The 107,221-nt window shown below is 42.1% G+C and overlaps 1 protein-coding gene and 1 long non-coding RNA gene across 4 annotated transcripts; one reads left to right on the plus strand and one right to left on the minus strand.

Annotated features, from left to right (window-relative positions):
* The first annotated feature begins 3,685 nt into the window (after positions 1 to 3,685).
* Positions 3,686 to 70,563, plus strand: AFF1 (ALF transcription elongation factor 1). Of its 3 annotated transcripts, none has more exons than XM_068187724.1 (21): positions 3,686 to 3,825; positions 26,666 to 26,786; positions 27,307 to 28,305; positions 46,148 to 46,192; positions 47,225 to 47,311; positions 47,902 to 47,938; positions 48,294 to 48,345; positions 52,454 to 52,508; positions 52,637 to 52,680; positions 54,081 to 54,237; positions 55,505 to 56,383; positions 58,017 to 58,114; positions 59,934 to 60,171; positions 60,954 to 61,045; positions 61,628 to 61,691; positions 62,507 to 62,643; positions 62,878 to 62,949; positions 63,569 to 63,662; positions 63,765 to 63,808; positions 64,584 to 64,828; positions 67,449 to 70,563. In XM_068187724.1, the coding sequence occupies exons 1-21, from the start codon at positions 3,809 to 3,811 to the stop codon at positions 67,568 to 67,570; spliced, it is 3,699 nt and encodes a 1,232-aa protein (XP_068043825.1). In that variant the 5' UTR covers positions 3,686 to 3,808; the 3' UTR covers positions 67,571 to 70,563. The 3 variants fall into 3 exon arrangements, with proteins under 3 accessions (XP_068043825.1, XP_068043823.1, XP_068043824.1); XM_068187722.1 differs by lacking the exon at positions 3,686 to 3,825 and adding an exon at positions 4,328 to 4,398; XM_068187723.1 differs by lacking the exon at positions 3,686 to 3,825 and adding an exon at positions 4,328 to 4,398 and having other exon boundaries at positions 52,637 to 52,674.
* On the minus strand, positions 9,555 to 13,079 carry LOC137472532 (uncharacterized). The gene is made up of 2 exons (XR_010998247.1): positions 11,472 to 13,079; positions 9,555 to 9,791 (listed from the first exon to the last, which is right to left on the minus strand). It is a non-coding gene; the product is annotated as an uncharacterized lncRNA (long non-coding RNA).
* Positions 70,564 to 107,221: the final 36,658 nt, after the last annotated feature.

The raw sequence follows: 107,221 nt of genomic DNA on the forward strand, positions 1-107,221 counted from the left end.
GTGAGTAATGCCAAGTAAGATGATGGAAATTGCTCCTGTTGACTGCCAAAAGCTGGTTGGGTGTTGCCTCTAGTACAGTCTGGTGCCTGCAAAAAGGTGGTTTCTTTTTAAAATCTGTTTTCTTCCATTTAGATATTGAAAGATTAAGGGATGTTTTCCTCTCTTCTTGGAAAAGTTTGATTCCTAACATCTGTAGAGCAATTACTTATATAACAGACTGTACCCAAGTTAGTCTTCTTTCTTAAAGTCAACATATCCTTTTGGTTGTATTCTTCCCTAGCCCTTTTTTCAGTGTTGTACTCGGTTGTTTCTTTCCTTTGCCCTGCAGCTCCTCTAACCTCACTGTAGCTGGGCAATGTGGGTTAGACCCAGTGAAGTGCAAGTGCTTTCCAGGATTTGCCCAGCAAGGATATGCTCCTGGCCGTCAGCTTTGGTTCTGGAAAGTGCTACGGTTAAGGAGGTGCAATAAAACAAGTCTACAGGGAAGTGCTTTGCTGAATCAGGGTCAACAGAGAGTTTTGCTGCCTCAGCCTTCTTCAGACTTGTCATTTCTCACAGCTCCATTTACCTTGTTGAACTGGTTTGTGTGTGTGCTGGCCTGGGTGGGTTTCTGAGTTTTGCTCACTTTCCAACTCAACTTTGGAGGCAGGAATTTGAGGATGAGATTAACAAACTCCTCCAAATATGTGGAACTCTTGAACCCTGTACATTATGGTTGTAGCCCTTCCTTTACAGCACCAACACACACATCTGTAGTGTGGCTGGCTCCTTGCCTACCAGTAGGGAAAGACACAAGAAAATCAAGCCCTTGGCAGGTTTGTGTGGGGTTTGGGATTGCCAGAACACAAGCATCTCTGCAGGTGTGCAGCCTCTGGCTCTCTGTAGAGGCAGCAGGGAGATGCAAGGCAGAAGGGCACTGACAGCCAGAGGGGCTCAGGGGTCAGGGATTGTTCTACCAGGCTGGGGCAGAAGAGCCTTTATGGAGCACGGTCCTTGCCTCCTGACCTGGTGCAGAAGTGCCCTTTGCAAATGAAAGGCCACCCACGGCTCCCTCAGACCGGGAAACACCATATCCACTGGACCCTTTTCACCTCCAAATGTGAAGGCAGCGGTAAGATGGATTTCTTGTCAACAGAGCTGGGAGAACACACGGTAATTAAAGGACAGCAGTGACTCTTGAAGAGTGAAGGTAAAGGGGTGTGTCTGTTTAACAACCTGATGCAGTGCAGTGCAATGAGGTGTTTTGAACAGCGTGGTAAGGGCATGAATTTGACCTATTTCTGTGTATAAACAAATAACATGTTTTACTCTACAGCAAATGTATTTCAGGAAAGCTTACTGACCATGTCTTTATTCTAATGATTTTACTATTGCTTGGTATGTGTTCCTTCTTCTTTGGTATTCCATTCTTGATTAATTGTTTCACAATGCCACAAGCTTCTGGCATTTGTCCCACAAACTTAATGAATTATCATACCTTTATTAGGATAATGTCATGTTCTTTTTTTTACTGGAGTTAAGGGATGCTGCATTCCCCTTCCTGAAGCAACACCTGGGTATGGCCAGCACTGTTAGTGGTGATCAAAGAGATACCCATCTTCCTTCTACAGGCCCTGCCGTAGATACTCTAGGTAATTTTTGTAGCAATGTATCGGTATCTGCACCTTATCTGGAAATTATGTTGCTTCATGCTTGAAACTTCTGTGTATTTTTTTTTCTGTTGAAATATCTGTCTGGTCAACATGTCCAGATACAGGTAGGTCTATAGGAAGGTGAGAGGGGACTTAAAAGAAACATAATGTACCCACAGCCTGTGCTTTACCACTGATGCGTGAGGTTGGTAGTCTGGCTTTTTCAGGAGCTCAGAATTAAGTAACAATGGCATCCAGGCCACCTGCACACCTTTATTTGCTTTTTTTTTTGGTTGGATTTGCATTTCTGTGAAGTGTTTAAATCACAAGCTTCATCACTGGAGAACTCTATTCTCATCCAGCATATAGGTAGATATGAATGGATCTTAAAATATTATATACAGCTTAAATACCATTTGGAATGATGATCACCTGTAGGAAAGCTTTCCTGATAGGTTTTTAAGACAGAGAGCTCAGTGGTGCATTTCTGAGCTTATGATGAGCTGAAGAGTACAAAGAGCTTATTTTATTGACTTGTTTTGTTTGCATTTTATTTAAGGGAGACATTTTCCTTCATTTCTAATACATCTTACAAAAACAATGTGAAAAAAGAGGACACTTGCACCCCTGATCAGTGAATAGAACCAGGTGAGAAAAGCTGATTTTGGAAATAAACATGAGGAAGGAGTCAACAGGTGACAGGACATATTCTGACAGAAAGCTTTCTTTGGAGAAACACTGATTTGTCAGATGTACAAGTGCTTTTGAAGGGGGGCAGGTAGAAAACTGATAGAAACTTTGGGTGAAAGCAAACAATTTTTTCTTCCTGGAGAAAGCTCAGCTGTTGTGGAAAATCTAGAGAATTTTTTTTCTATTATATTTTGTTCTGCCTGAAAGAGCTGATATGAATTTTATTTACTCTTCGAGGAGATACCTCATACTCAAGATTCCCATAAAGGTTATCTGGAATAGGAAAACAATCAAGTGCAAATCCTCCTCCTGGTATCTGCCAAGTATTTCGACACAAGCTGTGCTTTAAACCAGAAAAGTAGGAGGAACATAATGTTGTTGCAGTGTTGCTAGAAACCTTAGCCATACACAGTTGTGGAGAAAAGTTAAAGGGATCTTGGAAGAATGTTTTTTGCCTGCAGAATGCTTGGTTAATTCTTAGTTAAGAGCAGTTGCAGGAGTAGTTTGTTTCTATAATTGTGCCAAGAAACACCCAGAGCAAAGGACAGGTATTGCTGCTTTCCGAGTACATCAGCAAACCGCGGCCAGGACCAGAGCCCAGCAGAAGTTGCATAACCAGCTTCATCTTTCCCAAAGGTTCATAGCCTGCAATTCCAGCTCCGGCTTTAGCAGCGCGCTCAGCACTTCCTTTGCCGCATCTGTGCGGACACCTGGGATGCGTGTTCGTTGCGAAGGTTTTGAAACGCCCGAAATTTTGAAAAATTCGTGCCGTTTTATTCTGTATTTCTAAAACAAAAAACCTCCCCCGTACAGATAACGAGAATAATTTAAAAAAAAAATACCAAAAACCAAAAAAAACCCCTAAAGGAACCCCAAACAAAAGAGCAGCTAACTGAAGCAGACGCTGCAGGAGCACCCGCGGGACCGTGGCGGAGGGCAGGGGCCGGCTGCCGGAGCAGCCCCCGTCCGTGCCGCTCTCTCGGTTCGTGCCCTTTCGCCCCGCTCGCCGCAGGCAGCGCCTCAGGAGAGGTCCGGGCCGGGCACGGCCCTCCCGCCGCCCGCCCGGGCAGAGGCCGGGCCGTACCACGAGCGCTCGGCCGGGCAGGGGGAGGCGGGCGCGGGGCGGGCGCGGGGCCCGCTCCGCCGCAGGCCCCGCCGCCCCGGGCACCGCGGGGACACCCAGCGGGGCCGCGGCCCGGGCGGACGGCGGCACTCGGCCCCGCCTGCTGCAGGCCGAGCGGGGCCGTCCCCCGGGGCCGGGCGGGCACCCCTCCCTGCCGGCGGCCGGGGGAGGGCCGGGCGCCCGGATGTCGATCAAAATGAGCGAGCCCCAGCCCTGCGCCGGCCGCCCGGGCGGGGGGAGCCGCGGCGCGGCGGCACCGGGAGGCGGCCGGCACATGGGACGGCGGGCTTTGGCAGCGGGGTAGAGCTTGGACAGCTGCGGACGGAGCTCATGGATAGAGGACGTTTGGCAGGATAACCCCGCGATGGCTGCCCAGTCGAGGTACGGCACTAAATAACTTTGGTCGCGCCCGGTGCATCTCGCTTGGAGCTGGGTTTGTGATGCCCTGTCTCCGGCTCAGGCTCAGTTGGCTGTGGGGTTTCACCCCGAGCCCCCGGTAGGTTTTCTCCTTGTGTTTTGTTCATCGCTGTGCCTGCTCCCTCTTCCCAGCGTAAACTTTCTTCCAGCAGGAAAAACAAAGTCTTAATTTCTCCCCGTCAAATCTCTCCCAGTCCAAGAAGATAAAAGCTCCTTGAAACTGATTTCCTTCTCCCCCGTGGACTTGTCTGTTTAAAGGCTCTTTGAAATTGATTCTCTTCTCCCCTCCAGACTTGTCTCGCCTTTGCTTGTTTCTGTTCTCCTGTGAGCAGGTCTCTGTCATTGCTTACAGCACGGGTTTAAAAGGTGGGGAATGGCTCTGCTCGCCCGGGTTGCAGAGCTGGCTGTGCGCACGGGAAGCAGGTTGTTCTGCTGGATAGCTGCGAGGATAGGAAATGGTTGCGACAGAGAAGAGTAGGAAATGAGTTACTTAGTTGCCGTCAGTGAGCAAAATTCAGGCGAAAACACCGATCTTGAGTAAATACTTTTCAGCTGTGGTTTTAAAGAAGCAGTATTTTGCATGCTCTCGGGGGAGTTGGGGAGTGTCCTGCCTAAAGTAAATTTCACACTCAGCACGGGGGAGGCAGCTTTTCTTAAGCAGTAGTGCTTGATGGAGCGGTGCTATTTAAAGTACCCGTTAAATGCCTTTTAGCGTTTACGATGCCTTCATGGCCATTTCAGAAATGCCAAAGAGAGAAATTCCATTTTGCTCTCTAGTCCCACACCAGACAGCCACCCTGCTCCTCTTTAGTGTAGGCAGGAAAAAAAAATTAAAATGGTGGTGTATCCTACACATAAGTTTGGCACTCACGGTGCATGTTCACAGTGGTGCTTTTCTGCAGGTTTGAAGCCAAGACCTGGCTTTAAATTACAAACTGGAGAAGGACAGAGCCCTGCGGTTTGGGGAAGAAGCAGGGGAAGATTGATTGCTTGGTTAACAGCTGAGCTCTTCTCCAGCTTCCATGGCCTACTCTCCCAATACTGGGAGTATTATACATATTATACATAAAGACTTCTTAACAAAAAGGTAAAGATTGAGTTTCTAGCATATTTTTTTTTTCGTTTGTATCATCCCTTTGCCTGATTTACTGGCCTGCATTATCAGCGTTGCTGTAATAGGACCGCATGCTGGATGCAGCATAAATCCTAGGGATGCTAGCTGGCCCTGGAGCTTGGCTTAGCTCCAAGGCCAGGGACATGCCTGATGTCTCAGAGGTCGCACAACCATTCTGCTGGGCGGCAGGAGGCTACGTGGGAGCTGGGTCCCAGAAGTAGCCCCCAGCTTCAGCCAGCTGAAAGAAAGGGCAGAGAGGCCCTGGGGCCAGTGAGCCACATCCCTGACCCCTAAGGTGAATGGCGCAGAGAATCAAGTGTTACACGCTGAGTAGCTCAGACTGAAGGGAGGAAAATGGTCCAAGGCCTGGGGCCATGAGGCTCAATTCTGCAGGGCAGGTGGAAGGACGGTGCCCAACACCTCCCATTTGACTCAGACATGGGGACAAGACATGCACCTGCCGTTCTGTGCCCTCCTTCCTTCTCCATCCTGTGTGTTGGCTTTTGCTTTTGGATGCTTTTTGCTTTGGATGCTGTGAGGTGGTCAAGCTGTAAAACTGTCAGAGCATTTCAGCACAGCGAGTACAGAGGTTACTCTGTATGCCTGAAGATAAGTGTTAGGATCTCTGATTATTGCTTGTTTTAAGACATTTAAAGAGAGTAGGAGTGCATATGAGCAGCAGAAATGAGTCTGTAGGAGAGAGGTTGCATTTGCCAGAAAGCCTGTGATGTTTCAGTGGCATAGATCTGCAGGGGTATATTTTTAAAAATATTTTTTTTAATTGTGTTTTGTGGGTGTGTAGAAGCTTTTATTCAATAGTAAAGGATTAATTAATGTTCATAATAAATAATTAGAACTCTACTGCATGGGACTGAGAAAGCCACATGTCTCCAGAATTCATTTTGCCAAAAGATGTTAGAGGGTTTACTCTGCAAGGTAGCTGACAAAAGAAATGGGTGAGCTTTCTGTGTTTATTTGTGTTTTGTAAAAAATACAGGCAATTTTTGCAAGCTCAGTAAATTACTGATGAGGTGGTGTGATACTGAGCTCAGTAGTGGTTTGTGTATCACTCTGTACAAGGCCTTCAGGCACTCCTCCATCTGCTCACGTTTTCTATTTCTCACATGCCGTTTGCTTTAGCTAGTGAAAGTGATGTGACATAGGGGAGGATGCTTGTTTGGAAACAAGAAAATCCAGCATCCTTTCTTCAACTTCAGTACTGTGATCCTCAGCAGCTCACCTGGCATTTGGGCTTCACAGTTTTGAAGGGTGGAAGGGTAGGGAAAACAAGGTGATGAAACCTACCTGTTGCTGCTCCTTAGCATTTTAAAAACTGTAGTGGTGATAACTGAGGAACTGATGTGCTAATGGATGCCACAGCATTCTTTAAAATCGTGATCTTAAGAAATGCTTGCAGGGCGAGTTGGGCATGGTTTGGTTTCAGCTGTTTGAGAATGAGCAGCTTCTCCCATTAGCTGCTGCAAGTAGCTTACATCTGGAGCTATTAGGTGGAGAAAGCATCCTCCAGTTAGTGTTTCTTTGTGTATAATGTGGGGTTTTTTTAAGTTGCTCGCTGAGCTGAGCCGTAGGTTTGCAGCTGTAGCTTTCTATGTGCTTGCTTCTGGAGTGCACAGATGATCTGATGCCTGTGGTGTCCCCAGGCAACAGGGCTTGTGTCAGGTTTTTATGATATATTCAGGAACTTGTGAGCAGAAGCAGAACTGATCTGAATAAGGACAAATGTAGTTTCTTGTCGTCTGTGGTGTGATGTTCATCATGTGCCATTCAGCTGCTCTGGGAATACGGCAGGACCTCAGGGAGGAGTGTGGAACAGACTGACAGAACCCATCTCATTTCTGCTTCTTTCTTCATTAAAATATCTGCTCTGCTGCAGCAATTGCAAGCTGAGGATCTTTAGATTAATATCTGCCTTTTTTTTTTTTTTTAAGATGCAGGCTGCTTTTCTCAGGCTGCTTGAGGTCATTTTAAATTGTCTGTAGATGCTGTCAGTTACACTTATTTACAGTAAGATGATAAACAAAATACTTTGTTGCCTTGGATGCTAAGAATTTTGGGTTGTCTTATATATAACTTGCTTTTCAGTGTGGTTGTGGTTAGCATCATTTCTGGTGTGCAGAACGAATGCATTTTCCAAATCTTTGTACATAGGTGAATAGAGTACATAGAGCAACATGAAACCTGAGTGTTGTACTGTTATCCCTGCTGGGCTCATACTGCTCTTTCTCCGGAGTCAACCCTGCAGGGAAGGGTAATGATGGACAGCAGCCTGGGAAACCCTCTTTTTCCACCCCCTAACGCCAAGTTGAACCAGCTAAACCCAGAAGAGTCTTGAGAGGAGACTGTACTACCCGTTCTGGTAGAAAAAGGGTGATGCTTTGCAGAAATAAAATGTAGCTTTATCTATATTTAAAACACAGTAAATTCTGAAGGGAGTATACTGAGGCTTTTCCCTGAGGAGAAGCTACGTTGAATGATGCAGCTTTAGTTCATTCTGTGTCATTTCACAGCTTTCCAGACCAGGTGTAAAAAGACTTCTCATAACTTGTTTGTTTCATGGGTCCTGTAGATACAGGCAAATGCCAGTATTGGTGATGCTGGATTCCAGTCAGCTGATGAAGGTCAAGAAAGGTTGAAACAATATCTAGTTGGACTTTACTTGTCTATTGAAAGCTAAAACATCCCATGAAACCCTGTTGATTTTGCTTGCTACTAGCACTGCCTAGAAATACAAGCCTGTTTTTTCCAGAACCAGATGTGTGGATGCTCTATGGCATGTTTTGTGGGCTGCTGGGGATTTTCAGTTTGCAGTTGCTTATTGCCTCGACCTTCTGAGCGTGGAGCTGCTCTGAGGCAGACCTGCAGCTGAAATGCTCACACACAGAAGACAGGGTTGCTCACACCGAAGTGGATTTTTCAGGTTGGTTTGGTTTTTTTAGCAGTGGATATTCCAATTTGCAATAGGCCATTGAAAACTTTGAAGTACATTTGTCATGGCATACTTGGGCTGGTATACAAGGGAATGTTTCCTTAGGTCATGTAATTTTCCTGTGTCTGAATCTGTGTTATAAAGAGAGGCCTTTTCTCACAGCTTTTTATGAGAAAATAATTTGCTAGTGCAACTGCAAGATGCAGCATGAAGAGCAGGAAACAAGATTTTAATGAGGTAGATAAATTCTGCTCAGCACTTTTCTTCTGAGAGGAGCCATAATGAACAATGCATGAAGCTTTTAAATGCCTTTAAAATGTAATAGAAAAGGTGTCTCCTTAAAGTTATGTGGGAGCGCTGCAATGACAATATTTTCCATGAGATAGAGGGCAGTGAATTGAGGAAGAGTTCTCCACAGAGTGCAGGTTGTCATCCTACGGCCTGGGTTTGGTGCTGGGTGGTTGGGAGTACAGAGGCTGGTTTGCTTACCTGACATGGCAAAAGAGTTACTGTAGAGATGCACGAGCCTCAAAAAAAAAGAGAAAGTACTTTTTCTGTTCAGTCTTGAACACAGCCTAGAGAATTTTTTTTTCTCTGTGGTATGTTATAGTGGAAAATGTACTGGCTATTTTATGTTTTGCAGTTTTGGCTGCTGCATTTCATCTGTGTCCGTGATAAAAAAGAGAAGAGTATGGGACTGGCTGGGGCTATTATCACTCCCAAATGAGGTGTTACCATAGTAGATTAAGATAGAGCTGCCTCTCCAGCAGAATGCTTTTGTGAGGAGCAGACAAGAGCTGCTTCGTGTGCTAGAAGATTTTCCACAGTTGCCTATTCGTAGACAATTCAGGAAAGAGAAGCTGGATTCTAGATCAGTACAGTCAAGCAGCTGTGGAAAGTGGTGGGAGGTAGAATTCTTGTAGCCCATCTTCCCTCTCAGCTGTGGTGGCTGCTGTGTGCAGAGCCAGCCCCCAGCTCAGCTCTTTTGCTGCTGAGGTGCAGAAGTTGTTGATCACCTTATTGAACTGCATGGCTTTTTAAAGAGTGCATTTCTTTTGCTGCCTTTTTCTTGTATAGGAAGGGGGAGGTGGCAAATGGGGAGAAAGAGCAGGTGTGTGGGCACAAAACTGCATTTTAGAAGTTGCTCTGTTCCTGTTAATGCTTCAGGATTGTCAAGCTGAGGTATCTAGGCACACTTGATTAGGCAACCTTTGTCACAAATGTTTCAGGAAGATGTTTGTCTTCTGGATTTGTTTAGGCTTAGATATTGTTTGTAGAATTCTCATTTTCAGTTGTTCTGAGTATTTATTGTACTAGCAACCTAAAGTTTTCCTTTACTGTTGTTTTTGCAATGTTACCATCAGGTTAAGAGAAAATAATGTCCCTGCTGTAATTTTTAGAGAAAGTTCAACAAGCAAATTGTTAATGGTTAACCTCAGAGACAGCAGTAAAACTCATTTTCAGAACTGTGAGAACTGTGGGTTTCATTTTTGTACTTGCAAATAAAAAAAGGAGTAACAAAAACCAAACACAAAAACTCATTAAAAAATAACAAACAACAAAAACACCTCTATCAGCAGTTCAACCAGAACATGAGTAAGAAGTATTTTAAAAAGTAACAAAAGAGGAAACTCTCAAGCATATGGTAGTATTTTTATTCCATACATCTTTGCTTCTTAGAATGCCATATAGCGTATAAGCTGTAAGCAGCAAGTGATGTATTCAGCAGGGTATGATCAGCTCCTTCATGGCACGGTGTTTAGCAGGTGGTGTTTGCATGTGAGGTGTGTGAGAAGCTCCAGTGCACGTGCCTCCTCCCTGAGCTGAGCTGTGGTCACTGCATTTTGAAATACAGGTGTCTGCTTGCATCTGAAATGGAAAGGAATTATTAGAATGTGGGGCAGTAAAGGGATATTTACATCTCTGGAGAATTGGAGACATGATAAGAAATTGCTTTTGGGTTTTTTGTTCTTCTGCAGTTTGCAAGGTTTTGCTTAAAAAGATATTACTGGCATAATTATCTTTTCAAGCACAGCTCAGAAAGTCTCCCTCGCAACTGGTATGCAGCTATTTCTCAATACTCCTCTCCCTCCCATAGGCTATTTTGGAAAAATCATCCTAATCTGAAGGCAGGGAATATACTGGCAATTTAGAAGTGCTTTGGTGACATGCTTCTCTTTTCCCTGTCCCCACAGCCCTCGGCAGAACAAGCTGTTCTAGGAAAAGTTGTTTTCCTGATGTCAGTAAACCTGTGGCTCTGCTGAGAACAGGCTGTCAGTCTAGAGACCTATTTCTTCATAGCTTTACTAAAATAACATGTGCTAACAGAAAGAGAGCCTGGTCTGTCCCTCTGTGCTGCAGAGCAGGGACCTTTGCTTGGATTTTTAGAAGACTCCCTTAGAATTGCCACTACCTGGAAGCTGCCATGTCTGTCTGTCTGTCACTGCAGGCCTTTTTTACTGTGAAAAGTGCTGGCACAGCTAAAAGGCAACAAATGCACTGCAGAGGTGAGATAACTGTGTTGGCCCAAGTGTGAGCTCTGTGATACTGGTGAAGAAGACTGCTTTTTCTGACACATGGCTTCTGGGAGGATGGCTATGGGATGGTGGGTGCAAGCTGTGTTAGCCAAAGAGCTCTTTTGGACCACTGTGCCTTCCTTCTTTGCTGAGACCCTGCAGCTCCCTTGCAGCAGAGTGGTCAGCTTTATCCAGCAGTTAACTTTTAATTGGTCATTGGTTTGATTTTTGGGTTTCCGATTTAACGCATGATATTCTGTAACTTTCATTCTGGAAGCAAGATGAACAAGTGCCTTAATATTTAAAGGGAATGTGATCACTTTGCTGAGGTTTTGGAACACTGTAGGTGATCTTTATCTGTTTGCAAACCCCTATCCATTTTACATGGACTCACAGCAAACTAATAATAGGCTGTCTTTGCTTAGCTGGGTTTGTGGTCCTCTGTAGAGGGAATGCCTGGTTCTGTGTAATACATTACAGGGGTAAAAAAACTATTAGTCCTAGAGCATAAGAAAATTCTCTGTAACCACCCATACTGGGGAGAGAGAAAAACAGGTAAAATCATGTGCTGTTCTTTGAGAAGGTCTAATCTGCTTTTAGTAATAATGAGTAATAATGAGATCTGTTATTCAGAGACCTGGGGTACTTCTACCATTGCAGAAGTTGACTTGTACAATGAGGAATTGAGAAAAATAGACCTAAATAACTTCCTAAATTGGCTGGGAAAATTCAGTAACTCAATGTTTTACATATGAAAAAAGGCTTGGTCATTTAATGAATTATGTGGCACAAAGCCTTGCCTTGCAGCTCCCTATTTATTTGTAATAAAAATGAAGAGTTTAGCCAAGGATGGAAGAAGTAAAAACATTAGCAGCTTCAGTCTAGAATTTCCCTCTGAAGATGCCTTTAACTATTTGCTGTTGTCCTTCTTCCTTCCAAACCAGTTCCAAACTCTTAGTGGGCAGGTGGGATGACTTCAGCCTTGGTTTTGGTTCCAAGTGAGTCAACCCCAAAGTGGAGTTTCTGTACTTACCTGAGCATGTCACTGATGAGTATTGCTGTTGTTAGGTGCCATGGTGCACTGACAGTGCAGCTCTTTACTGTGGAGTAAAACAGATGGATGAAATTGCCAGTCTGCAGAAATTGATAACATTAAAACTTGGCTCCCAAAATGATTCTTCCATTACTTAAACATGTGAATCAGTCTGGTTCTTAATGATTTGGAAAGGGTGTTTTCTTTCCAAGTCAGTTAAGTAAACTGGATGAGCTGACCGACAGTAAATAGGTTTCTCTCATTACACATCCCTTTTTCCTGCATGTTTGGAGGGACAAACAGAACTTATGTGCAGGGAACCTATTGCTGTTTCTTCCTCTTGCAATATAGACAACTGATGTAGTGTAGCACTGTGTTTCACAGCTAGAACCTCCTGTCTGTAATTCTTGAATAAATGAAAGCAGTTTGTAATTATTGCACAATCTGGTAATTGCAACCAAAACCTTCTTGGGATCTGGTTTGGCAACTGTATTGGTGTATGTTGATGTTGTTTTGCTATTTGAACCACTTGTGAGAGAATTTATTGTGAAAACTGAGAATCTGTGCATATTAAGCAAACGCCACCAAAACACCCTAAATCAAAGAAAACTGTAACCGTACACATACACACAACCTCCCATCCTGTAGTACTTTAAAGCCAGATGCAGTCTGGGTTAATTTTTAAATCTAATGAACATTTAGTTGACATTCTGTCCTTTAGGCTGAATATTGGCCGAATGCAGTGGTTTCAGTTCTTAGCTAAAACTGACTTTGGTATCTGTGCTGTACTTAGTTATAAAGAGACATGTATAGAGCTCACGGTGTCTCAGCCAAGGGTGCTGTGTTCAGTACTGTTTCCACTCAGCTCCCTTAACAGTGCTTATTCCTGTAACTTTCTGATTTGGCCATAATTTGTGCCAGCCAAAGCAGGAGAAAAGGTCCTATTTTCAACTACAGCAGGAGGAAACATCGGAATCATGTTTGAAAATATTCCCCCTGTCCCCATGAAAAAGTCAGATGGAAATGCCATATAAAAGAAGGTATTGTGAAGAAAACACTCTTCTGTGTCCCAACCCCATCTTCTGGGTAATTTTGTCTTCACTTCCCTGTTCCTTTGTTCATCGATTAAATATCAAGTTAATGGTTTCCTCATGTAAAAATTGCTTCCTTGAAAATGGGCCATCTCCTCCCTCACAGCCTAATGATGGAAAAGTACAGATGATATTGATATAAGCTGTGTTTACTTTAATGTAACAACTTGAAAGGCTGTTTGTGTACAGTAATCTGCCAAATGAATAATGGTTTGGTTTTACTTGTTCAATATTTCTTTCTTTCCCCTAGAGAGGGGAGGTTTGAACAACCAGTAGCAGTTGCTGGGGTTAATAAGATGCATTTAAAAGGTCTTTAATTAAGCCATGCAGTTTTCTTAGAAGGCCCTTGAACTATTCTTTCACCCCTTCCTCTTCTGTTTCACGTGGGTGAGTGCAAATACGATGGGAGTGCAAGGGAGGTGCAGGCACTGACTAGATACAGATCTAGGATCCTGCTTACACACAGCAGAGTCTCAATGGAAAGTAGGAAACCAGAGGAGGATTGAAATGGTTTGTGTGAGTTCAGCTGGCTAAGGGTGTGCTGAAAGCTGAGGCAGTGGTGAGAATTGACATGCCAGGGTGAACACACAAGGTGTTGTTACAGCTGCTGCTCCAAATTTTATTGGTTCCTCTGGGTTTTTCTATGCTGTCCTCATTTGGGGCCAAATAGTAGCCTTCAGCTTGTACACTGGGTTCCAGATGGTCTACCATTTCCATATCTTTTGAGAAACTTCAACTGTGTATTATAAAGCAATATTGTACTTTAGTGGAAAGAGGAATTTATGCCAATATCTAATTTTCTGGCTTCCTTTGGCTTTTAAGTTTTCAAGTCCACTTCAAAAGGGTGTTCCTGGTAAAGAGCTCTGCTTGAGCTTGTGCTCAAAAGGAATTCTTGACCTGGAGCTTTTACACAGAGAATGGATTTGGATGTGTATAAGCAAGTGCTCAAAATGGATTCCTGATTCACAGCTTGAAACTGAGGAGTGACAGAAAAAGAATTGTAGAAACTGGAGGAATACTAACCTTACAATTTCCTGTGTTCTTTCTCTGTTGTATGCATTACTACAAACACCACATTTCTAAGCAGGGCTGTTAAGTGAAAAAATGGGGAGTTAAGACACAATTTGCTAGTTGGGAAGGATTCTAAGAGCTGTTCTGAGGATTAATGGAAGTTTCAAGAAGAATAGAAAAATGCATAAATAGTGAGACTCTTTCCTTACTCCCTTTTTTCAAGTGGCTTCCAGAAATACTTACCGCAAGTTTTGCTTTGCAGAATTTTACTCTTTTGCAACCCGTGTTTAGTCACTGTGGTAACCAAGAAATTGGGCAAGATGGCAAAGTTACTGAATGTGTTAAAAGGTATGTGTGGAGAATGTCATCCTGTGGTTCCAAATTACTATGATCAAATTGCATTTTCTTGAAAATACCTAGCTTTCTACAGATGGCTTGGCTGGATGTTACTTGGGTTATGTGAGGTGTTAGCTGCTGTTGCGGGTGCTATTCATTCTGTTTGTTGATGTTTTATTAATAAATTTTGAGGCCAGTGAGAGAGTGCACAGAGATGAAACAATCCTGAGTCAGTGCATCCCTGTGATGATGCAGGAAGCTGTCTGCTTGGACACAGGTTGTTCAAGGGGCTTTCTGTGCTTGGCACTGAGTGTAGCTCTGGGCAGACAGTCAGGGGGTGAGGAAAAGTCCAGCAGCCTGCATGTAAGAATGTAAAACCTTCTCCAAGAGCTCGGTGCAGTGGTTCCTGTAGGGCATCTGCTCTGTCCCTCGGTGAGCAGAGCACAGACCTCCTGCCTCATCCTGAGGGCAGGGAGTGACTGTTGTTGGGAACACATGCGTGAGGAGGGCAGGGATGAGGAACCCCGGGGAGAGGCAGGGCTGATTCATTCTCCTTCCAAGTCTGTTGCCACCATGGTGTTGAGGACAGGAACTCATTGGCTGTTGCCATGAAAATACTCGTAAGGGCAGACGCTTGGAAGGGAGTTATCAGAGAAGGTAATGTATTCCCTGGAAGGTGCCCTGAGTCACCACTGAGTGGACAGAATGCTGGATGCATCTGGTGAAACTCCTAGTGTGTATTTCTGTGGCACTTTGGTGTGATTTTCCAGCCTTGGTCACAAGCCTGGTGTGAAATCACCACAGTGGTTGCCTGGGCAGATGTGATTTCCTTTGGCTGTCAGGTTTCGCTCCTTGAAGAGGTGGTCAGTTTTTATGGAAGTAGAACTTCCTAGACATTTTTTGCTCTGCTCTTACAGCAGAGAAGATGATCACAAGAAATGATGCTGTTTTTACAGAGGAATGCATCCACTCACAGGTGTCCAGCCCGGGACTCTTCCCCAGTTCCACCCAATCTCTTGGCAGCAGTCACTCCCTGGATTGCTTATGCCACATTGGCCCATCTGCATTTGTGCTGCCTGTCCTGTCCCTGGTTTTGGGATTTTGTCGAAGAGGAGGGTCTCTGTGGACCCATGAGCACTTTCTGCCCATCCTGGGCTGCTTCACTGGGCTCTGCCTGACTGGCATCAGCTGATGAGGCTCCTGCTGTTGCATGAAGTTGTTTGCTCAATTGTTTAACAAAGTGCTTTTAATGGAAACATAAAACCGGATAGAAATACAAAGCCTAATGGAATAATCTCTTAATTGCAGTGCTGTAAATGACTATTCAGCACATGATTACTGTACTTCCAGGGGGAACAGCAAGGAGGAAAGAATATTGAATGAAAGACACTAAACACTTCAGCTGCTAAGAATGATGATTTATTGCCAATCTGAGCATCGGGCTAAGCAAGGCAAATAAACTGACAATAGTAAGTGCTTTTGGAGTTAGAAGTTGCCTCATTCAGGGTATTCACTGTGTGCAACATGTAAATTCTACCAGGATAAAAGCACAAAGAATGATTAATTAATTGTGGTGAGATACTCATGCGTGCAATGTCCTTAGGCAACCCAGAAAAAGTATTAATCAGCACATTGCCCAATTATTGATAGATAACTCCTGGTATGTAGTAGTTTGCTATTTCAGCTAGAAAACACATTGTCCCTCTGCCTCCCTGCAAAAATCATGGGGTTTGCTGTGTTACGTGGCTCACAAAAAATACCTCATGTTTTTAAGCAGCCAAGGAGATGTGCTCAGAGGCACATTGACATCATTTTTTGGGAATTGCTTCAAGCCTTTCGAGATACATCAGTCCTTAGAGAAACTATGTCCATCCTTCAGATATCTCACCTAGGTTAGGAGGCAGCAGGTGAAACAGCTATTAGCTGGGTATTGAGCTGGCTGTTGATTTGGTGCACAGCTGTGTGCTCTCCAGAATAGGCCATGGTTAGCAGGGAGCATGTTATCCAGGAGCACTCAGGTGCTGTTCAGGGAGGCGAGGTAAGTGCTTTGGAATCGGCCTTGCTGGTTTCCACTCCCCTTTCCCAAGATGTATTTCCTGGATTCCCGGTGCTGCCTTAGGCAAGGATGCCTGACTTCAGCTGCCTGCAGAAGCCCCTGTGCTGCTCAAGCCTTTCTTGGCACGTCTGGGACGTGCCCGGTGCCTGCTGGGCTCTGCCAGGCGCACACAGATGCAGACCCAGCACCAGGCTTGCAGCAGGCAGCTCAGAGGTTTCCAGTGTTTGCAGTGGCCTCGGCACTGCCAAAGCCGTGCTGCTGTCCCGTGGGAACGGGAGCTGGCTGTTGCTTTTGGTGTGAGCCAGAGGGTGATGTTCCCACTGCCTGCACGCAAGTGTGGCTAATGACGGTGGAGCTGAGCACTTGCTGGTTTCTCAGCCTGCTTCCAGTTCCAGGGGAAAATAGGTGCTTTCTAAACAGAGGTGCAGATGAAGTGGTGAAAATGTGGCTTGTGTTTGTTTTGGTTTGGGTTTCTTTTTTTAATTGTTGTTGTTTTGGTTTTTTGGTTTTTAGTTGGAAAATCAGAAAGATGTTGAATAATTGTGTACAGAATTGAAGTGGGAAAGTATTTGTATCCAGTTTATTATTATTCTTTAAAGGGATAGCTTTTTGTAGTTGCTAAAAGTAACAGTTTATGTAAACATTCTTAAAAAGCAGGAAAAAAGAAATATAAGATACTTCAGAGTGTATTTTGGAGGGGTATATGCTTTGCAGTGTACATTAGGCATGCATCAGTACCTGCCTAATGCACCCTGTCATGGATTATTGCTCTTGCTTAGATTGAACACTTGCCAAGTTCTTTCAGAATGACAATGAGATGCTTTGTTCAGGCTGATGATTCGATTGCAGTTTGAAACTCCAGCACAGAAAGGTAGTCGGCTACAGAGCATGTGCACCTTTTAATAAAATGGAAAAACAGATACAAACCATAGGAAAGTTAGCAGGCCCTTCTGTGTGTAGATGAAAAAAAATAGAAAATACTTCTGGAATAATTAGAATCTGGCAGAGAATGCAGGAAAGGTTTTTAAATAGGCTTTTCAGCATATAAACAGATCTTTTCAACAAACATTGCTAATCTCGTTATGCTTCTACGTAGTCCTTGCTATGCAGATAAGACTTGTCCAACCTGTTACTTGGTACATGCTGTTATGTAAGTGAAAAACTCAAAAGGATAGGATACCTTCCTTTCATGCATGATGTGTTGCTGCTAATTCCTATGAAAGTATGGAAGAATTAATCTTTCATATTTTTAACTTTTTAACTTTTCTTATTCTCAATTTAGTTACACTACTATCCTGTTCTTAGCATGTTAGATTTGATTTACTCAATTGTTTGGGAAGGATTTACAGTAAGAATGTTTCACAAGAAATGTTATGAAGATGCTCTTATGTTTAATAGGTTGCAGGGAATTAAAGATTCAGGAGGCAGAGTTTCACATATCCGTATTTCTGAGACAGTTTCAAATGCTCATATTTGCAGGTTTTGCTTTTGATATGCCTCACAGCAAATTAAACCACTGATAGCATTTGATGTGGAGTTAACAACTCTTTGAACAACTTCAGGTTTGCAATTGGGAAAGGAGCAGATTCTCAGACTGATGTTACATTTTACATGCTGGGCTTTGAGCTGCATTGAGCTGTCAGCTCCAGGAGCCTGTGTTAGCCCTCAGCTGGGATGGTTGCAGGGGGAAGAAAGGAAGATCCTTCGGACTGTGCAGGAAATCTGAGGTGAAAAGCTCTTGGGCTCGGCAGAGGTCTCACTGCCAGCCCTTTCAAGCTGTCTGACAGCATTTACAACAAGCTGGACAAAGTCAGGTCTTTAAGAAATGGGAGTTTCGGGATGGCTGAAGGGAACCAAGCTAAGCTGAGCTGTGTGTGAAGTGAGAATGTGGCAGTACGTGTATGTTGTGGCACCTGTGGACCACATGGCAGAGTGACTGATGGAATAGGAGCTTCTTGTCAGAGCATGGACAAGGTCAGCTGATAGCAGGCTCCTGGGGAAAAATCAGTGACATATTCACTTGGCCAGATGTGCAGGGATGGTAGCTGTGTGAGAAGTGTTCTATGAGAAAGGATTTAAAATGCACACCCATGAAGCATCTGCTCACTAAACATTTCAGGTTTTCTTCTACAAACTGTGTATCTTGTTGAAATTATTTTTTTACTGGGGCGGAGAATAGTAATGTTGGGGTTTTTTTAGTGGCATTTAGGAAATTCTATAAAATCAATGAACAAAAGGCATGTCAACTTTAATAATTTTAATGTAGTCCTAAAACAGAAAATTTACTGCATTTGACTTCCTGCACATGTAGTAAGCATTTCAGTATCCTCTCAAAGAAATAAGGTAGTAAAATAGATTGTAAGGTTTGGATCTTTGATTTAACTTGCAAAATTATTTCACATGGAAAATTAAACATTAGTTTTCTGAAACCTAACAGCTGATATCACCTGGATTGTTATTTTTCTTTTTTAACATTGCTGTAACTTGCTTTTTATCTTAAGGCCTTTTAACTGAGAGTTTTTCCAAAGGCTTATCATTTTTATGATGATGCTGGAGAAACTGTAACTGGGTTGGAGAGGACCATTGGGCTTTGCTTGACTGAGTACTTCTGTGCTACATGAGGAATAAAATACTTGGATATCGGGTGGGAAGAAACAGTAGGTCTAAACAAGCATGGCTTAATTTCCTATAACCACCAAGGTAGAAATATGTGTGAACTGAAATGCTGCAATTGTGTGAAAAAAATGAATTAAAGTAGGTTTGGGAAATTAATATTGAAGGTAAAAATGCTTTTTCTTGATCCCTTAATAATTTGATTCCTTTTCAAAGAGTACTAGTTTACAACAGCCTTTTTACCTAATCTCTCATGGTTTGCCAGTAAAGGACATTGTTTCAGAGCATACTTTAAAGAAATATAGGCCTGATTTCATTTTTACATTCTGCTTTTTGTGCATTACTACTGCAAACACACAGTTCTCTCGCTGCCTTTAAACCTATTGATTTTACTGAACAACAAGAACAGCAAAAAAGGTATTTCAAGGCAAAAGTAAATGAGCAGGTAGGATAGGTTCTATATAAGGTAGAATGTAGGTTGTACCCTATGCATTTTCCCAGGCAAGCCTACAACAGTTCATCCCAGGTGCTGGATTTCTGCCATTGAGATGATGAATTCAGAGGCAGATGGGTACAGTGGGAGATTTCATGCACCACTTCACTGAAGAAAGCCTTCAGACTGCTCGGGCAGCAGCTGATAACCACTGCTGACTATTCAAGTATGCCTTGTTGGCATTAGGGACACTGATATTTTGCTAGTGGTGGGTGAGTTAATAAAATATCACCATCCTGCCTCTGTGTTTCCGCTGGGGAACACCTTGTCTCCATGCTGGGCAGTTGTGCACGTATGTAAGTGCTCTGAAAGGATTGCTGCTCACCACGTGGTAGTTAGTCTGCTCCTGTCCTCATGCAGCTGATTTGAAGAGCCCTGCCAGAAAGATTTGGCTTAGAGATAACAGCTGAAGCCAGGCACTGGAGTGCATAGTGCTGGAGGATCTGGCCTGGCTTAACAAAACTTAAGATTTGGCACTCTTCCACTGATTTTACTCCAGTCACATAATTTTCCTGAGCTGAGGTTTACAAGACAATGAGCTAAATTTGTTTACATGTCTCAGGCTGACTTAAACAATCAGGAGAAATACATGATGTTTTTTATTGTAAGTGACATGTAGATAATCAATAGGAAGAAACACTGTGGGAGGGAGTAATGCTGCAGGGCAGTCCATTCCCAAGTCGTGAGAGGTGTTCCAGGTGCTGTTAATCCTGGTGCAGAGCAGAACGTGTCAAGCTGAGTCTCTAATAGGTCTACTCACCTTAATTTTTCTTTCTGCCTCCCTACTACCTGAACACTGACTTAATCCAAATTGCCACTGTGCTGCTCTGACATGGCCGCGTGTGAGCTCAAGTCTACATGCTCACTTCACGGCAGTTGCTAAGTGCTTTACCTCCCTTTTCATAAAGGGGGAAAAATCCAGCTCGCAGCAAGATCCAGCGGCTGCAGAGGCAGGGAAGGTGCCACTGGAACAGTTGCTGCAACAGCGGCTGGGGCACAGGGCTGGTGACCCTGCTGTGCCAGCATCCCTGTGCTTGCCCTGTGGCAAGTCGGGAATAATGCCAGGTTGCATTTTGTGGATGAGAGACTCTGTGACTGCAGCTGACTTTTAAAACCATAAAAATGAGAAAAGGTCACTTCTGAGAAAATCGTGGGTGAGTCAAATCCCCTCTCGGTTGGAGCAGGATCTGCTCAGCAGGGAATGTCGATTCTCCATGGAAGCGGATTCTCAGACAAAGCCAGGATGTAGCACGCTGTCACAGGGATCTGGGTGTACCAGCTGAGCCTGACCAGAGTGGCCCTGGGTCTGAGAGCTCTCTGTGCGAGGAGGCACTTGGGGCTGTGTGAAAATGTTTGCTCAGCTGTGCAACAGGTAGTGTAGATGAGTTAGAGGCAAATTGAAGCTTCCCATTTTGATACAGAGAGTGATGTTTAGAATAACTTATTTTTCACTGTCACCTCTGCAAAATAAACCGATCTGGGCAACTGTCTTATCTGTATTCCGACAAAGGTAACTTTTTGATCCTTGGTGATGAAGTGAGAAGAGACATGGATGGGCTCCTCCTGGTGCTCACATGGAAGTTCAGTCTTGTCACGGTTGGGTCACCACAATCAAGGCTGCCTGGTGTGCAGCTATGACAAGGCTCTTAAAATCTGGGGAACTCGTCCTGAACTCAGGTCCCATCCGAGGCTGCGGTTTTAGAGCTGCTCCATCAGCTGCAGCCAAGGCTCCAGCAGCTTGGATTCTTTCTTGTATACCCGATCACTGAAATTGCACTTGAGTTGCAGATCTTTACTCACCTACCCACAAAGACACGCATGCCTTCAGGGCTGAGTGGCAGTCAGACCACTCACGTGGCTTGAGGAAATCCTGGGATGTGTGCCTGAGACTGCCGCGTACAGAACGCCTTGCAGAGGCGAAGTGGTCAGGATTTTTCATTGCACATACCCGGTGATTTAAATTTTTCACATTTCCTGCTTTGCCTGCCACATCCAGAACAAACAAAGCCTTAAATTCATCAACTCCTTGTCTGCTTTCCTTGTAATTACGCTTCACACAATCACACCTTCTTAAAAGCCCTTCTAGTATATTTGCATTTAAATGGAGAATGACAGCTTTCGTGTTCCCCGTCTAACTTATAATTAGCACCTTTTCTGAGTGTTCTATTAACGTCACCTACATGGGGAGAGGCTGAAAGCCTGGGTTACTTTAGAGACTTCATTTCTACAGTATCACAAGTGCAGATGCTGCCTCTTGGTTTGTTCAGGTCTTCGGCTATGGCACCATAGTTACGTGCTCTATAATTGTCACATTTTTTCAGATTTCCTAAGTTGCTGTTGTACGTGGCAGTTTGACTAAATAATAGATTTTAAACATTTCAGGGTGTGAGGGAAAGTCCAAGTAATAAACTTTTCACTTGTTTGCCTTTCTTGAGTAGGCACAAGAAAGGTTGTTACTGTCAGTTATTTGCATCTTTTGACCAATCTTCTTTTTCCTCTTTTGAGGCCTCAGTGGTTCGTGGACCACAGGCTGAGAAATCTTGGGGTGTGTTTTTAAGTGCATAGCCATTTGCACTGGGGTTTAGGCTCAGTCGATGAAGGATCTGTCATGTTTGAAGAACATCTGAGAGTTCCCAGTTCCTGCAAAAGTCGCTGGGCGCTGCAGGGGCTCAGTTCTGAGGAAAAGATCAGGCTTACTCCTGGGAACTGCGTGATGATCAAAGGCCTATTGATGCTGAAAGGAAGCAAAAGCCTTTTAATGGCTGAGTAATGAATATAATTTTAAACTTGGCAACAGTGGGAGGAAACAAATAAGTAAGAATTTGAACCCAAAGCTTACCATAGGAGAGGCTGAGTGAGAAGATGATTAATGTTACAAAAGTAGAACTTTTTTTTTTTTTTTTTTTTTTTTTTCTGGCAAAGGCCAACTTAGTTTCTACATAAGCAAAGTGGCAGTTCCCTTCTGCCTGTTGCAACATCCTAGCCTTCTCTGCTTCATTTTTGTTTTTTTTTTTGGTGTAACCTAGAGGGCTCTGTGTTTAAAACATAAAAAGAGGTGTATTCAGGATCATTTTTCCATATGCTTTGGAAAGATTGCAGCAGTGCTGCATTTTCTTGGAATCGTTTTTTTTTGTTGTTGTTGGTTTTTTTTTGGTCCAAAAATATTTAACAGGAGGTTTCTTACAGTCATTGTATATAAACAGGTGGGCCGTGAGGCCTTGATCTCTTGCTCAGTGGGTCTGATGCCCCATCACATAGTCAGTAAACAGGGCTGAATAGATGTGATGAGCTGAAGGAGCTAAAGGAAGCAAAATCTTGAAAAGCTAATTCGAATTCATATCACTTCAGTGTGAAGATATGTATTTTTGGGGAAGCATGTACCAAAGCTGATTGATGATGATGATGATGCAGAAAATTATTGACTAACTGTACCATCTGTTATACTTCTACCCTATGTTTTTCTCTTACCACTTATGTATGTTCAAACTGTGTATTTTCTGAGAAATAGTGCTTGATGTGAAACAGAACTTAAAAGATTCAGCAAGTCACAACTTGTTGATGTCTCCATAAAGGAAAGGAAGCAAAGGTTGAGAGAGGGGGTTTTTGATGCTGTTTGGAATTAGCTGTAGTGTTGTCCTTGCATCTGCTTGTGTTGCAGTCACTGTCAGGCTGCATAGGTGATACCAGTGTGAGAGCTGAGCACAGCTGTGATGCTCAGGAGCTTTCTGTGCCATGCCTTTATCCACTTTTCTTTTCAAGCTGATGAATGAAACTGCATATTTAATCTTGGCAGATGTTAGCTTGGCTCTATAAATTGTGGCAATTCTTCTGTGGAGATTTTAATAGGAACCGAGCTGGGGTGCTGCAGCAAGGCTGCATCCTTGTGATCTCTGTTTAATTTTTTGGGGGGATGATGAGTCTTACCTTAAGCAAAAATACATTTCTCAATCATGATCAGCAGTTTCTCACATTGAAAAAATAATCAATTTTAATGGCAAAACAGCTTCAATAAATTTGTGTTTTCCTGCAGTTGTACTGAAATGAAATGTTGTGTCAGAGTGTTTCAGAGGAAGAGGTTCTGTGTGTTGAGAGGGAAGTGAATGTTTTCTGTGTGTTTGCTTTTTAGCATTTTTCCACCTCCCTTCCTTGCTCCTGGATAATTCCTTTTGGGAGCCAGCACTAGATCTTATAGCAATTAAAGCAGATTTTTATTTTTATTTCACTTTCACTTGGGGAGCACATGGGACAGAAGAGGCAGAATTTCTTCCTGCACCAGTCTATTTTTTGAAAATGTTATCATGGTCTGGATGATCACATATCAGCATTTGAACCTATGTAGTAAGGGATGGCATGTCACTGAGAGCAGCTTCAGAGCACGTCGGCATTTTATGGCTTCTGTTACAGACCCAAGTCTGGATGATGTTGTGGGTCAGGTTGTGTGCTTTGCTGAACTTCCTGAACCAAATCCCTTATTATGGGAGCCAGTGCAGTGCCTTCACCTTGGGCTGCTTTGAGCTTAGCAGAATTCTACTGTTTCAGTCTGTATCAAAGCACTATTTGGGGTTTTTTTGGGGGGGTGAGGGTGATTTGTGCATGTATCCCTCAACTCCCAGGTTTGGTGTGCTGGTGCCAAGCCTCGAGGTCCAGTTTCCCAAAGCATTTCTGCAAACCAGTAAGGAAGAGCTTGAGGGTTGTTTTGAGGTTTTTCTTGAGTTCTCATTCTAGGAAAATCTAAGTATCAAAGCTGTGAGTCTGAAGAGGTTCCTGAAGAGCAGGAGTTGGGGTTCTCCCTGCAGCTTTGGCAGTAGCAGGGTTGGAGCTGTCTGCGCACGAGGAACATCTTGCTGGAGCCTGGCAGACGGTGTCTCCGCATGGGTTTCCTTACTGGCGCCTGGCAGGACACGGAGACCTCCTCTCCTCTTGGCACGGGGCCACGCAGGGCCTGAGCTGACCGTGGTTCTCAGAGGCTTTCTGCCTGGCTTCCTGACACTTGACCTTAGGGAGCTGCTGCCTGAGTTACAGTATAGCCCAGGTTTTCAAAAGGTTTTCATGACACCTATATGATAAAATAGAATTGGAAGGGTTTTTAGCTCTTGTCTTCAGGCAGTTTAAGGTCTTCCCTGTATCTTAGAGAAGGGAAGACTGCTGCTCGCAACTGCATAATTAAGTAAGTAGCTACTTAGTGTTTTTTCCCCTTATCCTTCTGCTTTTGAAACTGTGGCTCCTTCTGTTCAATGAAGTTTGAGGAAAACTCGGAATGAAAATGACATGGACCTGATTCAGACAGGGAGGCAGAGGGTGGGTGGTGATCCTGAACAGCAAAGGGGAGGGGAATGACCCCTGGCCTGGCTGCAGGGGCAGCCGGCTGTGCATGGCCAGCAGCCCGGGCCACTGTGCCCCGTGAAGGCATTGAAGATTGAGCAGTGCCCGGTACCCCGTACGTGTGTGAGCAGCCGTGTCCGCTGGGGGGTTCCCGAGCAGGCACCTTTGTCTTCTCTTAAACCTTCAGGAATTGGCACTATGGCAAATAGGCAGTGTCCCTGCCCTTCCCCTCTGTCCGCCCTCCACACTCTTTAGAAAGAATTTATTGCTGGGAAGAGAGCTTGGGGTCAAGGAAGGTTCAGGGAAAGAAAAGGCCTTTAGAGGTATTACAGCTGCTGTCTTTGCAGCAAGCAGCATGTAAGTTATTTTACATTCGGTGTCAGGGTACATATAGGAGACATAGCTACTTCTCATCATAAATATTATTGTTGTGAGAGACACAAGTGGTTTAGGGTTTTCCTTTTGTTTGAGTGTGATCAGAACCTCTGAGCAAAACAACTTGATTACTCTTGAGTTTGGGTGCTTGCCAGCCTAGAAATAGAAGGGCATCCATAATCCACGTGGATGTAAGCACAGTGTTTTAGTAAAAAGCAATTTTCAGGGTCATAATGTGCGGCCTGCCTCTTTGTGAAACACATTCACTTAAAACAAATAATTTGCAAGCCTACAATTTTAGATAGTAGATCAAAGCAATATTGCTTCTAGTTTACCTTATAATTTTTCCTAAGTTTTTATGTTTTGTAATTGATGTTTCCCACACCTGACTGCACAAAGCTTTTCTGGCACACATGGTGCAACTGCCCAACTAACTGCTTATAGATAGGAAATTGCTGACATGCAAAATTACATCAAATGCACAGGGGAAATGGTTCTATTATACATTTTATTATAGAAGGATTTTATGTATTTACTGAAGCAGTGGTCTGTGATTCCTGCTTTCTTCTTTTATGAATGTTTAAAATTGTTTGCAAGAGTAGGTACATAGCTATTACTGGACACTTCTGTTTTGCTATATTTGGAAACAGTTTGGCAGTAGCAAAGTTGGAAACTATGCTAAACGTGCACAGTCTAACCCCTGGATATGTTTTTCTGCCTTAGTGGTACAAGTACATCCTTACTGCAGTTCCGTATATAGAAATTTGCCATCTGTCAGCATCATTTTCCAGAGCTCCCATTGAGTCGGGAAACCCCCTCTGCAGCAGTCAGACCTCTTGGTTAACTGCTACAGCAAAGCCAGTCCTCTGCCTCTCCTTTAGGGATGATAAAACTTTCAGTAGGCAGCTGTTGGTGTAGCATTTGGAAAGATGTCACTGGTGGGGAGGAAAAGGCTCTTCCCTTGCAAAGTGGACACTTGAGAATTTGCAAGTATGAAGAGGAATATAGGAATTGTATGTATACAGTAGACTGTGCAGTAGAGTAGAAATAGGGCAGGAGAGAGATGCTTGCATGCTTTTTCTTCCCCAATGTCTATAAAGATTAGAGCAAGAGATTCCCTTGTTTTGCAGTAGGATTTCACAGGCAAGATGTAGTTTAAAGGATCTGTCTTTCTGTGAAGTCTTTCTGCCGTGCATGTGACGCAAGTTTATTGGTGCTTTGGTGTGGGGCTGGTGGAGTTGAGTGCATGCAGATTTGGTTGAGGAGGAACAGGGGGATTTGACCAGGTGTTTTCTGAGTTTCTGAGACCTTTCTAAATTTGTTTTTGTGATTGTTTTAAATGCAACTACATGGGTTTCCTGGTGAGCAGCTTTCAAGCCTGTTTATTACTGAGTAGCATTGCCTTGTTTTTTTGCTAAGCAGGCAAAGTTCATTCTTTGAAAGTGGCAACACCTTCAAAATAATGGATTCTCTTTTACTCCTGGGTGAAGAAATGGGGTGGAAGTCTGAAGAACAAGAATGTTAGTTTTTCACAGTTATTGTTGCAAATGGATTTGCCAGCTGGTGTGCTTGTCACCCCCACTGACTGCTCCTCAATTTGTTTCACAATTAAATGGATGGATAGCTTTTTCCTTCCCACTGTTCCTGAAGGATGGTATCAGGAGTAGAAATCACTGAGAAGGATGCATATACCTTGTGTGCCACAGTTCTGTGTTGTGCAGCAAATTCTTGATGTAACTGATTTGTCAGTTGTAACCATCCCATGGATTTCAAAGTTACTTTCATTCTGGATGCCATTATGCCATTGCCTGAAACCAGGGTTTCTGTACAAAGTAGGTACTTGTGGATAACACTGGTGTACCATGTTAATCATCCTTCCTTTCTCTCCTTCCTAAAGCTTATGCAATGAGGACAGAAACTTGCTGCGGATTCGAGAGAAAGAGAGACGGAGTCAGGAGGTTCTGGAAGACAAAAAACAGTTCTCTGAGAAAACTCCCCTCTTTGCAGAACCCTACAAGGTAATGGTATGGGGTGGGTGGTAGGGAAAGAGAGGAGAAAAGAGGATGGGGGTGGAAGAGGAGAGCTGTGGCTTTGCATAGGGTGTAGCAGACTTGAGCATGATAAATACAAACACAGCATCTTCCCATCTGTTTTAATTTCAGTTCCTCAGAGTATGTGGTGGAATCTCTGGTGGTTGTGCAAGAGCAGTATGGTCTTCAGGCTGGCCTCCTGTAGTTTGAGCGATAGTGCTCAGGAGTAGCTTGTCTACCTGTCTGCCTGCAGGTGTGGGTATAACAAATTAATCTGATGTTAGTACTCCTGGAGGCTTCAGGTGCACCAAGCTTGGCTTGGAATAGCTGATAGTGGCTCAAGCAGTCCCATCTGCTTTGGAGAGATTTGCAGGATCAAGATGAGCTTGCTTAATTTCACTCATGGTGATGTGTGGTGATTAAGTTAAGATCCTGAAGAATGTCTCTTCCTGAGATGGATCTCTTGGGGGGCTTTTGAAATGTCCACCTCTTTGTTCTTCTTTTGCAGACTAATAAAGGAGATGAGTTGTCAAGCCGAATTCAGAACATGCTGGGCAATTATGAGGAGGTCAAGGAGTTCATGAGCAACAAATCTTGTCAAAACCTTATAGGGATTCCAAAGAGTGTTGCCCCTCAGTTTCCCCCCAGACAGCCTGATCGCCTGTACTTCCCTGAGAAGGCCATCCATACATTGCCATCTTCATTCCAGCACCTGACCCGCCGTCCACCCGTGGGACCCATGGTTGTACCCCCTCGTCCTCCAAGCCACTCCAGTCACTACCAAAAGGCACAGTCAGGAACAGAACCAGCCTCAGGTTTGCACAGCAAGAGCCACAGCTTACCCAGCACTCGGAGCCATGGTCAGGAACACGGCCGTGGCGGCTGGGACACTCAGGCAGGTTTTCCCCACAGCCACAATGGCAAGCCTGGGAGCGGGGAAGGTCGTGCTCATGGCCTGCAGGCCTCCCCTCTGGCGCTTTCCCCATTCCTGCCATGCTTGTTGTCTTCTCCCGTGGCACCCCTGTCACCTCTACATTCCAGCCAGCATATCAATTCCAGGTCACAGAACAGCAGCAAAAGTCATGGGTCAACCTACAGTCAAACCAAATCATTACAGGACTTAGTGACAGGATCTCAGGAGAAGGAAAGTCGGGACAGCCCAGCCATTACCTTAACCAGCACCACTCAGCCTTCCTCTCAGACTTTTCCCCCTTCTCTGACATCAAAAGCCAGTGCAATGCAGCAGAAACCAACTGCCTATGTCAGACCCATGGATGGCCAAGATCAGGCATCATTTGAATCCCTGGAGCTTAAACCTCTCCTGGAGGAGTACCATGAAGGACCCAATGAAGATGTCTCAGATTTGAAGGCAAAAGTTAAAGCTGTACTATCCAAGTTGGAAACCCCTTCTGAGCCCAAGGAAGAGACTGATGAAGATCTCTCAGATTTGAAGGCAAAAGCCAAAGCAGAACTATACAAATTCGAAACCTCTTCTGAGCCCATAGAGGTGAGTGCAATTTTTGGGGATGTCTGCTGGAGCAGAGTAAGTTTGACTGTGGGAGAACAGGTCATCAAACAGCAGTGACTGCCAGAAGCAGTGATGACTGTGTGTGTGTTATCCTGTTTGGAAGGTGCATTTTGAGGTTGACATGGGTGTGTAATACCTGTTTGAATGGAGAAAATCTGACAATTCCTGTGATTTTTCTGTTGTTTTCTCAGTGAGGCTACAGCAGGTTTCTTGGATAGAACATGCCTCTGTGCCCATAATTTTTATTTTCCCCTAAGGCTTGTTGAAAAGAAGGGGGAAAATGATATAGTGAGAAGGTCAAGTGTTGATACAGTGTCAGGACTCTCAGTGGTGGTGGGTGGAGGCCCCACATCCTCACTGAGGACTGGGACAGCCAGCAGTGCAGTGGATTCTCTGGTCACTTGGGCTTTTTGACTGTGAACACCACAGGATTCTCCTCTGCAAGTTTGTAAAATCTTGCTGTAGACCCACAGGAAAATATGAGTTGATATTGCAAGTTTCCTTGTTGTACTCCATCTGTTTTTGCTGATCCAAGGCCACCTCTCTGATTTGTCTTGTGGGATGGAGGCAGAAAGCAGGCAAAGCAGTGGGAGAGGAGGAACAGCACTGTACATGTGTTGTTCAGCAAATGCAGCTCCTTTTCCTGTGCCCTTTGAAGCCCAGTTTCAGCTGTGCCAAGAGACCAGCACTCTGACTCTGCCTGCCTCGTGTCTTGGCCTCCTGAGAGCTCAAAGGCACTTGGTCCCCTGGTACATTTTGGAGATATACTGTGCTCATCCTTCAGCCCTGATTTTATTGTTATGCCCTGTGGGATGTAGGATTCCATGGTCCTAAGGCAGCTGTGCAAGGAGAGCTATGGAGATCGTTTCAAATTGTATTTTGCTGCTTCTGTAATGAAAAGGAAGAGTGTGGGTGCAGTCTGTTTTTCATGGAAAAGGGTGTGGATCAGCTGCAAATGGCTGTAGGCAGTGTCTTGTGGGAAATGAGAGGAAACTGTCAAAATGACATTGCTGAGAATTTGTGAAAAATACTTTTATGCTGAGAGATTTTATTTGTTACCAAATAGGTCTGGCATTGCATATCACACCTCAAAACAGGAAGTTCACTGAGGTCCACATTACCTTATTTGCTTAACCAGATTTTCCTCCTGGGAGAGAAAGAAAGCAGTGCAGGGCATCACCTTCTACATTATCTTATTGTCTCATCTGCATTATTGTCTTATCTCTTTTCCCATCCCCATGCTTCTTCTGTCATCTCATGGAACTCTGGTTTAATATAAATTTTGATAGGGAAGCATTAGCTATGATGGTGTGTGTTGAATGAGACCTTTTTCTCACTTTCTGTTGAGCACGTAAGTCTGAGTCCAAATGCCCATGGAAATCCTACAGTTGCCAGTGCGGGAGTACCATTGCTCATGCTCCTTCTGTTTCATCTGTGGCAAAGTAAGAACAAAGTAAAAAGGGAATTGAAGATAATAAAAAAAAATAGATAATAAAAATAATTCATAGTAAAAAAATTGAAGATAATAGAAAATCCTGGCACAAGCCAGGATCCTGGTTTTAATTATATGCTTAGTCCATTTTGAAGCTGATAAATGAACCTTTTCTGTGAATATGCTGAACAATCCTGCTTTGCAGTAGGGATCTTTAGGCTGTGGCCCCTGATTGTTTTCTGTGCGTAGGCAGGGAGGAATACAGGCATTTTGGATAATGGCTCTGTAAGCTCTAGCGAAAAATACATTACTTTGATTTCTGCTGTTTTCAGTCTTGTCGTTGTCACATTTGCTTACTTCTGTTTGGTCTCAGTGATGAACATCTATTTGATAATAGAGCCCTCCAGGGCTGAAGCCTGGAGGGAGAAGAGGAAGAAACAGTGAGGTGGCACCCCTGGATATATGGCCCCTGTGCTGGATGTCCTGTACAAGAGAGACCGCTTGGGGATCCGTTGGCTGGAAAGTCATCCCCTCTTTAGTTCTTGGTGCAACAGGAGCTGTGGAGATGATCCTGCCGTGCAATGACCCTAACAGTGAATAGGTCTAAACTAGCAGAAACTCTGCTATTCTTCCCTCCTCTTCCCTGAACTGTTTGGCCCCAGTTTACTGAACAGCCACATGCCAAATACAGTTTTTCCTGTGATCTCCCTTGACATGACTTAGGAAAGCCATTTCCTCAACATGTGTTCTGGTTAATTGAATTTCTAAGGCGGGTTTCACCTGCAGCTGTGAATTCATTATTGACAGCTTCTTCTCTTGGGAACTCCTAAAAGTTCAGCCTTCCAGGCCAAATAGACACACAGTTTCACTGCAGAGGGAATGAATCCACAGTGGATAACAGTGCAATGACTCACTTTGCATTCACAGAGACACTTAACAGCTCTTTCCCCTCTTCCCCAAATCAAAGCCTTCATTTTCAAATGTCATCACTGTCCCTTTAAGGCATCTTTCCAAATTTGTTGTGAGAAGGCTTAAAAATATAGCACACGTGAAGAAGCTTGGATGTATCCCTTCTCTTCATGTGCCAGGTTTTTCCTCTTCTCCTGCACCTAAACAAAGATGCTTTTAAAGCCATTCTCTCTCTCTATGTCTCTAGGAGAGCTGCAGCACCAACAAAGACCCTTGAATTGCCTCCATTGACACAGACTGTGATGTGTGAAAGGGAATCAGTTTGACAGCAGGGGAAGAAGCAGTCAGGCTGTTTTGAGGGAGAGTGTTTATAAATCCTCAAGCATTATTAAGGGCATAGTCTATGGAGGAATGTTCATCCCTTTCTGCTCATTGAAGATTTGGCTTTATTTTCCCCAAAATTTTGGAGGTGTTAGGGCATAGCTCCTTCTACCTCGTGTAATGAGGCCTCTCCTGCCTATGAACTAGGAAGCAAATAGGGAAGCAGCCAATTTAGAACCCCTAAGCAACAATGAAGCAGCCCAGATGTGTTATTTTTGGTAACACTGTATTAACCTTTTGTTCAAATTGCTGTCATTGAGCAGTGTTTTCCTCAGTAAACATTTATCAATGTTCACCAATTAAACGTGGTTGTTAAATAGTAAATTGTAATTAGTAAATACCTATGAAGATGTTTGGATGGCAAATATAAAAAGTCTGTTCTAGGTAGATAATTTTTGACTGGACTTCTCTTCATGGCACCTGAGTTTTTCTACTGGCAAAAGCTGTCAGACAGGTGAACCCTGTGAAGTATCAATAAATATATAGTTTTAATTCTTCATCCTTTCAAAATTAAAATCTTTAAAGACAAATGTAGCACTGTTGGCCTTATGTAATGAATACACAGTAGTCAGCATTAAGCTACTGCCATCTTTCTACCAATCTTTAATGTATTTCTCATTTATTGAATAGAAGGGAGATTGTGTTTTGTTTAGGTTTTTTTTTTTACCTCACTTCTTGTATTTATTTTTTAACTATTTTATTTTTCTTGCTTTGCACTAAGAGAGGTAACAAGGTGTAACTTCTGTGTCTCCTCTGCTGCCCTTTTTATAATCAAAAGTGCCTTAGGTGATTGGAGAAGGGTTTCCATGCATCCCCACAGGCATTGTGTCAATTTGTCTTGTAGCTGAAAAAAGTAAACCTCAACCTCACCATAAGAGCTGAAACTGAGCTATCTCATTTTTGGTAGGCTTCCCTAACAACTTGCATGTAAATATCTGGGGCTGTGCTGTCCAAGGCCTTTCTCACAGCCCTTGGGCATTGTGGTGTGAGCAGAAATGAATTGCAGCCAGAGGAAGGTTTACTGTGGGATCCTCTGCTGCTCATTGTCATACCAAGTACCCAAAGACAAATCCTTTCACTTGGGTCTTCTCCATATTCCCTTTTGGCTCTCAGAAGTAAAAGCAGTTGGTACTTTTTATGCTCTTACATTATTTTAATTTCTTGTTCCACTCATTTGCTGGGTTGCAGGTACATCCAGAGGCAATGACCTTAATCACTGCCCCTTGGGATGGTTGCATGGAGCACAGGCAGTTTGGGGGTTTGACTAGTGGTTATAAGGTCAGGATTGCACACAGCTTTTGAATTTTTTTAATGCATAAACACATTTTGGCTTCTCTTGGTTTTTTCTCACTTGATGAACATGCAATATCTTAGGAGAAGTCACAGTCAATCCCAGTTGACAGGGAGGAATTATATGTCAGTGCTGTGCTTTGTTGGGGCTTTTTCAGCTAAACCAAGCCAGAGCATGCGGGTGTAGTTATGTAAACAGAAAAAGCTACTTGTATTTGATTTAATAGGTCAGTCCCACCGGATGCAAAAGACTATTTTCCCTTGTGTGCATCTCCTTTGGAAGAAGCCAGATTTTCTATCCAGGCTAGAAATAAACCAGCAATAAAATGCCAAAGCAGCTCTGATGGCTCACGCGAATCATCCTCCACCAACCTCTCTGTAGATTTCTGAAACTTTCCGTACTGTTTCTTGCACAAGTGAAAAGTGCCAAAGGGACAGATGTTGCCAATTTGAACCGTACAGGGGGAAGGCAAATATTGCTAAGCAACCGAGTGCTTGAGAGAATTTTTCGGAGAGGAGCCAAGGGAGTTTTGTCTGGGAGCGCCTGCAGCTTCTCATGGCTTGGTGTGAGGGAAGAGATTAAAAGTTCTTTCCTGTCAGGGCTGACGCCGCCAGCACAAAAGACACCATAACCTATTGACACTGATTAGGGCTGACAAGGCAATGTATGAAAACAGGAAATCTGCCCTGCCATGTGGGAAGGCAGTAAGACATGTTCAGAGAGGTAAGTGCAGCACACAGCCGGTGCCAGGGTGGGGTCAGCAGCTGGCTTCAGCAGGACCGGTTGAAACCTAGGCAGGCACCCAGCCCCATGAAGTCCAGTGGAGGCCATGTCTGGGTCTGCCTTTCACAGCTGACTGGGAGCAGGTCGCTGAAGGACAGGCTGGCAGGGAGAAGGGGGGTTGTTTTCAGTGAGTCTTGTGATAACTGCAGGCTGTCTCATGTAAATGGAGTTAACTTCCCTAGTTACTGAAGGATGAAAAAGCTTATAAACGAGGCAAGTCTTAAAACAACTCTGTGTGGTTGTGCTTCTTCCTGGACAAGCAGTACTTCATAGGTAAGTGCCAACCTGGAGGTCTTTGCTTTGGTGGTCACAAATGTCACTAGAGATGTTTCTTCAGAGAGTGAATCTGCCTATTTCAAGCCTCTGAATTATTTTGGCCATAGACTCGTGGTGTCTTGTTCAGAAGATGTGCTTTTAGGAATGAAACACAAGATTTATTTTCCTACATTGATCATCACATTAGCACTCTCCTAATGCTACTTTGAGCACCTTCTGGACTTTGATCTGATTCTTTGCTTTGTTTAAGTGTAGGGAAATGTTTAGCATGTGCTTTGTGTTGCATTTCTTACTTCATGGGATTTTTTTTTTTACTGGCTACCAGTAAGCCTTAGTGGAAGCGGCAGTTTGCAGCTTAAGGATGCTCCATAGGAATATGGATCAGCAGAGTGATGTGGGTTATGACAAGTCTGATGGTACTGCTTTTGCTTCTTGGGCACTGATCACGGTACTCTTGCCCCATGTGGGTGCTGCAGCAGGAAGGTGCCTCACCGAGGTATTGGTCAGCTCTGTAGCTTTCAGTGAGCACCAGCATCAAGGGGAGAGGAGTTCCCCTGCTGTTTATATGAGCTGGTACAATCCTGCATGGAGAAGGGCTTCCCAATGGCCCTGGGTAGGGCATGAGATTGCCAGAGCTCACCAAAGCTTGACAACAGCAATATGGTAATTTTTGAAATGAAGTCAGCAAGTAGTAGTGTTCCTGTTCTGGCACACTATTCAGTGTAGTCTGTTTTTATATGAGTTGTGCCTCTCTTATTTATTTCCTTGTGTTGTTATTCTATGCTTTGAAGTTTCAGGTCTCATTTTTCATTTTCTCTGATGTCTAACAATGTTGTTGTCTGAATTATCTTTAACATCCTTCTCCCTCCCAAGCTTTAGATGCCAGTTTTTATCTACATAATGATGAACATTTATTATTTAGACAATAAAATAGTGCTGTATTGTTTTAAGCCAGCAGAATATTTTAATTTCCTGTTGGAAAAGGTGATACTCCTAATTTTTTGATCTCCTGATTTTCGACACACCAATTTCTCCTCCAAACTGCTTTAGCAGTGTTACATGTTTTTGCCAGTTTGTTCCATTGGTCTAATGGTTCATAAATGTCATTAGATATTGAGATGCTCTTTTTCCATGCAATCAGGGGTATCTTGGTAGTCCATTGTACTCCAAGCAAAAAGTCTGGGTGCATTCTCAGAGAGGCTCTGCCATCAGCCCAGCTTCCTTTGCATGTACCCAACCACAGGGAGACAAACTGCAGCTGACATCACTTTGTGCTTGTTTCAGACCCAACAACGCTGGATGCTGGCAAGTGTCCTCTGTCCCCTCCCTTGCCCACAGCCTCCTTCATCTAATAAAAGACACTACGGCCTTCTATGAGTCCCTCTTTTCCAGGATACTGAATTCAATCACTTTGGCCTTTCTGGCTGTTCCTCAGATGGAGCTTTTCTGGAATCAAAGGAGGAAGGAACAAGGGTGATGTTTGCTTTGGCTGCTAAGGAAATTGAGCTCAATAGCACTTGGCTTGTGGACTAATTTTTAACCAGTTTTGAAACTTGACCTAAACTCCCATTACTTACAGAAACTCCAGTTTAGGTGACTTGTTCAAATATGCACTTTCCTTTGAAGACAAACAGTAACTTTTGCTATTCAAGAGATTACCATGTAGCTTAAGTTATGCCACAGTCAGTAATGTTATCTTGGCTGGTTTACTAAGCTTCACTAAGTGAAAAGAAACAATTGACCATTAAAAAAACTCCAAAGAACCTACTTAATGTTTTCAGATCTTTTTCACTGCTCGATGTTAGATAGAATAGCAACAGCATAGCAATATTCTTTTTTTTTGGGGGGGGAGATGAGAGAATTCAGTTTCTGTATAGCATAATTTTAAGAGAATTTGTCTTGAACTACAGCCTAAATTCAAGTATTTGTTTTAATATACTATTGAATTGAAAGTACCCCCAAGGGGAGAAGTGAGTGAGCACTTCCCCATGATTTTTAAGGTTAACTGCTGTATGTGTTTACAAGTATGTTTCTATGTCTGTATAACAGGCACACTGGAGGAGTGATTGAGCATTTTACAAGTTTGTTGTAAAATAAACAATGTCTAGAATGATTGCTTATTAACACTGTAGTATTTCTTCTAAAGCTTACATTTTTTAAACTTTGGTTAAGGATAGTAGATTTTTTAAACGTGACTTATGCATGTTGTGTTTTGAATAGCAGCGGCTTATGAAAAATGCTAAAGGTTTAGGAAGATATAGGGTGAATTCATGTACCAGAAGACAAAGTTATGTTAGATTCAACCTATTCCTCCTCATACAAGGAATACTTTGGTTTCTTTCATCAGTCTGTCAGCTCACTGCTGTTCAGACCAGGCTGTAATTCAGACTTGAATTGGCTGGACACCATCTGTTCTCTAAGGGTGAAAGGTGTGGTATATTCAGCCTGAATGTTTTCACTTGAAGCAGGCATTTTACTGAAGGTGCTCTTGGGCTGTCACATTGCTTGTCTCTTTGCATTTTTGCTTTGTTAATCCTTGGCTGGGTGTGCTGAAGGAATGCCATCTGTGCTTTACCAGTGCAGAGGACATCCCTTGCCTCCTTGGTGCAGGTCAGCTCCATTCCTGCCCCTCTTTGCCAATACAGTATTGATGTTACCACAATAATATTGCACATTTTTCCATAATGAAAGCAAGAGGAGAAGCAGTGTGGTATTTATTTTTCTGTTTGCTATGGTAGTAGTAACCCCTTGGGTATGTCCTACCCTTCCCTTAGACATTTCCTTAAGACATTTCCTCGGAGCCTTCTATGGTGCACATGTAGGGAAATGCTTGTCCAGCTTTCAGGAGTCTGTGTGAAACTTACAATGTAGAGACAGTGCCTAAAAGGACATAAAAAAATCACAGTACACAAAGGTGGTGATCCCTATCCATCATGGCTACAAATTATGAACCTGCCTGCTCACATCCCTGAGGTATTTTAAATTATTTGAGTATTTTTCCATTGGTTTGTGGGAACCAAAAAAACATTGGCAGCATTTGAGCAATTATTTGTGAAGGAAATTATGGGCAGTAAAACAGTGACACAGAAAATCTGGAAATGTCTGTAGTCTTCTTCAGTTTGCTGTCCCTAGGATGCATCAAAAAAAGATGGAGAAAGCTTTTCCTTAGGCAAAGGTTGGTTGGTGTCTTGGTACTTCTTGTAACCATCTCTCCTTTTTTGGATTTTAATTCCAAGCTATTCAGACAGTATGTTAAATAAGCAAAAAAGCTGTTTCTTCCCTCCAGATTATACAAACAGGGAAAGAAACAGTGAACTGATCCTCTCCCATCCTCTCAGCATTGCTTTGTTTTCTGATAGCTTTTTGAGCCTGGGAGTCTCATGGCCTGTAGCCTTCCTATTACACCTGAGTGACAAGGATCACTTCTCAAATGCCAGCCAGGTACATTAGCTCAGCACCTCCTGCGTTGCTTGGCTGAAGGTAAAAATTGTGTGTGACAGCTCTGCAGTGTGTAAGCCTGGCCATAAAGAATTCCTGGAACTTGAGGAACACCGTCTGCAGCCTTTAATGCAGAGTTTAGGGAATGATAAAAATGTCTTTTAAGGAACCTTGCATTTTGAATCACGACAAAGGCAAGTGTCTTCTATATACAGATTTAAAATATTGTAGGTTCTAGACACAGCATAAGCAAAGAAGGTTCTAGAAGGCTCTGTTCAGCCCTGGCCTCTATTCCCACCTGGCAAACAAGCTCAGGGTGCTGTAAGCTGTTTGCTGGGGAGATGATGAAAGTGTCTCTGTGTGCTCAGCTGAGTAATAACAAACATCTCCTGGGAGAAGACCATGTCAGCCTCTGCTGCTTTTACAGCTGAAAGTATAAGTTAAGCTGCTTTCAAGTTAGGCTACTTTCAGTTACCTGATCACTCTGTTTAGCATACAAAATTGAAGAGTGACCAGATAACTGGTGGGCAGGACTTGCTTTGGTTTCCCATTGTCTTTAGCAAGACAGGGAGCTTCCAAGAGACCTGTCCAATATTTGTCTCGAGGAGGATAACTTTCATCTGTATAGACATGATAATGGTGATAATAATAAGGCACCTTGCTGTTACAACCACAAAACATAAAATCTGGAAATAGGGTTTATTTTGCATTTACTTCAGTTATAAAACAATAGTGATAGTTGCCTTTGCAAGCAAAAGGATATCCTGTTATTTTTTTCCCTGCAAGTTGAGTTCCTTGGTTTGGAAGCATTTAAAGATATATTTTCCATTTCCATTAAAGTTTAAAAATAGCATGTAGGCTCTTTCTGAGTTAAGAACTTAATTTTCTTAGGGAGAAAAATACAGTTCCTATCCTTTCAACACGTGTGTTTTCTTCTCTTTTTTTTTTTTGGGAATGCTATCCTTAGATGTACTAACAAGCATCCCTTCATTCATGTCCCTCCCACTTGCCTTCTACTTTGATGCACTGGTCTTGATGACTGATGCCTTTTAGCTCCCCTCCAGGCTGTGCAGCCCATCCCAAGCAGCAGCACAGAGATGTGCCGGGTGCTGGTGTGGGACTGGTGATGTTGCTCCAGGCTCCAGCCTGCCTCTTCAAATTGTTTTATTTCCCAAACTTTTATTGGCAGTGTTGGTAATGCAGGGAGGTGCTGAGGGTGCTTTCAAACAGCTGGGAGAGCCTGCATCTCCAAGTCTTGTTTACTGAGTCTTTAAGGGGAGGTGCACCAAGTGCCACCACTTCCATCATCAATCTAAGTCTGTTTGTTTTCTAAGGGGAAAGTGGTCTTTGGAAATGGAAAGCATTTCTGAGAGATAACAGCAGTTAATTATCTGAAGTGATCCTCAGAACCACAGGATGCCTCTCACTACCAAAAGCCCCAATTTTCTTGATGGTCTTAACAAGCATATTTATTATTTTCTTATCTTTTGTTGTTTCAGCTGCAGTGGCCAGCCTTTTTCTGGAGTAGGCTAGAGTCAGGCTACTCAAAATACTGTAAAAGTATATCTATGAGCATAAATTGCAATGAGGTGGTACTAGAAATGAGAAAATACCTGAAACAGTGGCTTGCTGCTCTCACTCAAATGCTTACATTGAAAGAAAATTGTATATTCATTCTGCAGGGAACAAGGGGGCACAACTTTGGCCTTTTATGGACACAATACTTAGAGATTCACCGTAAGCAGTATTAAAAATTATTTACTGTGGAGACACCTTAAGGGGACAGTAGGTAAGAAAGTTTTGTGGCATCAAGTGGTCAGAACTAGATTTTTGAGAGCTACTCTACCAGTGGTAATTGCAGTGGAGAGGTGCTCTTGTGTGGAGGTTCTTTATGCAGGGCAATTTACCAGAGAGATAATCAGCCTTGGCTGGAGTCCTGGCAATGTACAGGTGATGCTGCACTTAACTTCCAGGCTTACTTTGTTTGGATTTCAGTTTTATTATTATTAGATGGAGCTAACAAGAGATGCACAAATTTTTGTCAGCAGCTCAGGATTTGTAATGAATCCTTCATTAAAACATATCAACAGCCTGTTCCCCCAGGACACAACCCCCTTGGCTACTTCAGTCAAAGAAAGACAAAACAGCAATTTGTTTTTCTTACTCCGTTTGAACACAAGGAGGCCTGAGTATTTATTTTTAGATTGAACAAAATAATCCATCTCGGGGTTAGAAAAGCATGTAAAATCTTTAAAGAATGTTTTATTTCCTGCAGGCACCCACACAGGAACAGGACAGTACAACCATTGTTTGTTGAGTATTTTAATGTAAAATGCTTAAATTGCCAGGATCATTCAGTGTCAGCTGAAGAAAACTCATGGGAATGGTTTGATTTGTTTTCAAACCTGGGATGAGAGCAGTGACAGACTGGAGCTGCTGTCTTCACTTGGAGCTGGGCCGCTGAGTTGAGGTATGGGCAGAAGCAGAAGAGAAGGTAGCTTTTTTTTAGTGGAATAACTTTGGTGTTGCCTTGGAAAAGAGAGGAGTGGACTCAAACGAGTTAAGTGTGCTTGTGAAACTGTCCACAGGGAACTTGGCTACAGGCAAGCTGCTGGTGAAACCCTGGTGCCCACAGAGGACCTGAAATAGCACCCAGAGAAATTATTTTAAAAAGCTCTTGTAGACTCTGAGACTGGTAGATTGGATTTGTCATCTACAATGAAGATTTGTGATGTCAAGCAAGCAGCATAAACACAAATGAGAAAACAAATGCATTTATAGTGTAATTTCAAAGACTTTATCTGGCTGGATAAGACAGACTCCTTCTGTACATTTCTGTGGTGCCTCAGCATTGTTTTACTTTGTGTACAGCAAAAAGCATAAATAGGTTTTGTTTTTCATGAACTACAGAAGTGAAACTTAACACTGGAAGCAATGTCAAGAAGATCTACTTTAGCTTTGCTTTGATTTGCTGGAATTATTCCAGTCTCACTCCATTAGGTTGAAGAACTAGGCTGGTGAGAGGGGAAACCCAGGATGTGTTGCCCCTTTAGCTTAACCCACCCATCTGGCTACCTGAAGCTGGCACAAAACTCAAACAAGTGCATCCCCAAACATGTATTTCTTACAGCTGCTGCAGTGTGTTCTACCTTGTTACTGCTTTCCACAAAGAGAATCTGATATAAGGTTTTTATAAAACTTCAGCTGTTTCAGTTTTATTTGTGTTTAATTTTCTCTTTTCATCTTTTTGTATTCTACCTTATGTTTGGTGTCGTTTTTTTTATTTTTTTTTTTTTTTTTTTTGTTTTTTTTTTTTTTTTTTTTTTTTGTTATGTTTCTTTTGAAATGGAGTGAGCTTTCTTCTTCTGTGCCAAAAGTGATGTGTCTTGCAGTAATTTCTCCTGTAAAAATTAATCCTAGTCTTGGGGAACCTGCTGATAAAATTGCCTTCCCTTCTCACGGATTTGTTGTTCTGTGACAGCAGCTCCCTGAATTTCCTGGAACAGCTCAAGCTGCTGTTAAAGGGACTCTGCTGCCAAATAGTACCTCTATGTTATTTTACAGTAGTAATGAAACCTCAGACAATATTCCCTGTAATAAAATAGCCTTTAAAATCTGTAGCCCAGTCATTAAGGACATACTGAGCTCTGTATGATTTGAGATTTTAAACAAATGATGTCTATAACGGTTTCATTACAGTAATGAAAGTCTGTTCTTGTTGTATATTTCTGAAATGTTTTTGAGCTTAATAGAGAAATAGCACCAAGGAAAACCTAAATATATGCAAGTATTCCCACACTTGCATATGAGGGAAGTGTGAAGTCAAGGAAGGGATGGTCTCATCCTTAAAATACAGTTTGATTTGAAGTGTTTGCACACACTTTAGGCTGATTTGTTATTGACTTAATCCAAAGCTCACAGGCGACAGTGCACACTTGTAAGCTTTAGCTCAAGCTCCGCCTTTTTCCTTTTAAAAACACTAACACTTTTTGCATGAACTTTATAAAGGAAACAAGCAAAAACCCAAATCCCTACAATTCTTAACATGAAAGAAATCAGAAGAAAATCTTGTGTTGACTACCTGCCTGCAGCTTTCTTACTTGACACAATTTTATGTTTTTGTTAGCTTTTCATCCCTGTTTCCCCTGTGTAGTCACTTCTCCAGTAGTTTGCAGGGGTTTTTTTTATTGCAGCAGCTGCAACAGTGATGTTTTCCCAGGTTCACCCAAGTGGCCGTTGATGCCAGAGCTGAGGAAGTTGTGTTTTTTTAGAAGAGTTGGGTGCTGATGGAACCTTTGGGCTGGAAATGAAAATGTGGTTTTATGCCTCAGGGAGCTGTTGTGGTTACTAAGTTTCACCAGGAAGTGCTTCAAAACCAAGTTGTTTTCTATTGTTTCCAATCCATTTAGCTGCAAGCAATTAAAATATCCTTGATCCATAGCTCAGGGAATACAAGGCCATGGACTAGGTTAGTGCACATGGGAAAATACTGCATCATACATGGATTTTGTGTGCTTTCAAGGGGAAAAAAATTGCTGGTAGCAAAGCATACATTGATTGCATGACAGGTTTTCTTTGTGTTTTTCTCATAATCTCAAATACCCACTTCATAAAGGTTTTAAAATTATTATTTTCTAGTTATGCAAATATTGGGTACAATATAAGAGGTGCTACAGATTTATAAAATGAAAATAATTGTAAGACTTATGTTCTGTGATATGGAACACTTAAGTAGCCTTCGTTGCATTCTAGTGGCAATGATTGGGCAGTTGACATGAAAAAATAAATTTAAAACTAGATATTCCTATTCAAATATATTAAAGCATAGTATTAAATGGGAAGCAACTGAAAATGTGATTGGTTTGTTTATTTGGGTTTTGAAAGCTGGCAACCTTCTCTGCTGACAGTTGCAGGGGCAAAGCTCTCATTAGGAAACAAAGAAAACCTGACAGCAGAATGAAGGGCATGGAACTCATAATTGGCTTTTCTTATTGTTGCTGCACCACTTGCTTGGGTTTTGTTGGTGCTAATAACTCAGTCTGAGATCAGGCAAAGAGCAATAGCTGGCATGCTTGCGCTGTACACACACACATTTAAGTTTTAATTAGGAGGAGATAGCAGGCAACGCACTTGTGCTGTAGCTGCTCCTCTCCTACACTGCCTGGGTACCTGCAGCACCAGTTTCACTTAAGATGGAGAAGGAGAAACAAGGGGCTTGTTTGTGCACAGGATGTCAGGGGGCAGCTCCAAATGGGCTGTGACAGCAGAGGCTTTCAAATAGCAGGGATAAGCAGTTGGGTGGAAATTACTGAGATGAGAAGGAACAGAAAGGTCTGTGACACCTTAACGCTTGCCTGAGAGGCAGCCTGTATCTGATCCAGTTAATGTCTGCTCCAGACCTCCTGTCCTTGTCCTTGCACACCCTGTGTGCTCTGACTGCCCCTGGCCTTGTTTGAGCCCACACATCTCAGCAGTGTCACATGGTGGCTTCTGAAATAATGCATGGCCAACTCTCTCTGAGAGGTGATTTTTTTGACATCTTGCTTGAAAGTAGTCTGCCACAGCCTCCTGATGAGGCAGGCTATTTAAAGACCAGGGAGAAAGCTTCAGCCCCCTTCTTCCACACGTGAGAGCCATACAGTCCTTCAGCTCCACTTGACACATGTGACAGAGTGGAATGAAAATGTGTGCTGTAATTTTTAATGGAATATCTTTTAAAAAAGAAATAACCTTAGAAGCTCTCTGACCTCATCTTCATTACAAAAAAAAACCCCTCAAAACAATCACTGCTTATTCTTTGTAGTGTCTGTGGCCCATATAGTATCATGGCCAGTGGGGCATCTCTTTTGTGTGCCTGGTGGTTCCTTAGGCAGTTTTGTTTGGGCTTGGTTTTTAGTTTATTATCCTGATTTCCTCATTCATTCTCTAGCAGAGCAGTGCGAGGTTCAGGGCGTGAGCAGAGCTATGCGTTCATGAAAGTGTGTGGATTTTGGAATTGCTCGTGAGGAGAGGGCGTGGAAGTATTTCTGAGAGTTTCATCACACACTTGCTATGTAGTGTGAATTGAATGCCTGTGCGGATTTTAAATTGTTTTCTAAATTAAGAGCTCCCTCTCTTCTTTTGTGGGTATGTGCACCTGTGCATTTCTGCATGCCTGTTGTAGTAAAGACAGACTAATTTCTCAAGTAACTTCTAGGGCTTCTTACGTTTGTGTAGATGCTTAAAATCATTTTGTCCTGAAGTATTTTTCAGTTCATGATCCAAGTAGTAATGAATCCTTCAGGACCTGTTTTCCCTTTTTTTTTTTTACTTTTAAATCCGTATTCTTATTAATATTATTAGTAATTAAATTAGTATTATTGCTGCGGGAACTAGCTGTTATAAAAGCACAGCATCAGTTTGCGTGGGAACACTGTCTCTAAAAAACCAAACCAAACCCAGCAAGCCAAAAATTCTGGATGTGCCATGATTGTGCTTGACCTTGACCATCAAAATATTTTGTAAGTGATGTTTGGAGGTGCCTATGTCATTCCCAAACTGAAAGAGTGTGGCATAAGGAAATCCAAGCTGGGGATTGTACAGATGTCAGTGTCAGACACCAAATATGCACCAGGCTTAACTGGAGTTGTCTGTCTGCACGTTACAGTGTTCCCAGGAAAGGCTGTAAAAGAGTTAGCAGGGATAGACAGCAATGTGGAATATTTGATCTCCCATGACCACAGTCCTCAGTGGAGTTGAGCTCCTTTCAGGGACTTCTTTGACTTTATGGCTTTGTAGCTCTTCCTGCAGCAGCATCGTATTTCTCCTTTCCCCTAAACTCTTCTCTTAAAGCTGACAAGGACATCCCTGGCTGCTGGGTGGTAATTGTGGTTTAATGGTGATTTAGTGGTTTAACAAGCTGAAACACAGCCAAGATGTGACTTGAAGGAAAAAAAAACAAAAAAAAACCACCAACAACAAACAAAAGTGGGAAAGATACTCAGGATGCAGAAAAGCCCAGCTTCATCAGGCACTGGATAGCTTTGTAAAAGAGAAGTGTCCTCAGTCACTGGAGCTGGGATGGAGGGAAAGGGGGTGTGCCCCACAGGTTTGGGGCACAGGGACAATCACAGTCCTACCTGAGAGCAGAACCCCTGTGCAGTCAGCTGACTCTGACCAGTTTTGGTGTGGTTTTGACCCTGTACTTGTTCCAAACAACCTGTGATTATAATATCCAGAGCAATCATTTCACCATGTATTCGATAATGGTGTCCTAAAAAACCCAACAAAGACAGAGATCCTTATGCTGCTGATGCAGACTTGTGTGGTGCTTGTTCAGTGTCGTTTGCTTTTTTTCCTTTAAATTTTGTGCCATGAGGAAGAAAGTGGTTTCTGCTGAGCCCCTGGACCTGTAAAGAACCAGTCACTGAACCCTTGGGGGTTATGATAAATCCTCCAGACAATTGAACTATAAATATTCTGTCTATGTAAACCTGTATCAATGTCAAAGTCTTTTTAGGCTCATCAGAAAGAACTCCAAAAAGGGAGACGTGGGTTGTTTGGCAAGGATTAGAGAGGTCCAGACTGGCTGTTACAGATATTCTCTTGTTCTCAGGTTAATTGCATTCCACTTTTGTCATCACTTATCACCTCATAAAACTTAAGTTTCTGAAATGGGTGAAGTAAACTGACTTTGGTTTGTTGCATTCAGTCCATTAAAGAGAGAGTTTTGAAATACTTTGTCCAGGCAGGATTGTCATTTCTTTCCAGTTTCCTGGGAAGTTTTTTTCTGTGGTGCTGTCATGGGATATCTCAGGAGTTTCTGAAGCGTTTTGCACAAGAAGATGCAAGTGAATGTGTCTGCTGTTCACCACTTACTGAATTAAGAAGTAAATTAGGCTGAGCTACCAGGTTAACCCTGCTGAGAAGAAAAAGGAAAAGGGGTGCCTTTTTTGGCACCATGAGTTACGAAGCATTCCAGTCTCTTGCCATGTGGTAGTTCCTTGCTGTTTGCCCTCCCTGTCCTCTTCTCCTGTCTGCTGTGGGACACATCTGCAGGCATTGCTTTCATTCGTGTGACTAATCTGGCCGTGCCTCAGCTTTCATTTGTTTGGGTGTGTAAGGTCAGAAGCAGCTCTCCCTGTGTGATTTACTGAAGAAATTCAGAAAGGCTTTGTCAAATGAGCATTGCTTCAATGAGAGCTTTATGTAGACTCAGGCAAATGAGGTTGCAAGGAAAAGGCATTCCTCATCTCCTCTTTCCAATGTAAATAGTGCAGCATGTGGGAAACAGATGAGTGGACTTCCTGTGAAAGGGCCAATGATGACAGTTTTGGACTTTATTGAAGTGTCTGCTTGCATTTCTCTTTACTTTTTTTCTGGGGAAGATCCTTCTGATTGGGCACTGCAGCTCACTGTCCATTTCCTTGAATGGGAATAAAATCTTCCTGGCCTTTCCCTTTCAGCAATTACTCTGATGACTGAACACTTCCATAGAATTTCTTGTTTATAGACAAGAAACTGACCTGGCATGCATTTTACTTGTTACAACTACTCAGCTCTTTGATTATTTTCTGTTTCAGCCTCCTTTAATGATACCAGTTAGGAAAGGACATGTAAATGACAGATACTTTCAAAACACATGCCTTGTAGTAGATAAGAAGCTGATCTGTGGAAGGGAAGTGGTCTTCCCCATGGCTGGGGCACATCAATGTGTGGAAGCACACATACACTCCGAGAAGGGATATGTTAGATGACCCTGCCATTAAAATTCGGGACTGGGCTTTTATAGTATCAAGTGATTGACTGTCAGATCTCTTCAGGCTAGCTGTGTCAGCTCAGCAACTTTAGATAAGTTATTGGTAGTATCAGTAGAATGTTTGTTCCTTTATCAGGTACTTTACCAGGTCTACCACGTCTTTATCTCACTGTCAGGATGTTTAACTTTGGGATTGATGAGTCAGACTGGTTTCAGCTTTATTCAACACCAAAAGTCCTGTGATGCCCCCTTTTTCATTTACTGCCAGTAGCTTTGCAAATGCCATTTGCCACTGGTGGCATTGCTCATGTAATTTTACCTCATTCCAGACAGTGTCCTGGCGGAATTTCCAGTCACCTTTGCCCAGGACTTGAAAATGAAGCATTTTAGAAGTGCATTATTAACTGCCCTTCTAATGGGGATTTTAATCCTTACTAGCATTTTATTACTAATGGGCTTCCATGAAATTTATTGAGCTGTTGATAAGCAAATGTTCACTGGGTGCGTGCCTTTCTCATGTCAGTTGGTAAAAAACCCAAACAAACTCATGCTGTTTCCCTCTTTCTTGTTACAGCAAACTAATCCCATTGATGTGCAGTCCATTGAAGAAATTTTGAGGGTAGGTAACCTTAAATAATAGATCTGTCTTTTCTTAGATTTTGCGTGCTTTAAGGTAATGGTTGGGGAAAAAATACCTCTCTGCTTCTGTTCACTGAGCAGATGTAGCTGTCACTAGTTTTGGGCTGTGCTAAGGAAAAGTAAAGATAAGAGTCAGCCTCAAATACAGCTGGAGTTGTAAGATCAGTCTTTCTATCAGCACATAAGTCTCATACAGTCTGGTGCAGTTCAAGACTGACAAGCCATCTGAGACAGCCAGAGGTACTCCTACATCAAGTCAGGGGTTTGCCATTCCCAAGTTCCCTTCCTCCAAAGGCTCTGGATAAGCTGCCTCATGTCTGTGCTGCCAGCCCCAGCAGTGTGGCCCTGAGCAGGAGCACACCTGTGTCCTTCCCACCTGCCTGTGCATGGCACTGCTGCTGGGCTACTGTTCCCTCACTGAAATTCCAGTCTGCTCATGCAGAGCAAAGCCACGTCTAATGCTGTAACCTTGTGTCAGAACTGCCTCTGTGAGCAGCACAGGCTCCAGGTGGCTTTGGCTGAGTCCGTGTTTATCCCTTCCCCGTGCACAGTGTGAAAATGCCCTGGGATTCCCAAGCCAGTGGTGCTGATCTTGAGGAGAGGGCTCCTTGATGTCAAATGCTGTTGTGAGATGCTGAAGTCCTGGTGGAACACTTTGGTTTCTGCAATTCACTTCCCTTGCTGTTGCTTGAGGTTGCAAAATTCTGATGCCTCAATAGCTCTCCAGAAGCTGCTGTTGAGGCAATGTTTTGCTGGAGGGGAGCTGTGCACAGGTGCCCACTGGCTACTCTGTGTTGGTTGGGGTTGCAGCAAAAAGACTCCTCCTAGAAGTCTGGCATCTTTTTGTGTCTCACCAGGCATATCCTGTGTTCTTGCCTATTAGTAATGTGTATCACTATTTTTGTAGCAACCATGGGGAAATATGCCCAAATGCATAAAGAGGGAGATCCAAATGAATCTCTGTGCCTATCAGCAAAACTCCTGGTAGCTGCTTCTTTCAATCTCTTTCCAGGAAATGACCCGCTCTTGGCCACCTCCCCTGACAGCTCTTAATACGCCTACTAAAGCAGAGCCTTCCAAATTTCCATTCCCAGCAAAGGTAAGACACCCTCTTTCTGCCAGGACTTTTGATAAACTAGAAGAGACCTTTCTGGCTCTTGGATGTGTTTCTGTCTGATTTTGTCCCCCTTCTGTAAATAAGGGCTGTGAGGAGGTACTTGCTTCAGAAGTAGTCAGATAAGTTAAAGCAAAATGGGGGTAAATAAAAAGTGCGTCAGCAACTTAGACATTTGTTGTAATTGTGGTCTTCAAATGCAACTACTTTTCTGAGACATTTTAAGTATCTGCTGAAGCACAAAATATATTTTATCTTTTTGTTAACAGAAATATTTGCTGACTGTGCTAAACAGATATGTTTGGCAGATCTTAGAAAATTTAAAAAATATTTCTTCAAGAATGCACATACCCCTAATGTGCTAACAACCAGTTTTTGGTGACAGTAGCATGTTATCATTTCTGTCCATGCTCAGCTATGTCAGGCCAGCTTAGACTTTGGACACTTTGGCAAGCTAGTTGAAATGTTTATTACAGTAAAGTAACACATGGAAAACAAATCGTCTGTACCGAGCTCTTACAAGAGAGCTCATTTATTTTATTCTCAATTTGCACTTTGTCCTTTTTTTTTTCTAGGAATTGCAACCTGAAGGATCTGTAGCAAAGGATCAGAGTAAGTAGATAGCAAAGAAACACACAATATGTTTATTGACAAATAGTTTTGTATGCTGTGTGTTATATATATCATGTCAATTGACTGACATTGATGAAGAGGTGTGATTTCCTGTGCTTTGTTGAACAGTGATGAATTTAGAAATGGCATAAGAGATTGTGTACATTCATTACCAGACATTAAGACAGCTGTTCATCAGAGGAAAAATGGTATTTCATTAGGAAACCCTATTTGGAATGATGAATAATTTGAATGACAATTATGTCCTAGAAGAAAGTGGTGTTCAGAGAACACAGGGTAAAATAGGCTACAAAGGAGGCAAATAAACCCAACCTATTCATTTTTTTCTTTCCAGAGCAGTATGGAGCACCTTCAGAAACGTTCCCAGGGTCTCAGCCAAGAACATCGTAAGTAACCAGACCCTGTTCACATCTCTACTGTGCATTTAATTAAAGAACCTGGAAAGAACTAAATTTTGGGTTACTCAATGTTTCTGAAGATTAAGGTTTTATCAGTCTGATTTTTCTTAGAAAACTTCCAATGCAGGGAATTTTCACCAACAGAAACATTATTGTTTCATGATGGAATCACAGAATCGATTCGGTTGGAAAAGACTTTTAAGATCATCCAGTCCAACTCTTAACCTGACAATGCCAAGTGTACTAAACCTTGTCATGATTACAATGACTATGTTAAAACCAAAACAAAACTGAAGAAAAATCCCAACTATTAATGCACCAGATTAAAGGTATTTTGTTCTTTTTATCTGTGGCTATTTAACATCACAATTTTGTGCTCTTCAACCTACAATAATGCACCCAACTGACATAAATTACAAAAGGTCCAAACTGAATCTGAATGATCCTGGATATTGTTTTGAAGCCTGGGAGGGCTAGTAAAGCTACACCTACAAGAACTGTAAAAACCAAGGCTGAAATCTTAAAGCAAAAATAACCAAAACAAAGTAGATAAAATAACTTGGTGCTGGCCTTGTAGGTGACAGTGGTTATCTATTAAATAGGTTAATTACAGAAGTTGCTTGAAAACAGTTTTGTGTGGGCTGACATTAGTCTTTCAGGATTAACTTGGCCAAATGCAGCATTGCTAGGTTCTGAGCCCTCAGTAACAAACAGAAATCTTTCCATGTCTGGAAGGCTCAGGGGGCCATGTGCAAGGCACTTGCTGAACCATTACATTTAAATGTCTATCAGTTCATATGACACATAAAGATCTTGTTACTCCATGATATCCTTTTCCATGGAAGGCTGCAAACGATGAACTACAAAGCTTACTCCACTTGTTTGTTTTTTCCTTCCTTATCCTTATCACAAATCATTTAATTAAAAACCAAACAAAACTGGGCTAGTCACAAGTAAGAGCAAAACTATGTCTCCATCTTGGTTAAGATTGTAGAATTTTTCACTCAAGCTCTGTAGGGTCTGTTAAACATCCCTTTTCCTACTGTTTCCTACTGTTCCAGCATAATGCAGAGGAGCCCTCGCTTACTGGGAGCGTGGGATAGTGTCTTGCTGAGCAGTCAGCTGCTCCCTTAATCTCTTCCTTATTTTGCTTCACTTTCATCCACCCCAATTTGTTCCTTCTCAATGACATCTGGAAATTTTCATTGCACTACTAAAACTAGTAGTTCCAACTGCTCCAGGCTGTGCCTTCCTCCCCAGCTACCCTATGACCATCATCATTATTTCAGTTCACAGCTGCTTGTAAAAATCCCTTTAGCTCTTTAGTCAGTTTTCGAGACAGTAGAGAGAGAAGAGACTTTTCCTGCAGACAAGAATTGGAAAAGACTCCTTCCTTAGCCCATGGGGCCAGAATTGTAAATTTGGCATGGTATGGAGCTCTGTCCTTAGCCATGATCCCCTCTCTGCTCAGTATCCTTGTTGGGCACTTCAGAGCCAGTGCTCATCTGCAAGGGATGTGTGAGCCCATGGTCTGCAAAGGCAGTGGAAGCAGGAGGAGCAGGGTGGCCTGGGTTTGTGTCCGAGTGAAGTTTGCCCAAGGACTTCCTCTGAATCTTTCCCTTGAAGCGATGCATCCCTTCCTTTCTGTGTTTATTTTCTCTGGCATAACAGGCCTGGCTTTCTGTGCTGTTCAAAGTGCACGTGACTGTCTGAAAATTCAGCTGCCTGGAGTAGCTTGTGTTGCAAAGTGTAGCTGGCTGAAAACAGACAGTGATTGTGCTGGTTAATTAGAAGATGAAATCCCAGGGCATCTGTGTGCCCAAATTAAGCATTCAGCTTTTCAGAGCGTGCAGGGATTTCCCAGATGGATTTCATTCTTGAATGCAGCCCTGAAGTTTGCACCTGGCAGTGCTGGAATGGAAGCAGCCCTCTTTTGAAAAGGGGACATGCCAGCTTATTCTTGGTGATGCATCTTTAACCTGGCTAGCAGAGAGGGACCAGCCTGTGCTTTCAGTGAGGTTGTTTGGCATGTGATAATAAATTTAGTGCTGCTTCTCTCACTAAAAGAGCTCTTTTTAAATAGCTTTAGGGAGATTAATGGTGTGTATATAAGCTGCAAATGAACAGGTCCTGCAAATGAAACCTTGGCATCTATTAATTCCTGAGCTAACTGGAGCATTAAAATTATTAAGGCAGATTTATTTTCCTTAACTAGGCTATTTAACAATTTGTCAAAACCTTGTTTTGGGGAAACTGGCTTTGTCTACCCTTGCAGAAGTATGACTTGAAGTTTTAGTGTTCTTCCTTGATCCCAAATAGAGCGTAAGTAGTGGCAGTGTTCTTTTATGCTGATGTATTTTATTTACCAGCAGCTCAGGTGGAAAAGGTTTTTATTACAAACAGCTAAATCAGATTTAAAGAGCTCTAGATAGTGTCTTTGCATGTCCCTGTCCACAGCAGGGGTTTGAAACGAAATGATCTCTAAGGTCTTTTCCAACCCAAACCATTCTATGATTCTGTGATCATCCTCTTACCTCTAAATGAAATGTCTTTAGTCCACAATTCTTAAAGCAGAACAAAACAAAACGAAAAAAAAAAACTTAAAAACTTAAAACCTTTCATCATGTTTTAGCATCCCTGAAAGTTTCTTCACTACCATCTTTGAAGGACTCCTTCTCCTTAGGAGTTGTGAAAGAAAATAAAAAGGATTCATTGAGATACCATTAGATGCTTAGCCAAACTGCCCAGAAGTGTGGAGAGTGGCTGTACTATCACTGTTCTTTTTTCATTTCTGTGCCTCATCGGTCTGGCTGTGAGCTTGGGCTCTGGCCCACAAGCAGAGCTGGCTCATGCAGGATTGCTGCAGGCTGTGGGCTGTTTGCCTTCTGTAGGAAATTTGGAGCTCTCCTTTTCCAAGCTGGTCTCATAGTGCTTCCCTTCAGTGTTTATTCTAAATGAAGAGGCAAGCGGTGATTTCCAGCGAGAAGGTGTGTGAGGAAATGAGGCAGTGGAGGGTAGATCACAGGGGAATGGCAGTCAAAATGCCTGAACAAAGAAAGCACCGACTTTTTTCTACTTTCTTCCCCTTTTTCCAGAGTGGTGTGGTTCGCTGGGGATCGTTTATAGTTGTTTTCTCACTATAAAACATGTTGACATGAGGGGTCAGAGTCCTATTTTTTTTCTTTGGCCACAAGAAAAAATTCTCACAGAAAGCCTTTGATTTGATATGAGGTTGAAATAAGTGGAGTTTTGACCTGATAGATTAAAATCTCTGTCTCAGGTCTCAAGCTTTTGATCCCATTTTTGGAAGGATACTTGAATAATCCTCTGGGTTGAGGAGTCAATTGCCAGCTAGTTTCAAGATTTGAATAGCCACATTTTACCTGCCTATTTTTCAACTCCTTCGGGATGCCTGCACAATTGCCAGAGAGGGGAATAACAATCTGTGAGAGCTTTGGGTCCCTCTCCTTCCCTTCCAGCATTTTAATTAAAAATTGCAAACAGTAGTTAGCACCTGCAGCCACAGGACTGAATGATGCTTTTGGAAATGTTTGTGGTCAGCCTGCTGTCTTCTCTAACAATAGTGAAACAGAGCTTGTGCCTCCCCACTTGTAAACTGCTCTGAGTACCTGAACTGCTCGACAGTACTGCTGAAATGTGCAGGAGCACAGAGTTCATTGAGTAGAGAAGTGATGGGAGATAGCTTGACCTTGGCATTGACTTATACATGCGTGATAGGAGACTTGAGCAGCAAAATGAGAACTCCTGGGACAGAAAAAACATTCGCAGCCCCTGAGAGCAGAGTGTGTGAACATGCCCAGCTCCTGGTGCTCCTGATGCTTTCTGTCCCTTGGAGAGGCAGTGCAGGCTGACAGCATGAGAGTCTCTTACTGTACCAGTAAAAAAAAAAAAAGTTAAACATTTTAACCATTCATTTCAGGTAATGACAGGGTTTAGTAGATTAAGCATGCCAAATGTTCAGAAAAGATGGGGGAGGTTGTTTTGCTTTGGCAAGTAGAAACCAAATCTTTATCAGTGCCTGCTGCTTCAAAATGTGTCTGCCTTGGCTGATATTTATCTTCTGGTTGTCTTTCAGAATGCTCCAGGATGACCTGCAGCTCAGTGATAGTGAAGAGAGTGGTGACGATCAAGTCGGTTTTAGCTGTTTTATACACTAGGCACACAGACTTCCCTTTAAACATCACCACTTGTTGCATTGTTCTGAGTTCTGAGCTAACCTTTCCTCCCCCTCTCCTCTTTGTCTTTGTGAACAAAACAGGTTGTTGAAAAGTCACCTTCTTCACTTGCTCCTCCAAGGTACAGGTTTGTTCCCAAACTACTAGCTAGACCACATAAGGAGAAAAACAAACCTGCTTTTTATATGTGGGGTAGGAGGGTAAGGGTTCCTGGTTTCTCGTGTAGCTACAGACTTTGGTTTCTGGCTGCTCCTGAAAGTCAGCTTTAGTTGTGTGGGGTTTTCTGGAAAGCTCCAATTCCAAATAAGTTATCCAGGCATGCTGGACCTTGCCTATGAACCAGAACTGTATTTCCTCAACTGCTCCTTTCTCTTCTCCTCCTCCCCTCCACCACTGTGTCTGTAGATCACACTGCAGCTAATGGGATTTTCAGCTGTAGTGGCGATGGGTGAGATGCAAGTCCAGTTTTAGCTCAGAAGGAAGCCCAAAACAGCCAAGTGGGTAAAGAACAGGAAAGGGTAGGGAAGACTCACTGAGGCTGTTTCAGCTCCTCTTGATAGGGAAGCTGATTGTAAGCAGTTCCTGCCATGTATTGTTAGTCAGAGGCAATATTCAAGGCAGACTGAACAGCCATATGCCAGCATTTGAGGAAGAGAGATGGAAAAGCTCAAAATTTTTCCTATAGGAGAGCACTGACACAGATTTTTTTTTTTTTTTGGCTTGATATATATTTTCTTCAAGCACAAGAGTGGTCTACAAAGTCAGACTTGCAGAGGAGCACACCAATACTTGGCATGATCTGTGTCTCTGCAAACTCTTAAAATAGGAGTGTTCTCATGATATCAGTCTTGGATCAGCAAGTAGCTTGCCTCCAACTCATACAGTTGATACTGATGTGGGAAACCAAAGTAGAAAAAGCAAATTAAAATATCTAAATTTTAATTTTGTAAGCCCATTTCAAAAAGAAAAACACTGTGCATAAAAGGGACAGCTCTTCCTTGATTCCATCCACTCCATTGTCAGTGTGGAGAAAACCACTTTTTGTTAGAGCAGGGTGTTGGAAGAAGTGCTGCTGCCTGATGTGACTATTAAGGAAGTGCTTACCGCAGCATGACCAAGTAACACAGATGAAGTGAAAACTTAAGAGGGAGAACAGAAAAAACAGAAACCATCCTGAAATATATGTTCCTGCCTTGTTCACTTTTATTGAATTTTTTCATTTTGAGAGTTGGGTTTTTCAGAAAAGCACTGGGTAGCTTCAGTGCTTTTTAAACTCCACATTGTAGCAGTGGCATCCTGCTACATATTTGACTGGGTTGGAGTTGAAGGTTTTATTATTTCCAGCAATTTTGTATTCTGGTGCTTTATTTTTTGAGTATGCCAATGTATTTCTCTGGCCTTCTCCCCTCTCATCTCAGTGCCAAAACATGGGGTTTCAGTTTTATTTTTGAATAAAATTGACAATATAATAAGTAAGTAACCTTCAGCCATGCTGCTTTCTAATTTTATCTCATGGTGGCCTTGCAGTTCCTTACAGTCCCAGCCCAAGAGTGTGGCATCAGCACATTCCAGCAGCTCGGAGTCAGGGAGCACCAGTGACTCAGACAGCTCCTCAGACTCGGAGACAGAGAGCCGCTCGAGTGACAGTGAAGCGAACGATCCTCCGAGAGCACCAGCACCTGAGGTGAATGCAAAGGAAAGGCAGAGGCTGCTCCCACAGCCACTTGCCTCACTCTGCTGTCTCAGTGCAGTCGGGAGGGGAGACCTGGAACACTGTCATTGTTCAGGTGTCCTCTTGACATCTTTGCTGCGTCACTCAACTTTTCTTGCCTTTTGCTTCCATTCTAGAGTTTGTCAACCTTAGTTACCCTTACTACCAACATAATTAGACTTTCAGATGCCCAACCTGGAAGTGTTCCCCCATGTCCTTTGGCACAGTTGTCTAGCCCTCCTGGAGGAATCAGTGCCTTCACTGGGGAGACAGAGAAGGCATAGAGAGAAAGCACATCTGGGCTTTGTGGGACCCACCTCTGCATGTGCAGGCTTTCTGGGTGCCTTTATGGGCAGTGTCAGGGTGAGACCAGTTTCCTGATAATTTAGGAGGAGCTGCTGCCTCCCTGCAGCTCCTGTATCTCTGAGTGACAGATTCAGCTTCTCCTGGGTTGCAGCTGAAGGGATCAGACCTGCAGGAAGGGCTGGAATAAGCTTAGTCTTGCTGCTGTTGAATTTGGCTTGGATACTGCTCCACTGGCATTTCTGAGGCTTTGATTGGGGAAAGCAGACAAACAGAACCTGGTGCCTTAAACTTTCATAATTGTGAGACCATGCATTTTTTAAAAAATCTGCTGTAGAAGTGCTCATGTCCCATGCTTTCCAGCCGTTCTTCCAGCTTGCAAAACATTCTCAGGCCACTGGGAAGTACATGGCTGTGTCTGCAGACCACAAATGATGCAAAACAATCCACTGGCAGTTTTGAGGTACTCTTACAAAGCCCCTATTAATTTATTTTTCCTCCCCTCAGCTCTAGCTCTCTCTCATTTCACCTTAGAAGTGCATGAACAGGGATAAGCCAAAAACAAGCTTTGAGACAACCTATCTTTCCATCTCGCTCTAGTGCTTTTTGCCCTCCAGCAGCTGAGTTACAGACTTTGCCCACTGCAATGTGGTGTCTTAGAAGGAAGATGTTATACTTCTCCTCTTTTACTAAATTCTGCCTGCCATTGACCTTTTTGTCCTTTTTTTTATTCAGCCAGCTGTTCATCCATGATGCTCTGGAGTAAGTTAGTGCACATGGCCTGTTTGCTTATAGTCAGTTCTTCACATGCAAAAGCAAACACTTTGAGACTTCTCGGCAACAGTCCCTGGGTTCTGGTAAGCTGTGCTAGGATGGAAACAGCCCATAAAGGCATCAGGTTTGAATCCTCCCTTTCTCTTTTTGTCTCTTTTTGCAGCCCGAGCCACCATCTTCTAATAAGTGGCAGCTCGACAACTGGCTGACCAAGGTGAACCCACCAGCAGTGCCAACAGAGAGCCCCAGTGGCATTGCCCAAGGAGATGGATGTGAAGAGGGCAAGAAGCAGGAGAGGAGCATCAGCAGCAATTCCTCCCAGCAGCATGCTGAGCTGAGGGAGCCTCCTCACAAGAGCCAAGTGGCCAGGGCTCCTCAGAAGGCTCCTCTTCCGACCAAACACAGCTGCCAGAAGCCTCCTGCGCACGCCGAGGAGTCCTTGTCCAGGCAGACTGTGGGGATCAAAAGGCCCGGCAAACCCCTGGTGCACGAGGGGTCCAAGAGGGTCCTGAAGGTGGAGAGTGAGCCTGCTCCTTTGGAGGTCACAGACCAGTCTTTCAGGGACAAGCCAAAAGTCAAAAAAGCAGTGAAGACAAAATCCAATGACAAAAAAGACCTGAAACCAGGACTTCAAGAGCCCTCAGAGAAAAAAAAGGACAAAAGCTCCCACCAGGCCAACACCAAACCTTTCTTGGAGCCCAGGCTCATGGGAGATGCCCAGGCACGCGGTGCTCTCAGTCCCCTTCGTCAGGGCCAGGGCACAGCCCCCATCAGGACCAGCAGCCACAGGCCTCAGGATTTGCACAAGGAGAAACTGCCCTTGCCTCTCAGGGAGAAGTTGCTCTCACCAGTGAGGGATCCCCCAACCCATGAGCACCTCGTGGTGAAAATAGATCTCTGTCACCTGGAAAAAGTCCCTCAGCCTCCCAGGAAAAATGGGCACCAGAGGAAAGCAGAGACCAAGGACCTTCCTGGTGTGAGGAAGCAGGACTTAAAGAGGAAAGCCACGGACACTCCTGAAGAGTCCCTTGCAAAGAAGAAGGTGAGAAGTGGAGTGGGAGGTGGGTTTGTACAAGGACTAATGTGATGTTTGAAAAGCCTATGTGCACTTCCCACTTCATAGGTTGGGAGTAGAGCCACTATCCTGCTATAAAGCTATTATCAAGGGGAATGTGAAGCAAAACAGTCTGCAGATGTTCCTTGTTGGTCACAAATCCCCTCCTAAGCAAATGAAAAGCCCTGTAAGCTAACATGTTTTAGTATTTTATGATATATTTTTGCTCTGTTTTCTTGAAATCCTGGCTTTCTCAGACAATAAAACCAGTTGTAACAGTGGCTTTCCCTTTAATTGCAAGACAGCCCTTTATTTAACTGAGGTGATCGTTGCTCACAAGTGTTCTTTGAAAAGCTGACTCCCAGAGGGGACTATGAATATACCTCCAGCCAACAGGGTCAGCTGCACAAAGAGCTGGCTGCAGACCTTATGGGGAATGGGTATTCCCTCTGGATATTTCAGTCCCTGAGTCCCTTTTTGGTCCTCACAGAGCAGGTGGCTCAGCATGGGTGGATGAATAACCTTGGTTTGGATTTCATTTAGTTTTGCCATTTTATGAATTTCCTGTAGTTGTGAGGGAGAATTGAGAAGAGCAGGGAAATTATGAAGAAACTTGAGAAACCCCAGAAATTCCTGCTCTTGAAGAGCAATGGGACAAAGGGAAACAGGCAGTCTAAGAGACACAGGAGAGAGCTATTTGATGTTAGACATGTCTTCTCTTGCAATCTCAGTGCCTGACTGCAGGGAAACCCCCCTTAGAGCCTCACTGTCATTTCTATCAGTACCCTCAGGGGCTCAGGCCTCAGGGCAGCCAGCTGGGTCAAGTACAGCTGTCAGACACTGCTTTGGTGGCACTGTGGAACCTGGAACACAGTGTAAGGATGTGATCTCAGTGCTGGAGCCTTGTCCTGAGCACCTTGCCAGAGACAGACTCTGTGTCACAGCACACCCCTGTGAGTGGCACAAAGCTGGCTGTGTCCCAGAGTACAGGCGGGAGAAGAACTCACTGGGAGCGTGCCAGCGGAGAAGGACCTGGAGGTTCTGCTGGATGAGAGGCTGGACACGACCCAGCAGTGTGTGCTTGCAGCCCAGAGAACCAAACATGTCCTGGGATGCATCCAGGTGTAGTCAGGAGGCTGAGGAAGGGGATTCTGCCCCTCTACGCTTCTCTGGTGAGACCCCACCTGCAGTGCTGCATTCAGCTCTGGGGTCCCCAGATTACTGGTGCTTTAAAATTTCACCTACATCAGCATCTTGGTGATAAAAACCAAACCCCCTGCACATCTGCAGTACCTCTGTGGAGTATCTCACATGAAAGTGCCTTGCTTTTGATTATTGTTAGTAGCAACAGGTTTAGCAGTTCCATCCCTGCCACTACAAAGCAATTAATCTATCCAAGCAAAATTAGATAAAATGTCATTTTAGGTTACTTGTCAATGAGCTTGCAATCTGTATCTTCTGTGCTGTGGGTTTGCAATTTGTTGATTCCAATAAGGTATATTTTCTTCTTTTTTTAACCAGACTCAATCAAACTTAGCTGTTTTGGTCTGTATTTTTTGTGAACTTTGGAAACCTAAGTGATTTTATGTTTCCTTTTTCCTTTCCTTTTCCTTCCTATTAGAGGGGAGAGAAGGAGGAGACTGATAGGAAGAAAATGAAATCAGAAAAAAACCCCAAATCATTGCAGTCTTCAGCTAACAAAGACTCCAGTAAATTGAAGTGAGTATACAGTGGTGGAATGGCAGAAGGATGCATCAATCCAAGTCTTTCCTAAGCAGCTAAGATCAGGGAACTGTATCTCCTCTCCTTATACTCACGAGTTTGCTTCTAATGTAATGTTCCTTCTGAAACCTAATCAACAGCAGATTTGCCTTTACATCCTGGAAGTAACCAGTCCAGAAAGCAGTTGTGTGGGTGGGTAAGGGCAGTGAGCATTTCCTTTCTCCACTAAAGTCATCCTGTTGTCTTTGTCTTGTTTTCCTAAATGACCCAATGGACATGAAACCAATGTGCCTTTTGAGTCCTGACTGGCTGGAGTTTCAGGTGGCCTTTGTGACAAGGAATTCCTCCTTTTTCCCAGTGTAGCATTTGCAGTGCTTCTGGTAGCTCTGCTGGAGCTTCCCCTGTAATTTGCATACCAGAGCACTGCCAGCATTCTGGCTAGCCCTTTGCTCCAGTGAGCTCTTCCAAGAGCTTGTTTCCAACTGGGCAGTGTTCCCGAGAGGGGAGACTCATGCCTTAGTCATGGGCTGCTGCATTCAATTCCTGCTTGCTTGTGGCTTGAATTTGAAGTGTTGGCTTGGATTGGTATGTAGTGTTGAGATTTGTGTCCTGACAATAGGGGTAAACTGCTTTTCTGAAGAGAAAACACTGATGCACTCTGGAAGCTCTGAGGAATTGAGGCTACCATTTATTTGCATGAAGGGATTTTTGAACTGTGGTAGTAATGCAAGAGCTTTAGTTCTGGGGCTTATTCCTCCCTTTTTCTCAGAGAAAATGAGCACCTGTTTTAGTCATGTTCTGGCTTTTGGAGTGGGCAGGATAGGATGCATTTTTGAGGAGAGGGTGATGGTTCTGTGTTTTGTGGAGCATCAGCTGTGCGAAGCTTGGAGAAGCTTGGGAGCATGTGTGTGATATGAGTAGGGACCAAACCATGGGAAAAGTGTGTGGTGAAAGAGGGGAGAGGATTGTCCCATGCATAACAGAATGAGGCAGGATGTGCACCATCACACCTCAGTCTCCTCACTGGGTTAAACTTAATTTCCTCCTCTTCTGATGTTGCAGTCCACGAGCTGGGATTCCCTGCTCAGTGTTTTCTTGGAAACTTTGAGAAACTGAATAAAAATATGTAAATGAGCAGTGGTGAAACAAAATTTAGAACTATTTGGTGCTACTTAGGGCTGCTCATCCTAACTTCAGATGATCAGAAATCTAATGTTACTAAATGTAATAATCTCTGCCATTTAAAAGCATAGCGTTTTAAGTCTCTCTCAACTTTGTGAGTGTTGTCTAGTTGATGTAGCAAGTCTTAAAGGAGAAACTCAGCTTAATACTATCAAGGCACATACAGGATCAAGTGTCAGGGTAAGTATCTCTGACCACAGAAAATACCATCTACCAAAAAGTAGAGAGGCAGGCAGTGCTGCAGTTCATTTGCCTTCTTGGGTGATTTATTCCAGGGATTTTAGTCACTGTAATCACCTCCCTCACTGAGTGAAAAGGGGCTGTATTGGAGGCATACTTTTTTTGCAATGTCCTGATGTTCTGGTTACAAGTATTTGCTCCAAGGACAAGTTCTGAGATTTATTCCTACTTGAAAAGCAGCTTGCTTGTATGTTGATGGTAGATGAAAGTTTGCTGTCTAAAGCACAATGAAGCCCCTGAAGTTTTGTTTCACTTCTGTTGAATTCTTTGTATTAACAAGTCATCTCACACTTCCAGAGGAGTTTAAACAGAATTGGCACACGATGTAACTAAGTTTGTAAAAAATCCCGCATTGTATGTACATCATATTCATGAATTTGCTTCCAATCTCCAGAGCATCAAAAGCTTCATCTGAAACCCAGAAGAAAGATGTATTCCCACCACTGCCAGCCGTGTCTGCTGCACAACCTGCCCCAAAGTCAGCCAAGATGACCCAAAAGAGACCCAGAAATGAGACTGATGAGCTGCCTGCCGTGGATAACCCTGCCAAGAAGAGCAACCACAAGGAATCTTTGTTTGCCAAGCACAGGAAAGTGGAGGGAAATCATACAGAACTGTCAAAGGGCATCAAAGTAGGTAACCAGGATAACTGGTGGGATGTTTCCTCCAACATGGGTGCTATGTGATTCTCTTCAGAAACATACTCTGTAAACTCCAAAGGCATGAGAATCATGTTTATGCTAATTACCATTTCAGATTGTAGGCAACTGCTAATACAATACTGGTGTATTGTTGTAAAAATAAGTGTGCTTATAAAAAGAAAGAGGAGATTGCCTAAAAATAAGAAAACAAGCAACCTGTGGCATTGACTACAATCCAGGTATAAGCTTTTATAGCTTGTTTACAAAATGGTTCATGATCCTTGCAGCTGGTTCTTTGCATTTCTGGGTTACAAAATTTGATTACATGGCTGTTTACTGGAGGCTCAGGCGTGTGGTCTAGGATGTTGCTCTGTGTGTGTTAAGCCAGACTGTGGGACTGTATTAGCTGGCTTTTTCCTTTTCCCTGTAGATAGTAATGGGGAATCAGGAATTGCGTGGTTAAGGTGGAAATAAGTGTGACTAGATCTTATCATTCTACCTTGGCTAGAGGACATGAAAACTGTGCTGCTTGCAGTCTCACTGTTATCTTAGTCATTGTGCAAGGAAACCTGCTGCTGAATTTCTCCGAGCTTGGGAGAAGTTTGAATGGTGTTAGGCATGAGAAGCTAGCAGGGGTTGCTGGAGAAGAGAGTCTGGAGAATAGTCTAGGCTTGGGACAGATGAACATTTTCACTTGAAATTTAGGAAAGCTGGGCTTTGGAATTGGTTTAGGCATATCTCTCTAACGAGCTTTATCTCTGTCCTTTTTTCAGGGATCTGCAGGTGATGTCACAAAGCCTTTCCCAGTGCCTTCTTTGCCAAATGGTACCTCTAAGCCAAGGAGACCTCTGCTCAAGTTTGAAAAGTAGGCTTTTGTTTGGCACCCCTCATCTTTACTTTCTGAAGGCATGAGGCAAGGCTGGCCATGAGGCTACCCTTGCTTCTGCTTTTTCATGAGCACTTCTCTGGGAGGAAAGAAAGAAGGAGAGATGTATGAGATCTGCTCTGTACTGCCTTCTCATGCCTACCCACTACAAAGTAAAGGTTTACAAGAAAGGAAAGTTTTACAACAGTTTTGGTTTGAGGGAAGCTATTCTGGAAATTAGGGACCTTCTCTCTTGTAAGCAAGTAACTTGAATACACGTTTTGGTCTCAGATAAGTGTGTGATTACTGCCAAATTTACTTTGTTTCAATTAAAATTTATTTATGGGTCTGTACTTGAGGAATGATAGATGATGTAACTACTGTCTTTCCATGGAAATGAAAATTTAACCTGTTCCCATAGAAGCCCAACCTCTGGTGGTTTTTTATTTCTAAGTGCAAATTTTCAATATTATTCCAACATATATTTTTTAAGAAATCCATCAACTCATAGCATCCTCTAAATAAGAAAGTAAAGCTGGTAATTATCCTACCCTTTTTCATCTGTTTTTCCTCTGTCTCCAGGCAACATTCAAAGGAATACTACATTGAACAGGCCCAGAGGCTGAAGCACAAAGCTGATGCAATGGTAAGTCTTGACCTTGTGCTGGGAATGCTGACCAGCTCCGGCACTCAGCCCTGGTACCTGTGTGTGCAGGAATGAGGTTCACTGGCTACCATGACTTCCATACTCCATGCATGGAGTGTGTTCAGTCATGTGTTGGGAGGCTGTCTTTATTTACCAGATGTTCAGCTCTTTCTCTTGGAAGCAAACGCATCTAGAGAATGAGATTCAGCACTGACATTGTCAAGGGTTAGCTTTGCTAAGAGTTATAAAGGCATCCTTGGAAAACAGATGGAACAGCTAGTTTTAAAACAGTTTTAAAAGTCAGGAAAGTCAGGATCCTGGCAATTATTGAGTTGCTGGTGACCGAGACTTGGAAGTGGCCTTGGCAGATCTGATATTCTCTGCTCTGTGCAGTTTAACAGTGTGCACAAGTGAACATACTGCTTTGCTAATTATGGCAGATAATTATCTCAATCAGATAATGTCCATTTGCTACTTTCTGTTACCTGTGAAAATGAAGTGAGGGAACACTGCAGTGGGAAATCCCCCTGCGAGGCAAGCCTCCAAGACCAGACAACAGTATCAAAAAAAAAAAGAAGATAATAAATTACTCAAAGAAACCATTGAGCAAAGAGAGACAAAGGGAACACACAAAGCTGAAGACTGGGATCACATTAAGGGTTCTGCTGAGAACCCTTTGATTTTCACCCAGAGGCCAGACTGAAATATTTTTCTTTCTTCAAATCCTGCCTAACTAGGAAGAAAAGAGAATTCAAGTATGTTTGAGAGAATTGTGTTTGGTCTTAGTAAAAAAGTGAGAATTTTCTTCCCAATAGACTGACAAGACTGGAAAGGCCTTTCAGTACCTGGAGGCTGCCCTTTTATTCATTGAATATGGGATTGCCTTGGAATCAGATGTGCTGGAACCAAAATCAGCTTACAGCATATTCAGTGACACCATAGTTCTCATCAAGTAAGTGGCTTTCTGAGGGTGATAGTTTGGCATGTTTGGAGGGGAGGGCGTTTTGACACACAGTCCTCTGCTCAAGATCTTACAAAGTTCCTTGTGCCAGGACTAAGGACTTGGGGCAGGTTTCCTGACTTTCCAACTCTTTTTAAGATAATGGCATGCACTGTTATTTCATAAACTGTGGGGCTTCAGAGTGCTCTGGTGGCTGACAAGTTCCTGTTTATTTTGTTTTCCTAGATTCATTATGACTTTGAAACCATTTGCAGATTCCTCAGTCTCTTCACACGGAAAAATCTTTGCTGTGTTACGGTGAGTAACTGTGCTTTTGTTCCTTTGTGTACTGCTTTGAAACTGAGGGAAAGATCCATTGCTTCCAGGGGGAAAGGAATGAGTTAAATGGGAGTTAGAGTTATGCAAGGAAAAAAAAAAACAACAATATAAAGGAACAGAAAAAAAACAGTATAAAAACCAGAATGAATTGAAACATCTCTAAAGTAAGCTGGGAGATCACAAGGAACCACATGTAGAAGGCACAGGCTTTAGAATTTGATGTCCTGGTAACTTGAGAGCACATAAGAGCTTTCACCTACGGTGAAGGAATGTGATTCGGCTGCCCATGTTTGAGCTGTGTAAGTTAAACTGTAGCTGAACATGGATGAGGCACTTCTGGATGGGGACTTACTCCGCCTTTGGCACCTTTGAGAGCCTGGGCACCTGTTTGTATGAAAGACCAGAGAAGGCCCATCCTTGTTTCTTTCCCTTGTGATTTTTTTTTTTTCACAAAGTCTTTTTTAATCATGTTCAGAAGGAGGAGAAATTTTGAGCTTTCTTGACCTTCCAGTAGAACTGAGGTGTGCCTGCCTCCATCCCTCAAGGCTGATGAGGGCTGGGCACAAACACTGACCCTTGGGTGTGTTTCTGTCCACAGCATGCGCTGCCAGTCCATTCTGCACATGGCAATGTTTGGTTACAAAAAGGACACTGCAATGAGGTATTCCAGACTCCTGAATGACCACTTCAAGGTAGGGCACAGGTATCACTAAGCTGCCAGCTGGATGGCTGTGGTAGTTACTGATGTCAGCTGAACAATCCAAAACTAACTAGACTTTTATTCCTTGCTGCAGAGTAATTTCAGAGTAATACAAGCACCTTCTTCAGGTGTTGCAAGGTAAGATTTAAAAATTTCTTGTCATGTGTCTGTGTGTCAATGACAATGAGTAAGAGCTTTTCTGTGTTCTGTGGTCATTTCATGTGACAGACAGGAAATGAAAGATTTTTTTTGTCTTTCAAAATCTGTGGCCAAGAGAATGTTGTTTGGATCTTGACAGTGGTGCTGATTCCAGTTACATTTTTTGGTCACCTTGCACAGGATAGTTTATTGAGAAGTAAATGGTCTCTTGAGAGCACTGGTGGAAGCCCTGTCATACCAGTGACTAAAATTAGGTTGGTTGAAGTGGTGGAGGTGTGATGAGCCAGGCTGTGTCTGGAAGGCAGCCGGATGACCACATTTATCTGCCCTGGATCTATAAATAAATGTGTGTAGGTTGACCTGGCTGCTCTAAGGAGCTGCCAAAAGCTCCAGCCTCCTCAGGAGGAGAGCTTCAGTGTGTCTGATTTGGAAGGCATTAGGGAAAACACTTGGGTAATCTGGTGAAGACTTTCACAAGGAGGTGTAGAGTTTGGAAGATGGATGGGTGGCCCTTTTCGGTGTCTGGTCCCACATTTTCTCTTGTTGAGCAGAGTCCTTCTAAATCACTTCCAAAAACTTGGCCTTGCCCTCAAAGTACAATTGCTTGTGCTGTAGCTGAACACATCTCACTTTTCAGCAGTCCACTCCACGCTGCAGGCTTGGGTAACACCAGATAGCTCCTGGCTCCAGCTTTGTGGAAAGATGTTTAGCTTTGAAGCTGAATGTTCATTATGGTGTTACTTTTCTGCTGCAGAAGCACAGGCTTGCCTTCTCCTCTTTCTCCAATACCCTCTCCTGCTGGATCTGTGAGTTCTCAGCCGGGATCAAATGAGAGCAATGGCGTTGGCCACAGCAGCATTGGCAACAGCACTGGCTCTACTGTCACTGTCTCCTGTCACATCTCCAGTGTCACCTCTTCCTATGTCAACATCACCTCCTATATCCTCCATGCATATGAAATTTGGGAAAAGGCTGATACACTGGCCAGAAAGAATAAAGGTAAGTTTTTGCCCTTTGTCCTTTCTGTCTCATGGTTGTGTGTATTTGCTTCAATCCTGACACTCAGTGCAAGAAGCACTATACCTAAAATTCAAAGCATGAAATATGTTAAATATCTGTGCCAGGGCTTATTGGCAGAGATACTTGATGGTGATATATTGATGAGTGTTCCCATTAAAAGGTTTTCTTGGCATCCTCAAATGTCCAAGAGCTTAAGGGATGAGGGTGTCGAGTACAGGAAACCAGCCAACTTGCTTCATGGTAACACCAGAAGCATAAGGGGGTTTGGGTGTTATTTGTCTTTCCCTTTGGGGCACTGAGCTTTTCTGAGTCGGTTCACTTTGTTTAAAAGTATAATTTTGGCCTGTAGCCTTGTGTTTTAGTTTTTTGTCAAATTTCCAGGTAATTTTGTCTTGAAAATGGTGAAGCTGGCTTCTCTGCCTAACAGAGAAGCTGAACAGCACTGGAATTTGAGTCCTTGCTGGGCACGTGCACAGTATTTGCCAGCAGCAATTCCTAGAATTGCTGCAACTTTGTTATTTTAGTTTTGCTGTTAAAAACGTTGTATTGTCCTTTGGTTCAAGCAGTGGTGAATACACAAAAGCCACAGGGTAGGTGCACTCCAGCCTGTGACCTTGTCATCCCACATGGCCTCAGCAGTGTCATCTTCCACACAACACAAAGTTTTGTGAGCCAGTGTGGGTGAAGAGATGCATTGCCATGACCTGTTGGCAAACTTGCAAAAGAAAATAAGCACAAAGTGCCCGGCTGGATTGTTGGGAGGCTGTAAAAATCCTCACATTAATGAGGCAGTTGCTGAAAATCAAAAGGCTTTCCAAGTCACCTTTGAGCAAATCTGTGCTTGCAGCAGCAGTTCATGTGTGGCATTTTTGATTCTGCCCTCAAAAGGCTGATAAAAGACTGTCCCATAGAAGCAGTGGATGGTGCTAATAAGCCAGAGGAGTGAGTCATAGAGGAAAATGTGTGGGAGGGCAGCCTGAGCAAAGCCTTGCATCAGTCAAGACTAAATTCAAAATGTGCTCTTGTGTGGCTGGTCCTGATGTAGGGGGATGATGACTGGGGTACTAAATATTCTGTAGGGAGCAGATCTGTGCAGGAGACCAGTAAATACTCATGTAGGCTTGCTGATGGTGTACTGTTAGGACCGTTGGAAGCATTTCAGAACTGGAACATTCTGATAATCAGTGTAATATTCAAAGAGGTACAGAGAGTGAAAATGCAAATAAATAAGGCCACATCCTTGATTCCTTTATGCAATTCATAGGGCATAAGAAGAGGAAGAAAGAGCAGCAGCCTTTAGCTATCAAGATCTTACAAGCAGGGAAGTCCTAAGCCATTGGAAAGCAGTGAGCTGTAACTGCTGTACAAGTCACTGGTGCAGAGCTGAAGTGCCTTCTGGAGGGTCCCCTGACAGGTGCCAGCTCCTCACTGTAATTCAGAGCATCACTTTGGATCACGAGGCTGTAACAGGTTGTCTTCATGCTCTGGTCTCTCCCTGCAAGGACAAGCTGAGGCTGCAGGCATGAATGTGAAGTCCCTCTCCTTTCACATGATGCTGTGCTGACAGATCAGGTTATCTTCTGTTTGCTCAGACAGGGGTTTTCAGTTCCTTCTCTTTCCCATGGAGGGCATGGATTCTGTAAACAAAAGCAGGAAAATCAGAGGGAATGTGTTCTCTCCTTCTGCATTGGCAAGAATTAGAAAGGAAGTGTTGTGCACTCTGCTTCTGAAGAGCTCCTTGCACAGCCAGGCAGAATTTTTCCACCTCTAGCTTCAATCTTTGGGTGTCAAAAAGGAGAGCTGAAAATTACCAGTTTCTGAAGAGGTATTTAGCATCATATTTGAGCTGAAGAGTGAGGGACTGGGCCTGTGTCAGTGGGAGGCAGGTCATGCAGGAAGCTCTTGGAAAGGTGACTGCAAAGGGATAGGTGTGAGAATTTCCCACAGCTCATGGTCACCTGCACAGATGATTGCCAGCACAGAGCAGGGCTTGCAGCCTGCCAGCCCCTCACAGCAGGGTCAGGTGTGCTGCAAGAGCCTTCTCCTCTGCAGGAGGAGGAGTGGGATGCCTGGAGGTGGTGGGATGGGAGGAATGTGAGCTCTGCCTGACATGCTTGGCTATAAGCAATCCAAACCCGAGCTGTATATAGCCTGGCAAGCTACACAAATAGAGAAATCCTGACATCTCCAAGGTTTGAGGATGGATGAAAGAAAGGGACCACAGCTGTGGTGCTTCTGGGTGCTGCTCAGGAAGACACTCAATTTTGTCCTGTTTAGAATTTGGGAGAAACTTGAAGCAGGGACTGTGGTGCAAACACCCAAACTTTTGCTACCCTACCACGGAGTCTCTGTGTCCTTTAAAGTCGGGACATGAGGAGGTGTCTCAGTGTGTGTAAATGTTTTCCTGTTGCCTGCATTGCCTGCTGTGCTTGTCACCCTTCCCAGCCCTGTGACACTGCTGAGCTGTCTGCACTAGCACTGTTTAACAGGACTGGCTAGCTGACTGTGTGCTGCTGCTGTCTCTCCTCGCCTGTCAGGTGTGCCTGGCATATGAAACCAACCAAATCTTTTCTCTCTCTCTCTCTCTCTCTTTTCCCAGAGTTTTTTGCTGAACTCAGCAGAGCGACAAGTGCTCTGGCACTGACCAGTAGCCTGACAGACCTGGTACACTACATCAGACAGGGATTACAGTGGCTGAGACTGGAAGCAAATATGCCTTAACTGGTTCTTCAGGTGGTTACATACTTTGAAGTTTTTTTGCACTTTTGAAGCCTCAGAAACAGTTTAATTTTTGTTTTAATTGTTCAAAACAGAGCACCTGCAAGGGAAAATATTTTAAATAAAGTTGGAAGTTATCTGGCTACACTGGAAAACCCTTGAACTGTGTTTTTCTAGGGTAGCACTTTGCTACCTTGAAAAAGAAGAGACAGAGGATGGCACCTTCCTTTAAAATGATGAAGTGCAATGAATTGCCTGAATGGCCCAATGTATTGATGGTCTATAAACATTTCTTTTACAAATAACCAGCAGGACAATAATTGCACATGATGCTGACAAGAAGGAAATCTTCCTCCAGAGGTGGTTATGCAACATCCCAGAGTCTGCAGCAGTTGTGTGCCCAGACAACATGCCAGAGGAGTTGCTTTTGCAAGCACAGATGCAATCTTTGGTGTCTTTGTTCCTCAGAGAGCAAGTAGCAACCTCATCAAGCACCAAACAGCGTTATGTTACAGGAAAAGCAGCAAAAGGATCTGCCTGCTTTCCAGCCTCACCCTCCTGCTTTTACCAGCCAGCTGACAAAACTGAGGAAGCCACTGCCTTCAGTGCTGCAAGTTTTCTTTTCAAGTCATCACTGCTTTGGTCCTCCTTGCTGTGCTGTCATGCACATCCATGCCCTGGGCACTCCAGCTGTGTTACTGAGGGGCTGGCTCAGCTCTAGCCTTGCAAGCCAAACACAGCTGGGGTGGCAAAACGACGTGGTGTGTTTGGAATAGCTCTGCCTCTTTGCTGAGAGATGTCACCATGAGAATTCTTTGTGGGGCTGATTTTTTTGTTGTTTTGGTGGGTGGGGGTGGAAAGCTGCACTGGTTCACTGTAATTGCTTGGACATTTTTCTGAGAGCTTCCATGGGAAGGAATTGCTTCTGGTTAAGGAGAGATTAAGTGGCTGAATGTGGAACATAAGATAAATTTTGCATTTGGATACTTGCCTGAAACCATTGAGGGTCTTGGTGAATATCTAAGAGCAGGATTTGTACCAAAGTAGGGTCTTCTTCATGTGGGATACAACTCATGTGTTCTCTCAGCTGTGCTATAGGATGGGCCCAGTGACTCAAAAACGTGTCAAGGGAACAAGAAAGGGAATAATGAGTTGTTTCCAAGCATTGTTTTTCCCATCACAGTATCAGTGAAGGCAGCACCCATGGCATTTGTGTATTCAGTGAGATGACACCCTTCTCTACCCAAAGATTCCTTGTGGTGTGACAGCAGCATCCTACTGTCCTCATACTCAATAGTGTGCCTTAGCCCGCTGGTCCCCTCTCACATCCCTTGCCCTCTCTCTCACTGACCCATGGGACTGGAGAAGGATGGTATCCCAAAATAATTGTGTTTACGAGAAAGAATTAGCTCCCTTTTCCACGTAATTTCACTATTAGGGAGGAACAGGTCTGCAGATGTGCAGAAGTACCCTCTTTGTAAAATACCTGCCTATGGGTTTGAGGCTCATGAAAATGGACAGTGAATAAATATCAGCAAAAGGTTTGCATTTCCAAAAGTCGTTTCTGTAGAAGTGGCCCCTGCCATGGGGAAGCCTGGGCTCTTCTTGGTTCTGGGAGGAGGTGATGGGAGTGTGCTGGTCCCAAGCACAGAGGAGCTCTCCTGTCACCTTCCCTGGCAGTGCAGGACCACCAGGATCATGGCTGTGCCTTTCTGCACCTTGAAGGGATTAGCCTTTTATGTTCACTTTGTTAAAAGCCTCAGAGCATTTCAGGGATGTGCTGTCCTAACAAGTGGAAGGAAGATCCATGTCCCTCCATCCCCATTTTACCTATCAAGCTTTGCTTGCACTCCTGTCCCCTGGAGCAGCGACTGCTCAGAGTAAGCAGGGTCAGAGAAGGGCTCAGCATTAACTGTTTTGTTCTCAGGAAGTGTGGGGATGGGCAGCCAGCCTGGAGGCTGATGTGCACTTTGGAACTTGATCCCAGACTGGTGGATCAATGCCAACTTTGGACTTTGTCTTCAGACAAAGCTATTTCTAGGATCACCAGCTGAGGAGGAGGAGGAAAGATTAAAGCTTTACTGAACCTGGAAACCACTGTGGGAGCCTGCAGGAACCGTAGCAGAGTGTTAGGGGATAGCATAAGGGGCAGCAGGGACAGGGGTGTCCTGGTACTTAAGTGGTTGTGTGAGGGCTGCTCCCATTCCCAGGACAAACTCCCCTGGGCTTTGAGGGAAAGAACATCACAGGTAGTTTGTGTCACAGGTGTGTGGGAGCTCTTTGGGGGCTCTCAGTTCTAAAGCAATCTGTGGGAGCATCACTGCCAAGCTCCACAGCAGGAAGCTAAGTTTTGTTTCAGGACACAGAGAAACAGAGAAAGACTGTTTGAATAATAGGAAATTTTATGAAAAGCCATCTTATTTCAGCCTTGAGCCAGGTCAGAGGCCTGCAAAGGGTTAGGAAGGAAGCTCATCATTTTCACCTGGGCCTATTTAGGCCTTTAAAAAAACAAACAAAAATTAAATAAAACCAGAAATCAAAACGTAGCAGTGGAGGTAATTGCATTTGCCATTCAGAAGCAAACCATTAATCCAAGGAAAACCAGGGGTGATTGTTTAATCCCAGAAAGAACGGAGGCAGCTATGGTGGCAAAGCAGCATCATTTCCATGCAATATTTATTTAAAATAAATAATAATACATGCATTGAAATTGTCAAATATTCTATTTTTAAGATGCCATTTATTTAATAGTTGAAAACCCCACTTACATGGAGATAGAGATCTCTTGTGTAACTGAAAGTCAAAGTCTGACTGCAATGTCCTTGTTTTTGGTTTTGTCCTCTCCCCTCCCTCTTTGTTTCCATGACAAATCTGTACATCTTATTTTGGGGATGTATGTCCCTCTTGTATATAACCTTTTTCTCCCCTGTGTGTGATGGAAATTCTGAGATGGTTGATTCATATGGGGGAAATAAACAATAAATGAATGTTTGTTATGAGGTGTTTCAAGAGTCCTTGTGTTCTCAGCTTCTTGCAGAGAAATTCTAGTGTAGCTTTTCTCTGAATGGCCTTAGTGTTTCCCTTCTGAATGAGGTTTAGGTATGAATTTCTGTACAAGAAGGCTCTTGTTCCCTTTGCTGCCCCATTTGTCACCCCTTGTCCTTTCCTTAATGACCAAAAGTGGTGCAAATGTAGATGCTCAGAGTGGCAGGAGCATCACGACATGGGACATGTTCCTCCTGACCTCCCAAATCCTATGCAGGGAAGGTTGTGCTGGGCCAGCTGCTGAAGCCAGCAGAGCCTGACAGGAACATCCCACAGGTTGGTTTCAGGCAGTCCAAGGAGGTAAATTAAAAGACCAGGAGACGAGGCTGTAGTGGTGGCTGAAGGGTCCTGCTCTGTGTTTGCCATGAAGGTGTTGTAGGGCTCGGTTTGTGGATTAGTTTCTGAAGGGCTGTGAGGAGGATTTCCCTCAGGGAATCCCACAGGATTTCATGCCCTGTGGTTGTGCAAGGGGATCTCTGCCACAGCCTTGTACTTCTCATTGGAGGCTTTTCCCACTTTTTGTTTTCCAAGCTGTTCCTTGGAAGAATGGTTTTGGCATCTCTGTGCACTATTGGGATACAATTTGTGATTCAGGTCTGTTCTGCAGCAGGCATTGCCCCCAGGATGTTTGCTAATAATGGATGTGGTTTCCTCATGCACTGTGTAAATTGTAGAGGATGCTAACACTGGAAATGCTGCAGTTCCAGGTGCTGTGCATAGAAATGCACTCTTGGATTGTGGTTGGTGCAGGGCTGGGGCAAAGCAGGGAGGGTTCATTTTGGGGGTGGGATGGAAATGGGGTTGAACATGCCAACAGGGAGAGCATCCAAAAGCCAGGCAGGATGTGGGGCCATAGCAAGTATTGGCTGCCCTGCTTGGCTTTCTGCCCAGGGCAGTGGCCCCCCAGGCTAACACAGCCAAAAACATTTTTCCATTAGTACTTTGTTGTAGTTTCTTTAATTATCAATTCTTTATTGCCCTAACCTAATTTTGCAATCCTGTTTAATTTATTTTAAGATTTTTTTATTGATTATAGACGAGCTTGCGTTCTGCTTTTGGCTTGGCTTATCCTTTTCAAAAACAAATGTCATTTTTGGCAAAACACCTGAATTAAAGTCGATTGCACTTTCTCAGCCCTGTGCTGCTCTCCAAACACTAAAATAGCCCTTTGGCAGCCTGTGGTTTCCTTACATTAATTGCAGTTTCAGCAACCCCTGTCACAAAAAACCAACATTGTTCCTTAGCTATCATCAACCTTTCTGGATGTGTTTCCATAACCTTTGTGTTCCTGAAACTTGTGCAGTGCATGCTGCAGGAGCAGTGTGCGCTCACTGCTGCTTGGTCGTGTCTTTTGTCAAGGTGTGGGGTTCACGCTGGGTTTTCCTCCTCTCCTGCTCAGTATTGCTGAGGTTTTTTTGGGGTTTTTTTTGGCCCTTCATGTTGCAGCATTAAGGCCATGTTTTACACTGTCACACGCATCCGCAAAACTTGTAGATTGTGTAGTGAAATCTTGATTTTACTTCTGGCCAGTTGCATAAGAAGAAATACTTGTAAATGGAAAAAATAGTTCAGTTTTTTTTTTTTTTTCCCAGTTTCCAAGTAATAAAATGCATCTGTTTTTCACTTGTTCCATGTGGGGTTTTCCCAGATGCCTGCTGTACCTTTTCACTTGGAAACTATAGCCGTGGTAAATTCAAGTTTTTGTTTAAATTTTCATTTGAAAGAATCAGAAAACCCTGTCAGCTTAACAACTGTAAAGGAGTAATTACTTAGACAATGTAGTGGCTTGGGACAAGTTGGAATCTTTTGGACCAGAGAGGTTGTGGGCAAAAGGTAGCTGGGCTCCAGCCCAGGACATGGCAGGCAGGTCAGAACTTGAGGGGCATTAGGGGTGTAAATCTTGCAGTCAATGCACAAAATCTTTTCTAAGATTTTTGTCCCCCACAGCTGGCAGATATGAGCCTTTTACTTTGATTATATTCAGTGCTAAGTGGAATAGTAAACTGAGTGAAGGTGGTAGATTAGAATAAACAGTCTGGCTGAGGTATAAGGGGAAGAGAAATCTGCAGATCACGGGCACAGCATTTATTTTAGCACCCTAAACCTGTCTCTTGACAGCCAGCGGGTTTTCTGTGATGATTATTAAACAAGAGACAAACGATTCATTGTTTTTCTGCAGCCAGTGGAGGAGAAGAATTACTCCAGACAGAGGCATTACTTCCCCCTGCCGTTATTTTGTGTAAGGGCAAGAGTTGCCCTGGAAAACAGAAAATCCCACACTGCAATTTGGTAGCTGACACAGCACACTTCAGACAGGGTCCTGGTGCATCTCTGTTCCTCTCCAGTGATTCCTTGTCACTGTTTGAGTGGGACAGACCATGCACCACAAGAGTGCAATGACTGATGGCAACTGTAAAATGGCAAACTTGTTTGCAAGAATATTGGTAAAGAAATAAATGCGGAATTTTTTTAAAAAAATATTTTTTAAGTGCTCCAAGGGCAAATTAATTCTCCTAATAAATCCAGCAGTAAGCATGAGAAAATGGGACACAAGAGCTTATATCCTTTAAAACACAAATGTACATTTAAAGCTGAGGAAGTAGAAAATTCCATAATAAAACTAAAAAAATGTGAAATGAAATTAAATCTTTGCTTTTTCTTGCAGTGACAGTAGAAGTTCAGGTTTGGGAAACTGGGTTAGGTGGAAGGAGGCTGAGCAGTAGCTCTTGTGTCTTGGATGAGGGAGGTAGCAAAACATGCTGTTACTGTTGTGATTGAAAACTCTCCTAAACAGGAACTTAATAAGGGATTCCCTCTTTTCACAGAAAATTTTAGGCTATAGAGTTGCAGCATAGCAATCAAATGTGAAAGAAGATTGCACAGCTGACAGGTAGTCAGAGCAACAGAGCTGCAAAAATCTGCTCTCATGAAAAAATCATCTGGTGATTATTTTTCATCATTGAGGTGAACAAATCATCTCCTTGATTGGTTCACCAAATCAGGAATTCTTGGAATTGATGGTTTGTACCTTATCAGTGATGTGTTGTTTTGATTTTTTTTTTAAGATTAATTGTGTCTCTTTGACTGAGATGATTTAGTACCACATTCATTCACCATCTGATGGGCAGAAGCCTTTTCTTACATGAGTTCTTTCAGGAATCAGCTGTACTTCAAAAGAAATGTAAAGAATCTGTGAATCATAGAGATGAGTTGGGCTGCTAAAGCACTCCAATGTCAATTTGCTTTTCTCATCCCATTAACTAATAATTTACATGTGAAATTCTTGTTGCAGAGGCCCGGCTCCAGGAGTTCTCCTGTGTAGACTGGTAAAGAGCCTCCCTGAGTTCCCATCACTGCTCAAAGTGCGCAAGTCACAGAACTGAATTTCTTGCCACCTTTTTTCATTTAATGCCTGAGCCAGAGCCTTTGGACAAAGCAACTGCACGGTCTGGCCTGGGTACCTGAGGGCTCCCTGAATGGCTCCTTCTCAGCTGCTGGGCAGGGAACAAGGGTTTGGTGATATTCCTTGTCAGAAAGCCTGTCTGTGCAAGGAAATTCTCTGCTTCTCTGAAAGGGAGAGAAAGGGCAGGCACTGATGTCTCCTCTCCCTTCCATCCCTTGTAGATGAACAGGAACAGCTTCAAATCCCAATTCTTACTACTGCCTCTGCAAGCTGATAGTCCTCTCAGAAGAAGTCCTCTCTCCGGGGAAATTGCAGGTAAGGCTGGAGCTGCTGGGAGAAGCTGAGCTGAGGAGAGCCTTGTCTGCACAGGGGTGTGAGGTGAGAGCTGCTGGGACAGGGAGCTCACCCTGGGTGAGGTGACTCCAGACTCAGCTGGTCCTACAGTTGAGCTCTCACAGCCAGTGACTCCAGGGGAAGATGGTAAAGCCTCCATGGAAAAACCCAAATTGCAGAAGTGAAGCCAAAGCTGTTGATTTAATATTATTATTGTCAGTTTTAATAATCCAGTGTCTTCTGTGACTGTACATTGAGATCTTTCTTCAAATAATTTAATGTATGCAAAGACATCAAGTTCTGCCCATAATAATTTCAATGTTAGTGACAGCAATATTGAAAGGAAGGGAAGCTCATAAAAGAGAGTACCTAAGTTTTAACTTTTCCAAGCAATTTCCATGTTCCATTAGAGCAGTTGTTTGCCTGGGGCTTGATGAAGAAAGGCAGAAAGAAGAAGAATCAAGTAAGTCCAACAAAGGGATACAGAAATCAGTTTGGGTAAATACAGAACTGAAAAAAAAAAAAGCTGGGAGAGTCTTTGGAAGAGAAGCTGCTGGAGTTTCCCATGTCTGTTTTCCTGAGGTCTGCACCTTAGGGTTCAGAATTTTAGTAAATACCAGCCCCATGGATTAAGAGACATTGTTGGTTCACCTAGGGTTAGGAGCAGGTGTGGACAGTTTCTTGTACTACCAGGTGTCCACTTCCTCAGCTTTAGGGAATCTCCGGATCAATCCGTGCTCAAGTGTGTGAAACAGAACTTGGCTCACCTGGGTACAGTGCAGGTGGATTATCAGCAGCAGCTCGTGGTCAGGAGGGGAGCACTGTCTCTCCTAGGAGGGCTGAGTTTGTTTCATCCTCCAGGCGCCATCAGAGGTTTATTTAAGGTATTTCTGCAAATGCTCTGCTGTGCAGTGCTAATCTTTCCTCTTTTTTTTCTGAGATGCAGTCTTGAGCATTTCAATGGGACTTGATGCTGTGATCATTATTTCTTTTAAAAGCTTAGGAACTACAGAAATTGTCATCTGCCATCTTTAAGCAAACAAACCATTTCAGTTCAGGTCCAACAAATGCCAGCTCTTACAGATAAGAAGCAGTGTGGTAGGGCAAAGGCTCAGCTGCCCTTCTGATTAGATTTTGCTTAGCTTAACAGGGAGAGGAAGGTTTTAATCGAAGTCATCCTCACTAATGGTCTCAGGCTACTGTATAGAGGTTCCTCAGTTCTGCACTGTGCTTTGCTAAAATATCATAAATTTCTAGAGAGGAATGAAATGTTCTCTCTGCAGATGCCAGGATGTTTTTTCCCGGTTCTCAGCCACATTTCACTGGGAGACATAAGCCCCTAAGCAGTTGATAACAAGCTGTTTTCTTCTCACATCAACTCACCTGTCCCTGCAAATGTCATGATCCTACAAAAAAAGCTAGAGGCCTCTTTAAAAGAAATATTTTCTCTTGGCTTTAAGTTCAGGTTGGTTTGCATAAGAAATTACTCCAAGGCCCTGACTGAACCTAAGGGGCTCCTGTTGGTCAAAAAGGAGTTACATAAATCAAGATTCTGTCTACTCCCATGCTGATTTTCTTCCTCCTCTTCTTGCCTCTGCAAAACATGTGTTCTCCAGTTTATCTAAAGGAGAAAAAATTGCATTTTCATTCAGTTGTACAGACCAACAAGGCAGTGCTCTGCATCTTCCCCTGACCACCGGGAAAGAAGAAAGATTTCTGGCTCCCCATTAGGAACACCCAGAGTCGTGATGTTCCCAGTGGTTCATACAGCAGTGTACAGGGCAGGGTTCCATTTGTTGCTTTTCTGGCACACACTCGTCCTCTGTTGGCTGGCTCAGCAGTATTTAGCAATTGTTCCTTGCTTACATGGAATTAGTTCTTGGATTAGAATTCAGTCTCTCTGTGCAGTTAATTTGTTGAACTATGTGGTAAAAGAAATATTATTTTGCCCTTAATCATTGTTAAAAGAAACACAACCATGACCAAACTCTCTTGGATATACGTACATTTTTTAATATAATGTACAACAAAAGGCATTGTATTAAAAATTTCTATTGAGTGTCAATGGTTTTAGTTACAACCTATAAAATTAAACTTAATGACTCCCATAATGTTTCACTTACAAGTGTCTCTGTCTATTACAAATGCTGAACTGGGAGCTGCCAAAGGAGTATTGCACTGACTGTCATAATAATAATAATAAAAAGGTTCATTGCAATCATGCCACATAATCCTCCATAACTTGCTGTTTCCAAGTTTGTGATCCTTTGATGCTTATTTGGCTACAAAAAAAAAGCCTTGTCTCCAGATAATGAAGGAAAGGAAGGTTGTCCTGGACCATTTGAAGTCTGAGAATATTTGATTCTTTCATTGTTTACAGCTAGACTTGAGAAGGATCAAAAAGATTTCTGCAGGACTAGCTTAGTGTAAAGACTTCTTTCTGACTTGTAGCACAGGCAGTGACCATAAAGGAGGTATTATCTTTAGGAATCAATTACACAGTGATTAAAGCAAACTACAGATTGTTTCATAGAAGAGGGACAGGGAGTGGAGGGCTTTTTCAATATGGAAAAAACTTATGTATGTACAAGCCAGAAAGCTTGATTTCATCTAAAAACAAAGTTCTCTCTTTAATAAAAACTTTAGTTTATTCTTACTCCTTTACACCTATTCTGAAAATCAGCAGACACACAGATTGCCATTAATGACTGCACCTGATTTCCTTCAGGAAGCTGTACCTAATTATCCAAACAGAGCACTAAGACACAACAGAGTAAAACAGATTAAAAATGTTTTCAGTTTAGATTTCCATTTGAATTAACTCCATTGGAATGACATTTCCCTGCTCTTAGGATCTGAAGTGTTTTATTGTATAGAAATGGAGAAGAATTCCCCTAAAGAGTCTTCTAACAATCCTTACTATATTTTGTTATTTTCAAAGGCACATCAACACAAAGCAGCAGGACATACAGGCAGCTAAGCCCAGAATGTCCATTGATAAGAAAAGGGTATGTGGATCCCACATGGAAGAACACAAGAGGGAGTGGCAGACTAGGAATGGTGAGTCCTGTTTCTGATGGATGAGTATCTACTCAGATGAACTAAAGCCAAGACTAGAACAAGGACAAGGTTAAGGCACTTGATAGATAATTAACCTGTTTTAAAGGAATTCAGACCTATTTTGGGACGAATTTAGTGAGAGAAGCTTATATTTCCTGATCAGACCCCAGGATCAAAGGTGTATTATACCTATGTCAGTGGCCTTGGGAAAGAGATAAGCAAGATGTCAGCAGAGTTGGGGTTACACCAAGACCAAGAGAACCTGTCTCTTCTGCCCCAGGGAAGGGGGCAGTGCTCTTGCTGAGATAAGGATAAACTTGGTAAGGAGATGCACATACGGGGTCTTGTTGTGAGCACAAGTTTCTTTTGGTAAGGAAATTCATCTTCATTCCCAATTCAAAGTGGGCTTTCCAATGGCAAAAGCATTTGAAGAATTAAGATCAGAGAGGAGAGGAATCAGAGATCAAATCTGAGACTAGGACCAGGGTCAGTGTGAAGGTGATAGAAAGGATTTCCAAATGAGCATAAGCAGCCACCTGAAATGTGGTTTAATACACGGAGGACCGAGACCACCACTTCTAAGTTTAGGGAAGAGAGAATCTCCATCTAAACCAGTGAATAATCTACCAGTGCACTCTGTCCATTCCTGATGGACACAGATGTTTAAGGTCTTACACTACAATGCCTACCAAAACCAACAAGAACATGGAAACATGAAAGGTAATCTCTTGAGCTCTGTTATATATTAAAAAAAGCTATTAAAAAAGTGTCTTTATCATGATAACTGCTACCAAAAATCCTGTGTATTAACAGAATATGAAGTGCTACCTAGAAAGCCTTCACTGTATTTTTCCATGGCTCATTTGATAGGTCTCGAAACACTCTGACTGGGAAAAGGGTAGAAAAGTCACGATTGGACAAATTGTTTCTAAAAAACCCCAAAACCCCCCTGATTTATGACAGATTCTGCTTGATTCTATTTACAGAGGATCCTGCTGCTAAGGGAAATTGATATTGGCACTGACACCTTCACAAAATGCTACCAAGGGTGAAAGTGACCCATCAACAGCTATAGGAAGGTGTAAGTAGCACTGGCTGCTATGTTGATATGTAAATGTGTGTATTCCTGTATCACCGTGATGCAAAATGTTTGAAGGAAAAATTGTTATTGCTACTGAGAATATCCTTCTCAACCTCTTTACACAAGTAATAAAAACACTGCAAAAGCTATGCTGACCCACTTCCTGGAAATGCCAATTTCTGTTTGTTGGTAGAGGTAGGCAAGAGAGCTTCTGACAAATATCTAAGTACAACATGTTCAGCAGAGACTTTCACCAGCCTCTGACTTGCAGGCTGAGAAGTACAAATCTTGTGACATGTCTAGGGAGGGGGAAATCAACCACCACCTGATAAGCCACAGAACAAGAGGTTTATTCCTATTTTGGTTTCTTTGGTTACTGGTTTATTTTGTTTTAGTATGAGAGTTACTACTTTTGTAACAGTAATGTTTGCTTAATGAACTAATTTGCTTCTTAGCTGCACATTTTTCTCTAATAAAGACATTTATGTTCTTGAATTTTTATTTCCTCTTCTAAACACTGACATTTCCCTTTAAACATGAGGTTATATGCCAAGATATTTACCTTCAGCTGTTTTGCAGACATTTGATGTTTAGCAGAACAACTTCTTTCAGCTAGAACAAATAAGGCATATCCATTTTACCTGGGCTTGTGTTGTTACAATCTGTGTCATTCTTCACCTGTATCAAAGTGCTCCTCCAAAAAATTTGCATCTGGCAGCTATTTTTTCCATACATCAGTTGTGTTAAACATAGGTTGAAGTCCATGACTGAAGCTACAAGATAGTGACTTATGCCACATTTCACAAAAATGTTTCAGATACTGCCATGGATAAAGACAATACTCACACTGTATTCCTCCTGAAAGGGAAAAAAAAATTTTTACACATGATACCTAAGCATGTGAGGCAGATGCCTGTATATTAACTTTCCAAAACACAGAAGCCACTAATGGGACACCCAGCCTTTCCAAAACCCAGGCTGCATAAACCCTTCTGGGTTAACAGGAATTGACAGTAATTCTGGCAGCCAACACTGCCCTCCAGTGTGGATTGTGTTAACTTCCTTCTGCAATGGTTTCCTTCTTCAGGGTTAATAAATTGATTCAGTGTGCATTGCTGAATGTGTCATCCCATGACTTCATTTAACTTAAGATAAATGTTGATTTTATTTTAAGAAAATAATTTTAAAATCTTATGTTTATCAGCTGTTACTCTCTATGTACTACTGCAAAAATAAAAAGGAATGTGAAAATACATTATTATTTGATCTATAATTTATATTTGCTTTGTTGTATTTAGTATTTTTCAAAAGTGCTACAGAACCACCGGATCACCTTCACAGATGATGTGTAACACATTGTAGATTTGCTTTCTGCAGGTATAACAGACATAATGGAAGTCAATATTATTTCACTATTCTCCCTGCAGATTTCTGATAGTCCATGTGGTATATATAAATATATAAAAACAGGATCTACATTTCAAATCAAAAATTCCCACCAACACCCTCAAAGCATAAGGAACTGTTAATCTCTACAACTCACAGGCAACACACTGCTTGTATATACACAAACACCTCAATGTCATTTAGAAACAACTGCTGTTACAGGCATAGCTGATTTTAATTTATCACTGAATTATCTTTTTTGTATCATTCATCTGAGTTTCAATCCCAAATTGCATTAAAAGAGAGCTTCAATGCTCACACAGAGGATGCTCAATACTCCCAAAAACCAAGTTGCAGAAAGGTTTATTTAACCCCATATTCTCTGTATGTTTATTAACATATTGAACCAGCACTGGAGTTTGCACTTCACAGGAAAAAGAAGGGTTGGGGGGCTAGGGGATGTGTGTGTGTGTCTGTGTTTTGCACTGTAGAGAATAATTTCTGGTCCAAAATCTATATGTACAATTCCTTCTCAAAACTGTCCACCTCAGGGACTGCTTTTTGCAGAATTTGGGCAAACACTTCACTACACTGTTCTGTGAAAACTGTGTCACATGGAGTGTTTTTTAATATAAAAAAGCATATATTGTCCTAAATTAAGACACTACCCAGAATTATTCAAAGAAATGGTTAGGTCAAGGTTCTGTAATTCTTCACCAAAACATACTAGAGAAGATGGCTGGACCTTCATTCATTGACCTTCCAATCTAGAGGACAAGCAGGTAGGCTGAGATTGCACCTTTGATTGCCCTGAGAACAATGAATGATCCCCTTGGTTCCAAGCACTACAACAAGCTGGTTTGTGGTACTGTACTTGCCCCTACAAGCAGCCATGGTCTCAAACAGCCTCCTCTGCTGCATGAAGTGGTGCAAACCCCTCAGCTCTAGTGCCCACTGCCACGCTGGTTTGTATCTCATCTGATCTGTGAGTAAATAAATTCCGATGGTTGGCTTCTCCCCAGACCCCTGCTGGCACCAGCAGTTGTTCCCAGTCTTTCTCTTGCAGCAGTAGGGGAGGTTTTGTGCCAGCCAACTGTGACTGCCAGTGTCAAGGGTAGAGTCAGCTCCACAGCCTCTTGTCTTTGTCACCAGCTCCCACAGCTGGCTGGCATCCATTTATTCTATTCTTTCATTTTACAATCAGCTTGAGAGTTTCTGCTGCACAAATGTTGCTTCCCCCTGTGACCCCAGCAACCTTGACTTGAAATGATCTGTGCTGTTTAGTCCTGAGGTAGCTTGGCTGTGCCCTAGGCACTGATTCAGTTTCTGTCCCCTTGCACCACCCTTGTGTAGGGACACAGAGTTGTCAGATGCCATCAAGGGACAGGACACATTTCCTTTTTTCAATTCTGCACAGACACAGCCCCAGAACTGTGCCCTGGGGTACCCCCCTGGCTTCCAACTGGACCCGGAGCTGCTGATCCCAACCTCCCGAGGCTGGTGCCTCAGCTGGTTCTCAACCCCCTTTCTCAGTCTGTATTTCATCAGCTCATCCATGAGGATGGTTTGGGAGACAGAGGCAAAGAGCCTTGCTACGGTTGAGGTAAACAACATCCACTGCTCTGCTGTTCTCCACCAAGCCAGACATTACACTGGAAAAGGCTGATGGGTTGGTGAAGGTTGTCTTGTCATAAAGCAGCGCTGGCTGCCAGTCCTCAGGAATCTACCCCATCACCATGACCACTCAAAGATCACTGAGCACTGGCCCCTAGACACCCTTCACACAATATTAGGAGCCTTCCTCTTCTGGATTTATTGGCTGTGGGCTCCCATTCCTCATTTTTAAGGAGGCTATAATAGCAGTGTAGAAAGCAATCCCCATTTTAAATTTTTCACCAATAAACCTTTTCACTGGAGCACCAACAGAATAAAGTCTAATTTACAGATTACTAGTCCCAAGGTGGTAATGACAAGCCAGGGAAGAGCATAAGGCAATCACATTTATATCACTCCATCAGGGAGAGGCAAAAGCTGAGTGTCTGCTTCAACAGAGACCATGACACACAAACATGTTGCCATTGTTTTCCATTCACCCTAAGAAAAAGACCTGAAGGAAAAAATGCTGGTTTTGTTCTTCACCATTCTCCAGAGACATTTTCTGACTTGAAATCTGAGATCAGTTCTCTGATCAGTATCTTCCAACATCATCTCACTGCTCCAAGTCATTCCAGTGGACAGCTAGAAACTTCTCAAAAATGAGTTCAGGGATGTTCAGGAGTGAGGGTAAAAGTACAGGACAACCTTGTAAGAATTTTAGTGAAATTCTTATAATTATACTATTTATACTATTATATAGCTTTGTATCTCTTGCACAAATGAGCAAAAAAAAAAAATTAATTCATAAGCCTTCTGACCCTCTGTTTTTCCCCAGAAAATTCTAAATTTCCAAGCTGATAAATCACTTCTTCCTTCAGTTCTTTTTAAATAAAAATGCTGAAGTCCTATTACACTTTTCTAGGCCTCAGGCTACATTAAAAAAAAAAGCCTGGGAGACCAACAACCCTGCAGTGAGCCTCTGGGGAGGCGGTTTATGGCAAAATTAGGAGAAACATTGTACTACAGATCCAGTTGGAGAGCCCTGAAGTGGGCTGTTATTCTCTTTGAAATATTTTTTTCTTTCCTCCCACTCCCACTTTAGTCCATCTTTACATAATCTCTTTTATTTTGTTCCAAATCTCTTTTATTTTGTTCAAGTGAAGCAGCAGCAAGAAATACCCCCCGCTCTATATATTTTTTTTTTTTTTAATTGAGAAGAACTGCTGGTACTCAGCCTCTGGTGGGAAAAAGCATTGGCAGAGGCAGAGTCCTGGCTCCCTTCTCTTACATTATTCACTCTGGTGCAGTTAGAAGCCAATGCACACTAATTGCTGTGATCCCCCATTTGGCTTTTAACTTAAATAGCCATCTGTAGGAGAATCTCAGCTGCTTTCAGCAGCCAGAAGCACTTGAAAACAGCAGCCCCTAACATTGTTTAATTTTTACTTTGAGGTCATGAAAAAGACCACTAACTGTTTCAATGAAACTCTATAGGATGGGCTTTGGCTGGATGATTTGTTTCTGCTTTAGGATTTAATTTGAACAATATGGACTTCTCCCCATTAGCATAAAATAAATCAGCACTTTGCACTAGTTTCCCACACATCACTTTCCACAGGCTGCCAGCATTAGGGATCATGTGGACAGATGACAAGCACTCAAACTACTTACATCTATTACAGTCCACTGGTCACATCAGCTCCTGGTTGTGATTATTCTTTACCTTGTATATCACTGTTACTTGCTTCCCACAGTCACCAGGTTTACTATACACGTGTCTTGTAATTCAGCCACACAGCATATTTAGACAGTCATAAATTCAAATCAGGTAGCAAGGGTTTGAATAATAGAAGACATTTTTTCCTCAGTAAGGCAGTTATTTGAAATACATCACAGCTATAGTTGTAGGATTTCAAGGAGATCAAGTACCAGAACTCATATTTTCCTTCTCCAGCTTTCCATATTCCTGTTAGCACATAAAATTCTGCTTTATATAGAAATTATTTTGTTCCATGAGTCTAACTGAGATAAGTTTGAGATTTACTGAGCTAGAGTCCAAGTAGGGCACTTCATCTTCAAAATCACATGGGATGAAACAAATTATCCTAATGAAGTTAATGAAGAGAAGCCATTGAGCTAGCTGGAAAGAACAAGGTATTTTTTCCATGAAAGATTTACAGGTTTCTCCACCACTCCACCTTGCTATTCCACCACTCCTTTCTTGCTGCTCTGTGCCACAGGGGACATCACCACACTGCTGCCCCATCTGAAGCTGATGGGCAGCCGAAGCTGCCCCATCCCTTTTCCTGGCAGCCCTCCAGGCTCTGTGGTGCCCTCACCCCTTCCCCACAGCCATGCCCTGCTGTGAGCTTTCTGTGTTTGCCCACACAACACCCCCTCACTCTCAGCAGGACCAGCAGCCTCCAATTCTACACCAAAAGAGACAACAGAGAAAAGGGATTCCCACTGAAGCAGCAGTGATGGACCCAATAAAATCCCTGCAGCCAGTGCCACACTGCTTGGTGCATTTCCTCCTGTGCTAAGCAAAGCTAAGTGGGCATACTTGAGTGTTAGTTGTTGCAACTATGAGTTCTGAGGACCAAGAAACTACTTAAAATTAACCCATTCACTGGATTTTTTTGTGAGGCAGGTATGTCCTAAACTATCGATGAGTTAAGACATAGGATTCAAAGGCTTGGGGAGATTTACAAGGAAAATAAAAAGGAAGTTAAAACTAATCAGAAACTAGGGCAGAGGCAGGAAAAGCATAGGATTCCTGGCTCTGGGTCCAGCAGACAGGGTTGGTGATCTGGGTGTGTCTGTTGTGGAGAGTTTCTACAAACAGTTTTGCAAAATACAGCAGAAGTCCCAAATATTTATAAAACATTTAGAAACATTCAGCTTTATGCACCAAATGAAAATATGTATCCTACCCATGGTCAGGGGTTTTACCTACACATTTCTATGATCATCTCTTCAGATCCAGCTATCTCCAGCCCAAATCAACCTGTAGTGCTTCTTGTCCAGACCAGTCTGTACCTTGTTAACTCAGATGCCAGTTTTAACAGTGAAAGAAAAATTGGACTTGCTGAGGAAAGAAGTCAAATATGTATCTAAATACCACAACAAAACAAACTGCAGACGTGTCTCTGAAAACTATGTCAGACCAGAGATGCATATTTTTTGCTGAACACTTCATGTTTCAATTGGCAGCTCTAAGCTAAATTGCTCTGCCTAACCCCAATAATATGTGTTGTTACACATATACAGAAGCATCAAAATTTCATGCAGAAACCTTTTTTGAAAATGAGGGGATGTTTTTCTTAAGTCTCTACACCAATAGACTAAACATTTCTAGATTTTTTTAAAATATATGAAAGTCAGATGTTGTCCACCTGTTAATCACTGAGGTCAGATAGAAAAAAACCCACATTGCTCCATGCTCCCATCTGAATTTTTGGTGTATGTATAAAAACTTCATTTTGTACAGCAGTTCAGATTGAACCAAACATTGAAAAAAGTGGCTTCATATTTTGTATTAACAAAAGATCATTTTCCTTGTTTTGCTGGACAACTCCAGCACAGCTGCAAGCAGCCTCCTTGGATGCAAATTCTTCCCTTCTTGCATTCACCTCAGATTCCAGTGCTACAACAGCTCAAAGATGGGCTTTTAACTTTGGTAGGTGTTCAATAAGCATGTGCATTTATTTGTATTTGCAGAGTAGATTACAGCTGGGGGAAAAAAAAAAGAAGTAATTTTTTTTGTTTTATGGGAGGAAATTAAAAAGACCAGTGCCATAGACAAGGATTTCATTAAGATGAAGAAATTCCAGTTCTCCAAAGGGAAAGAATTAAGCTTTGCTTGAAGATCTTTCATTAAATTATTTGTGTGGTCTTTATCATTTCAAACTCTTAAATGTGTGATAGTTGCAGAATTGCATGATATTTTTAACTTGTCTCAGAATTTGAGTTTGAGTTTTTCTTTAGCTTGTTTGAGGCCTGGATTCCATTCCAACCAAGTAAAGACAATGTTTGATCAAAAAGCTGTTGCAGCAGTCTGTAATCTTCCAATGAAATCTATCAAAACTCCAACAATAGGCCTAAAAGGAAACACTTGACAACCAAAAAAAAACGAGCCACAATTATGTATCATTGTCTCATCCTCACGGCATCTTCTAAAGCAGACATCCTCCAGAGCACATATAGAGCATGGTTTTGCATGTCAGCAAGTACTTCCATTACCCTAATGTATGACCAAAAAGTCTCAAAGTGATGATAAAATGCTGGAAGCAGCAGAAGAAAGCAAGACATTTTTCACATCAGAAAGAGAAATAGCCTGAATTAATAAAATGTAATTAAGAATCAGTTAAGATGGAGCAAACCCAACTTACTCAGATATTATTTTTCACGATTTTAAAACCTCTTTTTATGTTGTTCGTATACTCTTATTATCCACTATCAAAGGAAAGGATAGATTCCCACCAGGAGTGGGAATGCTGAAATCTTGTCTAACATTGTCAAAGGCCACGGACTGGTATAGAAGAAAAGGAGATGCTGTCTCAGAGCACCCAAAGGGGATTATTTTTGAGGGAAAGAGTCTTATAAATAAACCCAGTATTATCTAGTTGTTATTAAATTAATGTTTTTCACTTTTATGACAAAGCATCCCTAAAGGAAGTCAGCGTCCTTAGCAGGAGGCCTACAGTTCTATTGGAAATAAGAGAAACTTCATCTGCAGGCAGAGTGTGGGCAAACACTGAAATGGAGAGCAATTAAGAATAAACTGCTGTACTCATCACACCTCCTAAAACCAAGAGGGGAACAATTAGAAACAATTCCAATAGCTGACTGGAACAACGGTGGAAACACTAAGAGAGCTTCTTTCGTTTTACTAAAGCAGAAACTGGCATCTAACCACATGTCTAGGAAGAAGCCCCCCATAATAGAGTCCCATTTTCTGTTCTCACCCCATTAATTAGACATCATAGATGCGGTAGACTAGATACAAGAGCTTCTTATTATAGAGTTACAGGAGGGTAGGGATAAGAGGAAGATTATTTTCCCTGAAAAAAACAAGGAATAATTTTGATATTTATTTCTTTTTATAAAGAGACAGTTTATATATCCCATTGCAAGCAAAAAATATATACTTCTTAATCACTGAAAGCCTCTGAAAATTTTCACAGAGGTTCACACCAGGCTGACTGGAAGAATTACTAAAAACAAAGAGTGTTTTGCCCAAACATCTAGTCAGGTTTTTCTGAATTCTTCCTCAGCAGCATGTCACCTTGATGTCATTCTCAGCACTGCCATCACACACCCTATAAATAACTGTATTTCATAAACTGGAGTACAAAATTAGATTTCCCTGAGATTTCTGGCTGTCCATTGATTTCACTGTGGTTTTCTGAAGTGAGATGCTCATTTTCCTGTCATCTGAAGAGACCATTTCAGCAGCATTTAATAGCTGCTGAAAATGCACTGTCATAGTATTCAAGCCCATTTTTCTTTGGGTGCTTCTGTAATGGAATTCTCAGCAGGTAAAAGGCAAATCTCTATTAAAAGGTAATTTTCCAATTTTTAGAGAATTTATTAGTCCTTTGAAGCCCCATGCATATTGGAATTGTTTCGGACACTGCTTCCCAAAATTTGAGCACTTTCTAGAGTTCGACTTCTTTCATTGGGAGGGATTTTTGTCAGGTTACCATAGAAATGAATGATGAAACAGAAGCTGGCTCCTGGTGAATAAAACCCACAAAAAACCAACAGCAACCAAAACTTCCCCCATTAACCCCCCAAATACAAAGTTTTAGCAAGAATTCTCCTGAAGAGGAGAAACAAAAATTGTTACTAACCTTTCCCTTAGGGTTATAGTGTGCATCCTTAACTTGCATTATAGTTGGTATTGAAAATCATTTATGTGTTCACACAACCAGACAGCAGGGCTGTTGTGTAGTAATTAACATTGGAAGGGCTTCTATCACTAGAAGAAAAATAACTCATATTTAGAACCATCCAGTCCTTCAGACAAAACTCCTCTTTCCTTGTTTACTCATTATGTAGCATTCAGAGACTGCAAGATGTTCTATTCTATCTTGTGAAGAAACACCTGAAAGGACATCATTTTACTGAGGTGATTTCAGTCTGAACTGGAAATACCAGTTCATTTGGACTTCTCTGTTAACTAAAAGGTCTTCAATTAAAAAAAAAAATAATTGGTAATCTTCTACCCATCACGTTGGTACCAATACACTGACTTAAATATAATTAAAGCCTGTGCCCAACAGCTGTGTTTGCAAAGTTGCTGAAGGTACAAAATACTATTTTTTTAAAGAAGAATGCTTACATCATCAACGTTTGGGCCAAAACACTCTTGAGTTCAGGATTACTTCAAGCTGCAGGTTTTTTTTTCTCATTATAAAGACAGCGTTGGTTACAGTACTCAGCTCACACATAAGCTCTTATTCTGAAACATTCTGGTCCTTCCTCACATTTTGACACCTCAATCAATAGTTAAGACTTTGGTTTGTAGTCATTTTTGGTTTCACAAGGTTAAACACTGAATTTCTTGATTTCACTCTCTAAATCTCAGCTTTTCCTTTCCACTTTTATCCAATGCCTTCAGCCTTCCAAGCCACCACCTCCAATTGTCTTCCCTCACTTCAGACTTCATCATTGTTGGATGCTTATTATCTTGGCTTCTTTCAGCCCTCAAATCTCAATTTCCCATCTGTTCTTCCAGTCATTGGTCTTTCAATACTCTTTTTGCTCTTTTAGCTTTTATAATCTTCTGGACTTCTTAGACATATTATTTCAATTTATGTAAACTATTTCTATCCCTGATCTCTGTCCTTGCTTCATTCCTATCCCCAGGGCATCTGACATTGTCACTAAAGCCTTATACTCTTGCTTAATCTCTCCCTTTCATTTATTTGTCACATGGTCCCAGCTCTCATTCCAAATTGAAAATACAGCTTTTTGCTGTAGCATTTCAGAACTGCACTTCTTTATTTCTTACATCTTTGCAAAGGGGGCATCTGTATCTGTATTATTTATATGCAGAAGACATTTTGGTCATGCACGTTGTGTGACTACATAAAAACCGCATTGTTCTGGGCCTCCGCACCACCTCTGAGGGTTCCAGGATTCTGTGCGGCAAAAAAGCACATGGGAATTTTTTTTAGAAGATCAGATTTTCTACTGACAGCTTGTTCTGAGCTGAAGTGAGTGTGCACAACAGTGACATTTTTAGCTGTGAATCCAAACAAATTTTTTTGTGTAGTAAAAGCCAACCTAACCCTAGTATTCAAAGGGCTGCTGCTATATCCACTTTCTTTGGTTAATAATCAGCCCAGCCACATCTACCTCTAAAACCTGCCATTCAGCTCCAGACTTGTGGTTTCTTTGAATTTGGCATAACCTACATGGCTGCAAAATGCTGAGCACCAGCCTTCACTAGTCTGGAGTTGTCATTAATCCTACCTAATATATCCTACCGACAGGAAGCTGAGGGTTCTGTGAAAAGCAGATATGTTCTCAGAGAGATCCTGCCACCAGACAGTGCCTTGGAGGAGCCTGGACTGCTTCCTAATGTTCTCCTCCCATTTGCACCAGTGGGCAGAGAATGAAGTGCTTTAGTAGGGGAAGATATAAAGTGTATTCATTGATGAATAAGGATGAACTCCCTCATGTGAGTTTTATTTTTCTTCACTGACTGGTTTTGCCCAGAACAGAGCAACAAACAGAACTCATTAATTGTAACATTAATGAAGTTTGGGATCAGACATTATCTGTTCAGTTATCAGAATCCCTGAATCCAATGCAAATATTTTGCAGAAGAACAGAGACAGGCATTACAATATTGTCATGGAGCTCATGACTTCTTTCCAAGACCTTCCTGCTAGGCTCCACTCATGCTTCCATCTCACCTCCTGCATTCTCAAAGTGAATGCCCTTTCTTTGCCCATGAAATGAGAGCTGCACCAAAGACAGGATTTTTGTGCATTTCACAACCCTGCTCACAAGAGAAGAGCAGACAGCTTAGCATGGCTCACAAGTTGCAGGTTTGCCATGAATTCATCATCAGAGAGAAACTGGTGGCATTAGCTGGCATTGGTATGGAAACAAGGTGAGGAGCAGAACCAGTAGGCCATAAAAAGGTGCCAAACCATCTATCAGTGTTCTTGATAACTTTCACCTGAAGTTAAATTTTCATCTATTTTCCTCACTAACACACAACCCAATTTTGGTCCCAATCATACTTGTAATGAGCACGTGCACATCTGCTTCATTTTCTCAGTTGGCTTCCTAACAAATACCTGCATAGTGGGGAAAAACCATGGCCTTTATTGGCACTAATCAAAATGCTTTATTTAATTAGTAAAATGTGTGAAATAACATCCAGTTTTCCAAAGATACTGTGATTCCTGTAAACATTTCTAGGATCAGTTTATTTTTCCTGATAAATAAGTAGCATGTGAACAAGGAGTCACATTTCTCTTTTGCTTGATTAGTATAAAATATGTAGAACAAAATATCTTCATCTCAGTTCCACCAGCACAAGCTGATCAGGAGCTTACTGCAAAGAAAGAATCCATTTAGGATTTCTAAGGGAAACTAGCTTTCTGTGATGGCTCATATCAAATACAGCAGATACAAATACTCTACAGAGTCCTGTTTTACTGCAGCTGGTGGCCATCTTCTCTTTTATGTCATGGCAACACTTCCCTCAGTCTTTATCTTTTTCCTAATTTGTTACTTTTCACCCATACTGAGTGTTCCTGAAAACACGTCTGAAAGCAAACCCATAAAAATTTCAGTCACTACAAATCCTAGAAATGGATTCAGCTTCTTAAACAAAAGTATTACAAATATGTTTGAAATAAAAACTCGAGTGGTTAAATAAAATCTAAAAGTAGCAGGCATTTTACCTTACCTTGTGAGAGGTAGCTTCCCCTGCCCTCCCCCCAGCTCTAGACCTTTCCTGATGGTATAAAAAATGCAAATCCTGAATGGAATATGTCTTTAACCTTCTCTGAAAACCCTAAACATGCTATGCCCTAATTTTGGTTGTGTACGTTCCCTGTTTCCCTTTCAGTCCTCTTCCTAAATTAAAGCTGGGCATTGGGATATCAGATCAGACAGATATCAGGAAAAGGTTTTCCAGCCCCAGGGTGGTTGGACACTGGAACAGGCTCCCCAGGGAAGCACCAAGCCTGACAGAGCTCAGGAAGCATTTGTACAATGCTCTCAGGCACAGGGTGTGATTCCTTGGGATGGTGCTATGCAGGGCCAGGATTTGGACTCAATAATCCTGATGAGTCCCTTCTAACTCAGCACATTCCATGATTCTGTAACCTCCTTCTCTAATAGCAAATCTATGCACTTCCAATAAGCTGATACATCCTTTTTTTCGCTTTTAAAGAATGCTTTGTAACATCATTATTTTAATGAGAATCTTTCTGATGATTACAGAGTATTTTTCTATCATCAGGGCCTATCACTGGTCTTGGAATTCAATATACATTTAAGAAAGAAATTCCAGCCTCCTGAGTCACTAGAATGTCTCAAGATGCTAAGATTCAAAATGCAGAGGTGATAAATTCTTCTAATTGAAGTAAGATCAGAATTTGGGATTTGTTAATCAGAACTTGTTAATCATCCTCACCATAATCCCATTTAAAAATGCACTTCATTTAATGTTAGGATTATACATCTTCTATCAAAGCTTGTTCTGGGGTGACAATGGGGCACAGACAGACTGCCTAGGTGTAATGAGGCTGAGGGAGGAATAACAATGTCCCTGCTCATATACCCAGACCCTGCAGCATCTGAGCCATCTGCTGCTGAAACTGCAGATCTGGACTGAAGAATGCCAGATTATTTCCCTCTTCTGTTATTCAGACAGCACTTCCCTTCTGACATAATTTGCAGGCACTATGTCTATGCTCATTTGTTCTGTTAGAATCCCAGAGCAACTTTTTACTGTCAGAAGGCACTTTGCAAGCTCAGAATAACATGCACTGGTAGAATCCTAGCCCTTAAAAGAATAGGCCTAACTGGATGAAACTGTAAAAGGAATTCCTTTGTTAACACAAAAGGGATCTGAATCTAGAGTTTTAAAGAAATGGCATGGTAGAAGAGAATAGCACCACAGTATCTGTAGCACAGAGCAAGTGAAATGAAGCTCAGTAAATTGCTCCTGTGAGTGGTTTTGATGACTCCAGACAATTACTGGTGTGAGAAAATTTTGCAGAGTTTGGCTTACAGATCCAAAGAAAATTAATTTGGTTTAGAAGTGATCAGCAACACTTCTGAAACCTCCTGAATGATCTGGGCTTGAGACCCAAGAAGCACACACCACCATGGCCAACTTCTCAAAATGTCACAAAGTTGCTTAACAACAGTCTATATGGACATTAGTGTTGCAGAACATTACAAAACCTATGCTAGATGAAGAAAGGCTCCTTGTGCAAAGACCAAATTTTTACCAACTACTGAAGCTGACGGAATAAACAACATAAAAATGGAGTTTTTTCCCTAGAAAACAACAGCCTCCTTAGTAGTTACTGAAAGCCTGTTACAGTCACTCACTGGCTAAACAGGTTTAATTCCTCTAAATACTTTTACTCTCTGCTAACAGCAGCAATTATTCTGCATTCTGTGGAGAAGAGAGGGAGCTGGACTTTGCTTTGTTTCAGAGTTGATTTTGCTGTCTTTAATAATGAAAAAACCAAATGTTTGCACAAGGTGGGACTGGAATGTGAACAACCTGGCCTAGTGAAAGTTGTCCCTACCCATGGCAAGGGGTTTGAAATAGATGATCTTCAAGGTTCCTTGCATCTAAAACCAGTCTATGATCCTACATACTCAAGAACTGTGTTAACCAGAGTATGCGAAACACAATTTTTTCTACATTACTTATACATCCAGTCCTTTACCTGTCCAGTCTGTTCTACTACATTTTGAGAATTTTTGCTGGAGGTTGCTACAAAATATAAGAGTTAGTTTGATAAAAAAAATTAAGTAAATAGTCCTCCAAAAAATTCTTTTTCATTTTTGTTTAAATGGAGGCAGGTATACCTGAAATATGCACAAAGCAGTTCCATTAAAATCAGCCCAGGCACTCCACATATTAAGGCCACACTACAGCTACACAAAATGATTTCTCACTAACTGCAGTAAAAAGTTCTCCTTGTCTGGTGTACTTTTGATGGCACAAACATGGCAAAAGAAATTCTGCTGTTTCTTGTTCAAAACATCCTTTTTACGCAAAACAAACAAACCCCAAAGAAACAAAGTTAGGTCCAGCATGAAGTGAAAAAGAGGGTGTTGCCAGGGAGGGGCACAGGAGAACCTATCTCTGCAGGGGCATTTCACACACGCCTTATCACTGGCACACATTAGAATACACCATATTCCTGCTCTTTATGTGGACTGGAGTCCCCAAATCAGACAGCACAGATGTCCTACTCTGTCACATGTCCATACTGTGCTTGGGCACACACAGGAGGGAACAGAAAGCCATGGCCAATTATTTGAATACTATTAAAACATGATTCTAAAGTGGTGTCTGACAGCAAGACTTGGTGCTTTGAAATCTGTTGGTTGGAAACTCCCTGCCAATGGACTAATGTCTTTCTAGCAAACATGCTGTCAACAAAAAGCATCCAGTTTGTGTCCAGCACCATTGCATCTAGCCATTCAGCCTGGCTCAAAGCTCACTAGCAGGAAGGCTTGTGAGACAGAAAGGTATTGCATGTGTTGGTGTGGGTGCCTATTGGATGCTCTGCTTCTTGGCAAGGACTGCTGAAGAACAGAGCAGTCCTACAGAGTTTTGACAATTCCCCACAAGGTGCTTGCACATTCTTGTTTGAAGTGGTGTGAAATGGCCTGGCAGGAAGGGCTGCACCTACTCTCTAAATAAAGACACATATTGTTAATGACACCCTTTCTCACCCTGGATCATATCTCCCCTTTTCTGGTTTCTTTTATAAATTAAACCTCTACAGGCAGGAAAACATGATGGCTGTTGCTGGGTTTGTTTCTAGCATATACAGAGGAGGAATGGAAAACAATTTGATACAAATACAATTTTAAAAGCCTGAAGGATGACTTTATATAAGAAAGGTTTTAAGGGTTAACAATGTCTAAGTTTTTACAGCCTGGCTTTAATCATATTGAAAATTTTTCTCCTGTTTCTTCTGTTTATGAGACAGAGGTTAATGCAGCTTGTGGTGAACCTTAGGGTAGGCAAGAGTAAATCTTTTGCTTTGACCAAGATGGCTAATGTGTATAAATCCAAGGGATGTACATAACTAATACCGTAGCCTATGTAAAATACCGACTGTGTTTTTTAGCCAGACACATCCTTTTTGCTTCAAACTTGTGTTTCACACCATAATGCAGACACCAACTTAAAAAAATTTGTAGAAATTGTAAAAATTGCCATTATTACCCCAGAAAGTACAGTAAGCTTTCCATTTTTAGCTTCCAGTTATTAAAAGCAGATGTGCTTTCACATTTTTAAAGTGCTAAACTTTAAATCAATGGAGAATAAGTTATTAATGGAGAATAAGGTTTTGTAATATAAATGACAGGGGAAAGCGAAAGCGAACAGTCCACTGGTCTCATAGTAAAAAGATGAAAAGGACAATGAACAACTGTATAAGACTTTTTAAAGGGAAGGAGAAGAGATCTTGAGCAGTGTAACTAACTAATGTCTTCAACACATTGTACTGGTCAAGTCTGCACTGCTTGGAAAGGCAGTAAATTTGAAAAGGTTTGAATGCAAAGTGAGGAAGATCACCCACATCAGCCCTATGCTTATTTTTTTGCTAAGGTACCTGTTCCTAGTGCTGCTGGCTGCAGTGTACAGGGCTTTACAACTTTTTGCAAGTTATGCACAAATGAAACAAGCTGCTGTACAAACACAACTATCTAGCTGTGGTAGTTGTTGGAAACTGGAAACTCAGTGCTTGAAGGGACCTGCAGAGACTATTCAATGCAACCTTTTTCACACTGTGCTGGTAATAAGGGTAATTTTGGTAACCTGTTTTTAAAAGTAATCCCCAGTTAGCAAGTCTCCAACACCACTTTGAGTAGTTTACTTTTCTCTTGTACCCAAAAAGACTCATCTCTAAATTATATAAAATTCATTTCCTTCAAATCGAGGCAATTCCTACTCATCTTTCCTATAGTGGAAAAGAAGTGTGAATAAACTAAAACCGTGCTTACCTTGCAATTGAGTGTAAGGACAATCCAATCACAGGTAGGATGTGCTGCTGCTCTGACCTCCACATCCACAGCTTCTGCTCATCAGGGCTTTCCTGATTTCCACAGAGCTGTCCCTTTCAATTTATTTCCTGTCTCATTTCCAAATCAGAGCCACAACATGTGTCTCTCAAGTTTTGCAATACCATCTCCCCTGTTTCCCAGAAAGATGGGACTGCCCTCTCCTCCACGGCTCCATCATTCCCAGGAACTGCTCCTCTGCTTGGCAGGCAGGGACCTGCAGGGCTGTGGGTCAAAAAACCCCAATTTGTGAGCACCTGTGTCAGCCCAGGTGCTGCTCAGGCTTCGTTGACACCAGTAATTTGAAGCCCACAGGTAGTTTATCTCCTAAGTACTCAGCATCTACTCCTCTGGGACTGGCCACCCAAGGTAGAGGAAAATTTTTTCAGCGATCACAAACCTCTTCAATAGTACAATAACCAACATGAACACCAAATAACAAATATTAAATATTAATTCAAGCACACAAGTTCTGTAAAAGCCCAGAAAAAAAATACAACCACTCTGAAAGTGTTTTCAAAACCAAAGTTATTCACAAAGAGGCTTGGAAACATCAATTAAAAAGCACTGTAAACATTGTTTATAAGAATTATTCCTCACAAATATTTGTTATTCTTATTTCCTCTGTATTCAACTAATGCTGTTTATTGCCAAGGGCACTCTTGATCTAATATCTAAAAAAGCATTTAAGCACTTACAAAATTTCTATTAAATGAAATAAAAACAGAAGATGCACATTAAAAAAAATCCACCGTACAGGAAGCAGATTTAGGCAAACTTTCCCACCCTAAATAATATTGCAACACATAAAATTAATCCAATTGCCTCATTCTTAAACTCAGAGTAAATGAACAGAAATGAAAAATATATTGTTATCTATGGAACTGATGGAAAAAGGGATGAGCTTCCAAATATTCCTTAGCATTTTAATTCACAGAAGTAATTTGAAAATCTCTTGAGTTTCATGAAAAAATTGCCTTTGTTTGTAGAAAACATCAGCTGGCACCTGAATTTGAAAGCTGACATAGAGTTCTTCACTATTACTGGGTAAATTAATACTGCTTTGAGATGATTTACATAAAAACAGAATCTGTGCCTTCCTGCCAATTTGCAGCTCTCGGGGTAGCTTCATTTCTGTGGGGCTTACACACTGCATGCTTTCAAATATATTTATTATCACAGATAAATGTAAACTAAGGACATACTACTGGTCTTGCACTCCAGACCAGGAGCTCAGTCTCAGGAATAAGGGTCACTTGCCATAGCTCACACAGGAATGTTCTGATGGAGCCATCTCAGACAAACCCCTTGCCTCTCTGCTCCTCTTGCCTGTACCAAGTTACTGCAGGGCAGCCCTTTGGACCTCAGATTTCCCAGCTCCTGCTCAGCCAGAGCCCCACAGCATTCCCTGGCTGCTGAAGGGACCTGGCACACATTAGTGCTACTCATGGGAAGAAGCAGTGAAAGTGGAAGAATGAATCTTCCTTATTACTAAATTGATTTTAAATTTAAGAATCAGTTAAGCCCCAAAATCTGAATTTTATTGGATGATAGTGTCACGCTTCCACTACTTCTTCTACTGAGTAGCAAAAGGAGCAAGCAAAGGTTTGCAGTGGTCATCTTTGAATAATCCCTGACCAGGAGTGGGTGGGTGTATCAACTGTGTAATTAAAAAAAAAAAAACAAACCTGTAAATGATAACAATATCTACACTAGCAAATAAAACAATGCCTAGGAAACTCCCAGGCACTGGAATAGCACTGTTTATGCTGGTAAACTAGTTGTGGCCCAAACCAGATTTTGGAAGCTAAAACCTTCCAGGAGCCATTTCCAATAAGAAATTCACAGGTATACAAGCACAAACAGTGGCCATTCCAGCTAATCTCAACAGTGGTCATGTTCCTGTGCAGGTTTAATTTATTAGAAAATAGTCTAAGTGTGGCATTTTCCTTAACAAGGATATTTATAACTTCAAGAATGTAACTTTTTTTCAGATACAGCTCTTTTGAGAGTGCTATTCAACTATCTACAATCGAGAGGGTTTTCCTTTCCTCCCAGAGGGTGATGCAGCAGCTCTCCTGCTGTCACTGCACTGCTCTCTCAAAAGGCCACTCCTGCTGGTTCTCTGGCACCGAAAGGTTCCGTAAGGACACTCCAGCCTCACCATATGGGATAGGATTGAGTTCAATCGAACCTTCCTGTTAAAGAAACACAAGTGCATCATCATCACTGCAGTGTGCACCTGAGCTACACAAATGGAGAACCAGTAATGTCAATATAATATTAATTCTCCTCATTCTTTTCCTTACTATTAAATTGTTTCAGTAACAGAGTAGTTTGGCATATCTGTTTCTATAGTGGTAATGCATTTATTCTTATTATAAGTTACCTAGTATTTTAATTTTTATCAATATTAACTCATCATAGATAAGACTATCTGAGATAAGTTATTATAGCACAAATAATGATAAGTAATTATAGGATCGAAAATAATTCAGACAGATAAAACTCACTTAAACACTTCAATTATCATTGCTGATGCAGGACCTTCTATGTAAAAAACCTGCAAACCAGAAACCATTCCTACAAAAATGTGAGTAGGTCTTACCCAGGAAGGGAGGTCAGCTGAGGTAAATTAAATTTTGATTATAAGCTGCCTAATTTTAAGATGCCATCCAGTGGTGACAAAAAACCCCTCCCAGTGGAAAAACAACTAGAGTGCAAATGAACATCAGAAATCTGAGTGACAAGTGGAAAGCTGAAATTTCATATTCTATAATATATACATATTATGTACACAAATACCCAAAGAAAAAAATTGGACTTACTTGTGATTTTTTCCATGCATACCAAAAAATAGCAACTATAAGGATACAAAGCAACACAAGGGCAATGCTGACTCCTGCCACTAGAAGAGCAAAAAGAAAGGTAACCATGACTCTCAGCCATCAAGACAAGGAAAAAATTAATACCTACATTTGTGGTGGGTAATTATGCAGCATAAATTAGTTATATGTGGCACTAAAATATAGGTCTTGATTTTTCCTACAAACAAAAATCTCATTCAGGTCTGGGTTTGTACAGAAATAAGCCAATCATGTCACAGATCATTACAGTACTCTTTTTTTTTTGGCAGTGCAAATATGTGCTATAATTAATTTCCAATTTTTTTTTTTGTGAGCAAGAGTTATTGCTGATCACAAAATTATTATTTATGTTACAGATTTTATTAAAAGAAAAAGGCCCAAGCTAATAGTAATAAGAAAGCAAATTACTATGGTTTAGTCTGGTTGAGTGATACTGTGATTACTCAAATCACCAGAGAAATACCATGACTTGCAATTAAGGAGTATCTTCAATACTATTATAATAAAACAGAGTTTTTCAGGCTAATTACAAGTCCATACATAGGTTTTGTATTCTATAACCAACTGCAGTAAAATAAGTTAAAAAATCAAAACTCAGGTAAGGAAAAAAATATTTAAGCAAAAGTATAATATGTTGAAGTTGTCAACTTACCTACTAAAGTTGGCAGACTTCTTTCTGCCAAAAGGGAAATAATAAAAATTAGAAACTTGAGAAAACTGTGCAGCCACGTGTAGTGAAGCTAAAGCTGGCTTTCCTACCTCAGTATAAGAAGCAGAGAGACTACAGGAGGAGGAAATAAGGGAGGGCAGGTGAAATCCCTGGCACTTCAGCTACTAACACTACCCCAGCAGCTGCTGTGGAGACCATCACCACCACCCAAAGCTCCACAAAAGTAGGATTTAAGAAAGCATCTGTAGCTGTGGTGTTAAGAGCAGAGGTGGGCTTGAGAAAGCTGTCACTCCAGAAAGCCCAGAGGGAACAGTGTGGCATTTGAGACACACCTAGGGCAGGTGCTGCACAGAGAGGTCTCACAGAAAAAATCGAGACACTTCACAGGTCTGGGGGACCTTTTCTGCTGTTATCTTCCTCATTAGTGTTCTTTTCTTGGCACAGAATAGCTAGCCACTGATCATGGAAAATGCCTGACATTTTATATTAAATGATACATTTCCTGCCTCTTTACAGACGATTATTTAGGCTGTGCTATTTGAGATGTCTGAAATATTCTTTGTGCTTCAGCCTCCACCTCTGTAGAAACAGAAACCTGTTTAAATCAATCACAGGGTTATATTACTGCTAAATTAGTTTGTGCTCGAAATTCTTCTAAGGACAGTCACTGGCTGGAAAACAACAGCACAAAAGTGGAACAATGTATTCCCAAGACTCAGATGTGCACACCCGAGGGAAGATCTGACTCAGGATTTGAAGGAAGCAACAATTTAAAAAACAGACCTGAAGCATAATCATCCCATGGTGGAAGGACTGGTGAATGACTTGTTTTATTATATTGCTTTGGAGGTGAAAGATCCGTTGTCTCTTCACCCTCAGCATTACAAAGATATCCTAAAATTAAAAACATTTCAATAAATTATTAAATAATTAAATAAATTATTGCTGGAGTATGCCATACCCTTTATTAATAAGGTTGTTTGATAATTTCAGTTATAAGATGCAAATGCTCATAACTTGGACAATCTTGCTTGCTGTTTTACATTTGGAACGTTTCCCTCCATCCCTTTATTTTGTGTGAACATTTCAGTTGAAATTGTTAAGATATTTCTCAAAAAAAGTTTGGAAAAACTCCCCTCGGTGCCATTTACTCAGCTTCAAAAAAAAAAAAAAAAAAAAAATCACAGATATTCTTTTCAGCTATTATTTCCTTGCTCTGGAGTAAGAAAATGAAATCCATAAGGGAACAGTAGCAGAGCCTTTACTAGATTTGGGCACTCTGAAAATTACCAAACCCATTTTCATTTGCTTTGATGGAGGCTGATAGGATATAGCAGCTCCGCTCACTTGGGGTGTTTATTGATATATTCATCCTCATTCTCACTTTTCCTCTTTCCCTATATGCTTCTCAAATTGGAAGCAACCACATTGATGGAGATGATGACACTCATTTGCTTGCATTAATTAACAAATATAATTAACATCCCTTCTTTCACATTATTGTCCCCTTCAATTGCAAATTAATGAAAAAGAACTGGGGAGGGGTGAAAGATACTTTTCCTGAACTTTTTGTAAATGACAGGAAGAGAGGAAAACTATACCCTTTTATAAGCTGTTGGAGCATTAAGGAGGTGCTTTTCACAGCCACGGCTGTGACATAAAAAACAAACCAAAGCAAAACCTCTTCTATTGAAGCAGAAGTTCCAGGAGATTCCACATGGACTCTGGAAACATCACAGCGAGGCAAAGCTCTGTACTGTGAGATTCTTGGGCACACAAGTTAAAAAAACATCAGCATCATCAAACGTCTTATTTAAATCTGGTCTTCTCTGAGATTTGCTATCGATAAAGTCCTTCCTAGAATGATAGCATCCCCTCCAGACATAACATACACCCACAGCTTCTCTGGAAGAAAGCAAACATGTGCACCCAACCATACTTATGGGCAGATGCCGCCTCTCTCTGAGAACGTGCAGCGCTTGTTAGCAATGCATTGAAGTTACTCCAGGGTTAGGAGAGAAACTTGCTTTGTCACTTTGAAGTTTTCCTAGGACTCTGCCAAGCAGGGCACGGCTCAGCAGAGAGGGGTGATATACGTATTTCCATGGACTCCTTAGAAGAGGGACATCAGAAATTCTCAGCCAGGCTTGTTTCAGAACACGTGTGCCCTCATGATAAGAAGGTCCATTAGCCAACCCCCTCCACCTCTTTTCACCTTCTGAAATTCTCCCTCTATTGCTGCCTTTAGAGGTGTAAAGATGCTTTATATCTTCCCAACAGACTGAGCCTATTCTTTTTCAAGGAAACAGTGTTCTGGTGGAAATTTATGAAATTGATACAATTAGTCTGTATTATACTGTCTAGTATTATACTCAAAATATGTAAGGTCTCTCTAATACAACATTCAGTCACAAATTCTGAGTATCAAACATAAATGTTTTCATTAGACAGAACTGATACAAGGGGTCCTGAGTAGTGTAAATGGTGCAGTTGGGAAGTTCATGAAACTTGAAGAGGGAGATCCCAGCCATTCTCACTCTTACTCAGAGAATTTAAAAAGTCTTTGTGGGGCAGCTGGGAAAGCCTGGTGCTTATTTTTAAAAGGCCTGAAAGAATTAATTCTATTTGTTTCCTTGCAGCATTCGTGAGATACTGCCACTGTACCTGTAACCAGTGCAGACAAGTAAAAAGGGATGAGTTGTAGGTGTTGTCATTTCTCTAGTTTTATTGTTGATTGTTAGAATATTGATCGTAACTGATATTAACATTTATTTTTGTCATTCATTAATGAGTCTAAGATGACTAATGTTGCAACAAGTCTTACCTTTTATACTGGCACATGTGTCTTTCTGTACATGCAGCGGATTTCTTTAAAATATAACCTAAATTATTCTTGAGGTTTTATCATTAGGATTGCCACACATATTTGCATGGCAAAATAATTGAGTGCTTTCAAAGCATTAGTTTACTGATTAAGCTTTATTTACTGATAGAGATATAACCAATCATTCATGTGGTACAATATAATCATGCACAGACAAAACACTTTCAATTATTGTACTTACAGATCTAGCCATATGAATTAACATTTAGAATGTACTTAGGAATATTTTCAAAAAGTAATTGCAAGTACTGAAGAGTAAGTATTAGCTGAGGAAAAAATATAAAGAAATGTTCACTCACCTGTAAACAACAGAATGAACACAGGTATTGTCTTAAACATCTTCATTTTTTCTTTTTGTGTTTGCAAGAGGGCAAAAAGCACCAGGGAAAAATCCCCGGGTCACTGTCCCCACAGCAAAGAAGTGCCACCAAAAGCCAAAGAGCTCAAAAGCTTGCCCTTGCTGTGCTTATCATTCTGCTGTGCTTCTTATTGGCTGAATCAGACTGGCTCCTGAAACAGCTGTTGCAAGGGCTGAGATGCCAAATGGGCTCTGTGACTCCAGCAGTTTTGGATCTGCTGAAAAGAATTTTCACACTTCACCAAGTGTGCAGCGAGCACAGAAATTATGAGACCAACAGGTGAACAGCAAGTCCTATTCATATGTACGACAAGTTCTGAACTGCTCATTTCCTAAAACGCTCCAGTTTTGATGAGGATATTCTTGTATGTCACACTTGCAAAGAGACTGTGTAGATCTCAAAGCTCTTGGTAAGTATGGAAAATGTATCCAGATGGAAAAGCCTGGACCCATGGAAGTGAAATGCCCACAAAAGCCACGCATTTTCTTTGGCACTGATCACAGATCATGATATATTCACAAATATTTAGTACACCATAAAATTAGGTATTCAAAGCAAAAGCGGTGCAAGCCTGTAAAGTGCAATGACTATTCACATCCCTAGATATTTAGGATTGTTTAAAGAAACAATATGATGCCTTCCATAGCTGCTTCCCAAGTCCATCTCAAAACTGATAGTGCTCTAGATGGATTGACAGAGATGTGAATGTCATCAGAGGGTATGCCATAGAATATGCCAAGTTAACTACTGATAATTTTAATTTTAAAAAAATAAACTTGTCAAGAAAAAGGAATTTGCTTGGCAAAATATCATCCAGCTGTTAAAATTTCACCCTCTTTCTCTGCTGAGATGATTTCTTTTAAGATATTCAGCAGTACAACAGAGAGTACTTGTGTCTCCCTGGACCCATGAAAAAGATACCAGCTGGACTTTCAGGAGTGACAAGCAAGCAGGAAGAACAAGCATTTGGACAAATATCTCCATTCCACAGGACAGCATAATGCTTGCAGCTATGTGTCATTAACAGCTTTTTTCAGTGCACACCCTTATCTTTTATTCAGAACATTTATCAGGCCACAGCAGACTTTGCAGTGAGAAATGCTGGTACAATGTTTTCTGACTTCCAAGTCCATTGCTAACCAGCATAAGAAACGACTTTAATTATGCATCCTTTTTCTTTCAAAGGCTTTCTCCCAAAGACTGCTTGTGTAACAGACATTTTAATCTCAGACTTTGTTTGAAGACTACCTCCAGTAACAATTAGGTTTTTTCTCTGCCTTACAAACATTTTCACTGGAGTAAGAAATTAATATCATCATGAATCCCCTGTGTACACAGAAAAAGTATTCATGCAAGAGACGAGTATAAAGAGCTAATATTCTCAGTGGAATACTCTGAAATTCCCTGCTCTGGTTGGCATATTCTGCATTTCTGAAATCTGCTGTCATTGCCATTGCTAGCAAGAATGCCAGAGTGAATCCAGTCTTCTAATTTTACAAAGTGCCACAGCAGCAATAGGTGCACTGCACAGCAAACAGTGATTTATAAAGAAAAGTAAAAGTAGAAAATTTAGAAAGACACCTATAAACAGGCTTGTTGAAACTGCAAAATTCTGGATTTTGTCAGGCCTGTTCTCCCCAGGGAAGTTGTCCAAATATCTGGATCCCTTTTACAATCTCTCTCAACTCTGTATTCTCATTTGCAGCCCTATTCTTGTCCTCACACATCCAAGTAGAGGCACTGCAGGGTTCCCGAAGTGACAGAAAATATACTAATAACACTTGATAAGTATTTTCAGCCCCTCTGAAATTTGTTGTTCCTTTGCCACCACTGGCATCTGGGAAAGTTGGGTGTACCCTTCCTTTTAGGAGTGGGATGTGACAGTCACATGCACTAATTTTCATGCCTACACTATTGTATGTGGTCAGGAGCTGTGGTATGAACAGAGAACTATGACTGATTAATTAATTATTAATAATAATCATTACATTAAAACTCTATTATGTTTCATTATCTCCTTACAAGACAGATTCTATTTACTTATGAAGTAGTAAGTGACATATCTCCTTAGTCAAAAGGTCTTTGTAACAAGATATTTACTCTAAGGTGACTCAAAATCATTGTCCCTGCAGATTCAGTCATACACACTGTAGTCTACCATTTGTTTTTTGGTCCTCATACATATATAAATGCACACCCACACTTACGGTTATTTTTCTAGGCAAGGAGGTGCTCCAGGAATATCCCTGCTGAATCTTCCTTGGAAAAGCAGGGCTTATCCCTCTGAGGAATGAGCTGCCAGGATCCCTCTCTGGCAGGTTTTCCCAGCCCTAGCTGCCTTTTTTGCACTGCTCTTGTTACACAAAGCCATCACCCACATCTGAGATAACTGAATGGGGCAGATTTCTTGAATCTCTGTGGTTAATGAGCAATGTGGTTGTAACATGTGGAAGAAATTTTGTCTAGTCTGATCTGCAGCCACTCACTGGTAGGTTCTCTCTCCGAAATTTATGCAGCAACTACCAGATATGGGAAGTGGAGGTAAGTAGTTCATTCCTCTTCCTGCTTACCTTGGCAGAACTACTGACACCACACATGAAGTTTCAGTATTGTGGACAGCAAGCAATCACTGCTGTCTTCTACCTTATATTCAGAGAATTTCAAAATTAATCTTATTATCTTTGTCTTTTGAATTAAAAGTAACACGTTGGCCTTTTATGTTAACTCATTGTCACAGCAGTCTGTATGGGATGTTGTTTAATTTGAAGAAAACTGTTCTCTTTGTACTGGGAGCCGAAGACATGTATAACACAAAACTCCAGTCTCAAGCAGCTTTAGCTTCATTTAGATCTCTCCTGCTCTTCCTACTTGCCAAAACTATGGATTACCCCTAATGCCTACAGGAGCAAAGGAGATTGAGCTACATGTTGAACTGAATCACCTCAAAGTTACTGCGCAAAGTGATCCCATTTATTGAGGAAGGACCTTTCACATGCCTGGTGAAAATCTTACCCCCAAACCAGGTGAAAGTTTGCCGTCTGTAGCAACAGCTCTCATTTTTGTGCTTCCATGTTTGTGCTACAGTGGCAAAGTCCTTCCTTCACAGACTGCAGGTAGTAGTTTGCCTTCAGCACCACATACAACTTGCTGAAGTGAGAGACTGTCAGCTATTTATTTTTTTCCCATATGAGCATTTCACTCAAGAACTATAAAATGCTTCATCCTCTCTACGTTTTGTAACAGAGAATAACATTGTGCCCCCTGTGTTTTAGTTCCCTTGATCTATTGACCACACATTTTAAGGATAGGCTGACAGATAGCATGTCAGTTATTTTCAGGAATCTGTCTCTGTCAAATTCAGAAATCCCTAGAAAATAAACGAAGTGCAGGATTATAAATATATGTGAAATCAGAGCTGTCATCACTCTCAAGGATTTTCCATTGTGCCTGCTGCACTGTTTTTAAGCTAAGATTTCCCAGATGTTTAGTAGAAATGTTTAGAGAGTAAAGCATTTCATTTTTCTGATGGGTGCAATATTCTTAAATTTAACTATTCACAATTGGAGGGTTGTACCTTTTTTTTTTTTCTCCAATTGTATCAGTGGAATAGAATAATAAAACCAAAGTTTAGCAAGTCTACAAAGTTCCTGATGGCCAAAAGTTGTTGTTTCAAATTATGGGGTACCCTTATTATTCAAATGAATAAAATATAACAGAGACCCCCTGAAAGGATTCTGCTCATGTGTGCTCACCCCAGTGCTCAGAGGCCAGTACTGGGTCTGTATTGCTCTGAGCCATAGAGGAGGAGAGCAGGAACTATATCCTGATTTAAACTACAAATTTTAATGATGATTAAAAATTTAAAGCAGGAAATTTTATCTGAAATGTTTATCTTACCTTGCTAATTGATATAACTGAATACCTCCAACTTTCTGGTCAAGTAGGAGGATAGTTATACATTTTAATGGAAGTAAATATAGTTTGAACATACTTTGAAACAGTTTTTATGCTAGTTGAAAATGCTGACTGACCTAAAGTTGCTCTTTTTTACTTGATTTTTTCTTTTGTCAAACTGCACTTGAAAGAAAATTTGATCCCTGCTGAAAACATATAAAGGTTCTAGAACTAGTAGATCTTATATTCATAATGAATCATCTTATGATTTTTACTCTCTTTCTGGCTCAGACTATGATGATTCAGCCACAAAAACAATCTTAAAGGCAGGAAAGACCTCCTCTGAATCCTCTGAAGAGGCTGCTGTTGTCAGAAAGGTACTCAGAGCCTCTAGGTGCTTGAGCAGTGATGCCTCCAGCACAGCAATGCTTTGGCTTTCTTTTAAACACCAGCAGTACACTTTTTCTATCTGAGTACTAATGCTGCTTGTGTTCCTCAGGCAGTGAGTGCAGCACTTTGGACCACTACTATCAGAGCACTGCTGCTGGACAGCCAATGTGATAACAGGGTAAAACTGTTTACCTTAAGAGTATTCTGCTCATGCTTGAATTAAGATGTCAGCTGTTTCCCATGCCTTTATTAAAATACAAAATCTCCCCATTCCGAAGTATTGCTGCACTTTGTATGCAGTCAGCTACTGCAATTTACTGTCCTGTTAAGTTCTCATATAAGCTGCAGAAATCTTAAAAGGTTGCAGCTAGGTGGCTTGTGCTCACTGCCCACAGCCATCAAATGACACCAGGAATGAAGTCATGTAATCAGCTTTGCCACCCAACACACAGATTTTAAGATTGCACTCACATCTTTCTATGTATAAGAGGATTTGTCATGGTTTATATTACAGGGAAGACCAGCTTCTGTACACACCTCCTCTCCTTCCCATTCCCACACTCTCTTCTGTCTCTTACACATCCATACACATGCTTTTACTCAGGAGGTGTTCAGTAACTACAAGGCTGAATTCTTCGACCCTAGGCCATTAGCCCTCTCAGGAAAGACCCAATAAACAACTGAAACAGCAAAGAGCTTTAGGCATTTGATCTCTGGAGGAAACATCAGAACTCTGCAGAAGATGTCTGTGCAGTGATGAGTGAGATGAAGGAAGGTCAGAGTGGCAACCTATGGAGCCTGCAGGCTGAGCTGTGTGCTACCACATCACAGCAAAGGTTTGTTCTGCAGCAGCAATGGCACTACAATGCTGAGCTCCCTCTGACACAGACTCCTGGCACAGAGCTGCAGGACAATGCCTTCATTCATCCAGGACTTTCAATTTAGAATCCATCATAGCATCCTTCTGTTTTACAACATAATCAGAGAAGAGGGTAACTGCCCATCTCTTGTGTAAGAGATTACATTTCAGAGCACCCAGAGATACAATTCCTTCATCAATATGATGTTGAGGAATATAAAAGCCCAGGGATTCCTTTGTTTGGGGTCCCTATTTGGAGGTGCCAGCTTGAGCTGTAGTTTTGTTGTTGCACCACGATTAAATTGCTTTAAGGAACCAGATGTCTCAGCCTCTACTCTGGGAAACCTGGGGCTGGTGAGGGAACCTGTCTACATGAGTCTGGGGAGTGTAGCTACAAAGAGGCCTTGGTCTGAGCTAAGGCTGTGCAAGCATGACTGCCAGAGTGGCTCAAGTTCCCATTGCCAATGTCCTTTACCACTAACTGGGAGACTACTGGGAGTCTGTTAAAACTCAATTACAGTACAGAAAAATACT

The sequence above is a fragment of the Anomalospiza imberbis genome, chromosome 4 (genome assembly GCF_031753505.1).
Source record: "Anomalospiza imberbis isolate Cuckoo-Finch-1a 21T00152 chromosome 4, ASM3175350v1, whole genome shotgun sequence".
Taxonomy (NCBI): Eukaryota; Metazoa; Chordata; class Aves; order Passeriformes; family Viduidae; genus Anomalospiza; species Anomalospiza imberbis.

Coding starts and splice junctions, on each gene's coding strand:
- AFF1 (XM_068187722.1), top strand. CDS start 4,343: ATGAGTTACTTAGTTGCCGTCAGTGAGCAAAATTCAGGCGAAAACACC. Junction 47,312..47,901: donor AATTTCCATTCCCAGCAAAG/GTAAGACACCCT, acceptor TTTTTTTTCTAG/GAATTGCAACCTGAAGGATC. Junction 63,663..63,764: donor TCCTGAATGACCACTTCAAG/GTAGGGCACAGG, acceptor TCCTTGCTGCAG/AGTAATTTCAGAGTAATACA.